At 56.3% G+C, this 137,782-nt stretch overlaps 3 protein-coding genes, 2 long non-coding RNA genes and 1 pseudogene across 7 annotated transcripts; 2 read left to right on the top strand and 4 right to left on the bottom strand.

The window, feature by feature from the left end:
* Positions 1-16,528: 16,528 nt before the first annotated feature.
* Positions 16,529-25,932, bottom strand: LOC125340126. Its single transcript, XR_007208691.1, has 3 exons — positions 25,869-25,932; positions 24,153-24,337; positions 16,529-16,667 (listed from the first exon to the last, which is right to left on the bottom strand). It is a non-coding gene; the product is annotated as an uncharacterized LOC125340126 (long non-coding RNA).
* Positions 25,933-39,293: 13,361 nt separating this feature from the next.
* On the top strand, positions 39,294-72,542 carry Tcof1 (treacle ribosome biogenesis factor 1). Its single transcript, XM_048331617.1, has 25 exons — positions 39,294-39,463; positions 41,779-41,834; positions 47,749-47,900; positions 48,470-48,543; positions 49,939-50,125; positions 50,655-50,728; positions 51,614-51,826; positions 53,365-53,559; positions 53,642-53,863; positions 54,123-54,329; positions 54,715-54,879; positions 56,920-57,051; positions 57,217-57,360; positions 57,460-57,630; positions 57,737-58,051; positions 60,271-60,375; positions 64,025-64,214; positions 65,580-65,701; positions 67,227-67,392; positions 68,037-68,119; positions 68,556-68,733; positions 69,511-70,062; positions 71,627-71,721; positions 71,899-71,951; positions 72,092-72,542. Exons 1-24 carry the CDS (start codon positions 39,356-39,358, stop codon positions 71,923-71,925), a joined length of 3,933 nt encoding a protein of 1,310 aa, XP_048187574.1. The 5' UTR covers positions 39,294-39,355; the 3' UTR covers positions 71,926-71,951; positions 72,092-72,542.
* LOC125340230 lies at positions 71,171-71,270 on the top strand (annotated as a pseudogene).
* Positions 72,543-74,109: 1,567 nt separating the features above from the next.
* Positions 74,110-82,542, bottom strand: Cd74 (CD74 molecule). Of its 2 annotated transcripts, XM_048331149.1 has the most exons (9): positions 82,371-82,542; positions 78,332-78,504; positions 78,161-78,240; positions 77,762-77,824; positions 76,361-76,456; positions 75,998-76,085; positions 74,733-74,924; positions 74,392-74,454; positions 74,140-74,190 (listed from the first exon to the last, which is right to left on the bottom strand). In XM_048331149.1, exons 1-9 carry the CDS (start codon positions 82,445-82,447, stop codon positions 74,180-74,182), a joined length of 843 nt encoding a protein of 280 aa, XP_048187106.1. In that variant the 5' UTR covers positions 82,448-82,542; the 3' UTR covers positions 74,140-74,179. The 2 variants fall into 2 exon arrangements, with proteins under 2 accessions (XP_048187107.1, XP_048187106.1); XM_048331150.1 differs by lacking the exon at positions 74,733-74,924 and having other exon boundaries at positions 74,110-74,190; positions 82,371-82,538.
* An 8,304-nt stretch (positions 82,543-90,846) lies between these two features.
* On the bottom strand, positions 90,847-95,138 carry Rps14 (ribosomal protein S14). 2 transcript variants are annotated; one of them, XM_048331151.1, is made up of 5 exons: positions 94,992-95,138; positions 93,239-93,389; positions 92,691-92,852; positions 91,629-91,705; positions 90,847-90,964 (listed from the first exon to the last, which is right to left on the bottom strand). In XM_048331151.1, the coding sequence occupies exons 2-5, from the start codon at positions 93,385-93,387 to the stop codon at positions 90,897-90,899; spliced, it is 456 nt and encodes a 151-aa protein (XP_048187108.1). In that variant the 5' UTR covers positions 93,388-93,389; positions 94,992-95,138; the 3' UTR covers positions 90,847-90,896. The 2 variants fall into 2 exon arrangements, with proteins under 2 accessions (XP_048187108.1, XP_048187109.1); XM_048331152.1 differs by lacking the exon at positions 94,992-95,138 and having other exon boundaries at positions 93,239-93,391.
* Positions 95,139-121,206: 26,068 nt separating this feature from the next.
* LOC125339921 lies at positions 121,207-132,660 on the bottom strand. Its single transcript, XR_007208658.1, has 3 exons — positions 132,210-132,660; positions 126,205-126,206; positions 121,207-121,218 (listed from the first exon to the last, which is right to left on the bottom strand). It is a non-coding gene; the product is annotated as an uncharacterized LOC125339921 (long non-coding RNA).
* Between the last annotated feature and the right edge of the window lie 5,122 nt (positions 132,661-137,782).

The following is a 137,782-nucleotide window of genomic DNA, read 5'->3' as shown; positions in this document are numbered from 1 at the left end:
TGCTCTTGCTATTTTCATTGTTATCGTCCGCTATTGTTGGAGAAATTGGCTTTTAGCACAAACAATGAGGAGACTCTGGAGAGCCAAAGAACCCTGCATTCTTATCAAATCTGCATTGGGAAGCAACAATAAAGATGGAGTCATTTGCATTTTTTGAGTATTTATGAGCTCTCTATGACTCTTCCGCGTATCTCACGCAACTCTCACACAGTCCTAGGAAGTAGGTAAAATTGTTATCACCCGCAACTCAAGATGGAGAGGCCAGAAACACAGCAAGGGAAGGGAACTTGCCCAAGGTCACACAGCCAGAAAATGTCAAAGGCAAGCTGGAACCCGTCTCAAGGCTGATGCTTCTTGGGAAGGTCCCCTGGGGCCTCCTGTAGCCCCGTCTCTCTTCTGAGGGAATGGTGGGGCGCCCACATCCCTGGTGGGGTGGCCCGGAGGCGGCCGAGGGAACGACTCAGACGGGGCCTGTGGCCTCCACCCCGGGCGGAGCTACCCCACCGGGAGCCCAGGTAGGAAGGGAGCCAGCAGGGAATCTTCTTGCAGACCCGTTATCCGTCCTCCCCCGCTGCTCCACGGCCCCTCCAGGAGTTTTGCGATGTCCTCAAACCTCTGCCCTGGGAGGCAGAGGCTTCCTCCGGCGGCCTGTCTTCTCAGACCCAAGCGTCACGGGTCTCAAGCATCTGCTAAGGGCCAGCGCGACCCAGCCCCCGCTGCCTCCCAGCCCTGGCTAGACCTCAGCTCCGAAGGCAGGATGCTCACTAATGACGGGGAGGAAGCTTGCTCTGTTCCCATGGCAACTGCAGTGCTCTACTTAGTCAATCACTTCTGAAGCTCACGCCGGTATGAAAGTTATTCCACATAGAAGTACTTAACCCTCGTCCCGGAATTCTGCTCTGGATCTTTAGATCCTCCCGAGTCCCTTCCAAGTTAAGGTTCTCCCCCTCCCCGTTTGTGGAAGTCCTTTCATGTTCAAAGTCCACTTCAAACCCCCACTCTTCCAAGAGACCCTTCCCGACCCCCTCCTTCTCCTCCCCCCCCCAGAGTCACCCTCACGGGGCACGTTTATGATCCTGTAGATCACAGTGCGCGTGTTTCACAGTTATTTATGTGTCTCCTTCTGAGCCCCGGGTGAGTGATCGGGCCGTAGTAGGTGCTAAACAAACATTTCTTTAAATTTATTTGAATTTCCCTTTCAGGGTTTTTAAAAATTACTATTATTAACAGAACAGACCACCACTAATAATCCCTTGTGCCTGTAAAGTTATTTACGGTGTATATATAGCTCGTGCTGGGAGGGCACGGCTCGGAACGCCAGCTCCTCCCTCCCTGGCTGGGTGACAGGGCTTTGGCCGCGCAGCCTCCCCCAAGGGATGAACTGGTTTAAGAACGAAAATAGATGTGCAAAGGCCAGATACCTGCAAAGCCTTGCTACCGGCCAGCTCTCCTCTGTGACTCGAGGCGCTGGAATGGGGGGGGACGGGGATCGGGTGTGTGTCGGGAAGAAAGCAAAGCTCGGGGTTGAGAGGCTCTGCCTGAGCGCCCGGGCTCCCGTCCCCACTGGCATCGGTTATCCGTCTTTCCTGAACAACGACCTCCTCCCCCTCCCCCTCCCCCTCCCCCTCCCCACCCCCGCGTCAACTCCAGGAGCAGGCGTGGCCGTCCACGCACCGGCCAGGTCACCCCCGAGGCTGCCCACTGAGCCCCGTGCGGAGGTGGTCTCCTTGACCCCTAACTTGGAGCAAGAAAAGTAGCAGCCGGGGCTCGCCTGGGGCTGCTTCTAAGCCAGGGGGAAGAAGCCGTGCCCAGCAGCGAAGAGGAGGCCTCCGCGATCACTGGAGTTACCCCTGGAGCTAGAAGCACCCACCCCGGGCCTTAGCTTTCCGCATGATCGTGTTCCTTCTTCCTCACGGCGCTTCGTGTTGGTGCTTGACTCTCGTCGCTGAGCCTGCTGTCCCCACCCCCAGAAGCCGAGGACCCCTCCCCCACTGCATTCATTCTCGGGACAGTCGCTTGCTGAACGGCTGCCCCGGGCCTTTCCATCCCCCCGGCCGACACTATAAGATGACCTCCCGGGGCGGGTTACCCACTGGCGCCCCTCAGCATTCGAAGTCACTGAGGTTCAGACAGGAGAACTATCTAGCATTTCACATGACCCAGAGTGCCCGTCTCCATGGAGGCTAGGCAAGAACAGGCAGCCAACAGCTGGGATCGACTGCCAGTGATCGGGGGATATTTCATGAGTTTCTACTCAGCTGGAAGTTTCTAGGGCAAGGGCAGGGGCTGGGTCTGGAGGCTGATCTCCAGCCATCGGGTCTGGGAGCAGTAGGGTGCTGTCTAGTTTGAAGGTTTCAAATCTCATACTGCTGGCCAAACTGAAGATGCTCCCTTTAGTCTGGAGTGATAGAGCTCTTCAATACGGAGACTGTTTCAGAAGGAGGCTTCTTCTCACAGGAGCCTTCAAGATTCTTCTTGTAGGGAGCAGCTTCATTTTCTGGCCTAGTCTGTGGCTGGATTTACCCCATCCTTCTGAATGATCCACCCCCGGGAAAACTCCATCTGTTCAAAACCCAGCCCTTCGTGGAGACGGCCATGTCTACAAGGTGGGTTTCTACCTGGCTTGATTTGCTTGCCTCTGCCCGATTGGCACCCGCCACAGAGGCTAGCCCACCATCCATGGTTAAGCTTTTCTCCAGTGTACATAAAAGGCACTTTGGTCTGTGTGTGTGTGCTGGTCCTGGGGCTTGAACTCAGCATACGGTCGCTGTTCCTGAGCTTTTTTGCCCAAAGCCAGTGCTCTACCACTTGAGCCGTAGCTAGAGATCACAGTCTCTGGGACTTTTTCCTGACTGGGCTGGCCTTGAACCACTAACCTCAAATCTCAGCCTCCTTAGTAGCTAGGATTACAGGCGTGAGCCATCTTGAGGCAGATTGGCCATGAAACTCACACAGCTTAAGCTTTCAGATCTTTCCATGGTCTCATCCCTCTTTAAGCCCAAAGGGAATCCCAGCAACATGCTCACATGGCCACATGCTTCTGTAAAATTTGACTCAGGTTAACTATAACTCACTGTGATCCATGACTCTGTTCACTGTTGTTTTTTCCTCCTGTCTGGTGGGTTTAGAATATCTGTGATGGCTTGAGGAGTTGGCTCAGGGGAAGTTGATTTGAGGATACATTTAGCATTTTTTTTTTTTTTTTGGCCAGTCCTGGGCCTTGGACTCAGGGCCTGAGCACTGTCCCTAGCTTCTTCCCGCTCAAGGCTAGCACTCTGCCACTTGAGCCACAGCACCGCTTCTGGCCGTTTTCTGTATATGTGGTGCTGGGGAATCGAACCTAGGGCCTCGGGTATCCGAGGCAGGCACTCTTGCCACTAGGCTATATCCCCAGCCCCACATTTAGCATTTGACAGGACTCTTAAGGTTCACCTAAGCTGGTAGAGAAATAGCTTCCGCTGTTCTTGCTGCCCCCAAAGCTGACCCGACTGGCATAACAACACGGAAATGCAGATCTGGGCTTGGTTGGAGACATGAAGGTGTCCTCCAGTGCCTGGCAAGAGAGAGAGAGAGAGAGAGAAAGAGAGAGAACATGTGTTCAAAAGAAGAGAAATGAGAAATCAAGGGAGTCAGACACTAGGCTGTGGAAAATTCTTCCAATTATCAGACCTGTAAAATTGGAAACAGAAGCCTCTATACTCAGAGATGCTTAGACAAAATGGAAATTATTTCCTGTCAGGAATAATATTCTCTCAAATGTAGTGCATATAATTATAATGTGCCATAACTATTTTTTCCTTTTTTTGATGGGTATCATGGTGTTATGGGTTGAATTGTGTCTCCATAAAAAAAGATATGCTGAATTCCAAGTGTCTGAGAATGTGACATTGCTTAGAAAGAGGGTCCTTGCCAAGGTCATCAGCGTAAAAGATGGTTACTCAGAGCCGGGTACCAGTAGCTCAAGGTTGTAACCCTAGCTCTTCAGGAGGCTGAGATCTGAGAATCACAGTTCAAAGCCAACCCAGGCAAGAAAGTCCATTAGATTGTTATCAATAAGAACTACTTTAAACAAAGAAGAAGTGGAACTGTGGTAGAGATCTAGCCTTGAACAAAAAAAATCTTAGGAACAGCACCCAGGCCCTGAGCTCAAGCCCCAGGACCAACACATACCGCCTCCCAACATATACACCCAAAAGATGGTTTTTAGGGTGACCTTGGGTCCAATGTGACTTGTATCCTCATAAAAATGGCATTTGAATACAGATAGGTACATAAAGAAATAATGGTATGTGAAGATGATGAATCTACAAACCACTGAGCACCAAGGATTGTCAGAGAATTTCCCAAGAGAAAGGCACAGCCCATCCGCAGAAGCCCACTCTACGGATCCCTTCATTTTGGCTTCCTAGACTCTAGAACTCAGAGACAATACATTTCTGATGTTCAAGCCACCCAGATAAAGCGCTTCATTAAGTCAGCTTTAGCAAAGCAATGCACACGGGAGATAGAACGTGTCAGAACCCCTGGAACTGTGGGCAGCGGGCCTGTAGCAGTACAAAAATGGTAAGAACATCCATGTGTGAAGTCCTAGGTGTCTGCACTCAGCTATCAAAAACTACACAAAGCCAGGCACAGGTGGCTCACACCTGTCATTCCTAGCCAGTCGGGAGGCTGAGATCTGGGATGGTGGCTCAAAACTAGGCCAAGCAGCACAGTCCATGAGACTCTTACCTCCAATTAACCACCAGAAAACCAGAAGTAGAGCTGTAGCTCAAGTGGTAGAGTGCCAGCCTTGGGCAAAAAGAGCTCAGGGACAGTGCTCAGGCCCTGAGTTCCAACCTCAGGACCAGCAACAACAAAAAATCTTAACAGATCAGCTGGACACGGGTGGCATGCCTATAATCCTAGCTACTCAGGAGGCTAAAAGCGGAGAATCCCTATTTAAAGCCAGCCAAAGCAGAGCAATCTGTGACTCTTATCTCCAATTAACTAGCAAAAAGCCAGGTGTGGCTCAAGCGGTAGAATATACCAGCCATGAGTGGAAAGGCCAGGTGAGCGTACAAGGCTCTGAGTTCAAGCCCCAGTATTGGCACGCGCACACACACACACACACACACATACACACACACACACACACACACACCAGAAAATTCAATCAACCCCATTAAGGAGGAAGGCTGGGCCATCTTTCCATTCTTCATAGTAATGATTACAAACTCATTTCCTATTAAGAGTGGGCCTGTCCTCTTCCAGATACTGTGAGGCCCTCTGGGACTCTCTCTCTCTCTCTCTCTCTCTCTCTCTCTCCCTATCCCCCCCGAGCCCTTAGCCTGGCCCATGTCTCCCCAGAGCCTCTTAAGAACAGCAGCAGGCGACTCTCCGCTCTCATGGACCTGGAGCTCAACTATGAGACCCCAGGGAGTGCAAGGGGCCCAGTGGCCTGGACTCTCTCTGGAACCCGCCCTTCCCCGTCACTTTCCATTCCTTTCCGCCACCCAGAAAACGCAACGGGAGTCCTTTCCATTCAGAACCTGTTTGCCACGGACGGGCTGTCCCAACTGCCCTGCGGAAAGCCAGGGAAACGTGGGCTCCGCTGGCTTTTTCCTTCCCCCTTTCCTCCCTCCCCCGCCTGGCCCCCAGCCCCCTTCTGCGTTTTCTGCGCCATGTCCTCCCCTCCTCCCCACCTCCCTTCGCCATCAGCTTCCTCCACCTTCTCGCCTATCAGATGAGCCGGGGTCAACTCCGTCTTAGGATTGTGTCTGGGTTCCTGGCTTTGAACCTGGGGAGGGCCGGAGGGAACGGGAAGGAATTTGGCGTCTGGGTCCAGCCGGGACTCCGTGGTTGGGACTCGGTGCTCTACCTAGAACGCTGGTAAACACAGCCTGGGCAGCGGGACTCGGAACTGAGTCCCTAACTGGAATCAGTCAGGACTCCAGGATGCGATGTAACGGGCCAGCTTAGGCAAGGACCACGCGGTCTGAGGAGGACATGAAATCCAGCTGAGCTGTGTGGCTGGGGCGCTCCCTGTCTTTTACCTTGATCTCTCCTTGGGTATCATTTTCATTCACTCTTGCAGACAAGGAGCCCTCGGGATCACTGGGAAGGTCCTTGTGAAAGAATACCATTGTCCTAGGTGCTAGTGGCTCCGCCCTATAATCCTAGCTACTCCAGGCTAAGATCTGAGGTTGAGCATTTAAAACCATCACTGGCAGGTAAGCCCCAAAGACTCTCATCTCCAATTAACCAACAAAACAAGAACAAAAGAAAACAAAACAAGGACTGGGAATATGGCCTAGTGGTAGGTAGAGTGCTTGCCTCATATACATGAAGCCCTGGGTTCATCGATTCCTCAGTACCACATATATAGAAAAAGCCAGAAGCGGCGCTGTGGCTCAAGTGGCAGAGTGCTAGCCTTGAGCAAAAAAAGAAGCCAGGGACAGTGCTCAGGCTCTGAGTTCAAGCCCTAGGACTTCCAGAATTGAAAGGTGGCTCCAGTGACAGATCACCATCCTTGAGTGGAAAAAGCCAGGAGCATGAGGCCCTGAGTTCAAGCTCAAGTACTAGTGCGCACATGCACACGCACACATACACACACACACACACATTACCATTGCTAGTGGGAATATAAAATAGAGTGACTATGACCTCTGCATAAGTTTGGTCGTTAAACATCATGTAATTATCTAGTAGGTAAGGAAAAAATCATGGTAGGACTAAGCAATTCAATACTAGATAAACAGCTAGAGCATGGAAAACAAATCAAACAATTACATGCACATGAGTGTTCATGGCAGGGCTGTTTACAGTAGCCAATTGGTGGAAAGAATCCAAATGTCCTCTCAATGGCTGAATGGGTAAACAAGTTAGGAAATATGTACGTGGGATATTAGACGGAAGCAGAAATGAAGTACACTATAACACAGACAAATGTCAAAAACATTCTAAGTGAATGCAGTCACAAACAAAGCGTTATACGCTGTGTACAATATACGCAATGGGCTAATTCAAAGAGACAGGATGGGGGCTAGGAGTGTGGCTTGGGGTAGAGCGCTTGCCTGGCATGCATGAGGCCCTGGGTTCGATTCCTTGGTACCACATAAACAAAAATAAACTAGTAACATTGAAAGAAAAGAAGTACATTGGGGATTTTCAATAAAGACACTTAAAAAAAAAAACCACAAAGAGACGGAATGTGGATCTGGGCATCAGGATGGGTGGAAGGACGGATGGAGATGGAGAAACGGCTTTGGAACTCACAGGTGGCGGTGGCAGAACATTGTAAATATATTTCCATTGGGTTATTTGATTTTAAATAATTTACTTTAGGGTATATGAATTTCACCACAATGAAATTTTCAATTCGCAGGGGGGCAGTTCTGACCGGCTGGTGCTGTTGAAAGGTTATTGGACCACAGGAGCGCCAACTTCATCCCTGAGCCAATCCATGGATGAATTCATACAAAGGTTATTGGACCACAGGAGCGCCAACTTCATCCCTGAGCCAATCCACGGATGAGTTCATACTGGGCGGCTGTGAGGAGGCAGGACCTGCTTGAAAGGAGCAGGTCATTGGAGACGAGTCTTTGAAGGAAATCTTGTTTCCCGCTCCTACCTCTGCCGGCGTCTCAGCCCCCAGGAAGGGAGAGGCTCTGCTCTTCTCGGTGCTCCGTCCTGCCTGACCATAGACCGGGAACCACGGAGCCACTCGGAAGCCACTAGCCATTTCCTTCTTTAGCTTCATGTGCTCGGGAACTGTGTCCAAATAGGAAAGATGAACTGACCGAGAAGAGATTTACCTAAGCACAGGCAACAATTTAGAGCCAGCCACACCAATGCCCAGAGCTCTGCTTTGGAGAAGAATTAAGAAAGCTTGCTAATCAAAAGGAAGTTCATTTGTCTTTCTGTGTGTTTATTTGTTTACTTATTTATTTTTGTGACAGTCCTGGGGCTTGAACTCAAGGGCCTGGGTTCTGTCCCTGAGGTTTGTTTTTGCTTTTTTGCTCAAGGATGCCATTCTACCACTACAGCCACAGCTCCCTTTCTGGCTTTTTGATGGCTAATAGGAGTTTAACTGCAATCCTCAGATCTCAGCCTTCTAAGTGTTACTACACCTGTAATAAGTATCATTCTTGTTACGTGCAAATTAGAAGATCTTAAAAGTATTAAGAAAAAGAAAGCCAGGGTGTTAGTGGGTCATACCTGTAATCCGCGCTATTCAGGAGGCTGAGATCTGAGGATCATGATTTGAAGCCAGCCCAAGCAGAAAAGTCTGTGAGACTCTTATCTCCAATTAAACAGCAAAAACAAAACAACAACAACCGAAGTAGAGGTATGGCTCACGGGGTAAAGCACCAGCCTTGAGCAGAAAAAAGCTAAAGAGTATCGCCTAGGCCCTGAATTCAAACTCCAGTACCAGTGCAAAAAGAAAAAAAAAAAAAAAAGGAGGGGGGAGAAAGAAAGAAAAGGAAAGAAAGAGATCGATATAATTTTCATGACTCAGAGATGATCATAATTAAAATGGTAATCATATATATGTCTATATACATATCCTACTGAGCTTTTTCCCTATGCGTCCTATTTATAGATACACATATATGGACAGAAATGCATTTTATGTATTTTATTCTGCCTCCTGCTTTTCTCACAACATATTTCGGTTTTCGTCATCCAATGCAGATTCATCCCTTCATTTGAATATCTGTGAGAGATGCATTCTGAACAGAAGATTCTGGACGTCGCTCTGATGAGGTGGCATTGCACGAGCCTCAAAGGGTCCTCGGTAGGGGGTGGCCGCACCTTCTCCACAGAGGTCCAGCCTGCGGCCACTTTCACAGACACAGGCGCGGGGACCGTGGAAGACAGGGCCACCCACGAGGGCAAGGAGAACCCGGACTCCCGACTCCCCACCCCGGGCCTCGCGGCAACGCCCAGCCTCCGTTCTTCCCCCTGGCTTTCCAAGCGCTGCGTCTCCTGTTTCTCGCCCACCGTTAGCACCTGAGTCACGGGGGACAGACCCTCGGGGCCCAGCCTGTACTCACAGACGGGGAAGCCGAGGTTCCTGGAGCGAGGAAGGGCTGCCTGAGCTCGTGGGGCTCGATGGCGGCGCTGGCCGGTGCTGACAGTCACTGGTGTGCACTTACCCCGGGGCCCGCCCTGCCCTCCGCCGGAGACCGGCCTGTCTCCTCTTCTTCCTCCCGTCCCTCTCTCCGCTCCCCTCCCAAGGCCGGCCTGCTTGGCCCTGAGTCACCAGCAGCCTGCCCCGTGAGTCAGCCCCATTCCTGGTGGCCGGGTACAGCCTGGGGCCCTTCCTGGGGGGGCGGGCCCGCCAATTCTCCAGTCGGCATGGACGAACGCACCGGCTGGCGGCGAGGCCTCGGCCGTGGCCTAGCACCGGGGAACTGACCGGTGAGGCCGCTGGGATTTGGATGACTCACGGAGACCAGATCTGTCATCTACCTGTGCGCGTGTGCGTGTGCGCGCGTGTGTGCGTGTGTGCGTGTGTGCGTGCGCGTGTGTGCGTGTGCGGCAGTGGGGGAGGTTGGTGCTGACACGGGAGGGTTGGCCCCCTGGGGAAAGGCTCACCAAGGGGGTCACTGATGTCAAGAGGAGGCCTGGCGTGGGAGAAGCTGAGCGGACCAGGGGAGGAGGGAGGAGGAGGAGGCGGGCGTGGACTCCTCCCGTCCTCCCCCCGAGAGCTCACGCCTCTGGAGGCTCCCTCTGAACACCTGACTCGGAAGAAAGCTGGAAGACCCTGCTGGTTTCCCAAGGGGCGGGCGCCACGTCCAGTCCCCGCCCCCACCATCAACCCCCATAGCCCCAGGAGGACCCTCTGCGGAGCACGGGCGCCCGCTATGAGCAAGGAAGCTGAACAAGAGCAAAAGGCCCTGAGTTCCAACCTCAGAAGCGTAGACAAGGCATTACCGACAGCCCAGACGCGGCCCCTCACAGCCCAGACGCGGCCCCTCACCGACAGCCCGGACGCCGCCCCTCACCGACAGCCCAGACGCGGCCCCTCACAGCCCAGACGCGGCCCCTCACCGACAGCCCAGACGCCGCCCCTCATAGACAGCCCAGACGCGCCCCTCACCGACAGCCCGGACGCGGCCCCTCACAGACAGCCCAGACGCCGCCCCTCACCGACAGCCCAGACGCGGCCCCTCACCGACAGCCCAGACGCGGCCCCTCACAGACAGCCCAGACGCGGCCCCTCACCGACAGCCCGGACGCGGTTGGAAAGGAAGCCCGTTTCCACCGTGGCCCTGGCTGCGTGGCCGTCCTCTGTTAGGCAGCAGACATTCTGGCTCTTTGCCTCCGGGATCGTGGAAGATGGACGGCTTCCTTTGGGATTGAGGGGAGCCACGAGACCTGTCCCCAGCCCTTCCCGAGTTAGGCATTACGTCTGGACTCGAACATGAGCAAGTGATTGCTGGTGTGAGGATGTCCGCCATTCTCCTTCCCAGAGTCTGAGTCCCAGAGTGAGGACAGTGCCGGGGGGGGGGGGGTGAGGGGGGAGCACCCAGCTGAGCCACGACGGTTATGTAACTGACACAGGAGCCATGAAGAGGTGGAGGTCGTTGATTTGCTGCAGCGCACCATCCCGTCGCTATTCCAGTCGATGCAGCCTGCCGTCCCCAATCGCACGGCAGGTGCGGCCTCCCCTCGCCCTTGCCACAGCCCGCGGGCTTAATGACCGGGCGTGCGGTGCCAGGCGCTTGTCAAGCCAGAACTGGGGCGAAGCCTTTGCCTCCCGGGGAGGCCGCTGCTCCCCGTTGTCTCCCTCCCCCCAGCCCACGCCTTCGGTAAACTACCCGCTTCCTCCAAACGCCCTTCACTCTCCCGTCTTGGAGTTCGGCTTCCGTGTTCATTCCTCTCGGCCAGGGACGACACAGGCGTCCCTCTCGGGCCTGCCAGGGTCAGGGTAGAGCGCCAGGCTTCCTGCCAGGGTCGGGGTAGAGTGCCAGGCTTCCTGCCAGGGTCGGGGTAGAGCGCCAGGCTTCCTGCCAGGGTCAGGGTAGAGCGCCAGGCTTCCTGCCAGGGTCGGGGTAGAGAGCCAGGCTTCCTGCCAGGGTCGGGGTAGAGCGCCAGGCTTCCTGCCAGGGTCGGGGTAGAGCGCCAGGCTTCCTGCCAGGGTCAGGGTAGAGAGCCAGGCTTCCTGCCAGGGCCGGGGTAGAGCACCAGGCTTCCTGCCAGGGTCGGGGTAGAGAGCCAGGCTTCCTGCCAGGGTCGGGGTAGAGAGCCAGGCTTCCTGCCAGGGTCGGGGTAGAGCACCAGGCTTCCTGCCAGGGTCGGGGTAGAGCGCCAGGCTTCCTGCCAGGGTCAGGGTAGAGAGCCAGGCTTCCTGCCAGGGCCGGGGTAGAGCACCAGGCTTCCTGCCAGGGTCGGGGTAGAGAGCCAGGCTTCCTGCCAGGGTCGGGGTAGAGCGCCAGGCTTCCTGCCAGGGTCGGGGTAGAGCGCCAGGCTTCCTGCCAGGGTCGGGGTAGAGCGCCAGGCTTCCTGCCAGGGTCGGGGTAGAGAGCCAGGCTTCCTGCCAGGGTCGGGGTAGAGCGCCAGGCTTCCTGCCAGGGTCGGGGTAGAGAGCCAGGCTTCCTGCCAGGGTCGGGGTAGAGAGCCAGGCTTCCTGCCAGGGCCGGGGTAGAGCGCCAGGCTTCCTGTCTTCGGGTCTAGGCGGTGTCACTTACCGGCTCTAGTCTCTGGGCTGGTCTTTCTGGTCTCTGGGGCTCCGTTTCTTCCGCTCTACGTGGAGCTGCGGTGCAGATGCGGTGAAGGCACGTGGCGCGGTGTTTACAGCGTTGAGCTACAGCGTTCTTCCTGTGTGGTGAAGCCCTGGGTACGTTTTAGAGCCCTGTCACACACACCCCTTTTTTTTGGCCGATTCTGGGGCTTGAACTCAGGGCCTGGGCGTTGTCCTTGAGCTTCTTTTGCTCAAGGCGCGTGCTCTGCCACTCGAGCCACGGTTCCACTCTCAGCTTTTTTGAGTCGTTTATTGGCGATAAGAGTCTCACGGAGTTTCTTGCCCCGGCTGGATTCACGTCCTCTGATCTCAGCCTCCTGCGTAGCTAGGATAACGGGCGCAAGCCGCGGGTGCCCGGCTCTGTCCCCGTTTTTATGATGCCTTTCCCGGGCACGGAGGAGCCACAGACGCCTGCGGGCTCAGCAGCCCCACGCTCTTGCTCCTTGGGCGAGCCTGGTCTTCCACAGGGCTCCGGTCTTCCCTTCTACACAGAGAGGGCTTTGAACTAGACACTTGCCACGAGGCCCCACCTGCTTTCTTGCCGGGCGATCTTAGCCGGGGGCAGTCTACCGTCCCAGAGGTTCCCCACGTCGGGCTGCCGACCCCGGAAGTTCAGACACGGCCAGGCAATTCCCTCCCATCTTGGGTTATGTCCTGCTGCGTCACAGCAGGGCCTGGGCTGGATGCACACCCTTCCAGTTTGACAGGGGCTCCTGGGGACCACGGCAGCCCAGGAACACGAGGCCTCGCCCTCACTAGTTGCCCTTGGATGCCCCATCCACCCAGACCAGCTCACGTTGCCCTCTCTGCATACTAGGGCATCAGATCCTTTCTCCTTGATCTGTCTTTTCCTTGCCTACTGACTTCGGGCTTCCCGCCTCCTTCCCAGAGCACTGCTCCCTCCTCCCCCGTAACATATAGAGAGGGTCCACTCCGGAACCCCTTCCTGACCTCCACTCTTCTCCAGCTGCGCCCTGTGGGCTCACTCCAGAAGCCAGCGTCCTCCTCTAGCTGCACACGCTCTGCTTCCCTTCCTTTTGCTTGCCCCTGAGGCTCAGCACAGCTCTTGACCGGCAGGAGGGGGGGGCGGGGCTTGAACTCAGGCCCTTACACCTCTTCCTCGGCTGTTTTGCTCAAGGCTGGTGCTCTACCTTGTGAGCCACACCTCCTCTTCTAGCTTTTTAAGTGGGTAACTGGAAATAAAGAGTCTCAAGGATGTGTCTGTTCGGAATGGCTTGGACCCATGATCTTGAGGTCTCAGCCTCCGGAGTAGCTAGGATTACAGGCCTGAGCCACCAGCTCCCATCTCAGACTTGCACGTTTTTTAACCCTACTTAGAAATCCCACCCAACTGACACTTCAGTGCATCCGAGGTGGCCATTTCCAAAAAGGCTCCACTGTTTATAACATGCAACGCTGCATCCTTCCAAGAGTTCGCCCAATTCTTCCTTACGGATGAAGGCCGCAGGCCTCTCTTTGGTAAGGGCGTGTGTGTGTGCGCATGTACACACACCAGAGCCTTCTGTCCTGAACACATGTGAGCTGAACACACCTCTCATCTTTCAAAGAACAGGCCCATCTGTTCCTCGCCCGCAGGCTAGGGGCTGTTTCTTTTCTGCAGAACCCAGATATTTCCCCTGATGAGAGCGCAGACTCACGGGACTTTTCAGGCTTGGAAATGGGACTTCTATAGGAATCCTGTCCTCTGAATATTACCAAAAAACACCAGGGGCTGGGAAGGGGGCTTAGCGGTAGAGTCCTCGCCTAGCATGCAGGAAGCCCTGGGTTCCATTCCTCAGCACCACATATGCAGAAAGGGCCAGAGGTGGTGCTGTGGCTCAAGTGGTAGAGTGCTAGCCTTGAGCAAAAGGGACAGTGCTCAAGCCCTGAGTTCAAGCCCCAGGACTAGCGGAAAAAAAAAAAAACAACAATAAAAACAAAAACCCAACTAGGACACTGGCCTACGGCTTTGGCAGTGCCCACTGTCAAGCAATTACAGCTCCATTAACGCCAGCTCCTCGTGAAAAGCGATTCTCCTCATGTTACAGACACTGAGGCTGAGGGGTGTAAACGTCACTTCCACGGCGCCTACGAGTGAGCTCTGGGGCCCAGCCGGGATGCACGGAGAAGGCGTGTGAGCCGCTCACGGCCCTGTGCAGGGAGCTGCGTGTGCTCCAACCTTGAGCACGCAGAGGGCCTGCCCCTCCCCCCCACCCCCGCGACACCCCAGCCCTGCCCTCAACCTTCCAGACTCCACGCCGTTTACACACCGACAAACCTGGATCCCTTCTAGAGGAAAACATGATTTTCTTTTCCACTCCCCAAACCCATTCCTCTCTCCCTTGCCTCCAGCCCGTGTTTATTTCAGCAAGGAAACAGCCTTTGAAGTCCTCCCTTCTTGAAAGCCGAGAGGGATGGGAGGCAACTACAAACATTTAAAAGCATGCCCACATGGCGGTTGGAACATGGAAGTTTTTGAGGGATTAATAACAGTTTTTGGAACCCATGGACTTTGCTGCTCTTTCAAGATGAAAAAAAATTTTTTTAAATATCCATCCCTTGAAAATCACAACCATTGAGAGGAAAAACTCACCCTCCCGGTACAGGAAGCCAAGGCCGGGTCCCCTGGGGCTGCCCGACAAGGGGCAGCCCAGGTGCTGGGTCAAAGGGTGGCTTTCACGGGTCTGCGGCACAGAAGGTAAGCGCCGTGTCCAGCCAGGGACTCAGGGGCCAGCTGCCGTCCTGGAGCCTTTTCCATGCTCGCTGTTTGGCGGGTCACTGGAGCGAAGCGTCTCACGGACCTTCCTGCCCGAGCTGACACCTTCTAAACACGATCCTCAGATCTCAGCCTCCTGCGTGGCTAGGGTGACAGGCGTGAGCCCGGTCGCCCCGTCACAGACGTCTTTTTAAACGTAGTGAGAGGAGAAAGGAAGATCCTCTGCCAAAGAAGGTCCAGCCCACAGCACCCAGCTTTCCCGGTGACGCCCAACCTGGAACCTTCCTCTGAGATTGTCAGCTTTGAGAACAGAAAACCGTGACCATCAGATAGATGGCCATCCCTTTGCTTGTACAAGAGGCTCGGGGCTTGGGGGGGTCTCTTTGTGGAGCTTGTTTCTGCATTTGGGGCCACGTGCCCTTTGGCGGTCCCTGCTGCTCCCTGTCCCTAATTCAGCAGCCCTCTGGTTGTCCCCGCTCTTTCTGAGCTCCATTCCCCTTTGCTCCCTGTCCGGCCCCTCTGCTCTGGCTTGCCCTCTCCCTTCTGCTTCCTGCTGTTAGGATCTTAAGCCAGCAGACTCAGCCCCTGGAGAAACGGGCTCCCTGAACACCAGCAGGGTCCCCCATCCATAAAACCTTTCAACTTCGTAACTCGTAACTGCGGCACTCCGTCCAAACATTCCAAGACGGCCGTAACTATTGGTGTTGGCTGGGAGGCCTGCGCCCAGCTGCCAGAGCTTTAATGAGGAAATACTTAACAGTCCCAGGCCAGGGTAACACCAGGGAGGGCGGGCGGGAGGCCGTCCACCCTGCCAAGGAGCCATGAGCTGCCCTCCACAGGAAATGAGGGGCAAGACCGGCCATCGATCTCCTTCTCAGGAAGGTGACATGGATTGAGTCCTGTTAACCTTTCGGAGGTGCAGGTAGAAGAGACCTGGAAGGGGCTGAGCCAGCGGGACGGCTCTGCTGTCGGGAGCAGAGCTTAACGAGGACTGAGGCCCGTGTTCCCAGGCAGACGAAAAAGTTGCTTCCCCCCACCCGGCCCCCCCAGCCGGGGCATGCTGTCCTTTCCATGATTAATGTGGAGAGAACGGCAGAGACGCTTTGGAGGTCCGGGGGAGGAGAACGGGTCCTTTCTTTGCCTCTCCCGGGCGCCTGTCTGGGGACGGTGGGCAGGGAAGGGTCAGGCACCCCACAGGGCCCCCTTGGGGTGTGTGCAGGACTCCACATCACGGAGCGCGGTCCCGGCACCTCGGAGACGGCTGCGGGCGGCCTCGGGAATCGGGGCCCGTTCCAGCCCCCGCCTGCCCAGCCACATGAAACAGTTCCTGGGGCGCAGGGAGCGAGAACACCCTTCAGGAGTGAGTGAGGGCCTTGAAGCCTGGCAGACGGGCTGCTGGCCATGAGCAGTGAGCCACTTGCAGGCCTTGGGCCTCCTGGAGCCCTAACGGAGGGCGAAGTCTGGCCATCGGGAGAAAGAGCCCACTGGCTGAGGGGCTAGAGGACGCCATGGGTCCGCCCGTCCCCCACCAGAGACCCTGCACCGCCTACAAGCACCTGAGGCTCAGGTCTGGATGGACGGGACTGCTTATATGACTGTGGGTAGCTACACAATTCTAAGTGTTGGCACCAATTGCTACCAAGACAGACAGCGCATCTGTTACACCTCCCCATCCAGTGCAGCGTGCGAAACTCCCTGCAGCCTCCATTTGTGTGTGTGTGTGTGAGAGCGAGAGAGCTGGTCCTGGGGGCTTGAACCCAGGGCCTGGCACTGCCCCTGAGCTTTACTGTTCACGGCTAGCACTCTACCACTTGAGCCACAACTCTACTTCCAGCTTTTTGCTGGTTAATTGGAGTCCCCTGGACTTCCCTGCTCAAGTTGGCTTCAAACCGTGATCCTCAGATTTCAGCCTCCTGAGTAGCTAGGATTATAGGCGTGAACCACGGGTGCCTGGCCATGGAGTCTCCAAGGCAATTTCTCCCTGACACAGGAAAATAATCCATAAATTGCAAGTACATGGAAAAAATGAAGTTAAGTCTGTAAGGAGCTGGGAGATCAGAGTTTATTCCAACAGGCCCATCTTTATTACTGAGATCACATCAATGCTTCTCAAGATCTTGCCTTGCTTAGTGTTCTGGTCCTCCCTGAGACTCTCCAAAACTCAAATGGGATGGAACCCCCAGTCTTGATTGTTAAGACCGTGGGAATCAGTTTGCAGCCCTGAGGGATAGAAAAGAGAGCTTCTTAGGTGCCTAATAGTTGGACAGAAGGAAAGCCCATGGCCCCAGAAAAAGCTGAGTTCAAATCCTAGAGCAGCTTTCCCCTTGGAGGCTGCCTGGCACGTGCTGGCTTCCGATGGGGAGCTCTGCATTGCTCCGTGAATGGAAGACTGAAGACACCCGGCTCCTGTAACAGCAGCGCACATCCCCCCCGGACCAGGGCTCCCCCCCCCCGGGGCTGTTGCTGGCTCCCCCTGGCTCCGGAGGGAGCCCAGCAGACCACCCCCTCCACAGACCCGCTTCCCCTTCCCTGCAATGCCACGAGGCCCTCAAGAACTTTGCCCTCGCCGAGGGGGATCAAGGAAGTCGCAGGACAAGAGTCATCTGGTTTGGGTCCCAGGTCTCAGCTAGAGACCCTGTGGCTTAGTGACTTAGGGGTGGCTGGTGCTTCACAAATACCCCTCATTTTTGAAGAACATGTTATGTGCAAGTTTTGTGTTACGAATGATTTCATTCTAGCCTTAACCTCCTGAGGTGTTAGTTTTCCCACACCAGTAAGGACATTGAATTGACAATGGTTTCCAAGTGTTTTCCCCTCACATGCTAGTATTTTTTGAGAGACAGAAGGTGTTTTATAGTATTTTCTATCTTTGTTTTATGATTTATGGTGCTAAGGTTCTATATTCTGGGCTTCTAAAGGACAATGGTCTTTGTGAGACTATATGGCTGTTTTGTTCCATAATTGCTTATGTCCATGTTCCTCAAATCTCATTTGTTCCCAAAGCACCTTTACCACCTAGCCCAGGTCTGCATGGCACCTGTATCAGCATTTAAGGTTTTCTTTAAATAGACTCCTTTTAACTTAAATAAATGTCTTTAAAATGGAAACTTTAGATCACTATTGCAAATGGAAAACCAGTCTCACCTGCCATAAATAGGAGCTAAAAGTAAAAATAAATACAATAAAACAATGCTATTAAATCCTAACTAGATACTGTTGCTTGCCAATGGCTCCAAGCCCAAGGCTTGTTCAAAAAAAAAAAGGAAAGAAAGAAGAAAAGAAATTGTGTGTGTGTGTGTGTGTGTGTGTGTGTGTGTGTGTGTGTATTAGCAAGGCTTGGAGAGGTTACTAATGACATATTTGCATCAAATTAAAGCATCACAAGGACTGAAGATGTCACTGAACTTTTATCACCTTCTCCTTAAGTGATGAGATTGCTGGGTGCTGTCCTCTGACACGGCCGTTCACCCTGAGTCTGTCCTTCCTGGAGGCATGACGTGCCTTTCTGTCTCGCGGACGGAGGACTCTGGGCCTCCGCCTCTCGGGCCCCACACACCGTCCGGAGGGGGGACTGCTGCTCCCTCTCTCCTAAGCTTCAAAGAGCGCTGCATGATTGCAAGAACAGACCCTTCAATCTAGATGGCACTTAGGCGTGGCTCTCCCTGGATTAGGGGACCAGACACCCCTAGGACCTGGTCCCTGGAGACGGTTGGAGACGTCCATGACCCGGGAGGTGCCGCGGGAACTCGGCGGGCCTGCGGCTGATGACAGTGCCGTGGGCGGAAGCAGGCAGGGCCCTGAGGTGCTGACGTCCCAGGACCAGGGAGAATCGAGCGCTGTGGACGCGGTCCGAGGTGTCCCAGCCCAGTCCCGGACGTTCGCTGCTGTTCCCCCTCCCTCCCCCCATGGGAGGCTGGATGCAGACTCGGAGTCGGCACAGGACAGGCCTCGGCCCGAGCGCCGGTCCCCACGGCCGGCCCCTCGCTGTGAACCGGGACGGCACACTGCCCAGGGCTGCCCGGGCCCTGCATTTCATCTCCCTGTGCAGTTCCACCTCCAGGACGTCGTTCTTGCTCTTGCTTCGCTCTCTTCCCTTTGCCTGACCCAGCTCCCGGGACCAACCTCTAAAACCCAGGCTGAAAAGGCTGGGCGCTGGGGGCGCACCCCTGTCATCCTAGCGACCCAGGAGGCTGAGATCTGCGGATCACCGTTCAAAGCCAGCCCGGGTGAGAAAGTCCATGAGATTCTTATCTCCAGCTAACTGACCACCAGAAAATCAGAAGTAGAGCTGTGGCTCCCAGAGGTAGAGCACAAGCAATTAAAAAAGCTCAGGGACAGTGCCCAGGCCCTGAGTTCAAGCCCCACAACTGACAAAAACATAAACAAGGGGGTGGGAATACGGCCTAGTGGTAGACTGCTTGCCTCGTATACATGAAGCCCTGGGTTCGATTCTCCAGTACCACATATATAGAAAAAGGCCAGGAGTGGCGCTGTGGCTCAAGTGGCAAAAAGAAGCCAGGGACAGTGCTCAGGCCCTGAGTTCAAGGCCTAGGACTGGCCAAAAAAAAAACATAAACAAAAAAAAACCAGGTAGTCCTGGCTGGGCCCCTTCCCTTCTCTGGGACTCAGAGAACTGGCGTATTTCATGCCTAAACCTAGGAAAAGAAAGCGATTGAAAACCACAATCTAAATTCCTTCTGGTCCTAGCACTGGGAATGGCAGGTGCAATAGTGCTCCCCGCCCCATGAAGAGGAAGCAATCCTGGCTACTTAGATTGCTATGCATCAGTAACAGCCCTGCAGACTGGACATCAGGAGGGAGAGGATAATCAGTTGGCTCGGGCCCACGAGGACGGGTAAAGCCCGCACCTCATACACCAGGGGCAGCCAGAGAGCAGGGGCCACATCTGTACGGAAGTACTGCAAGTGGCTCACTCCTCAGCCCAGTTCACAGCCCAACACATACAAGCCTCTCCATACATAACCGCCAAAGGAACACATGCATGATAAATTGACGAGATAATAGGCATTATTATTAGAAAACTGAGGTTGGCACCAAATGCAACCAACTTAATGTTCCTTCACCTTAACCTCCAAGAAGAGGAAACTTCATTTGAATTCTTGAGGTTACATTGAAATATTGACCTTATCTAAGGATAAGGGGGGGGAGTATAAAGATGTGTGTGTGTGTGTGTGTGTGTGTGTGTGTGTGTGTGTTGTATGTGGGATGGGAAGAAGGGAGAGAAGGAAAGAATAAGACTATTACTTTATTTTGGCTAACTAAAGAAAACTCAAATCCACAGGCATCCCTAGGCTGTCTCGGATCCTCTGCTATTTATCTACCTGGTTTTTATCCATTGGGTAGTGAGAACTTGGTTTCTAGCCCCAGCTCTGGTAAGATTCTTTGTGTGACCTCAGGTAGGTCATCTCTTTTCTTAGGCCTTAGTGCCCTCACTTGTAAAATGGGGTGTTAGGAAGGTGTGTCCCTTCTCATTATCTGTGATCTTTTCCATCGTATTATGATATTATCTTTGAGTCTACGAACTACAGGTTCCTAGAGCAGGGGGTGCCAGATTTTTTTTTGGCCAGTCCTGGGGCTCGAACTCAGGGCCTGAGCACTGTCCCTGGCTTCTTTTTGCTCAAGGCTAGCACTCTGCCACTTGAGCCACGGCACCACTTCTGGCCTTATCTATATATGTGGTGCTGAGGAATCGAACCCAGGGCTTCATGTATACGAGGCGAGCCCTCTTGCCACTAGGCATGTATGTTCCCAGTCCCCCAGATTGTTTTTAAGGGGTGTGGGAAACAGTCCATGCATCAGGCGTTATCTGTAAATAGTACATAAAATGACGATGTCTGTCATGTGTCCTAGCGTGAGGAGGCCACTGCGCTCTGCCAAAGGATCTCACACACTTTAAGAGTTAAGTCACGGCTTCTGGGCTAGGGAAGCGCCTTGAGAGGCAGAGCGCCTGCCTACCCAGCAAGGGCAGGGCCCTGAATCCAAATACCAGCTCTCCCCCTCCGCCCCAAAAAAGTACAGCTTGTGATGTGCGTGCCCCTGAGGATTGTCCCGGACTTGCACTGACTTCCCCATCACAGAGATGGGTGTGGCAGGGGCGGGAGACACCAATCAGCACTGAGAAGGGAGACGGGTCGCAGACCCTGTGACGATCTGAGAAAATTACTGACCTCCTCCATACAACCCAAACCAAATTTTACATACAATTTCTGGGTCGTCTTGGCTAAGAATTGTTGATTTAGCTAAACCCATAAGTAGAAGTCAGGAGGGGCTGGAGCAAATCCTCACTTGAACAAGAGCTCTACACTAATTATTAGGAAAGGCTAGAGACACGGTGACTACAACGACAGAATGAGGTCAGTGGCCCCGGGGCTGGGGGTTTGACTCGAGAGAGAAGGGAGCTAGGGAAACCAGGTGAAATCGCCATCAGCCATGTTCTCTGTTTCTTCTGCTAGAAAAGAAGATCTTTACATTGTTTTGAAAGACCAGACCTATAAGCTTCCAAACACAAGTCAACAGAGCTGTTTAAATCATTGGGGAGTTATTTATGAATGTAATCATCCGAGTAAATCATCTGCTCATGATAAACATAGAATGGGACGGAGAATCCACAGTCTCCATGATTGGATGTAGAAAACCAAAGAATCAGGATCAGGACTCCCTTCTGCGATGGTCCTGTTCAGAGAAAGGCCACCAGCTGGAAAACCCTGCCACGATCCTCACGAGCCCACCCTGGGGTGGTAGACACTTGATGGACGTGCACAACGTGAAAGGTGAAAATATGTTTTTGACCCTTGAGGGGTAATAATTTTAAAGATTGCGCTCAAAGCCACCAGCACCACAATTGCATTCAGCAGTTTCCTGGCAAAGGACAAAGAACCACATGGCCACGTCCAGTGTGACAGGCTGCTTCGCGGCCAAGGGCGGGGTTCAACGGCTGGGGGCTCCGTGCTTCTTTCTCTTTAATATACACCTGAGTCACGCGGGCACCTCGTCGCCATGAAGATTCTGATTCGGTAAATCTGGGGTACAGCTGAGATGGCCCCATTTCAACAGCCCTCAGACACGCCCTTGATGCTGGCTAACGAGCCCCATGGAGAAGGGCTGTGATCTCAGAGCCCAGCGCAGCCCACGGACTTGAGAATGGGGCCGACGGGTAAATCCTGCCTTCCGCTGAACAACCTTCACTACTCAGTAGCCTGTTTGAGGCGAGGCTCCTTACCTACAGCACAGAGCTAATAGGCAGGATCATTTCTTTATGCCATAAATATGTACGAGGCATCTACTCCATGTCAGCCTGCGCTAGGCCCGAGGGAGGCAGCGGTGAAACAAAACAGACCTAGTTCCTGTGCTCGGGAAGCTGACAGTATTGGAAATGATGGATGTAAAGTATTTAGCACGGTACCTGGTACATGATAAGAGCTTCACAAATGATAGTTGCTTTTATTAGTCGCAGCGCAGTACCATCAATTTTAAGCATCAGGGGACAAACCCTTCTTATCAGTGCTGACAGGATTTGGGAGTCATTTTACGATTCAGGGGTACAGCTATGAAAAGTACTTTTCCCTCCTGGTGGGAAGCTCCTGGGTTAGGGAGCAGCTGCAGATTTCTCTGACGTGTCTCCTGACGACAGCGCCCACTCTACTCTCGTGCTTGACCCTGAACGTCTGGCCTCCACGTCCTCCTGAGAGCTCCCTGAGGTCCCTTGATTGTCTTGCCCCCAACTTGAGTTCTCTTACCTTACCTGCCGCCTCAACCCTTTCCTCACCAAGTCTACTTGAAAAATGCTATGCGATCCTATGCCACGGGCCCAGGCCTGTAATCCTAGCTACTCAGGAGACTGGGACCTGGAGAATCACAATATAAAGCCAACCAGACAGGAAGATCCATGAGCTTCCTCTCTGCAATTAACCACACCACAAAAAAAAATCTGAAAATGGAGCTGTGGCTTGAGAGCAAGAGTACCGGCCCGGATTACAAAGCTAAGGGACAGCACCCAGGCCCTGAGTTGAAGCCCTAGTGCTAACACAGAGGAGGAGGAGGGGGGAAGGAGGGAGGAGGAGAACACAGAGAGAGAGAGACAGAGAGGGAGAAAGGAAAGAAAGGAAGAGGAAGAGAGAGAAGAGGGCGAAAGGAAGCAAGAAATTGAGACACGGAGAGAGAGAGAAAGAGACAGAGAGAGAAAGAGACAGAGAGAGAGACACAGAGAGAGAGAGAGAAGAAAGTTCTCTAACTGTGCAGTACAGTCAGTAGCCTGCTTTTTCAGGTGAGGAAACTAAGGCCTGGTTAGGTGACCAGCCTGAAGCCACACTGCCAGAGGGAACTGGGGCCCCAGGGCCTTGGCGTCCTGAGCCAGTGTCCGTGCTGCCCAGCCCGCCGCCCGGTCATAGCTAGGCACAGAGGCACCCAGGTGAAAAATCACCGCAGCCCGGGCTCAAGGCTCAGCCAAAGGCCTTACAGGCAAACTCTGTTTAAACCCATTTAACGAGGCCTCTCTTAATGATCTCATTAGCCTGGACAGGGCCCTTAGGAAACTTGAGGGGAGGCCTTGCTTTAAATGGAGGTTCTTTGAAGTGGTCACCACCTGAAACCGCCACCTGAAGGGGCAGGAACAACGCCAGCCTGTGATCCCCAAGCCGCTTGGGCAGGAGCCACGGAGCCTCCGGCCCGGTGCGGCGGGGCGGGGCCTCGGCGCTGCCCGGGAGCCACGCCGCCTGCCGCTCGCTCGCTTGCTTTCAGCTGCAGACTCCTTGGAATGGCCGGCCTGGCTAGGCAAAACGAAGCCGGGCACCCAGCAGTCAGTGGTGGGAGACCGGCCGCCCCTCCGAGCTCAGCGCCGGGCTCCCAGGCTCCTGGACCCCGCACGCTCCGTTGCTTCCCCTGGCCGCTTGCTTCATCCCTGGTTTTTGTCTCAAGTCCTCCTGTTTCTAGGCTGACACTCCTTCCCTTCCACGCCCCCCACCTGGATCTCCCTCAAGAGCGGGGCTCGATCTCTCTGCATCCGAGCAGCTGTGAAAACCTCAGCGAGACGCCCCGTCCATCATCAGAGATGCCTCGGTTCCTGGCCAGCTCCAGGTGCTCTGACCGTGTGTGGCATGAAGACGCGAGACAAGCCACGGGCCGGGAGCTCACGCGTGTCGCTGTGGCTACTCGGGAGGCTGAGGTCTGAGGATGTCAGCTTAAAGTCAGCCAGGGCAGGAACTAACCACCCAGAGCCAGAAGTGACCTGTGGCTCAAGTGGTAGAATATCGGTGTTAAGAGAAAACACTAAGGGACGGCAGGCAGGCGCGAAGTTCAAGTCCCAGTACTGGCGCGCGCACGCGCACACACAGACACACACACACAGACACACACACACACAGTGGGAGATTTGGAAAGTGTGCACTCTAGCAGGGCCAAACCCAGCTTCCCTGGGGGTGACTGAATGTCTAAGAAATAAATAGCTTCCCAATTGTCCTATCCCAGGGAACACGTCTCAGACAGGCAGAAGGAGAGATTCACCTTTGCCGAGCTCTGTGCGAGGCCTTCCCAGCAGGCTGCGGCTGAGGCCCCGGCCTATTAATAGTCAAGCAGCTGTTTGCTTCCCTGAATGAGACTCTTTATGGCAAGCTGCTTTGACAAAACAGATCCCGCTCCTTCCTGCCCAGAATATTTGGGGGTGGAGTGGCCATGGCCAGCTGCTCCTACCTTCCAGGGAAGTCGAGAAGGTCGGCACGGAGAGAAGTCCTCGCAGTGAGACCAGAGACTAGCTTATCCTCCTTCCGCGGCTCCCCGGTTCCTCTCCTCCTGCACCTAGCCTCGGCGAACAGCCGCACTGGTGACGGTCTAGCACTTTCTTGGGACAATCTCATCCCTCCCATGTCCCATTGAATCTAGGAAGCACAAAGTTGAAGCCTTGGGTGAACACACACACACACACACACACATACGCGCGTGCACACACACCCTCATGACATCTGGACTCATCTCCCATCGCCTGCCCACTCCATCTCCCGTGGATGTGGCTCGGCTTGTTCTCGGTCCTGCTGTTTCCTCTGCCTGGCTCCCTGCCCCCAGCTCTTCAGTAGTCAAAGGTCCCCAAGTGTCGCCTTGAAGGACAGCCCTCTAGGAAACCCGGTCTCTGTTTCCACCCCGGTGGGGGTCCATGTTCTGTGGAACGTGCCCCCTGCCTGAAGCTCTCTCTGGGAAGGGAGCCGTGGTGAGGATGTTTTCTTCATTCCAAGCCTCCATTCTCAGCCGACACATTGCTGAATCCAAACCAGAGTATAATGCCTCCTTCTCCTTCGTTTAACCCTGCAGTCCCGTCAGTCACCGAGGCCTGCTTGTCCAGCTGGCCAAGAACGGGAACTCTGGAAACAGACTGCTGGGTTCGAAGAGGACGCTGCCATTGACCAGTCGAGGGATGCTGAGTGAGCTACCTAAACCTGCTCGGAGCTGGAGCCTCCCACCTGGAAGCCTAGCTACTCGGAGGCGGAGATCGGAGGGTCCCTGTTTGTAGGCAGAGTGGACAAGCAAAGCCAGGAGATTCTTATCTCCAGTGAACCAGCAAAATTCCACAAGTGGGAGTGTGGCTCTAGCGACAAAGTGCCAACCTTGAGTGAAAGCCAAGGGAGAGAACAAGACCTTGACAAGTTCAAGGCCCAGTACCGGGATAAGTAAGTAAATAACTAAATTTAATCAATACTCTAACTTTGCACAGCCTTAGTTTCCTCACCTGGAGGATGGAACAACTCCTAGCATGTTCCCTAACGGTTGCTGTAAGAAGTTAAGCACAGGCTGGGAGCGTGGCTTAGTGGTAGAGTGCTCGCCTGGCACCTATGAAGCCCTGGGTTCGATTCCTCAGCACCCCATACACAGAAAAAGCCAGAAGGGGCGCTGTGGCTCAAGTGGCCGAGTGCTAGCCTTGAGCAAAAAGGAGCCAGGGACAGTGCCCAGGCCCTGAGTCCAAGCTCCTGGACTGGCAAATAAATATTTAAAAATAAATAAAAACAGTAATCACTACTGTTTATAAAATGCCTGGCCCAGGGCGTGACCCCTTCATTCAGCAAGGGTTTGTGGTATAAATAACTGGACTCGGTGTTCCTCTCTGACCACAGAACCTTTGCAGAGCCCCCATTTAGCCATCTCCAGGGGCCCGTGCCCGGCCACACGTGCCCAGAGGAATGCCTGCAGAGGGACACCCTCCCGCCATCAAACAGGTGCGGTGTGATGCGGGGACCAGGGGCCTGGGGGAGAGAAGCGGGGGGCACGCCCATGGCCTGGCTGCCCCCCGTATGCGGGTCCAGCTGCCCGAGCTGAAGCTCCCGGGACAGTGCTGGCACCAGACGCCTGCGGCCACCTTCCCCTCCGGGATGAGTCCTAAGTTGGGTTCCCAGGGACGGTCAGGACCGCCGGAGCACTTACCAGGAAGAGCCTGGATTTGCCTTGCAGTGCCTGAGGGGGTGGAGAGGCCCCCGGGGTGGGGGGGGTCAGGGAGTGGGGGGGGGGGGGAGAGAGACGGAAGGCACGCCCCTCTGCTTCCAGTCCCTCCCAGAGGTTCCGGAAAGAGGGAGCAGCAATCTGGCCAGCGCTGCCTTTCCCAGTCCCGGAAGTCCTTCACTCCCAGGACGCCACGTGATCGCTCGGACACCGTCCCGTGGACACGTCCAGCTCAGCTCCCCCGCGCTACAGCGAGGCTCAGGACAGACGAGCGTCCTGCCAAGGGCCGCACGGCGGCTGGAAGCAGCCCCCCCCACCCCCCTCCCGCCAGGCTGTGCCTGAGACTTAGTGGGGTGCTCTCTGGTGTGAGGGACCCAAGACTTCTTTTTTCCGTATTCAGTTCAAGTATTGTGTACCTAATAAATGTTCCTCGTTGTATTAGAGATACAATGATAGTTCTTGGGGTTGGTTTTGTGGTATTTTTTGTATGTACATGTGTTTTGGGCAGCGTGTGCGTGTGTGTGTGTGTGTGTGTGTGTGTGTGTGTGTGTGTGTGTACTAGTACTGGGATTTGAACCCAAGACTGTGCTCTTGCTTAGCTTCAGGACTGGTACTCTGCCATTTGAGCCACATCTCCGTGTCCAGCTTTTTTTCTCTCAGATGTGTCTGTCCAGGCTAACTAACCCTGAACCACGATCCTCAGACCAGGAGTGAACCGCGCCAGCCCTGAGCTTACTGAACACAGGACCTACAACTTCAATCTCCAAGACGTGAAAGGACGTTCACACTTATTCAAATGCAGGAAAAGCCACACGAAGACCATCCTGGGATTTCATTGTGTATCCATTAGGCTGACCGGAGGGTAGAGTCTGACAATAGCAAGTGTGGGCAAAGAACGTGGATCCCAAGCTTACGCGGCAACGTCTGCGGGGAACAGGGGAGTTGGAAAACAATTCAATACTACTTTGTAAAGTTGCTAAGTTGCTTTTCTTACAGCCTAGCAACTCTACTCTCCACGGGGCGTGCACAAAGCTTATCATTGTAACCACTATGAGGCTTAGCATTTTCAATGTTTTGGTGCCAATTAGTAAGGAACTATTCCAGATCTTCCCCTGTCCCTTTTATCTGTGTCCTGCCGGCCCAAGCCCTTTCCCCACCCACCTACCCAGGATCTAGCAACTAAAAGATTAACATGAGCTTCACAGAACACCTTTAGGGCCGTATTGCAGCTCCATAGTTGTCTGATTGCCTCGTGCTATTTTTGTCCTGGTCCTTGCCTGTCCTGATGTGCACCCTTGAGGAACCCTGGCTCATAGGTACTGAGAGAAATGAGCAGGCTTAGTCAGAACATCGGCGTTCTTAACAGAAACAACAACTGCAGCCATCACAATAGCCACATAGCTATAAATAATCTGATGTCTGTGGCCCGGAGAAGCACATCGGAACGGCTTCCTGTGTCGTCTCAGAGAAGTTCCTCAGGGGTTCGTGGCAAATGGAAGGGAAAGGCCCATCTTCCAGGGCGCTGGGTCCAATCAGAGTCTCACGCTAGATAACCGTGCACTGTGCACTCTTTAGATCAGGTCCCTTGTGGCTTAGGATCGTGTCTTACTGACTATTCTCCATCCCATTTAACAGGTAAAGAAACTGCAACAGAGAAGTAAAGCGGCATGCCCCGAGTCACACATCGTGTAGCTGAAGTATGGCCTCCTGTCTGTTCCATTCCAAAGCTCAATCTCCCCTTCCCCATCCTGGGCGCGTTGTCTCAGACCGGCCGTGGTTTGGGGTACAGGTCATGCTGTTTGCAAGCATGGAGGACTGCCTGGCCCATGGGAGATTCCCAGGAAACGGGAAGTCAGAGGCAGCGATCTGTTCTGACCGACCTCAGTCCCTGGGCTGGCTTCTGCCCCTGCCAGCCTCCCTGCTCCTGTGCACCCACACCAGAAGCTATGTCGACAGAGTTTCCTTGTTCCCCAGCTTCCTGGCTGAACTTGGATGGGGAAGACACAGCTCACCCTCCATCCTGAGATCCTTCCGGATCTTCTTTTGATTGGTCTTAGTTTTGCCAGTACCAGGGTTTGACTTGCTTACTAGTGGAGTGAGCCACATTTGGCACTTTGCTCACTAACTTGAGATGGAATCTCAATTTTTCTGCCTAGTGCCTTGAACCCCAATCCTGCTGGTCTCGGCCTCCCGGGTAACCGGGATTATAGGCATGGACCACCAGTGCCCAGGAGTTGCCTTTGATTTTTTTGTGGTTGTTCATTTGTTTGTTTTGCCAGTCCCAGGGCTCGAACTCAGGACCTGCGTGCTGTCTCTAACCTTCTATTGCTCAAGGCTAGCACTCTTCCACTTGAGCCATAGCTGTACTACATAACTTTTTTGGTAGCTAATTGAAGATAAGAGTCTCCCGGGCTGGCTGGGGCTAGCCTTGAACTGTGATCTAGGTGTGAACCGCCAGTGCCTGGCTTGTTTTTTGAGACAGGATCTTTCTTGTGTTCTAGCCTGGCCTAGAAATCTCAGTCCTCCTGACTCCACCTCCCCAACGCTGGGATTACAGGCGTGCACCACCCCCATTATAGGTTTCTTCAAACCTTTACACATAAAGAATTATGAGTCCAATCTTTCACCCCTTTATTTAAGTGTGGATGATGGGGCACCCATTTCCACAAGCAAAACAGTGAGCTGAGCTTGGGAGAAACAGCAGTGAGCAGTCACGGTCCCTGCATGCTGAAGCCCACTGTGCCTGTCGTAGGAGATCCCAGGCCTAAAACCAGGTGGCTGGGTGGCTGGTGCTAGCAGGAGCCGCCCTTCAGCCTCGCCAGATGCCCAGTCTGGACACGTGGCACTGAAAGCCCTGGGTGCCTCCTGTGTGACCTTTCACCCGAGAACTTGTTTCCTCCTCTGGAAGAGAGGTATAGCTGAGAGAAATTCAGTGTGCTCGCTTGTTTGCTTGCTTTCCCTAATTCAATCTCTTTAACAAATAAAAATAAAGAAAGTATGTTTGCCCAAATAGTGGCAGGCCCCACCTGAGTGTTAATATTATACTTTCCAGAATTAGAATCCAAAATTACTACAAATGGCCTCCATGCCCCCGGTAATGAAGGGCAAGAAGCCTGAGCCCTGGACTCAGGTCTGCCGGGGACAGAGCCACCGCCGAGGTGTCTCAGAGCCTCTTCAAGGTTCCTTTGTATCTTGTTATGAAGACAGAGCGTCCACATCTCATTTTCCTATCATAAAATCCAGTGAGGAAAGCGTTTTGATCCTTCTTTTCTATTCCTTTTTCTATCCTTATTTTCTTTCTTTTTTTTTTTTTTTTTTTTTTTGGCCAGTCCTGGGCCTTGGACTCAGGGCCTGAGCACTGTCCCTGGCTTCCTTTTGCTCAAGGCTAGCACTCTGCCACTTGAGCCACAGCGCCACTTCTGGCCGTTTTCTGTATATGTGGTGCTGGGGAATCGAACCCAGGGCCTCATGTATACGAGGCAAGCTCTCTTGCCACTAGGCCATATCCCCAGCCCCTATCCTTATTTTCTTGACAAGTAAATGAAAGCAGAAGAATACAGGCAACCCAATCCTGGGCTAGGCACTGTCCTTTAGCTCTTTTACTCAAGAGTGGCATTCTACCACTAGAAGCAAAGGCACAGATCCACTTCCGGCTTTTTGGTAATTGGAAAGAAGAGTCTCACAAAGTCTCCTGCCCAGGCTGGTTTCAAACCTCAGTCCTCAGATCCCAGTCTCTCCAGTAGTTAGGATTACAGGCGTGAGCCACCAGCAGCCCTCTTGGGAAAATTCTCTCTCTGACTCAGAGAATATGTCTAGGAATCTTGATGGTCTACACCCAAATTTAAGAATACCATAGTAACACCGATACCCCATTTACATGCATGTTTTCCTGGCCAGTACTGTGCTTTGAACTCAGGGCCTAGCACTTGCTTGAATGGTGCTCTATCCCTAGAGCCATGCCTCTAGCCCAGCTTTTGGCTGGTTATTTTGGAGATGAAGTGTATGAACTTTCCTTCCCCCGGACTTGCTTAGCACCATGATCCGATGGCTCACAGCCTCCTGAGTAGCTAGGATTGCAGCCCTGAACCACTGGCGCCCAGACATTTTTTATATTTTTATTGCATCAGTGAAAACAGAAAAAAAAAAAAAAAGTTTCCCAGGTTGAGCAACAGCCAAACCTTAGTTTGTTCCGGGGGCTCCGAAGCCCCTGACGACCCTGTGCTAACGTGATCGCAAATAGAAGCACCAACGCGGCCTCGATGTTATAGGGCCATGCCGCGCCGTAAAGCAAACTTCAGAATGATCTAAAAATACAATGGTAATTGTTTGGGATTGTTGCTGAAGGAAAATTAAAAATTAAAGTCCTCAGGAACTCGTGGGAGCCTCCTCCTCTCAGATCTGGGATTGTATCTTGCAGCTTCGCCTCGCCTGGAAAGCCCTCCCCATTCGAACAGTCCTCCAGTTTCCCTGGTAACCATCTGCTGGAGGAAATGACAATTAAGCTGTTCAGCTGCCTGGTTCACTTAGTTCTCCCACTATGGCTCTTTGCCAGGGTCAGACAGGCCTGGATTTACCCACCTACAGCAACATGCTGGAGGAGAAGACAGCCCCCAAGGCCAGAGATGGGCCTTAAAATACCTAGTACAAAAGCTAAGGCCAGGAGGGCAGGGGGCACCTCTCTCCCTCGTCCATCCAGTCTGCATTCATTCCCGCCTGCGGGGTCACAGACTCTAGATGAAGAGGGGGAGAAAAGGAGGCACGGATGCCGAGCTCTGAGGGCTCACGCCTGTAATTCTTACTCGGGAGATTGAGATCTGAAGGTTGCAGTTCAAAGCCAGCCTAGGCAGGAAAGTTCACGAAACTCCTATCTTCAGTTAGCCAGCCACAAGCCAGAAGTGAAAGTGTGGCTCAAGTGGCAGAGGGCCAGCCTTGAGCGGAAAAAAAAACCTAAAGGATAGCTCCCAGGCCCCAAGTTCAAGCCCCTCCTAGGTGGAGGGGCGGGGAGAAGATGACACGCAAGTCACAGCCAAGTTTACCCCCGTGCAGACCGTTTCTGCTGCCGTGCTTCCTCCCGAGCAGGGGCTGAGGTTAGGGAGTAGGAGGCTGGGCGGTTATTTTTCTCCGTACTCTTTCTGTATCTTTACATTTGTACAACACACGCGCGCGCCACCCACTCGGAAACTGCAAACACAACGTGGAATGAAAGTGGCAAGTTGTAGAATGATGCCCTTTAGAGAAAGTTTATAAATCTACAAAGCAAGGCCTTTCTCTGGAAAGTGTTGCTCTGGAAGGTATCGGGAGGGAGGGAGGGAGGGAGGGAGGGAGGGAGGACACAAATGGTGTCCATGCACAGGGAATAAGCTGACCACCACTCTCGCAGGAGGGGCAAAATAAGTTGAGAAGCTCCTATTTACTAATAGCCTGAACTCACCATCTAGGCCATGGGAACAAGGGACCGCCTATGTTTTCCCCTATATTTCTCATATGCCGACTGTCTTCTAATTTTAAAGAGCAGGGAGGAACTTGGAGGGCTTCCCTAACGCCCGCCGTCTCCCAGGTCACTGATCACTGTCAGAAAGCTCCGTCTGGAGGTTCACCTTGGAGTCACTGGCCCGCTTCTGCTCCGGAAGGATCCCAGGTGAACACTCAGCCACGGTGGCGTCCCTCCAAGCCGCCTCCTGCTCTCTGCAGACGGCGCCTCCTGGCCGCCCCCTCCCCTGGCGCGGCACCCCGGCCCCCTTCTCCACCAGCAGCCTGCCCCACTCCTTCCAGCCTCCTCAGCAGATGGCGGCGTGTACAGCGTGTCCTCTTCCAGAGAGAGTCCTTGACAAGCCCGGAGGCAAAGGCGGCTCCCAGAATCCCCAGACTTCTCCCCGGAGCTCTCTGCGGACCCCGGGCCCGTCTCCACAGGGAGCTTCCATGGGAAGGGCTGGATGGGCGTGGGGATAATAGCTCTTGATTCACCGGGTGACTGGGTGACCCCAGCCAGCTCCCTGAGCCTCCACGGGCTCAACGGGGGAGGTGTGCTGTCCAGCAGAGCGCCCCAAACCTAGAGGCACCAGACCACCGGGGAACAACTAAGAGGCAGATGCAAGGGCCCCAAGATCGGGGAATCCCACTCGCAGTGAACAACCCAGGGGTTCCAACGCACAGCCAAACCTGGGAGCCACCAGGCCGTCCTTCGAGGCTGGGCATTCGTGAATGCAGGAAAACACGGTCCCCATATTTCTCCTCCCCGCCCCCAGTGCCTTTCTGCATCTCTGTTAACCGTCACCCTGAATCGTACATGCCAAGCAGGGTGCTAGGTGAAAAAGAGGGAGCAGATGAGCTTCCAGAACACGGCCCCTCTCTGCCTCCCACTCCCTAGTAACCACAAGCTGGGGAGGAGGCGAGGGGGGAGCCGGCACCGCACACCCCCACAGGCGGGGCCGGGCCGGGGTGAGAACCACTGCGCAGCTGCTGAGCTCCTGCCCCACCCCAAGACCGGCACCCCGGATCCCGCAGGCAGCTCCTTCTCCCTCTCCTACGCCCTCCTCCAGAAGCCGGCGCCCCTACAGAAGCCGGCGCCCCTACACGCCACAACATCACAACATCGGCGTCTCCACCGCAGCCATTCCCCGCGCGCTTTCCACCTGTGCTATTATTTAATTGGTACTTTCTTTCACATTGACTCACTGTTTCTCTATTTGAATGCCTATGTAGCCCCATCCCAGGCAATGCTATCTGCAAAATAACAGGTTTGATGCGCTTGTTATCTTTTTGTCTGATACACACTAAAATAAATACGTAACGATTTCCATCTCAAAATGCCCACCTATTTCTCCCTCAAAGCTTCTTGGCCTCCCCTAACCCTGTCATGTAAATTGGGCCACCCGCCCAGGGCCAAGCCCTGGGGGTTGAGCCTGCTAAGTCCCCCCCCCCCCACACACACACACACTTGGGTCCCCCTGTGACCTTGACCTCTGGGAGCACCTTCCTTTGGTGGTGCACTGCCCCCTCCTGGTTGGTCCTTCCGCAGCACCGAGGGAATTCTGGAAGGAACAGCGCAGAAGGGGGGGGGGGGACGGGGGGGGGGGGGCTGGTGCGGATGACTGCCGTGGTGGAACCCCAGTCTGCCCAGCACAAGCGAGATGGAAAGCCGGGCACTCGGGGAGGACGGCGCAGAGCAGAAGGTGGCGTTCGACCCCCGGCTTTGAAGGATAAGTAAGAAACAGTGAACCGTCCAAGGGGAAAGGGCAACCTCCGCAGGATCTGAAGGAAGAGAGGTTTTGTTCCCAAGGACAATGGGTGGGAAAGATTTGGTGTCTGGCTTGGGAACATGCCAGAGGGCAGACTAAGTATTAAGATCGTGTGGCCCACGTGCAGCCAGGCGGTGTGATAAGCAGGGATGGGCTTGGTGTGATGCCACACGGTATATAGAACACCAGGGACGGGACAGGGAGGAAGAGGAGGCCGAGACAGAGAGCTAGGAGGCCGCCCGCTCTCTCTAGCCTGCTAGGGGCCTGGCTTAGTCACTTCCTGTCCCCGGACCTTCACTGTGGGAGGAAAGAGCTTGGCTAAAGGCTCTCCCAGGGCCGTCTCGGCTCCGAGAGAGAAAAGCACCAGAAATAAGAAATGATGCTGATGAGACTGACCGTTCACCTGGCCTCATCTTTTAAAATAAAACACACATAGGCTGGGTGCCGTGGTCCACGCCTGTAATCCTAGCTACTCGTTAGGCTGAGATCTGAGGATTCCAGTGCAAAGCCAGTCCAGGCAGACAAATCCAGGAAATTCTTTCCTCCAATGCACCATGAAAAAAAGCTAGAAGTGGAGGTGTGGGTCAAGTGGTAGAGTATCAGCCTTGAGTGAAAAAGCCAGGCAAGAGTGCAAGGCCTTGAGTTCAAGCCCCAGTACCACCAAAATACATATGCACATGCATGCCTGCAAGCACACATACATACATACATACATACATACATACATACACACATACATACATAACAAACGCACTTACGGCTGGGGTGCCGTGGTGCGCCTGGGCTTGGGCACTTGGTTGAGATAGAGTCTTGTAAACTTTTCTGTCTAAACTAGTCTTGAACTTGGGTCCACCATCTCCACCTTCCAAGGAGCTGGGGTTTCAGGTTTGAGCCACGGTGCCTGGCTAGTTGAGAGGTTTTCACTAGGGTGGGTCCTGTTGTATTACAACTCATAGTGAACAATTTGTATCCTGCAGCCTCCCCCCTCCCTTCCCCCCCCTTCCCCCCTCCCTACCCCCAGTACGTGTGCCAGTCCTGGGCTCTGTCCCTGAGCTTTCTGAGCCACTGCTCCACTTCCAGCTTTTCGGTCGATAATTGGAGGTGAGAGTCTCATGGACTTTCCCGCCTGGGCTGGTTTGGAGCTTTGGTTAAAATACAAACCGAATACTGTCTCAGTGAAAGAGAACTGAAGAAACACGTGTAACGGAGACGCGATCGCGGCTTAGAGCGTGGCGTTTAAGAGCACAGTTCAAAAGGATGTCTTTGCAGACACTGAGGAAAGTGTGGGCATCTCCTCTGTGTTAGGCTCTCGGCCTTCTGTGTCTCAGATGACAAGGGTGAGCCACCTCCAGCCTGGCTACAATCCCTTTGTAGGAAGGAAAAATGAGCCAGGGACAAGGAGATCATCAAACCTCAAACAGGATGGCATCTGCCTTCCGGGAGAGAGAGGAGGTGGGTGAAGGGAGCCGGCTCTGGGTCCCAGGCCCCTGGAGAAGAGCGCCTCTCTTGAATCCGGGCTGGGGAAGGCCCTCCCCCAGCACTTCCATTTCACAGAACCGGAGACCATCAGGTCACACAGCAGAACCGGAGCAAGAAGAGTCATCTCCAGGCTACTAGACCAGCGGCCCCTGTAGGCTACCGCCCACCAGAGCCTCCAGCTGGGGGAGGAGGCCCCCGCGCCCCACCTGCTGGGCCCCCCTGGGCCTTGCTCTGCTCTGCGGCACTGCACTGGCGGAAGCCTGGCTGCCCTGCCCTGCCCTGGCAGTTGAGTGGACTGGAAGCTTCCGGCTCCTGCCACTCACTGACAAAGGAGAAGAAATGCTCCAAGGCGAAACGTGTTTTTATGCTGGGTTTTGTTTGCTGCTTCCTTAATTGTTGCCATGGTCTATTTTATTGGTTTAATGTTTTAATTTTGAGCTTGGGCCCCGAGGCGATTCAGTGAAGGGTATGATTTGGAAAATCAGGCGAATAAAGAAATTGTCCTCCGAAGAAGCAGCTCCCAGCAGTAGAGGACAAAGTGTAAGTGCCAGCAACAAATCCTACTGGACACCCCACAAAAGCAAACGACCTGTGACCTGTGCCTGGACAGAAGGCATTAGGCCCTCCTGGTTTATTTAGGTTTGGAAGTTAAAAAAAGCACTCCTTCTCTGCTTCTCCCAAGGCGAGCGCAGAACGCATGCCCAGGCCCTTCTCTGCGGCTCAGGACGCGTGCTTTCCTCTCCGGGAATGCCCTCCTCCTCTGTGGGGAAGGCAGTCACCATCGCCTCGCAGACGGTGGCAGGACTCCCCAGGCAAGGGCTGGACACCAGGGCTTTGTATTTGGGTGTTGGATTTTTCAGCTACAGCAAGGATGCCCTCAAGAAAGTGAAACCGAAGCTGGGCTGGTACTCATGCCTGTAATCCCAGCTACTCAGGAGGTTGAGATCTGAGGATCAAGGTTCAATGCCAGCCAAAGGCAGAAAGGTTTGTGAAATCTGCATATCTAATTAACCCTGCAAAAGCTAAAAGTGAAGGTGTGGCTTACAGAGTAGAGTGCCAGCCTTCGGTGAAAAAAGCACAACTATAGCCTGAGGCCCTGAGTTCAAACCCCAGTGTTTGCATTAAAATTTTTTCAAAGAAAGTGAAATGGTGCTGGGTGCTGGTGGCTCACACCTGTAATCCTAGCTACTCAGGAAGCTGAGATCTGAGAATCGATGTTCAAGGCCAGCCTGGCTTTGAAAGGCCATGGGACTCTTATATCCAATGAACCACCAGAAAACCAGAAGTGGTGCTGTGACTCAAAGTGGTAGAATGCTAGCCCTGAGCTGAAGAGCTCAGGGACAGCACCCAGGCCCAGAGTTCAAGCCCGACAACCCACAGAAGGGAGGGAGGGCGGGAGGGAGGGAGGGAGGGAGGGAGGGAGGGAGGGAGGGAGGGAGGGAGGGAGGGAGGGAGGGAACGATTTCTGGGAGGAAGAGCATCCTGAAATCTCAAGTCTAACAGGCTTGTATCCTCATCATCCATGCCATTGCCCACCCGCCTGGCACTGTCTCTGATCCCAGGCTTTTGGTTCCCACTCTTAAATGGCCCATACAAAGACTTGCACTGTCTCCCTGAAAACCAATCCCATCCGCCTTCATTTCACACTTCCTCCCCAGCCTAGATCCACAGACAAGATGCCTCTTGGACAACACCTTAGAGCCCTGTGTCCATTTTCCCTGCTCATCTGGAAAAACCCTCCACCAACACAAACCCTACCAAGTACTCTCCTCTGCCTGCACCCGGCCAGGTGACACTTGGTGGTGGAAATCTCAGCAGGACAGGCCAGAACACACATGCTTTAAAGACCATCAACCCCACGTGTGTTGTCACGACTATCAGGAAACTGGAGCTCCTGTGGGCACATTGCTTCTCAGCTCTGGGAACGACCCTTCTGGTCCTCCCCACACACACACACACGCCTCACCCCTTCCCCTCACTCTTAGCAGACCTTTCCTCCCACTTTGCAGAAGAAAATAGCTCAAGATGAAATCTCCCTCAACACCCCACTGCAAACCTACATCTACATCTGCACCCATTCCCGCTTTGTTCTCCTTTCTGCGTTCCGAGGAAGCCCTCCCTCCTCATCTTCAAGACCAGCCTCTCCACCCACACCCCCACTCCTCCTCTCAGACAGGCTTCTCACAGCAGCCCAGGGCTATAAATCCCCTTCATTAAGCTTCCCTCTGCAGTGCGTGCACACGCGCGCGCACACACACACACACCCATCACCACCACCACCACCAAAAAAAAAAAAGCCCTGCCTCCCTTGTTCTTCCTGTCCCCTTTAGGACTCCCACTGTCACCTGACCCCTGCCTGAATCCCTCCCAAGCCCCACGCCAGTCATGTAAACCAGAGGGCTCCAGCTCCAGCCCCGACCTCTGTGCTATCCTCGAGCCGGGTTTCCAAGCACACGCTCAGGGTAGGGAAGAAGGCTCGCTTAGCAAGCAAAAGGCCCTGGGTTTTACCTGCAGTACCTACCCTGGCTATCCACAGGCATTTGGGGCTCAAGATGTCTGAAGTAGGATTCACACTCTCACTCCCCCCCATCCTCCTCCTCAGTCCCTCCCACACAGCCCTCTTTCCGTTTTCCCATCTCAGATGGAGAGTCTGTCTGCTGGTTTCACAGCTTGTCCTGCACTGTCTTCCCCTCTCTCTTTTATCCCCCTCTGCGCCCTCCCCTGGGCCGCACCCAAAGGCGGCTGATCCTGAGCGAGGCCGAATCTGCATCCAGCTAGCCATTGAACAGCTATCTAGTGTGGATGGATTGTGGATTGTAGTTTAATGAGAGGAGCCATGCTAAGCAAATGGTCACATACTACAGTGACAAAAGGATAAAGATAACATTTTAGTGGAATAAGAGTGTTGAGAGCCACAAGGCCTGGCCTCTGATTAACTAAGTGAACCTGGGCAAGTTACCTAATTTCTCTGTGCCTCAGCTCCTGTGCCTATGAAATGGAGATAGCTTTCATTTCTACCACCCAAGCTTGTCATGAGGAGTTCTAAGCAGAAATGCATAGAAGAGCTCCTAAGAATAGTGCATGCGAGTGTGTTAGCGATTGTTGTAAATGCATTTACAACAATTGGAGGCAGGGCAAGTATAGTTAATACAGTCCAGGCCAAAGTGTTACCTGGTTGTTCATTATGTCAGTCCTAATCGTTAGATTAATTCCAGAGAAGTTACCACTTTGTCATTGGAACCAAACTAGTTGCTTGGCAGAAGGTCTCCGTAGTTTTTCACTTTAAGACAATAAGCAACTGGCATTATTTTGTTTTTGTTTTTTGTTGGTCATTGGGTGTTGAACTCTGGGTGGGTCATGGGTGTTGAGCTCTTCAGATCAAGGCTAGCGCTGTACCACTTGAGCCACAGTGCCATTTCCAGTTTTCTGGTAGTTAATTGGAGATAAGGGTCTCACAGACTTTCCTGCCTGAGCTGGCTTTGAACCATGATCCTCAGATCTCAGCCTCCTGAGATGACAGGCCTGAGACACTTGGTGCCTGGCTGGCATTGGGTTTTCTGTTTTGTTTTGCTTTGGTTTTGGCAGTCCTGGGGCTTGGACTCAGGGCCTGAGCACTGTCCCTGGCTTCTTTTTGCTCACTCGACCCCTTGAACCACAGCACCACTTCTGGCTTTTTCTATATATGTGGTGCTGAGGAATGGAAGCGAGGGCTTCGCGCATGCTAGGCAAGCCCTCTACCGCTGAGCCACATCCCCAGCCCCAGGCATTGGTTTTTGAGGGGCCAGTTTGCCCTCTGTCACAAGGCATTTATCAGCGAATCCTGTTTTTTCCTGGAGCCCAGTTGTGAAGGGAGTGCAGCCGGAACAGCTCAGATCAAAGGGCACTGATAGAAAGGAGGGGAGGGAACCGGTGGCTCAGCTTTTAGTGACACTGGTGGGCTTAGCAAAACCAGTTAAATTGCTGGGTGCTGGCGGCTCACGCCTGCAATCCACCCCTAGCGACTCAGGAGGCTGAGGTCAGGTGACCGCAGTTCAAAGCCAACTCGGGGAGGGACAGCCACGGGACTCTTATCTCCAATTCAGCACAAAAAGGCTCAAGCGGTAGAGTGCTGCTCACCTTGAGCAGAAGCCGCTCAGGAACAGCACCCGGGCCCCAGGCCTGGCACAAGAAAAGAAAAAGGCGAGGGGCTGGGGATATGGCCTAGTGGCAAGAGAGCTTACCTCGTATACATGAGTCCCTGGGTTCGATTCCCCAGCACCACATATACAGAAAATGGCCAGAGGGGGCGCTGTGCAGAGTGCTAGCCTTGAGTAAAAGGAAGCCAGGGACAGTGCTCAGGCCCTGAGTCCAAGGCCCAGGACTGGCCAAAAAAAGGAAAAAAGAAAAAAAAGAAAAAGGCGAGGCCAGCTAAGTTGTCTCTTGCAAAGGGCCTCACAGCCTGTGTGAATTAATGAATGGCTATTCTGGACGCTCAAGTCCCGGGAGGAAGGCGGTGCATAGGCCGGGCTGAAGGGCTGACAGAGAGACGCTACTCCTTCTGGGCCCGGCCTGGCCCCGCCTCCGAGCCCAGGGGGGCGGGCTTGTGGGGCCCCGGGGCCCCGCCCCCTCCCGCCGCCGGGCCGGACGGGAACTACATGTCCCAGCAGGCCCCGCGGCCGAGGCGCCGAGGAGCCGGAAGTGGGGTGCGCGAGGTCGCGGGGCCGCGGGCCGGCCGAGGGGGGCGTGCGCACGGGTAGGCCGGCCGGGGTCGCGGGCATGGCGGAGGCCCGGAAGCGGCGGGAGCTGCTGCCCCTCATCTACCAGCACCTGCTGCACGCGGGCTACGTGCGCGCGGCGCGGGAGGTGAAGGAGCAGAGCGGCCAGGTGAGCGTCGGCGGGCCGCGTGCGCGGTCCGGAGCCGGGGCGGGCGGAGCCCGCGGGGCCGGGGGGCCCGGGGGTCCGGGGGGCCCGGGGGGCCCGGAGCCGGCTCGGCGCGCGGGCGCGGGGCGCGGGGCGCCGCGGCCTCCGCCCCGGCCTCAGTTTCCCCGCCCGGGCCGCGGGCGCCTCGCGCGGCTCCGGGCTTTGTAATTCCCGCGCCTCTTTTCCCCACCCCTTCCTGGGAGCGGGTTGAGGGGTTCGCGTTCCCTAAGTCTCCGGCCACGTGGCCCGGCGCGGTGGCCCCCGGGGCGGCGGGGGGGGGGGTGCCACCCCCCCCCGGGGGAACGCCCGGGGCAGGGCCCCGAAATCCGTGCTCGGAACCCGGGGCCTGGGCCATCCTGCACACCGATCGGACCGCCGGGGGACTCGAACTCGTGTCGCACAGTCGTTTCTAGCCCACCTCGGCCGCTGACTGTGGGCGGGGGGAACGGGGAGGACCAGTCGGAGAACCAGGAAGTGGGTCCGACTGCTGAGTGGCAAAAGTTCGGAGGCGGCTCGGCTGGCGGACCCAGGGACGGTGGGGGGCCCTGGTCAGGAAAAACAAGAACCACGCCCCCGAGGAAGTGGCAGTTGGGTGGAGATCGGAAAGGAAAGGTGCAAGGGCCCTGGGGTCGAGAGAGGAGTGTTGTGCGCGCAGGCTTAAAAAAAAAAAAAAAACTTGTGGCTGAAGTTTTATAAAAGTTCAAGGGGCTACAGTCTCCCTGAGAAATATGGATACAGACCTGATCCGTTTTAAGGAAATCTCAGGACCTCATGGAGGGGCCAAAGGATGATGGGCTCTGAAACTAGGGGTTTCCTAATCCTCCCTGGACCTCAGTTCTTCTCTTCAGTTATATCGCCTAAGAGATAAGAGGGCAAGAGATGGTGCCCATCTGTCCATACAGGGTGTATGTTCTATTAGGATCAGATGTAATCATAACGAATATAAAAATAACAAGCTTGAGCCAGGAGCCAGTGGCTCTCGCCTATCACCCTAACCACTTAGGAGGCTGAGGTCTGTGGGTCACTTGTTCAAAGCCAGCCCGGGCAAGAAAGTCCGTGCGCAAAAGCTCAAGAAACCCCCACAAACTTGTAGTTTATTGTACCTGCAAGATGGGAGGTTTGAGTGTCACAAGAAGTCAAGGGGGAGGGGTGGGGAATGACAGCGGCAGTCAGGTAGAAGCAGAGTGGTCAGGGAAGCCTTCTTGAAGAGGTGACATTTGTGTAGAAACCACAAGAAAATGGGAGAATGGGTTGTGTATTTGCCTGAGAAGAGTGCATTCCGCATAACCAGAAGGGCAAAGCCCTTTGGGGAGCCCACCACAGTGTTCCTGGGATGGAAAAGTCTCGGCGTTACTACCTTATGGTGCTAGGCCCCGCCAGGAACTCTCCCAGCCACAGTGCATTTCCCATGTTATAAGGAAAGCTCTTGAAGTTGGGGGTGGGGGGGGGGGCGAGCTGGGTGCAGCCAGCTGACAGGATCTGTGCCTGATGCGAGCCAGGTCCCTCTGCTCAGGGGTGCCGCCCTCTGTTCTGGTCACTTGGTTCTTCCAGCTTCCTTAGAGCACTGACTCTGGCACTTCTGTTCCCATGGTGGGGCTTCTGGCCCCACATCCAGGGCCTTGGATTTCACCTCCTTCCTTTCTGCTTCTGCTGAGAGACTGGCACCATTTGGGTTCTGTTCCTTCCCAGCGACCAGTGGACTGTGGTCCTGCCACATGGTGCCCCGAGCGTCTGGGTTGTGGTTTGTGCACTGGGGAGGTCGACTAGCCAGACCTTTGAAAGGCTTCTCAGAGGTCAGGAGTAGGAAAGGCCTGGAAAAATGCTATCCTGAAACATTCTGATGCCAGCCTCAAAGGTGCCTCTTACAATGTGCTGTGTTCAAATGTGTCAAGCTAGAATTACTTGCTGGCACTTCTTGTGTCTGGCAGAACTTGAATGGTATTACCAGGGCCATGCAGCCATCCTTTCTGAGCAGAAAGACCCTCTCTGAGGTACTTGTGTGTGCAGGCCCCAGGGTGAGGGGGCTGGGAGTTCATTGAAGCTCTCTCTGCTTTTTTTTTTTTTTTTTTTGCCAGTCCGGGGCCTTGGACTCAGGGTCTGAGCACTGTCCCTGGCTTCTTTTTGCTCAAGGCTAGCACTCTGCCACTTGAGCCACAGCGCCACTTCTGGCCGTTTTCTATCTGTGTGGTGCTGGGGAATCGGACCTAGGGCTTCATGTATACGAGGCGAGCTCTCTTGCCACTAGGCCATATTCCCAGCCCTCTCTTTGCTTTTTACAGAAGAACCTTCTGGCTCAGCCTGTCACCCTTTTGGACATCTATACACACTGGCAACAGTAAGTATGTGGGACTGAGAGGTGGGATGGGGCACCCTGGTCAGTCAGCTGGGATCAGCCAGCATGCCCCCTACCCCCCACTGTGATACACCAGGTCCCCTCCCGTGTGGGAATTTCTGTGTGGACATTTGGTAGGGGAGGGGACATTGAAGGTTGTAATCACCTTAATCAGCAAGCCTTTATTGAGCACCTGCAGAATGCCCAGTCCTGTCTTAAGAATTGTGGTAGTGTTACAAATGACACAGAAGTGATCGCTCAAACTTCCCTGTGTTGCTGACATTATAGTCGAGGAGGTAGGATGAAACAACTGCTCATAAAATGAAAAGAAATGGGGGCTGGGGATATGGCCTAGTGGTAGAGTGCTTGCCTTCTATACATGAAGCCGTGGGTTCAATTCCCCAGCACCACATATATAGAAAACAGCCAGAAGTGGCGCTGTGGCTCAAGTGGCAGAGTGCTAGCCTTGAGCAAAAAGAAGCCAGGGGCAGTACTCAGGCCCTGAGTCCAAGCCCCAGGACTGGCAAAAAAAAAAAGACAAGACACGTATGTGTATTCACTACCTTAAGCGTGTAACTGTAAGCCCTCTGTACATCATCTTGACAATAAAATAAAACAGTCAAATGCTTCTGGTACCCAGGACTAGGGAAGGCCGAAGCTTAGGGTCAGGGGACGGAATGTAGCCAGTCGAGCCTCCACGTTGGGAGTTCCGGGGCTTCTCTGGGGGGCTTTAACCCAGGGGCTCTTGGAAGCAGTTGCATTAGAGAGGCAGGCAGAGTGCCTGGCAGGGAGCGCTGGTGCTTGCGGCGCTGGAGGGCGGAGGGACAGGACAGATGGAGCAGGCAGCTGACCACCGGGCCAGTCCCTGCAGCCTGGCCATCGAGTGAGACGCCGGGTCTTGACTCGCAAGCAGTGGGAGCCACCGAGGGCAGGACAGCCAGACGTCGTCACAGGCCAGAGCTGGCGGGGCCTGAGGAGAAAGAAGCCCTGCGTGTCTCAGGAAGAGTCGGGGTGACACAGGATGTGGGTGGGTTGGAGAACTGTCTCGTGGCCCCCGGACCTGGCTTGCACACCTGTGGAAGGTAGAGCCCTGCATTGAGCTGCAAGGGAGCACGTGGGGTACAAAGCATCGGCAAGGGCTGGAGAGCGGACGGCGCTCTCTCTCCCTGCCCTGACCATAGCCGGGGCAAAGAAGCCGAAGACCCAGCCACAAAGCAATGGTAGCCATTAAAAACAAGCTTTAATTTGTAAATACAAGCCTTATTCATCAGCCAATCAAAAGTGAAGTAGGTGAACTTGGGAGTGAGCCTCCTGCCATCCGTGGTATGCAAACAAAGGGTGCCAGTCTGGTGAATTCACGACTAACCCTGTCCCCCTCAGCCCTGAGCTCACGACTAACCCTGTCCCCCTCAGCTCTGAGCTCACGACTGACCCTGTCCCCCTCAGCTCTGAGCTCACGACTAACCCTGTCCCCCTCAGCTCTGAGCTCACAACTAACCCTGTCCCCCTCAGCCCTGGCTGAGCTCACGACTGACCCTGTCCCCTCAGCCCTGGCTAAGCCCACGACTGACCCTGTCCCCCTCAGCCCTGAGCTCACGACTAACCCTGTCCCCCTCAGCCCTGGCTAAGCTCCCGACTAACCCTGTCCCCCTCAGCCCTGAGCTCACGACTAACCCTGTCCCCCTCAGCCCTGGCTAAGCTCCCGACTAACCCTGTCCCCCTCAGCTCTGAGCTCACGACTGACCCTGTCCCCCTCAGCCCTGGCTAAGCTCACGACTAACCCTGTCCCCCTCAGCTCTGAGCTCACGACTGACCCTGTCCCCCTCAGCCCTGGCTAAGCTCACGACTGACCCTGTCCCCCTCAGCCCTGGCTAAGCTCACGACTAACCCTGTCCCCCTCAGCCCTGAGCTCACAACTAACCCTGTCCCCCTCAGCCCTGAGCTCACGACTAACCCTGTCCCCCTCAGCCCTGGCTAAGCTCCCGACTAACCCTGTCCCCCTCAGCTCTGAGCTCACGACTGACCCTGTCCCCCTCAGCCCTGGCTAAGCCCACGACTAACCCTGTCCCCCTCAGCCCTGGCTAAGCTCACGACTGACCCTGTCCCCCTCAGCCCTGTCTCTCCTCTGGTGCTCCGGTGAGCCCAGGACACATGGCAACCCTGCACTTGTCACCCCCTCCATCTTGCCCAGGTGGTGGGGGTTACTTAGAGCACTTCCTTCCCCTGCAGGTGGTTCCAGTGAGCCGCACCACACACCCTTCCTGCTGCTACCCCCGTCTGTGGGGCCAGCGTCTTTCCTATGCAGCCTGGCTACTCATTCAAACCCAGCAACTTCTTTGACTTTGGAGGAACTTCATCTATAAAATGAAAAATAGTAGAACTGTCTCATTGCACTGTAAAGGTTTTAGAGCACTGTATGTAATAAAAAGTCAGTATTTAGGGAGCAGCTACTACAAGCCAAGCACTGTTCTTTGTGTTTTGTGCCAGTATTGGGGCTTGAACTCAGGGCTTGCGCGCTGTCCCTTGGCGTTTTTGCTCAAGGCTGGTGCTCTACTGCTTGAGCCACAGCTCCCCCTTTCATAGGAGTCTCACTCGGCTTTCGAAGCTAGCTCCTCAGATCTCAGCCTTCTGAGTAGGATTATAGATGCAAGTCACCAGCACTGAGCGAGAACTAATAACACTGCTGGGAGGAGACAGAACAAAGTAGTATGTCACATGGAATAAATGAAGCCCGTTCTTAGCAAGCCGCTCCTAAGAAGTGGCCTTGGGAGGGCCATACCCGTCCCAGCTGGAAACACAGGACACAGACTGACTCCTGGGGTAGGCAGCGGGACCAAAGAAGGTGACACGTCCATTAGGGTGGTTATCCAGCAGTGCTCCAAACTTAACTCCTTGACCCTGGGCCAGGTTCTCGGTGACTCCTTCCTCCAGGTACAAGGCTTTGGGAGATGCGGGAGCAAGCCTCTCGCCCTCCTCTTGGGCTGTGTACTGGGTGAGGAGTGAGGCTCGTGAGAAAAGTGCTCTAGAGGAAGAGAAGCCTGAGGGCAGGGACCGGAACACGGTGGGGGGAAGGGGACAGTGGGGGGGGGTGTGTTCAGGTTCCGGAGGAGAAGCCCAGATGTCGTGCACAGAGCCTGTCATCTTGTGGCCATTAGCTACTTCTGTAATGCTCTGTAACATACCTGGTTCTGTTCAAAAGTAATTATTAGGAGCACTTTTCCAAACAAGTAAAAATGCAGTATGCAAAATTACATCCATGCTATATTATCATCACTACTTCATCTCTTTCTTTTATTATTTAAAAACTAAGCCCAGCACCAGTGGCGCAGGCCTGTAATCCTAGCTACTCAGCAGGCTGAGATCTGAGGAATGTGGTTCAAAACCAGACCAGGCAGAAAAGTCTGTGAGACTCTTATCTCCAATTAACCTCCAAAAAAGCCAGAAGTGGAGTTGTGGCTCAAGTGGTGGAACACTATCCTTGAGCAAAAAGGTTTCAGGGATAGTACCCAGACCCTGAGGTCAAGCCCCAGGACCAGCACAACAACCAGACAGAATGTATTGAGTTAGACATCTTTTATTGTTTCTAATTAGAACAAATCACTATTGCTCAGGAAAATAGTATGTATGAAAATGTCAGAAAAATAGGATAAAAAAACTTGGAAGCAGCTCAGCCTGTACAAGATTGAATAGATATGGGATAGAGGTCACAGACAAGTCACACTTAACCCTCCCAATGGTCCCCAGAAGGAGAAATGCTATTTACATTGTACAGCTGTGGTGGGGACCACTAAGCTGTCTGTGTAGCTTAGACTGCTCTGGGCCCTGGAATTCCCTCATTTAAATTCCCCCTGAGGTCAAGGTGTGAGACATAGAAGTTGCCTCCAGGGCATTGTTAGTCATTGACAAAGAGAAACTTGAAACAGTTGCACAGTGAGCTTCACCAGAGCTGCTGAGCACAGCAGGAGGCCCCATTTAGAACCCTCTGCCCTGCTGTGTCTTCTTCACCTGTGGTCCCTGTGCTGCTGCAGGTGTTGCCAGCTGCTGGTTTCCTAAGGCCTCTGGCTTTAGCTGTGCAGTGCCTGTCTTTTGCAAGTCACTGGCCACTGGCACTGCAAGGGAGGTCTCTGCTGGGAGCACAAGGGCTGCCACGGGCTAAGTGCAAGTCTGCTCTCCGGCACTGGAGTGTGACGGCCCTAGAGGGAAGTCCAGGTAGCAGGCCTGGGGTGTATTTCACCATGGACAACTTTAGTCTGCCCAGGGCTAGGGTCACAGGGTTGCCCTGCTTAGCCTTTTGCTTCTGCTGTTTGCTGGTACGGACTGTGTTCTGTTCTTGGATGGAGAACACTTTTGTTGTTAATTGTCTATTTGTACAAAGGAGTTGCCATTCAACAAAGCAGTTTATGCATACAGTATGAGTCTTGATCAGTGTTACCCCTTTCCACATTCTCAACATCCCCAACCCAACCCTTCCCTTGCTTTTCTTAATTTTTAGAGTTTATGTTGCATTTTTCTGCCATTTCACAAAGCAGTTTATGTGCACAGTCCATCTTGATCTGTGTCACTCCTTCAGCATTTTCGCCCCCCTTTGGCCCACCCCTTCTTTTTCTTTTTCTTTTCTTTTCTTTTTTTTTTTTTTTTTTTGCCAGTCCTGGGCCTTGAACTCAGGGCCTGAGCACTGTCCCTGGCTTCTCTTTTGCTCAAGGCTAGCCCTCTGCCACTTGAGCCACAGCGCCACTTCTGGCCATTTCCTATATATGTAGTGCTGGGGAATCGAACCCAGGGCTTCATGTATACAAGTCAAGCACTCTTGCCACTAGGCCATATCCCCAGCCCCTCCTTATTTTTCTTAAACATTTTTGGTATATACAATGAAGTCTTGACTGTATTCTGATTCTTTTTTTGTTGTTGTTCAAGGCTTAGCACTCTGCCAGCTTAGCCACTGCACCACTTCTGGCCTTTTCTGGCTCAGGAATCGAACTCAGAGCTTCATGTGTACGAGGCAAGCACTACCACTAGGCCATATTCCCAGCACCTGTATTTTGATTCTTTTTTTTTTTTTTTTTTTTTTTTGCCAGTCCTGGAGCTTGGACTCAGGGACTGAGCACTGTCCCTGGCTTCCTTTTTGCTCAAGGCTAGCACTCTGCCACTTGAGCCACAGCGCCACTTCTGGTCATTTTCTGAATATGTGGTTGGAGAATTGAACCCAGGGCTTCATGTATATGAGGCAAGCACTCTTGCCAGTAGGCCATATCCCCAGCCCCATGTATTTTGATTCTTAAAAAAATCACCTCTGCTTCTACCTTTTATCCTCGTTGTTTCGTTTTCTTCCCTGTCCCCACACTTCTCTCCCTGACTGTCCTGCTTTCTGGGGAGGGTACCTCCTGACCCTTGCAGCTGGAAGATTTCTGTTTGTTCTTCCTCCCCTGTCATTTCACCCATTTGTACTGCCTTTTGTTTTCTGAAGGAGTTCAGAGGCCTCTGAATAACTTCTGCTGTTACTTCGTTTCTGTGACACCCGTGTCAGCTGTGGCTGCCCTTTCCAGGCCCTGTTTGTTTCCTCTGAGGACAACGCACTTGAGCCGTTTTGTGTCGCACAGGGCCCCGGGAGCGGGAGCGTCTCAGTGTCGTATTGGTGGTCCTGCCTGCCTCATGCTCAAGTGTCGAAGGAAGGAGACAAGCTTCCAGCTCTGAGTTGCTTTTGGCCACTCAACTGGCATGGCGCTTGCACGGAGGTTGAGGATCTTGAAGAAAAGGAATCTCACTGGTCCAACTGAAAAGCAACTCTCCCTCTACCGCTCAGGGCCACCCAGTTCAGACCTGACTGGTTAGGGCCTGGGGGAGTGGGGAGGTCTGCTCTCGGGTGTCACCGAGGTGTCCTGTCACCGAGCAGGGATGGACGATCTCCTCTGTCCTGCAGGACCTCTGAGCTTGGCCAGAAGCAGAAGGCAGAGGATGACGCAGCCCTGCAAGCCAAGAAGACTCGCGTATCAGACCCTATTAGTACCTCCGAGAGCTCGGAGGAGGAGGAGGAGGAAGAAGGGGAGGCAGGAGCTGAAGCCACCAAAGCTGGTAAGACCCCTGTAGTCTAAAGGCCCCAGGGCCTTGCAGCTTTGGGAGCACCTCTAGAACAGGGCTTGCCTTAGGGGTACGTCTTCATCTGCCTCTACCCTCAGTGCACATCCTAAAAGGGCCTTTTCAAGAGATGGGGCAGGTGCCACAGAGTTCTTGAGCCTTTCCTCTGTGGCAGACAACACTTGTGTCTCCAAGTTCTGAAGACCCAAAGTGAACCGCAAAAACCAGGAAGCCCCTTCCTGCCATACATTCTCTCTCTCTCTCTCTCTCTCTCACACACACACACAGACACACATACATCACCTTCCCCTAGTCCTTCCCCTCTAGGGGCCTCAACGTCTCACCTCATTGGGCACATGGAGTCCTGAGAGGACGCAGGTGTAGCTCACACGTTACTGTGGTGGGCATGGCTGATGTATCACAGAGCTCTTTACCACAAGTGTGGGCTCATCCTCGGCAGAGTCAGGCGAACAGTACCAATTGAATCGTTAGGTGAGACCTGGCCTCGCTGCCCTGAGATGAGAAAAGCCTGCGTGGCTCACCTGGTGTTTGTTTGTGTTTTGTAGCCCTAAGAGTAGCATCTACCAACTCTTCAATGACCACGGCAGAGTCACCATCCAGCCGGAAAGAAAAGGGCCAGGTGAGTGAGGCCACTTTCCAAATGGTTGCCTGTGGGCCTCGAAGTGCCAGGTAGAGAATGCTCACCTTTGATGGAGAAGGATAGGGTCGTGTTTGCCCAACCTGGACTCAGAGATGGGCCAGTGTGATTCTGGTGAGTCTGTTTCTGTGAGATGGGGTCCACTCAGTTCCTTCCTTCCTTCCTTCCTTTTTCACCAGTCCTGGGGCTTGAACTCGGGGCCTGAGCACTGTCCCTGGCTTCTTTTTGCTCAGGGCTAGCACTCTTACCACTTGAGCCACAGCGCCACTTCTGGCTTTTCCTGTGTATGTGGTGCTGAGGAGTCAAACCCAGGGCTTCACGGACACGAGGCCAGCACTCTACCACTAGGCCACCTTCCCGGCCCGTCTACTCAGTCACAAGCCACACCCTGCACCTGGCATGTGGGTTTACGGGGCTTTGCATTCCTGGTCATCATTGCCCTCTGCGGCTTTCTGAGGCGCACGCTGGTGATGCCTGGTGAGCTGTACTTCAAAGGATCCGGGCCCCAGGTGAAGTCCGGATGCGGAGGCACTGTAGTGAGCAAGGTGCCTGGGCTGCCAAAACGCTAATGGCCAAAACGCTTCATGTCCTTTCTTTCCTTTTGTAAAACTTTTTTTTTACTTTTTAATTTTTTTGTACTACAGCTTGAACTGAGGACCTTCGCTTTTTCAAACTCATGGCTGGTGCTCTACTACTCAAGCCATACCTCCACTTCCTGCTTTTTGTTGGTTAATTGGCCATAGGAGTCTCTCACATCCATCTGCTGAGGCTGGCTTCAAACCTCAATCTTCAGATCTTAGTCTCCTGAGTAGCTAGGATATTATCATGAAGGACTCCTGGCTTTTTATAGCATTTTTTTCTTCATCAGAAACTACATAGAAATAGGATGGGTATTCATAAGGTTCTGCATTCACCAACTAAAATACAAATTAAAAATAAGCAGTAAAATAAGATATTTTCTGATGATTTATAAAGCAGAGTTGCAGTTATAGAAAGGTTTGTGTTCCTGCAGCTTGAACATTAGCAACTACATAAAAGTAATTATGGGGCTGGGAATATAGCCTAGTAGTAGAGTGCTTGCCTAGTATGTGTGAAGCTCTGAGTTTGATTCCTCAGCACCACATACACAGAAAAAGCCAGAAGTGGTGCTGTGGCTCAAGAGGTAGAGTGCTAGCCTTGAGCTAAAAGAAGCCAGGGGCAGTGCTCAGGCCCTGAGTCCAAGCACCAGGCCAGGCAAAGAAAAAGGTAATTATGAAGATGAGGTGAGGCTCAGGGAAGCAGGCTGCCCAGACACCCCCAAAGAGGAGTAGCCTACACGTACAGGCTGAGCTTCTCAAGCATCCTCCACACAAGCTTGTCCTGGTCCTCTCCTTGTAGGCAAAGACCAAGACGGCCAGCAAGACAGTGAACTCCATGCCACGTGCCAACGCGGGGAAAGCCTTGATCCACCTGCTGTCTGGCAAGTCCCCCAAGAAGGCAGCGCAGCCCTCAGCAAATGCCATTTTGGTCCCAGAAACTGAGGAGGAGGGCAGTGTCCAGACCCTCAGATCCACTGCCAGGCCTGGTGAGAACCCCCCACCTCAAAGAGCCAGCTGCTCAGAACTGAGGCTAGGGCCTAGAGGATGCAGGCTGAAGCACTGCTCGGTCAAGGTCTGAGACATTCTAGAATCTGTATGACAGGAGGCTCCTGCACCTCTGGCCATTTCCCCTCTCCTGACTCCTGCTGCAGCTTTTCAAAGGGTGGCAGTCAGCGTGCTCTGACTTCCCACTCCAGGGGGTCACAGGGACCATGTGGAAAGGCCTGGGGTACTCCCCAGCCTACCTCCAGGGACAAAATGGCAAATGGAGATTTTACAGGCAGGTCCTGGAGCATGGCTGTGTCCTGGCCTGAAGAGGCCCTTAGAGATGTGCAAGGAAACAGGGATAACGGAGGGTCCCAACTTGGGGTGCATAGGAGACAGTAGACCTATACTCTGTGTACAGCCGTAGTAAGTGCTGAGCTGGGCTTCCACTAGCAGCTGGCGTGACGGAGGGGCTGGGGAGGGCAGGTGAGGGGGGGGCGTGTCCCTCAGTGTCTCGTATCCACGCCTCAGGAATGGTGTCAGTGGCCCGGCCCAGCAGCTCCAGCGAAGACACCTCCAGCTCAAGTGATGAGACCAACGTGGAGGTAATCGCCCCCCCACCCATCATCAGGACCCCAGTGGGGCTCAGACCTCCCTGACCAGATCAGATCAGGAGCTGGAAAGGTTGTGGGTGTTGTGGAGGAGGGGCTCGGGCTACTGGTGGCACGCCAGTAGCCGAAGGCGGGGATTGTGGGAGTGGGGTACCATACAGGGCCATGGAGCACAGGGCTGGGGGAGGGGGGGACGACACAGGTGTGTAGCTGTAAGAGACAGAGTGCGAAGCAAGAAGCAGTCACATAGAGACTGGGAAGATCCACCACCCACCCTGGAGAGCCACCGTAGGGTTTTACTCTGCGGCTCTGAGATGCACTGGGGTTCCTGTCTCAGAGGTATGGCGGCCTGAGCTGTGTTTCAGAACGATTGCCGGCCGTGTCCTGCCTTGGAGGATGGAGTATAATGGGCATGGTGGGACCAGCTGGGCGCTTGCTGTTGGAAAGCCTCCGAGTGCTGGTGGCTGGGACAGGGTGCCCAGTTCAAACACTCGCTGCTAGAGTCAGGAGTGGAGCGGTGTGACTCCAGGCTGCTCTCTCACCGCCCAGTGCGTTTGCGCCATGTGGGTGAGCCAAAGCAGGATGGGCCTTCAGAGGCCTCCGAGACACACCAGCCACGTCAAGGGGCGTGCCTGGACGCCCTCTCAGGCTGGGTCCTGTGTGAGCCCCGCGGGGACGGGTGAAAGCGCCGAGTCTGCTCCCCGAGGCCAGCACTCCGTGCGTGCTCCGTGCCCTAGAAAATGGCTGTCGAGATGGCGTCTGTCGCAGGGAGTTATTTGAAAACCAGATGGCATTAGGAAGGAGCTCTATGAACTAAAGTGCCTTCGCCACCTAGGGAGCAAAGGCTCTTCATTTCCTACTTCTGCCCCCTGGTGCCAGGTAAAGCCCTCAGTAAAACCAGCTCAAGTCAAAACCTTGCCAGCCCCTACTAAAGCGCCTCCAGCAGGAAGGGCTGCCCCCGGCCCCGAGAAGGCGGGTGATGTGATGCGCCACACCGGGGGAGCTGCCTTAACTCCAGCCAGGAGGGCGATTAAACCAGGAACAGAGTCTGAGAGCAGCGAGGAAGAGGCCCCCACGGGGACACCCAACCAGGTGAGGCCCCGAGGGAGGGCTGCCTGTGACCCCTGGCGCTCGCAGAGCCACTGTGTAATGAACACCCCCGCCAGAAAAGACCCACCCTGGAGATTGGGGTGAAGGAACTGGGCCAGCCAGTGAGCTTGTCTTTCTAGCCTCCCGGGTAGCCTAGGATGGCTCATTCCCAGAGGGGGGAGGCTCCTTCCCACTCTGCTGGTGATCACTCAGCCAGCGTTTCTGTTAAATGGGCTGCTGTCCTCCGCCCAGCTCGTTGGCTGTGAAGGTACTTGAAACAAGCTAACTCCATAGTTCAAGATCTCCTGTTTCTTTCTCCCAAGTACTGGGATCGCTGGTATTCTCTAACCTTCCTACTAAGTCTCCAGGTTGTAGTTGTCCGACCCCATCTGGTCAAGACCTTGAGCGGGCAAACACCATGCTAGTTGAAGGGGATCCATTACCTTCCTGAGTTGCTGGGGCCTTTCCTCTGGGATATACATCCCAAGGACAAGCCTGCAGGATGGGGAAGCTGTTGGAATTAGGGCTTGGAGAAGAGTGAGCGCCCACACCCAGGCCTGGTAGGTAGGCCAGGTCACGGCACTATAAAGTGGATAGGCAGAGAATGCAGGACGAGAGCTGAGCAGAGCCCCAGAGCTGAACGGCAGGAACTGTGTGGACCTTGTAGGAGGGACTTCCTGAAGGAGCCCTGAGGTGGGAGTAGGCCTGCGAAGGTCTCCGTGTGGGGGTAGGGAGGCCGTCCCTCCCCAGCTCCAGGCAGCTTTGCTATGGTCAGAGTCTGGCAGTGTGGGTATCCACTCCTCAGATGGAGCCCACCTGGACTTCACAGCAGCCCTGTGTGCCCCACTTGGTTTTAGAATTTGAAAAGAAGCAACTCGAGCAAAGTGTGTGGGATCTGTTCCCTCCCCCGAGAGGTTCTTAGGAGATGTTAGTTGCTGCTTTCCTGGGAAGATGGCCTATGGCCGCTCTGCCTGCAAAGAGGCCGGCCTGAGATGGTGCCTCCAAGAGGCTAAGGACAGGTTTCTGGGGTCTCACTCCACCCCTCCGCGTTGCATGTTGGCGCGCGTGTGTGTACTGGGGTTTGAACTCAGGGCCTCTGGCTCTCGCTGGCTGTTTTGGCTCAAGGCTAGCTAGCTTTACACCTGAGCTATGCCTTTCTGGTGGTTCATTGTAGGGAAGCACCTCAGGGACTTTGCTGCCTTAGCTGGCTTCCTCGGCTCTCAGCCTCCTAAGCAGCTCGTTCGTTGCTTCTCTGGGTGGGCACCTCCTCCCATCCCCTTCCCTAGCCTAGTCAGGTGTGCACGGCGGCTCCCAGCGGGGCCCAGCTGTCACCCTCCTGGGTGTGGGCAGCCCGGAACAGTTGAGGGCAGGATGAGACCTTCCTCGGGCCGGGGCTGTGCCCACCTCAGGAGAGGAGGGATGAAGCCTGGTCGGCGGCGCTCGTGGATGGACCTGGCGGCCAGTGTGGCCAGAGGGCGGTCAGGGTCCCGGAGGAGCCCCGAGGGCACCATGGGAGTAAACCGCTCTCCCTCCTTCACCAGGTAAAGGCCTCTGGGAAAGTTCCCCAAGTTCGAGCTGCTTCAGCTTCTGCCAAGCCGACTCCCGCAACCCCCGGAAGGCCAGGGCCCTCGGCCACCCCGGCCACGAGAGGAAGGCTGGGGCAGGATGCCGAGAGCAGCAGCGAGGAGTCGTCTGACAGCGAGGAAGAAGCGCCCGTCGCCCTGGCCCCGCTTCAGGTGGGGTCCGCGGGGAGCGCCCTGCAGCCCGGGGCGGTGCCGGGTGCCGTGGCACGTGCCCATCCCGAGCCTCTCATGACAGGCAAAACCCCCAGTGAAGACGGCGCAGGTCAGAGCAGCCTCGGCGCCTGCCAAGGAGTCCCCCCAGAAACGAGCCCCTCCAGCGGCCCCTATGAAGACAGCACCTGGGGGGGCCCAGGCCGCGACCCCGAAGCCCGAGGACTCAGACAGCAGCAGCGCAGAGGACTCGGACAGTGAAGGGGAGACGCCGGCAGCCATGGCACCGACGGCGAGCCCCGCGCAGGTGAGCTGCGGGCACCGAGCCCTGCTGGCGAGCATCCTGGGCCACGGCACCCCCCCCCCCCCGTGGGCTGGACGGGGGAGGTGGAAGGACTCAGAGCCTTAGTGAGAAAGGAGAGGGGGGCTCGTTCCTTCCAGATTCAGCCCCTCGGAGGGGGAGGGCCCCTAAGCCCCAGCCCCTCCGCACAGGGACTCTGCGGTCCTGGCCTCTGGTCTGCTCACGTCCGTCCTCAGCTCCCCCTTTCCTGTGTGCCTCACTTCAGGCAAAGACCTCAGGGAAGAGCCTCCCAACCAGACCTGCCCCCGATCCCGCCAAGGGCTCCTTGGGGAAAGGAGCTGCCCCGGGGCCCCCCCAGAAGACTGGGCCCGCGACCACCCAGGCCAAGGCTGAAGAACACTCGGAGAGCAGCGAGGACGCGTCCGACAGCGAGGAAGAGGAGGCGGCGGCGGCGGGGGTGACTGCAGCTCAGGTGAGGGGGACGGACGGCCCGGCTGCCCTCACATCAGCCCAGCAGCGAGGAGGCTGCTCCTGGGTCGGGGTGTGGGGGTGTGGGGAAGGACAGACAGGGCCTGCACCCTAGCATCCATGGGGGTCTGAAGTTTCGTACCTCCAGCCTTCTGCCTCCCTCTGGGCAAAACCAGCTTTGAAAACTCAGAACAAGGCTTCCCCCTGGAAAGTTGATGCTGTTACCGTCACTTGTGCCAAGGATGCCCCGGTTCACGCGGGCTCCCTACCCCCGGCCCTGCGACTTCAGAGGCCCTGGGTGGGGGACCCCGGTCAGGAGGGTCCTCTGCGCCAGCCTGTGTGGCCTCCTTGGCCTCCCATGAGACCCTCCTTCCCACTGGTCATCCCAGGGAACGTGCGTGGGCAGAGGACCCGTGGGGAGAGCTGCCTCGGGGCCGGGACCCACGCCGGCACTCCCTGGGACGATGGGGCCTGCCGGTGCCCAGGTCGGGGACTCCGAGAGCAGCGAGGAGGACGAGTCCAGCGGTGGGGAGGCCGCGGCGGCCCCAGCACAGGTGAGGCGCGGAGGGAGGCGGGCCGGGCCACCTCGCCTGCTGTTGGGTGGGCAGAGCCTCTGGTCAGCCTCGCTCCCCCTTGGTTTTCCACGCAGCAGAGCTCCAGGGCCGCCCCCGAGGGCCCGTGAGTTCCCGCACGCGCTGTGCTGCCGGTGCTGTCCGCGCAGTGGTCGCCAGGGCCCTCGCGCTCAGAAAGGCCCACCAAGTGGTCATGGAGTGTGTGCGCTGTCCCATTGGATCCGTGTGAGCGAGGCAGGGGCCACCCAGGGCTCTCCAGGAAGACAGGACGGGCCACTCACCCAGGAGGCAGAGGAGTGGCCGAGCTTACGGGTGCCCGTGTGGCGTGTGTGGCAGGGCCCCCAGCAGCCAGGGCTTTGGCTGCTCTCCCGTACCCTAGACGTGAGCTCTCCCACCCCGTCGGGGCCGGCATCCCCGGAGGCCTGGCCAGGCTTGATGTGTAGAGCCGGGACTCCACTTCGCACCTGGGAGCGCAAGGAGACGGCCAGTGCCGCCCGTCCTCGTCTGTGGCTCCTTTATTACTTTAGTCACCCCTTGCTTCTTTCAGCCACCGCCCAGAAAGGATCGGCCCTTTCCCCTGTTCTAGGGAACGCGCTTCTCTGAATCTTCTCCTCCCCGCCTTGCTGTTGTCTTGTGACACCCGAGGGCCCAGGATGCCTCTTCCGGGGTTTCAGCTGTGCAGCCTTCCTGGGAAGAGTTCCCTGTTCTCAGGCCGCAGACTCATGCCAGACCCAGCACCTCAAAGGTGTCATTGTGGACGTCCCTTGTTTGTCTTCCTGCTTGAGCCGCCCACCTCTACCGTGAGGGCGCTGTTTTATCCTTATTCTCTGAACCACGGGTTATGTAGAAGTGGGTTGTTTAGTTTCCAGATAGTCTAGGATTACTCGGGTGCCTTTCTGTTGTTGATTTCTAATGCGGCTGCGCTGTGGTTGGGGAACATGCGCTGTCGCTTTGGTCCTGTGTTCCATTGGCTTACTGGGTCGAGGTGGGCTTCCTGACTGGTTGTCTCCCGTCTGTGAAAGAGTGTGTCTGCTTTTCCTCGCTCCGAAACCCTTAATGTAGCAGCTGCTGTTCTGATGAGCTCTGGGCTGGAACATTTGAGTCTTGACTTTGCCATGCAGAAGAGAGGTGCTAGGGTGGGGTATCTTCTGACACCTGCCCCCTGGCACCCCTGCCCCCCACGAGACACGGCCTTGAGATGCTGCAGCTTCTGCATGCTCAGCCGCAGTTGCTGCCTGATCCTGCAGAGGGATTACGCCCCCCAGTTACCTCTTGTTGTGCTTATCTCTCTCATCTGTATTCGCTGAAGACTGGCAGGCTTCTGGGAGTTCTCTAGGTTTCACTGGAGATCAGGTTTAAGCCGAGAATACTTGCAATGCTTTTCTATCTTGTTCCTGGCTTCTGCCTCACAAACTTAAGATAGCTGTTAGAATTCTTGCTGTTACGTTAGCATTCCATCCAAGAGGAGGCAGAAAATGTATTTCCTATCTTTGTGGCTTTTAACTTAGATTGTCTTGACCTAAGTTTAATGACATGAGTACCAAGCTAAAACGCCTGCTGAATTCTCACAATAACCCAGTAGGCAGCTGGGTTCTGGTGGCTCACACCTGTAATCCTAGCTACTTAGGAGGCTGAGATCTGAGGATCACAGTCTAAAGCCAGCCCAGGCAGGAAGGTTTGTAAGACTCTTATCTTTAGCTAACCAACAGGAATCCAGACGTGGCGCTATGGCTCAAATGGTAGAGCTATAGCCCTGACAGCAAAAACTAAGGGACAGCATCTAGGGCTCTTAAGTTCAAGTCCCTGTAGCACCACCACGAAAATAAAATCCCTATAGGTGAGCCTTGTTACTTGGTCCATTTTACAGAGGATGAAAGGATCAGATGATGTACTGCAGTTCACCTGGTTGTTAGGTGAAGGAGCCCGAGTCCTGGCTTCCGTGTGGATCTGACGGCAGCAGGGGCGCCCCAGACTCCCACCCCGACCCCTTGCTCTCGTCTCTGTTCCCTCCTCTCCCTCTAGGCCAGGCCCTCGAGGAACGCCTCTGAGGCCAGAGCCAGCCCGGCTTCCACAAAGGCTCCTTCGATCAAGGGAGCAGCGCCTGGCAAGGTGGCCACTGCAGTTGCCCAAGCAAGACAGGTCACCCCATCCAAGGTAAGCGGGCGGAGGGGCCCCCTAGGGTGATGGAGCCTGGGCCAGGCTCTGTGCGGGCAGAGCAGCCTGGGGTCAGCCACCACACCCTGCACGGCCCGCGTGGGAGCTTCCTCCAGAAGCCCTGCCGTCCCCCCTCCTCCAGTGCCTTCACCCCTCCCGTTGCAGGAAAAGCCTCCCGCCAGAGCCCCTCCGAGCAGTGCCGTCACCGCAAGGGCCCCAGCACAGAAGGGGTCGACTGTGGGGGGAAAAGAGGACTCGGACAGCAGCAGCGAGACGTCCGACAGCGAGGAGGAGGCAGCACCTGCCCCGGTAGTGCTCCCTGCGCCCCCCACTGGGTGGACCCCCGCTCCTGGCTCTGACCCTACATGCTCACCCTCCAGCGCCTGCCTGTCATTCGTTTCACTGCAGACAAAGCCCTCAACCAAGACGGCTGCGGTCAGCACCGTCTCAGTCCCTGCCAAGGCACCCCCTGGGAAGACGGGGCCTGCGGCCGCCCGGGCCCTAGCTGGGAAGCGAGAGGAGGACTCGAACAGCAGCAGCGAGGCGTCAGACAGCGGGGAGGAGGTGGCGCCCGCCCAGGTAGCCCCGGGAGAGCCCTAAGTGTGTCCTCATTGCGTGGGGCCCGGCTTTTCCGGCTGTTGATACCCACCTTCCAGCTCTGCCCACTTTCTCATTTTCACCGCAGACAAAGCCCTCCGCTAAGACGGCTTCCGTCCGCGCTACCTCAGCTCCTGCTAAAGAGTCCTCCAAGAAAGCCCCCCCAGCACCCGCTAAAGAGTCCTCCAAGAAAGCCCCCCCAGCACCCGCTAAAGAGTCCCCCAAGAAAGCCCCCCCAGCACCCGCTAAAGAGTCCCCCAAGAAAGCCCCCCCAGCACCCGCTGGGAAGACGGGGCCTGCGGCCGCCCGGGCCCCAGCTGGGAAGCGAGAGGAAGACTCGGAGAGCAGCAGCGAGGCGTCAGACAGTGAGGAGGAGGCGCCAGCCGCTGTGACCCCAGTCCAGGTGAGGCCTTGGAGCCCCCAGCAGCCTACGTGTTAGCTGAATGTTGACTGTAAGACCAGATGGGAAGGAAGCTCAGTTGGAGATTGTGGCTTCCTTGTCTCCTAGGTAGGACTTGTAGCCCCTTCAGCTAGCCTGATAAAGGACATCCTTAGCACCCCATAACCAGCAGGTTCTCAGAGCTGGGACAGAGCTGCCCCATGCAGTCAAGGCCAGCTCTCGCCAACCTCAGGCATACCCTCCAACGTTGCTCCTGTTAGAATAAGAAATCTGGGACCCCCATGCGTGCAGGGACCACAGTCCGTGGGGAGGTGGGGACCTTTCTCTGGGCCTCACGGAGGTGGGTGCTCCCGGGGGGTTGTGGGGGGAAGGAGGAGCTCTTTCCTGAGAAGCTTTCCTCTCCTGCCACAGCCGGCAGCAGAGCTGGCTATGTCCAGAAATGTAGGGTGACACCTCCAGTTGAGCTGGAGCATGTAATGGAGGTGGTGATACGTGACAGGAGGCGTTAGGCTTCAGTGCCAGCAGAGACCGCAGAAGGCGGCGGCTGCTACGGCAACTGTGGCGGACGGTGCCTTTGTTCCAGCCATGCGAGATCTTAGAGAACCACGTCCTTCCGTTTCTTTTTGCTTTGTTTGTGTACTGGGCTCTGAACTCAGAGCCTGGTACTTACTAGATGGAGGTGTTCCATAGGTTGATCGTGGCTCCAGCTCTAGATCTTTCTAAAGGAAGCCAGAGTCCCCACCCCACCCCAAACTCCGCCCCCTCTTCAGTTTCTTCTGTTTTCTTCCTACATAAATGTAAGCACTGAGAATGGAGACAGGGTGGGGGTGCAGCTCCGTGGTAAGGCTGAGATGGAAGGAAGACTGTGCACAGGACCCGGGTGGAGACTCGTGGGCAGGCAGCGGTCAGCACAGGCTGCATCCCGCCGGCTGCACATGAAGCCCTGGGCTCCATCCGGACAGCTTCTGTTAAGATTTCAGTGAGGCACTGTGTCGGCAAGCACTGCAGCGCGAAGGGTACGGGTGGGCAGAGCAGAGTTCCAAGCCCACAGCGAGGCTGCCGCAGAGGCCGTTGCTTCGGCAGCGTGGTATCTCTTGGCTCCGGCTTTGGGTAACCATAGGACTGTAGCACCTCCTTAAAGCAGAACTCGGGCTGGGATTCCCTGCCCTCTCCAGAGCCTCGGTGAGGGACACCAGAACAGATTCGGGGGTATGGAAGGAAGGAAGATTGCAGGGCAGGGTTGTTCGGGGTCAGCCAACAGTGTGCACTACAGTTGCTCTATTTAAAAATAAGAAAATGAAGCCATATGCTTGTGCCTGTAATCATGGCTGCTGAGGAGGCTGAAATCTGAGGATCATAATTTGAAGCCTGAAACTGTTATCTCCAGTAATCCAAAAGGCCAGAGTGGAGCTGTGGTTGAAGCCCCAGACCAGCATAGACAGACACACTCGCCAATTAGGAAATGAGTCTGGCAGGTGGCTCGCACCTAGAGCCCTGGCTGCTTGGGAGCATGTCAGAGTAGAGAGGTTTGCAAGGCCCCTTCCGAGCCAGCAAGTGGGCACAGTGGCGTGTCCCTGTCATCCCAACTTCTTGGGAAGCTGGAACCAGGCCAGTCCGGGCAGAAGAGTCTGTGCCACTCCGTCCTAATGAAATGAGCTGGTGTGGTAGCGCATGCCTGTTTCCCAGCTGCAATTGCACGGTCAGAGTTCAAGGGCATTCCTGGGCAGGAAGTGAGGCCCTATCAAACACAGTCACCACTCTAAAGGCTACAAGTATGGCTCAGCAGTAGAATGTCTACCTAGCAAGCACAGAGCCCCGAGTTAAAACTCTGGTACCACAAAAAAAAAGGAAAGAATCTTTTTTTTTTTTTTTTTTTGCCAGTCCTGGGCTGTTCTGAACTCAAGGCCTGAGCACTGTCCCTGGCTCCTTTTTGCTCAAGGCTAGCACTCTACCACTTGAGCCACAGCCCCACTTCCAACTTTTTCTTTGTATGTGGTGCTGAGGAATCGAACTCAGGGCTTCATGCATGCTAGGCAAGCACTCTACGCTAAGCCACATTCCCATTTTTAAGCAGAAATGACAGGTACAGATGAGCATCAGAAAGCCGAGTTGGGGGGGGGGGTTTCCACTGGCTGTGGGCATGCTAGGCAGCAACTGCACACGGGTTGTACTTCCTCAGCTAACTCCCCCACCGAGTTCTGTTCACCTTGTCTTCTCTGCAGGATGCTACTTCCAACACCACCAAAAGCAAGGCCCTGACCCCAGCTCCCCCACAGGACACAGAAGACTCCTCAGACAGCAGTGATGACGAGCTGCCTTGCAGCCAGGTGAGCCGAGAGCCCAGCTAGGGGCTCCTGGAGAGGGCAGATCTCCCTCCAAGGAATCAACACATTCAAGACAGCATTTCACAAATTCGGGAGCTCTTTCCTCTCTGGACACCCCGGTCTGCGTAGTTGCCTGCTGAGGCGGGGTCACACTCAGCTCCGTATCCCGGCTCCTCCACACTGGGGTGTCTGTGCGGTCAAGCAGCGCCGCTGCGGTGTTGATTTGCTCAAGTCAAGCACCTCAGGTCCTTTCCCTGCCAGCACCTGACAGGAGTGCCTGTTGTCTAAAGGTCAGGCTGGAGCTCGGTGTGTGACATGCTGAGAAAGCACACACACTGTTCCTGGATCCCTGAGACTGCCTGTGTCCTCTTGGGGCTCAAGAGGCTTCACTATGGGGCTGGGGATATGGCCTAGTGGTAAGAGTGCTTGCCTCGTATATGTGAGGCCCTGGGTTCGATTCCCCAGCACCACATATACAGAAAACGGCCAGAAGCGGCGCTGTGGCTCAAGTGGCAGAGTGCTAGCCTTGAGCAAAAAGAAGCCAGGGACAGTGCTCAGGCCCTGAGTCCAAGCCCCAGGACTGGCCAAAAAAAAAGAGGCTTCACTGTGGGTCTTGCCTGATTGTGCCTGAGTATCTGAGGCACCCCAGAGGTTTTACTGCCCTCCTAGTTCTGGCTAAGCTGGGTCCCTAAGGACCTTCAGAGGCCCGACTCTGGTGTGGGGTGCACTGTGGGTGAGCGCAGGCCTTTCTAGTAACGGCAGCCCCCTCAGCCTCGGCCTCCACATGGTGCTGGCCTCCTGTGTCCCCACGCGTGTGGGGTCTTTCCCATCCCCTCCACAGTGTGTGCGCCGTTCTTGCCGGTCCATCAAGCCGCTCCCGTGCGGCGGTTGTGCCCAGGGCTGGTGCGCGCGGTGCCGAGGAGGATGAACACCCTCCCTGGGTGCCGGGCTGCGCTGAGCCCACGAGAGTCCTGTGGGAACATCCTTTTGTTCTTGTTCTGAGGGGGGGAGAGGCTCGGAAGGTGAGAGTTCCGCCCTGGCATCTGTTTGAACCCGGGACACACGCGCCCATCCCTGCCTTGTCGCCCTGGCCTCCCCTCTCCGGGGTTAGCCTGCCCTTCTGCTCTCTGTGAAATCCTCTGCGGCGCCTTCTCGAGCGCTCCGCACAGCTGGGAGGAAGGGACCTGCTCCATTCCCTGTGGGGTGGGCTAACTCCTAAAATGAGCATCGTGCTTCAGCTGCACCAGTGAACTGGTACACTAGTACTGAAGTCCCTATTAAAAAATGGTTCTTTGTTTTAAAGTAGGGGAAAAAGCCAGCAGCTAGCGTTCCCCGGGGCGGGGTTCAGAGAAGAGGGGTACAGCTTGGGACTGTGGCCTCTTCCAACTGCAGGAGTTTTACTCCTCAGCCCCCACCTCCCTAACTGTGATCAGCATTTCTCTACTGGCAAAACTTCTGTCACTGTGTGGCCCAGGCCGGCCTGGGGTTTCCACCCTCCTGTGCCGTCTTCCTCATTGTTAGCCCACAAGTGGGAGAGAGCATGGATGGAAACTGGCTCTAATCCACAGCCCGTAGTCGGGCCAGAGTCCTTACAACCTGGAGTGGGTACCAGATTACCATGCCTACACACATCACCGCGTTTCACACGTCTGTCGGGAGCCACAAATGCACAGCTTTTAATGACTTTAAAGGCTCTTTATATCATTGCACAAACAAAAAGCATGGGTTCCTGCCCTCCCAGTTTGAGACTGCATCTGAGAGAAGAGAGAAACAGTAAACAGCCAGGCCCTGCAGCACCCTGAACACCACCCAGCTTGCTAGAAAGAGCCCGGCTGCCAGCAGGCACTGCCCAGACACCCGGGTGTGGTTATGCGGACGGCAGGGGTGTCGTGGATCTCCCTCCGCGGCCCTCCGGCAGGTCCGGGAGCCATCACTGGGGGCCCCTCCAAGAGCTGGGAAATGGAGGCTCCCGGCCTTGGAGGGCTTCCCCACAAAGCAGTCATGAGAGAGGCGGGGCCACAGCCCGCAGTCCCTCCCTCCCCGCCCCCGCCCGCTCAGCATCCAGGCCCCTGCACCAGCTCCCTGCTACTGCCCCGTGGCTGGATGGGGTGGCGTGGGCAGGTGGAACTAGGCGGAGGCTGGTGCGGAGCTGCTTTTAACATCCTGAGACTATTGTTTGCCTCAGTGGGCTCACTGCCTCTCTCGGTCCCCGACAATCTGTTCCTCTGTCTTCTCACATATATATAGATCCCCTCCCTCCACCGCAAGCCTTCTCCCACTTTCCATCCTTCTCCTTCTCTTCACGTGGGAAGAAAGGCTCTGGAAGTGGCAGATCAGAGCGGCCGCGGGGGAGGCTGTTTGGCAGGGGTAGGAAGGGCCTAAGCCCAACAGATCCTCCACCCCCACCCCCAAATGGGTAGCGTTCTGCTTTGCTTCATGGCTTTACCCCTCCTTCCATAGCCCCTGTGGTGACGGGTACCCAGGAGACCCAGCCCTGACTGCACTGCCTGCAGCTTCTTAGCAGCCTCTCCAGCCCCGTCCCCCCACCGGCCAGGCCGCGAGCAGACTAGCGGCCAGCGCTGGCGTTTGAGGGTTGAGCTCCCGGGCTCGGTGACGACGCCTGGGTCTCGTTAGCTGGGGGACTCGAGAAGGACTGAGCAGGACTACGTCCTGTAGTCCCCTGGCGCGTGGTGTTCCGTTCTGGACGGAGGGCTCCCTGGCCTGATGGCCTTGGCCAGTGGTAAGGAGCTACTGATGCTACTCGCTTTTTCTCTTGCCAGTAAGAATTGGGAATTACAAAGCACCCCCAAGGGCGAGGTGATGGTGGCAGGCTCACACACGTGAGGCCCGTCTGCGCTCCGTAGAGACCCGATCTTAAGAGACAAAAACAGATCACGTACAGGACCCATCCCGTCCCCAGCCTACTGTCACTACATGCCCCCACTGCTTTGAAGCTGGCCTTAGACCTTCCACTTCATCCACCAAGATGGCACTTTGCACCTTGACCCAGAATAGTAAGGACTCTTTAGTTGTTGTTTTTAAGTTTTAAGCATAGACACAATACAATATCACATCTAAAAAATTGGCCTACAGCAGGCAGTCTTATTTCTCCAGCTATCTCAGGGGTGCTGTTTTTATATCTAATGTATTTAAATAGGAGTCCATATAAGGGTCACGTGCGGTATCCTTTGTTGATCCCTCGAGTCTAAATGTACGGGTTCTTCCCCGCCTCCCGGGCCGGGGCCGGGCCTGTTTGCTCATGTGGAAGGCAGTGGGTCAGTGCCACTGCGGGCCACTCCGCCGGTGGCCCTCTCTAACATCAGCCAGAGGAAAGAGAAGCGAGGTCAGGTTCTGGTCCCGGCTTTGCTTCTAGAGGGCCGCGTGGCCATGGCGCCCCTCCCTTCTCCCCGGGCCTGTCGGTGGCTTTGTCACTGTCTCCACAGTGGAGATGGCCCTGCTGCTCTCAAGGGCCTCTTGGGGGCGTCGGTTGGGCTTCTGGGAACTGAGGTGGTGTGCTAGAGCTTGGCAGGTACCAGGGGCAGAGGGGAGGGGGAGCCCTGGACACGAGGTGTTCCTGAGCTCCCCCCGCCTACTTCCCTTCTTTGAGCCAAGCCTGTAATCACTGAGGGGTGTTTTGTTTTTGTTTTTCAAGGTGATTAAACCCCCTCTGATTTTTGTCGACCCTAATCGTAGTCCAGCTGGCCCAGCTGCTACCCCCACACAATCCCGGGCCGCAAGCACCCCAAGGAAGGCCCAGGCCTCGGACAGCAGCACCGAATGTTCTTCCTCCGAGAGCGAGGACGATGCGAGTGTGATCCCCGCCACCCAGTCCTCCACTCCTGGTGAGCCGGGTTGCAGCCCTGCCGCGCTGTCAGGCTCCGCAGGGACGCGAGGCCAGTGAGGACAGGACTGCAGCGAGTGTCCAGGGGCGTGGGGCCCGGCCTGGGCAGCGGCCTCCGGTCCTGATGGGGGCTGGTGGAGGCCTTGCGCTGGAGGACTCGTGGCGGAGGCCAGCACCATGCCTAGAAGCTGCAGGGACTCGGACCCTAGGGTGTAAGGAAGGGCACTGTAACAGCTGGCAAGGGCAGGCCGTGCCAGTGGCATGTGAAGAGAACCAGGCTGATCCGAGCACGAGAACCAAGTCAGGCACCAGTGGCTCGTGCCTCCAATCAATCCTAGCTTCTGTGGTCTGGAAGATCATGGTTCAGAGCCAACTTCTTTCCAAAAACCAGGACTGGCTGCATGGCTCAAGTGGTAAAGCACCAGCCAAGCAAGTGCAAGACCCTGATTTTAAAACAGTACTTCAGGAAGGGGGGGGAGAGGATTCTCACAATCTTACTTTATCAATGGTAGCAGAAAGTGGTTGATATTGCTGTTGTTCTTGTTATGACACATTATTCATGAAATAGTGCTTGGTGTTGTTGGGAAGTGGCTGGGCACTGGTGGCTCGTGCCTATAATCCCAGCTACTCCAGAGAATGAGATCTGAGGATCACGGTTCAAAGCCAGCCCAGGCAGGAAAGGCCATGAGACTCATCTCCAATTAACAACCAGAAAACAGGAAGTGGCACTGGCACTGTACCTCAAGTGGTAAAGCACTAGCCTTGAGCCAAGTAAAAATACCTCAGGGACAGCACCCAGACCCTGAGTTCAAGTCCCATGACAAAAGGAAGGAAGAAAGGATGTCTCTCCTCGGTACAGTACTGCTGACATTGACACTCACTGCCTTTAACTGAACCACGGGAGCCACTTGGGTGTTGTTACAGTGAGATGGTCCTGTGCTCATCAGCCGGTGTCTTGAGCACCATTGAGCCTGTGCACGAGGACGCTGGGGGATTCTTGTTACGTCTTTGAGGTGCGATTCCTGCTGGCTGCAAAGTAGTGCCATCGCTCGGCTGGCCAGCTCTGCGCTGGAGACCCGAAGGGTCTTTACAGCCATGTCCACACCTGGCACCGCTCCCTGCTGGTTCTCAGAGGCTTTCTGAAGCGAAAGGAGTGTGGCTCCAGGGCCTGGCCTGTGGCTCAGAAGTACGGGCCTGCTGGGCTGAGAAAACCTGGGGTCACTGCCCCGCGGCCATTGGGTGCCCTGACATCTCCCCGGGGGCTCCCCTGCGTGACCCCTGGGCGCCGCGCCAGGCCCCTGGCGTAACACCAAGCCGGGGGACCAGGTAGCTTCTGCCTCTTGATGTGCTCCTCTCCTCCTTTCAGCTGTTAGAGCCAAGGGGGCGCCTGTGCCTGCTGCCCCCACGAGGGGAGCCCCCAGAGTTGGCAGCAGCGAGGAATCCAGTTGGGTACCCAAGGGCAAGAAGCAGGAGGCGGCCGCCGCGCAGGTACCGACAGGGCAGGTGCGAGGGAGGGGCGCCGTGGTCGCTGCCTCCTGCCGCAGGGACAGGCGGTGCCAGCCAGGGGCCGTCCCTGTGGGCTTCGGGCTGCCACCCTGATGCCAGGCTCCCAGGCCACCCCGACCCGGTCGGGAGCCCCCCACCGGAGCCTGCCGCGCTGTGGGACTCCCCTCCCATCCGCTCTTTCGGGGTGCTTGCTGGGCTGTGGCTGGGCGGTGCCGGAGGCCGCAGGTGCCCTGTTGTAGCGTTCAGAGCGTGTTCTTCCCAACTCCCCTATTGGCACTCCTTTTTTTGGCCCTTCTAAATCTAATAGATCTAATAAATCTATTAAATCTAAATCTGTTAGTACAGTGAACACAGCTGGTGGCCCGCACCTGTAGTTCTAGCTACTCAGAAGAGCAAGCTCAGAGGGTCGGGGTTGGAAGCCCGCCTGGGCATGACTGAGCACGCACTCCACCCAAGGCTTGGTCAGGATTGGGCAAGGTCACGGCGCCCAGGTCCTGGCCCTAGTCCATTCTCTCTGCCTTCTGTGTCTGTCCTCCCTCCCCCTAGAAGGGGAGGAGCCCCTGTGAGGGGCAGGGGGTGCTGAGTGGCTTTGCCGATCATGGCACTGTACCCACCCAGAAGTGGCACGTGCCCCCCAGGCGCCGGGGCTGTGGGGGAGCAAGGCAGGGAGGCGCAGGCCCTCACCAGCTGCGAGGTGCCGAGAAGGAAGTCAGCAGAGAAGAAGCGGGGTGACCTGCTCTGAGAAGGAGGGCCAGGGAAGCCAGCAATACCAGGACCCCAGGGGACCAAGTGGGGTGAGGATGAGGCAGGGAGGGGCGGAGCCAGGTGGTGATGGGCGGGGCGAGGATAAAGCAGGGAGGGGCGGGGCCAGGTGGTGATGGGCGGGGTGAAGATGAGGCAGGGAGGGGCAGAGCCAGGCAGGTGGCGGAAGGGCTATGGGAGGCTCTTGGCAAAGTTCATCCAGGTTCCTTGTGTGGCCTCTGGGGAGTTGGAAGGCACCGAGACCCGAGGGTGGGAGTTCACACCCCCAAGGGAGGTGACCTCCCTGCTGGCCACCCGAATCCTGTCTCAGGTCCACACCCAAGGGGCGAGGCTGCCCTTGGAGGGCTCCCAGGCAGGGTGTACGCAGCCTGTGAAGGTTCCGCAGGTCTCAGGGTTGCCAGTCGCTGTCCACAGGGGAGGAGGAAGAGCTTGGTGTCCCTCCTGCTGTCACAGGCCTCAGGGGCCTCACCCAGAAGGCCGGTGAGGCTCAGCCTCCCACCTGGGCCCAGTCGTCAAGGGCTGGGAGCCCCGCTCGCCCAGCCCTGCTCCGGGCTGTGGCTGGGCTTCCGTTCCAGCCCTTGGCTCTCCTTCCCCTTGGCTCTCCGCCCTCCGTGTGCGGGAAGGAGCTCCAGAAGGTCACCGAGGGAGGCTCTGTGCATGGAGCTTGCGCGGGGCTGGCACCCCTGTGCCAGCCAGCGCCGGGCCCCTCTCTCTCTGACGCCCTCGCCCTCGTTTGCCAATTTAGGTTGGTAATGCCGTGGCGCCTCCCCAGAGCACCCCTGTCCAGGCCCGAGTGAGCAGCAAGTGCAGAACACCCAAGCTTCCCGTGGGCCACTCCAAAGCCAAGGCCCCTGACAGCTCAGGCGACAGCGATGACAGCAGCAGCACCTCTTCGGAGGGCCAGCGGGACGGTAAGGAGCCCCGGCGGCCGCGTGGCCCGGGGGGAGGAGAGCCTCGGGTGCGGGCTGGGGGGAGCTCCGATTGCAGCCCTGTCTCCCAGCTTGGTGGGAGGACTTGGCCACGCCGCCGCTCACCCGCCCAGCTCCCTGAGGAAGCTCATCCCAGGGACTCGGCCGTTGAGCCGCTCGCGGCTCTGTGGATATTTGGCTCCCTTGGTTGAATCCTCCAAGTCCCCAGAATCAGTTCCCCTCTTCAAAGCAACCAGGAGCTTGCTGCCAGGCCCCTGAGGCTCATGCCTGTCATTCTTGCTCCTCAGCAGCTTTAAGCTCTGAACATCATGGTTCAAAGCCGGCCGAGGCAGGAAAGTGCATGAGACTCGTTTCTCCAATTAACCACCAAAAAAGCTATAGGTGGAGCTGGGCTCAAGCGGTAGAACACTAGCATGGAGTACAAAAGGTGACGGATAGCACCCAGGCCGATTTCCAGCCCCAGGACTGGCACCGGGAAAAGCAACGAAACCTGTGGCGTTTGAGCATCTTCTGAATGCCGTGGCTAGTGTTGATGGGGCAGAGACGGGGAGAGCCCTCCGCAGCTCTCCCTGCCGGCTGACAGGACCTCCGGGACTCCCAACAGCAGGCCTTTGCTTCTCTGCTAGGTTCAGCCCTGTCCCGGAGGGAGACTGTGGTGGAGGAGACCACATCCGACTCCAGCGAGGACGAGATGGTGGCACCTTCCCAGGTAACTGGCGTCCTCCACCTGAGGTGTCGGGACTCTCTCCCCCGGCTCCACGGAGCCACCTTGCCCTCCGGTCTGCGGAAAGCATCACCTTGACGCTCGCTCATGCCCAAACTAACTCGAGCGCCTTCACGGAGCTCTTGTAAGGCTACTCCCGACGGTGGTGATTTTCCATTTGCATCAGTAATGAGAAATTTCCTTTTCAGATGTGCCTAAAATAAGGACTCATTAAAATAGTGGAGGAGGCGCATTTGCAGGGCTCAGCCCCTCTCTGGGTGTCAGTGCCGCCAGGCTCTGTGTGGACGGGGCCAGCTTGACCGGGGGTTCTGGGCTGCCTTCCTCGCAGCAGGCCGTGGGGTGTGTGTGTGTGTGTGTGTGTGTGCGCGCGTGCACCCCGGCTGGGTGGGCTCACGACCTCTTTCACACTGGGCTTCTTCAGTCTCTCCTCTCAGGTTATGTGAGTCCTGGGCTGACCCTGGCCAATTCCCAGGCTCCCAAGGCCACTGGCGAGCCACACTCCAGTCCCGCGGTGCCCTCTGCTCCGGCCAGAGACGACCCAGACGGGAGGCCGGGAGCAGAGCCCCAACACACAGCAGGCCCCGTGTCCCCCAAGAGAGGTGAGTCAGGGGCAGCAGAACGCGGGACCAGGCCCCGGCCGCTGCGTCCGGCCGCCATGGGTGCATCCAGACGACGCGTCCCGGCCTTGGGCAGTAAGCACGGGTGCCCCTGGGTCTCCACCAGCAGCCTCGGGAAGCCGAGGGGCGGTGGCCAGCACTGCTCACTTGCTTCTTCCCTGAGAGGCGGGTGTGACAGGGAGACGCTTTAGAGGGGGCTGTGGAAGGTTTTTTTTTTACACGTGTAGCCAGCGCACAATTATCAAAGGCAAGCAGAGGCGTGGAAAATTCTAAACAAAGGCAGCACCAGAAGTCACTCTGGCAGGCGGTAAACCTGCTTAGTCAGAGACCACGTGCGTGCCCCGCACCCGCACCCCCCCACCCCACCCCCCATGCGCCCCAGGGCTTCCTAGGCTGCCAGGAGCCCCGAGGGCCCGCCGTGCACCCAAGGCGATGAGCTGAGGGTCTGTGGTTGGTAACGGGGGGCCTCGCAAGGCGAAGCCCACCCGAGCAGTACACAGCCCCCCCACCCGGCCTCCTGGTCCCAGGACCGCCCGCCGCCGTCCCTCCTCCTCTCCCTGTGCGGTGCAGGCCTCTCTCGCTTCACATCCTGCACTCTTGTCCGTCCGGAACCTGAGTGGGGCATTGGGTGTGAAGACGCGGGACGAGCTCTGAACCTGGGGTTCGGGGAGGCCTCACTCCCCCCTGCGCTGCTGTGAGAGGAAGGCCCCTCCCTGGCACCCCTCCGCTCGCAGCTCTGACCCCAACACCTCCCCACAGGCAGGAAGGAGGCCGCCTCGGGCACACCTCCGAAGCCCCGCAAGAAGAAGGGAGCCGTGGGCGTGGCGGGCGCGGCGGGCGCGGCCTGCACGCAGGCGCTGCAGAGCAGTCTGGCCCAGCACCTGCTGGGGCAGCCCTGGCCCCTGAGCGAGGCCCAGGTGCAGGCGTCGGTGGTGAAGGTCCTGACGCAGCTGCTGGAGCAAGAGAGGAAGAAGGTCGCAGACGCCACCAGAGACAGCGGCAAGAAGAGCCGGAAGCGGAAGCTGTCGGGGGACCAGCCAGCCGCCGGGCCCCCCAAGAGCAAGAAGAAGAAGGCGGCCGCTGGGGAAGGAGGGGAGGGTGCCGTCTCCCCAGAAAAGGCCTCCAGGACTCCCAAAGGGCGATCAAAGAAGGACCGGGGGAATGGTGACATGAAGGAGAAGAAGGGGAAGGGGCCTCCCGGCCCCCCCGGGGCCAAGGACGAGCCCGGAGGGAAGCTGGGGATGGCGAAGGCCGAGGGCGGAGAGGAAAACGGCGCCAAGAGCCAGAAAGGAAAGAAGAAATCCAGTAAGAGTAAGTGACGCGGCTGCCCTGGTGCTCCCCGAGGGCGGCGGGGCCCCACGCACACGGAGAGCCTCGCGGGGCGTGGTCTAGGGTCCCAGGGAGGCCAGAAGTGGACTGCAGGTGCCCGGCCTGCACTGTGCGCCCTGCCCCCCCCAGCCCCCCCACACTGTGCGCCCTGCCCCCCGGAGCTGGTGCAGCAGTTGCACCCACTCTGGGCCAGGGCCCGGGGCCCAGGTGTCTTGTCCGCCGCCCAGGGCGGCAAGCGCACGGTGCAGGTGCCGCGTGGAGCAGAGCCCCTGAGCAAGCCCCATCCTCTCCCTACACCTGTTTCTCCTAAGCGCCTGCACGCGGCGGGCTTCCCGGCCTCCAGCCAGCCGGCGGCAGCGGCGGCGTTTCCCTCTCCTCCACCCTGGCCGAGGCAGGGGAGCCTGGGGCCCCCCGCTGCCCCGCTGCTGCAGAGCGCCGTGCAGCCTCCCTCAGCGCGGGGCCCACCGCCCTGCGTGCCCAGAACCGTCCTGGGCGCCCACGGTCCTCTCTGAGGAAACACGTGGATGTTCTGTGTGTGTGCGCACACGTGCATGTGTGCATGCAAGCATGTGTGTGCACGCCTGCCCTGGGCCTTGAACTCAGGGACTTGGGTTCAGTCCCTGAGCTTCTTTTGCTCAAGGCAAGCACTCTGCCACTTGAGCCACAGCGCCACGTCCGGCATTTTGGGGGTTTCGTTGGTGACAAAGAGTCATGGGCTTCCCTGCCCAGTCTGGCTTTGAATGCATTTCAGCCTCCTAAGGAGCCGCCAGCTCTTTAGAAGTCAGCAGATTTTCTAGGCATGGTGGGACACCTGTAATCCCATCCCTTGGGAGACTGAAGCAGAAGGATCAGTAATTCTAGAACAGCCAGGGCTACGTAGTATGAGTATCTCAAGCATTCCTTCTCTCCGGCCAAAGAAATGGCTAAAGTTGTGGCTCAGTGGTAGAGCACTTGTCTCTTAGGCTTGAGGCCCTGGGTTCAGTCCCCGCCACTTGGGGGCGGGTAGGGAGACTAATGTAAAGAAAAATACAGCCAGGCGCCGGTGGCTCATGCCTATAATCCTAGTTAGGCAGAAGGGTAAGCTCTGTCCTTGCTTGGGCAGCACATGTACCAAAATAGGAACGATACAGAGGTTAGCACGGCCCCTGCGCGAGGATGACACGCAAATTCGTGAAGCGTTCCGTGTTTAAGTAAAAGAAGAAGGCTGCGATCTGAGAGTCACAGCTCAGAGCCAGCCCAGGCTGTTAACTCCACCATTAACCAGCGGAAAGCTGGAAGCGATACTGAGCGCCAGCCTTACCCAGAAGAGCCCAAGGACAGCACCCAAGCCCCAAGACCAAGAAAGAAAGAAAGCTGCTTGGGTAGAAAGGAATCGTGAAGCTGGCCCCTAAAAAGTAGGAGTTGTAGCCCAGCTACAGCCTGTTTTGATGGCCTCCCACAGGTGTGAGGAGAGCTGGGGACCAGCACTGGGAGGAACGAGTCCTCAGAGCCCGGGGGCTGAGGAATTGACTCATCTTTGTTTAGAAAGCTTACTTTATTCCCTCAGAAAAAAAAGACAAGGAGAAAAAAGAGAAGAAGAAGAAAGCAAAAAAGATAACCAAAGATCCTGACGCACCATTCCAGAAGAAAAAGAAGAAAAAGGTAGGGAGCTCTTGAGGGGTCTGCCCCAGCCGGGGGAGGGCCTCCCCCCCTGCCAAGAGCCTCCGGACCCCCGCGGGCCCTGTCTTGGTGTGGGGTGGGGGAGGTGGGGCGGAGTCGCCAGGCCTCCCTGGTTGGGAGGGACCCACGGGGACAAGAGCCTCTGCACTTTCCTTACAGAAGAAGACGGCAGAGCAGGCGGTGTGAAGGCGTGTGCCAGGCACAGGGCGCAGGTAGGCTTCCTGATGCTCCCAACACGCGGGAGGCCGGGGCTGCCGCAGCCGCAGGACCCCATGGGGTGGGTAGCGGGGGGCCCCGCTTCAGTGTTGGAGAAGAGCCGGGAAATCTGACATCCGGTTGTCTCCTTCCCCAGGGATATCTTCGCAGAGAGGTGACCATCTCCAGGCCTCTGCCCTCTGCCCGGCGTGGACTGGGACTGGACCCGCACCCTCCTCTCCGTCGCAGGACGCCAGCGAGCCCTCGGCCCCGTGCTGGCCAAGCCGGGGAGCCGGCGGGAGCCCGGCCCGCAGGGAGGGGTGGCCCTCCCGCAGCGTGAGACGCTGCGTGTAGACATGGACAGTATATCTATTTTTTTAAGTCACCTGCCTTTCCCTCTACAAGGCCAACATGCGGAAGTCCTTGAGATCCCCACACACTCACACACTCACACCCACACTCGTCTTTCTGCAGACCCAGTGGGGCCTGCTCTGGCCCATCCCGAGCCGCTGGGCTTCTGGCTGATCCCGACGGAGGCTCTGTCCTCTTGCTGTCAGATTTTCTGGTTCTGTTTTGTTTTCTTTGGTTTTAATAAAGTAAAAGCCTTAAGGGAAAGGTACTGGGGAGATGTGCGCCCGGGCTCCTTGCAGGGCGGTCTGGCGACCCTTGGAGACGGTCTTGAGAGTCCCTCAGCCAGGCGCGGGGGCTCACACCCAGCCCAGCTTCCCAGGAGGCTGAGCTCTGAGGATGGCAGTTTGAAGCCAGCCAGGCAGACGGGTTTGAGAGGCTTCCCGGAAGTGGGGCGGCTCAGGTGATAGGACGCCGGCTATGGGGCGTCCTGACCCGGCGCCAGCACGGCAGTTCTCAGGACTCCGTGGCTCGAGACCGATCGCCCCGGGCGAGTGGTGGGGAGGTGCCATCCCGAGGACGAAGCGAGGTGAAGGATGTGGGTCTCCACGTGCCGGGGTAGATAAGAAAGGGGCGGGGCTTGGGAGGCAGTTTCGGGGGTGCCCTTGAGTGGGCCAGGAGCTGTGGAGGTGGGTGGCGGAGGGCCGGGGGCGCCCCAGGTGGCACGGGCGTGGGCGGGACGTGGCAACGCGGAGCACACGGTGGGTGAGCGCTGCAGACTCCGCCATCGCTGGTGTGTGGACCGGAAGGGAGGGCGGCGGAGGCAGCGCCCGCTGTCCCGCCCTGGGCGTGTCCTCCGGGCAACGGCCAGACGTCTGGAAACGTCTCTCCAGGCCCAGCAGAAAGGCCACGAGCAACAGTCCGGGAGGCCCCGGTTGGCACCGGCTGGGCACCCCTGAGCTGCAGGCCCCGGCTGCCCCCCGCCCCGCCCGGCCTCTTCTCCGCGGGGGTGTCCGGAGCGGAGGCTGCAGGGAAGTGACCTCATGGGGCAGTTCTGACCCGCGAAGCCCACACCACCGGGGACACGGCTGGAGCTGGGGCGTGGTGGGGCCCCTGGCTGCCCCCCCCCCCATCCATTGTCATCTGTCGTCACCCGTGCTGCTCTTAGTGTAGAAGTGGAATTGGGATGGGGGCGGGGGGGGGGAAAGGAAGCTGGAGCACAAGGACCTGGTGCTTAGAAGCTGCTGGCGAGAGAGCCTCCTGTGAGTGCACACGTGTAAGAGCGAGTGCGCATGTTAAACATGCAACCGGCTCTCTGTGTCCCCCGACGGCAGCCCCGCCCCCTCCCCTCCCCCGCCCTCCCCCCTCCCCCCCCCCCCCCCCCCCCCGCCTCCGAGTGGCCCTGACGACGACGACGACGACAGGGCTTCGGCCTTACGGCGGCCAGCAGACTTAATCCCAACACGAGGACGAGGGACCACAGCGTCCTACCGACTACGCTTTATTCTCGCTGCGCGCCGTGGCGGCCCGAGGGGCGACAGGCGGGGGGCTGCGTGGAGCGGGTGCTGGCGGGGGGCTGAGGTGGAAGGGACAGCGGAGGGGCAGCCTGGGGTTGGGGGTGGTGCCCCCCCCCGCCACGGGCCTGGATGGCGCGATGCTGCAGACTGCCGGGGTGGGGTGGACGGGGTCCACGCCCGGGGGAGCTGCGGGGGCGGGGTGGACGGGGTCCACGCCCGGGGGAGCTGCGGGGGAGGGGTGGACGGGGTCCACCGCAGGCTGCAGGCCCGGGGAGCTGCGGGGGAGGGGCTGTCCCGGGGACGAGGGGCTGGGGTCCCGGGGGGGCAGGAAAGCCGTGTCTCAGCGCTGGCTGGGGGCTGGGTGATGGCCTCTGCTGTCTTCACATGACGACTGGGGAAAGAAGGGGCCGGTGGCGGTGAGGGGCCGCTCGCTCGTCACCACCACCCCTTCCTCGTAGCAGAGCGCAGAGCGGAGGGCCCCCCGGCACCCCGGGCCCAGGCAGCGCCTGCGGCCCCCCACTTCCCAGGACGAGGTGTGCGGGGCTGGCCCGCGCCACCGGGGCTGGCGGTGGGCGCCCCCACCCCGCCTCACCTTGGCCCGAGTCCTGCTTGGTCACACCCAGCCCGGAAGACAGCTCCTCCGCGTCCAGCGGCTCTGCGGAGAGGCGAGGCCGGCGGTGAGTGGCCCGCCTCCTTCCCGTGGGCCGTGGGGGGGGCCCCCGGGGCGGGGGTGCGGCGGGGCGCGCCGGGGAGGGGACCCTGGGACTCCAGGGTGCGGGAGGACAGTGCGTGGTGCGTGCGTGGTGTGAGAGGAGACGTGGCAGAAACGGGGGGGCGGGGGGGCGCCCCGGTGTCCTCACCCCAGGGCCCCTCAGCTTCCCTGGTCCTTCCTGCTCCTGCCAGGGGCCGGCCGGCCTCCCGGCCCCTGCTTACCGCTGCAGTTAGGGCGCCCGCGGCTCCGGGTGCGGGGGACCTCGGTGCCGTTGGGGAAGACGCACCAGCAGTAGCCGGTGCTCCCGTGGCACTGGAGGGGCAGGTAGTGGCCATTCTCGTCGCACTGGGGACGGAATGTGCCGGGGTGGACGGCGGGGACGTGGCTGACCTCCTCCTGGCACTTGGTCAGTACTGAAGCGACAGGCAGGAGGGAGACTGAGCGAGCGAGCTCTGGCCCCGCCGAGACCCGCACGCTGCTGCCGGGGGCCTGCTCTGCCCCGCGGCCTCTCCCCTCCACTGCCCGCATGGGAAGCTCGGGCCTGCCTCGGCCGGCGAGGTCCAAGACCCCGGGGGAAGCGCGTGGCTAGGCGGCTAATTCACCCTAGAATCCACCGTGCCTTTCCTTTTTCTTTTTTTTTTTGGTGGGGGGGGACATCAGTCCTGGGATTTGAACTCGGGGTCTAGGTGTTTCTGAGCTTCTTTGCTCAAGGCGAGCACCCTACCGCTCTCCTCTCATCTTTTGGGTGGTTCATTGGAGAGATGAATCTCAAGGGCTTTCCTGCCTGTGCTGGCTTTGAACTGTGATCCTCAGATCTCAGCCTCTTGAGCAGCTAGGATGGCAGGCGTGAGCCACGGCGCTGAGCCCACCGGGACCGTTTCTGAGGGCACCGTGCCCCAGTACAGTTAGGAATTCCCCCGGGCTTCTGGAAGAAAGCCGCTTACGCCTTGAGCATTCCCCGCATCCTACTATCGGGAGCAGCCAAGTGGAAGTCAGAGTGCCGTGTGTGGATGCAGCGCATCGGTGACATAGCAAGCGACGTCTCTTCTGCATGGCGAGTGGAATCACTCACCGGGCTAGGGCCAGAGGAGCCGCTGGCCGGTCCAGGCCTCCGAGGCCCAGAGTGAAGACACTCGCTCAAAACCGCGCAGTGAATTAGAGAAGCAGCGTGCTGAGGATGACACCGCACGGCTGGCGAGCCGGGAGACACCCAGGCCCTTTCTGAGTTACGAGGACGGCGATTCCTACCCGGTGGGATTCAGGTGGCATTTGCTCCAGGACCTCATGTGGTCACCCTCCCTGAGGCGGAGGCTAGCAGTGTAGACCAGGGATGAGCGGGACGAAGGAGACCCGCAGATAAGATGGGCCCAGGCAGCTGAGCCCGGAAGGACCAGGCGTGAGAGAGCGTGAGTTGTGAGGACCGGAGGTGGCGCGGCGCAGGCGCCAGGGACCGCCGGAAGTCCTGGCACCCCGAGGCCCACCCTACCTCTGGTTGGAGCCTCAGCAGGCTTCTCTTCCAGGGGTTTCTTGCTCATTTCAAACAGGAGCCACTGGTGCATCCAACTCTCAAAGACCTGTGGGCATAGAGCAGGTGGTCAAGCCCAGGAGCCGTCCGTCAGTACTCTGTGCGTGGGCTGGAAACACAGAGGCTCACCCTGGAGTCCACTGCAGCCCGGGCTCCTTTAACGGACGCTCAGGACTCTGTCCCTGTGGGTCTGTGACTCCAGGTGCTCTTCAGGGCTCAGTTTTGTGGCAGCAGCAGCCCCACCCCCACCCCCCAGCCCTTCCACCCAGGTCCGCTCTCACAAGACATCAGGGAAAGGAGGGTCCCGCATGGAGGTCTGCTGACCTTCCAGTCCTGGCCGTTCATGGTGCTCTTCAGGTGTTTCAGGTTCTCTGGGAAGCTCCCCTCCAGCTGGGGGTACACCTTCAGGGGGTTGGACCTCTGCAGAGGAGCAGAGCAGAAAGAAGGCTCAGAAGAGCTCCCTGGCAGGCAACACGAAGCATGTAGGTTATGTTCCTGTGTTCTTCATTCTCGGGAGAGCTGTACCACGCCTGGACCTTGGATCTCAGCCATGAGGAAGCTGAGTCTTTTAATATAGGGGGAGAACCTGGGGCCCTTTATCCTATGCAGCTACCAGGCCCCAGGGCTGAGAGGTGGGGCCCAGCTTCCAGAACACCTCTATCAATAGCCCAGCCTTCCGCCTCTAGACACCTCTCATCCATCCTTCAGGTTTCTACCTCAAAGAAGACTCCCTGACCACCTCCACACCCTCTGCCTTTCCCCATAGAGCACCTGTCCTTTCCTGCCACCTGGTCACTTTTCTGTCTCCCATACGAACCAGGAGCTGGGTTCAATTCTCATTGTAGATCAAGAGCCTTGCACAGTGCCTGGCACAGCAGAGATATACAACAAGAATTTGGGAGGAGGGCTGGGAATATGGCCTAGTGGCAAGAGTGCTTGCCTGGTGTACATGAAGCCCTGGGTTCAATTCCCTAGCACCACATATACAGAAAACGGCCAGAAGTGGCCAGTCCAGTGGTAGAGCACTAGCCTTGAGCTGAAGAGCTCAGGAACAGCGCCCAGGCCCAGAGTTCAAGCCCCATGACTGACAAAAAAAAAAAAAAAAAAAAAAAAAGGAGGGGGAAGCAAAGTGTTGTAGGCAAGTCATCCCCAAGATTTTTATCTGTCTCAAAAATGATGGCAAGGTGGGGCTGGGGATATAGCCTAGTGGCAAGAGTGCCTGCCTCGGATACACGAGGCCCTAGGTTCGATTCCCCAGCACCACATATACAGAAAGTGGCCAGAAGCGGCGTTGTGGCTCAGGTGGCAGAGTGCTAGCCTTGAGCGGGAAGAAGCCAGGGACAGTGCTCAGGCCCTGAGTCCAAGGCCCAGGACTGGCCAAAAAAAAAAAAAAAAAATGATGGCAAGGACTGGGAACGTGGCTTAGCGGTAGAGTGCTCGCCTAGCATGCAGCAGGCCCTGGGTTTGATTCTCAGCACCACATACACAGAAAAAGCCGCAAGCGGCGCTGTGGCTCAAGCGGCAGAGTGCTAGCCTTGAGCAAAAGAAGCCAGGGACAGTGCTCAGGCCCTGAGTCCAAGGCCCAGGACTGGCAAAAAATGAAATAAAATAAAATGGTGTTGAGGAGAAGCTGGATGGCGTGGGTGCCCCGTGGGTGAGTCTCGGGAGGCTGGTGGGGTGTGGGCTCCGGGTGGCTTGATGGGGAGCCCACCGGCCGACCCTCACCAGGAGCAGGTGCATCACATGGTCCTGGGTCATGTTGCCGTACTTGGTGGCGTTCTGCGGGGGCTGTGGGAGGAGAGGGCGGCGTTAGGACCCTTGGCCCCTGCGGAGAGGGAGCCTGAAGCTGGAGGGTGGGCAAGGGGGGGGGTCCTGGTGCTCCGTTCATCCCGCCCTTCCAAACAGGGGAGCTGGGGCGTGAGCCAGGGCCTCCCGCCCCCCCCGCCCCCATCCCCCCCATCCGGCACGCTGGGCTCGTCCCACAATCGCTTTGTGAGACTGAAATGGAAGGCTCCCAGGGAGAGTCTCTGCCCTCTCACCCCAGGAGCCACTTCCGGAGGCGTGCCCTCCCCCCTCCCCCCCCCCCCCCCCCCGCCGCCTGCCCGCCCTCCCGGGTGTCCTCACCCCGTGCCGCAGGCTCTCCATGGGCAGTGCCTGCATCATCAGCGGGGCAGCCATCCTCATCTGCTTCATGGGCTTGGAGGCTGCGGGGGGGGGGGGGGGAGTGCAGTGTGAGCGGGGTCCCGGTCTGGTGGGGGGCAGGGTGCGGCCCCCCGGGGGAGGGGGGGTACGCACGCTTGGGGAGCTTCATGAGCATGCTCTCCAGCTGCAGGTTCTGGGAGGTGACGGTCAGCTTGTCCAGCCGGCCCTGCTGCTGGTACAGGAAGTAGGCCGTGGCGGCCTGGCCGGCCAGGAGCAGCGCCACCAGGACGGAGAAGCCGGTGTACAGGGCTCCGCGGCCGCACTTCCTGTGGGGAGAGGGCGCGGGTCACGGGGCGCCTGGCGGGCTGCCCCAGGGGCGGCCGAGGGTGGGAGTATGCCCCCACCAGCCACCCCAGGGGGCTCCCCTTCAAACCCCTCACTGAGCAGCTTAAAGACACTTCCAGATCCTTCTTTCAACCACTCGTGTTCCTCAAGCCCTCCTAATAGAAATCCCAGAGCTCTCGGACCCTGGCCTTAAATGAGAGAGAGCCAGGTTCCTGGTCCTCCCGGCACCGGCTGCGACATCGGGTAGGAGGGCCTCCCTGTTACCTCTGCCGTGAGGACCTGCCACAGATCCAGGGACGGGGATGACGGTGGCGGTGAGGATTATCGGTGACGGTCCTGGGGCTTGAACTCAAGGCTAGAGCTCTACGCCGGGAGCCACAGCTTCCCCTCTGCCTTTCTGGGTGGTTTGGTGGAGATGAGAGTCTCACAGACTCTTCTGGGTGGCTTGGTGGAGATGAGAGTCTCACAGACTCTTCTGGGTGGCTTGGTGGAGATGAGAGTCTCACAGACTCTTCTGCCTGGGCTGGCCTCCACCACAGTCCTCGTCTCCCAGCCTCCTGAGTGGCCGGGATCGCAGGCACGAGCCGCTGGCACCGGCTAGGGATGTGTTTGTCATTTTGCTTTTTAATTAGCAAAAATAAAACGATGCCACACAGAGCAAGGGATGGTTCTGCCTCTGCGGTGAGGTCAGATTTAAGGAGAAAAAGGAAGGAAACGTGGACCAGCTGAAAAGGGGAAGTGGGGCGGTGACATTTGAGGCGTGGGCTGGGGAAACCGAGCACCCCCTCGGGGACATGCCCGCCCCAGGCTCCCCGCGTCCATGACAGCCTGTGGGCGCTGGCGCTGTCATCCGCCTGGGCTTTGGCTTCCTCAGAAACAAGGTCTGACCGGGAGAACCGTCTCACGGCGCTATCCGCCGGAGGGGAGGCACCCGCGCCTGGCGGAACTCGCGGGCTTGGGACGGGGCAGCTGCCCACGGAGGAGCAGGCGACCCCCCAGCCTCGGGGAGCCATGACAGCGTGGGCCTCGCAGACCCGTCGGGGAACACATGTGTCACTGTACAGGATCCGCCCGGGGCGGAGGGGCCTCGTCCCCACAGACCCCCCCATTCAGCTGATGCCAGCGTGATGGCGCATGGGAGTGGGAGCTTTGGCGGGGGTGGGGGGCGGCTTTTTCTCCCTTCTGCTTTCTGCCTTGTAAAGTCACGGCCAGATGCAAGCCCCCGATCCGGGGCTTCCCAGTCTCCAGTTTGGTGAGGAATAAATGTGTTCTTTATGAGCTACCAGTCCTTGGTATTCTGTTATAGCAGCTTAGCCTGGCCATTGTCAGGCCGCCCGCGTCCAGGCGCCCCAGCTCCAGCTCCTGTGTCCAGGTGCCCTGGCTCCAGCTCCTAGCTCCAGGACACGCTTAGGGCTCCCTTCTGCCCAGTAACTCATGATGTCACAGACATAGCTCCTTCCCATTGGCTCCCTGCTTCCTGTGGAGGTCCCGCCCACCAGAGATTTATGCTGGAAGAACACTGTTGTATGGGGAAAGGCAGGAGACCAAGCAAGAGGGGGAAACAAATCCCACCTCTTGACCTTCCCAAAGGGGCGGCCTGGGCTCTAAAGACAGGGACAAGTTCAGTTCAAGCTTCATAGCCTTACTCGGGGCCCCCACAGGCCTCCTGAGCACCACCTACGCCTCGTCCCGACTTTGCCTCTCACCCCAGGAGCTTCGGGAAGCCCAGAGCCTGCTCCTCTCAGAAGGCAACAGAATTGACAGATTCCCGTTGATGATGGGACCAGGCCGCGCTAGTGATTCACGCCTGTAATCCTAGCTGCTCAGGAGGCTGAGATCTGAGGACCTCGGTTCAAAGCCAGCCCAGGCAGGAATCTGTGAGACTCTTATCTCCACTTAACCACCAGAAAACCAGAAGTGGCGCTGTGGCTCAAGTGGTAGAGTGCTAGCCTTGAGCTGAAGAGCTCAGGGACAGTGCTCAGGCCCTGGGTTCAAGAGAGAGACCATGTAATTTGGATTGGAGTCCTGGCTCTGTCACTTACTTAGAATTGGGACCATAGAAAAATCACTTAGCTTGTCTGCATGACTAACACAGAAAAAGAGGATCCACTGGAAGGGTAATAAATAAGAGGATGAAGCATGTTATTAATGCCCTAGAAGTCAATACCAGTCCTCTTCTGAGGAGCTAATAGTGAACATGAGCACCAGACTTCCTTCCTCTTTATGCGTCCTGATTGCCTGTCCCCTGGCTCTGGAAGAACGCAACTCTTGTCACCTCCCCTTTTCATTTCCTCCTTTGCATTGCCTCCTTGGGGAATACACTTAAAAAAAAAAAAAAAAGTACTTGGCCAAAGTCAGGAGCCAACCAGAATTAGCAAGAACCATGACATCGATGTTGCCAGGCAGAAGTGCTCGTGAAGGGCTCTGAATCAGGTCCCATCTGGAATGGCCTGAGCACACAGAGAAGTTGGGGGGTGGGGGGTGGCCCTCCACAGTCCACATGGGTCTGCAACTCCCTAGGTGGCCCAAGGTCAGAGGAGGGCTGCCTCCACCCCCACCCCCACAAATCCTGCCTTCCAAGGGAGTTCAAGCCGGTCAACCAAGTCGCGCTTCACTCCCCGTCTCGGGCACACCAGCTGTGCGAGCTCAGGCCGGTTACTTACCAATATAAGCACCGATTCTGTGTCAAAACGGTGATAAACAGGCCCAGCTCAAGATAACTAAGCGTTAGGTTTAGCTTTTGGTGCGATGCGTGGGGAGTGATCAGGGTGTGTGTACAGGGTCACTGCGGGCTGCGACCGGCGGAGTGGATGGGAACTATTCTTGTGGCCGTTGTCAGTATTCCTGAGACCAGTGACGGCCACGAGGCCCCCCATGACACCAGCAGAACCTGGACCTGAATCCGGGCCCTCACCACGGGAGGGAGGGAGGAGATGGGATCCCATAGCATGGCCGCGGGGGTCCCCGGCTGCTGGCTGACGTCTCTCGGGTCACCTTGCTGTTCACAGCACAGCTTCACGAGACTCTTCTCGGAGTCTCTCCCAAGCCCCTGTCTGCCTGGCAACAGCTGACATCACATCTGGCTGCGAGTCTCCACAGAGAACAAATTACTTCCTGGAGTGGGGGGGGGGCGGGTTATGAGGGGCAGCTGAATCTTAGCCGCATTTAGGGGGTTTTGGGGGGAAGCACATGGCTGAGGCAATCTTGTGCCTGGGGAGGGGCCCAGGGGTTCTGTAGGTAGCTGTGCCAACTGCTTGCCGCGAGGGACAGGTCCAGACTGCTGTAGCCCCCATCAACCCTGAGCCCCTTCCAGAAACGCAGCCAGGGCCACCCCTGCTCTTTGCGCCACTGCTGCGCTAGCAGACGCCTTCCTCTGCCCTTCAGACCGAGGCTAGTTCCCCTGATTCAGACACCTATGCCCACTGGGAACTGGGGAACTGCGTGGCGAGCTGCCTCTAGCATCCTCTTTTAGAAACTTTCTCCACTAGGGTCCAGAACATTTTAAAATGGGGTCCAAACTTCCTAACCTAGGGTTTGTAGCCCCACTTGGGGGCGGGGGGGACCTGTGAACCTCCCAATAGTGCGAAGCCCTAGGGGGCAAATTCGGGGCTCCCTTCTGATGCTCAGAAGTGAGGAGGGAGAATCACGCAGAGAAATCTACAAGCCCTGGCTCTGGAGGAACCCCTCCTTTTATAAGGGAGGGAAGTAGAGGCCAGAGGGGATGGAAACGGGCTCAAAAATCACTCCAAGTGGGGTCAACACCACCTTCCCTTGACTCGGGCCCGTGTCCCGGGTGCCTGCGTGTCTGAATTATCCAGGACTCACCCGCCCTGGCGCCCACACATACCTCTCCTGGGCTCCAGGGCGCTGACCCAGTATGGGCAGCTGCTCGTTGTTGGAGACGAGATCACTCTGGTCTTCCATGTCTTCACTACAGATGCTGCTGCTGCTGCTGCTGCTGCCGCTGCGGACGCCGCCTGTAGTCTGGGGCCCCCAGCCCCTGCTCACCTTTTGAAGTTGGTGCTGAGGAAGAATTTGATTGGCCCCGGGAGGACACTCCTCCCCCCTGGTAGATGTGGAAGTGAAAGCCAAGTTGGAAATACCCCACTCAAACCAAGCTGCCTCTTATCTGGGGGGCGGGGGGGGGGCAGGGAGCTCGCGGGGCAGGTAGAAAGGCCAGCACGAGCTCATTGGCTGACCAGCAACCTCGTCACTTGTTTCCAGGCAGACCTTTGGATTCATAAGGCTCTTTGGATGTTTCCAGAAATAGGCAAACAAATACTCTCCCTGGACAGGAAATCCCTTTGAAGCAGACGGTGCTTTATTTGCCGTCCTTCCTCGTGGGGTAAGCTTGGACAAGGTCCTTTCTTCCTTACCTGTGGCAATCATCTCAACGCCGAGTCAGTGTCCATCTGCTTCTACCTGAGCGTCTCGGTGAGGGCTCTGACAGTAATGCTTGCCACCGGCTACTAAGCGGCCTCTGTGTGAGACACAGCGACTGTCCTGCCCCCAGACGTGGGGATCCTTCCAGGTGGATCCCCGAGGCATGGGGAGGCCACGGGCACCCCCGGAGCTGCACATCCAAGGCTCCACAGAGCCTGCGTTCTTAGCTGTTCCACTCTCTTGCCTCCTAAGACTGAAATGATGGGGCTCAAAGGCAGGAGAATGGGGGCCTCTTCAGAGAGCAAGAAAGGAGGAGCTGGCCAAGGCCCAGGGGAGATTTAATACGATTGCTGAGGTTTTATCACCTTGTTTCCGTGCCCGTCCACTGAGACAGAGCAAGACATACGTTTGCCCTCTGCCTCTAAGTTCCTGACGCAACAGCTGCGAAGACCTTGGAATTCTGGAGTGATGTTTATTCCGTTGTTTGTTTTTATGCCAGTACGGAGTCTTGAGATGAAGGCCCTGTGCTCTTACGTGGCTTTTTCACTCAAGGCTGGCACTCTACCATGTGAGCCACACCTCCTCTCTGGCTTTTTGCTGATTCATTGGAGTTGAGAGTCTCCCAGATTTGTCTCCCATGCCTGATGCGAATTGAAATGCTCAGATCTCAGGCTCCTAAGTAGCGAGAATTTCAGGAACAAGCCACCAGGACTCAGCTTTAAGAGGGCAGTGGCTCATGCCTGTCATCCTAGCTACTTGAGAGGCTGAGACCTTAGGATTGAAGTTCACAGCCTTCCCAGGCAGGAAAGTCTGAGACACTCTTATCTTTATTTGTTTGTTTTGTTTTTCTTGCCAGTCCTGGGGCTTGGACTCAGGGCCTGAGCGCTGTCCCTGGCTTCCTTTTGCTCAAGGCTAGCACTCTGCCACTTGAGCCACAGCGCCACTTCTGGCCTTTTCTGTTTATGTGGTGCTGGGGAATTGAACCCAGGGCTTCACGTATATGAGGCAGGCACTCTACCACTAGGCCACCTTCCCAGCCCCTAGCTTTTTGTATATTGATGGGATGGCTGGTGGCTAAGAGCTCCCATCAGCTTCCGGACGGAGACTGGTTGCCAGAGGAACCAACCTGGTGAGGAAAGGCTTGGGACTTCAGGGAGGAGCGGGGCTGAGGGTGGAGTTCAGTCCCTCCTGTCTTCCTAAGGAACCTCCATAAAGCCTCCTCACTGGGCGGGGGACCTCTGTACCCCGGGAGAGTGGCCCACCCCATTCCACAGGTCCACAGCCATGCCTGTGGGAATCCTCCCGTCGTCTGTGCCCTTGCTGCCTGCGCTGTGAGCCCAAGCGCCTCTGCCCTCTCCCCCGCCCACCCCAGACAGCAGGCTGGAAGCTCCTTCCCAGACAGAGGGGCAGAAACCAGGCGGTCTTCTGCCACCAGCCGGAGCCTCCAGACTGGTGAATGGCAGCGCCTGCTGCGGAGAAGCTTCCTTCGCAGCAAGCATGGCGAGTGTCCCGTCCGCAGGCCAGATCAGGCCCAAGAAACCATTTGGCCCGGCCCCGCCAAGGCGACTGCAGACGGGACTCGAAGTTCAGTTGCTCTAGGAACTTTATTCAAGGCGACATAAATAGATATTAAGTGAGTCACAATGATTTGGAGGGACGAGCAAGGAACGGCCATCACAGGATAGACAGGACACATGCAAGCACAGCACAGGGTAGTCACGCGTGACTCTCACTCGCTGGCTGCCTGTAGCCTGTCCCCTGTATCGTGGTGACTCGGGCCAGTCAGTGCCAGACAGGCTGAGAGCGTACATGTGAACATGTTAACGCAGGAAGTGGCGCTGTGGCTCAAGTGGTAGAGCGCTAGCCTTGAGCACAAAGAGGCTGAGAGTTTAAACCCCAGGACCAGCAAAAACAAAACAAAACAAAACAAGAAACATTAAATTTAGGGGCTGGGAATGTGGCCTAGTGCCTTGCATGAAGCCCTGGGTTCGATTCCTCAGTACTAATAAACAGAAAAGGCCAGAAGTGGTGCCGTGGCTCCAGTGATTGAGCACTAGCCTTGAGCCCAGAGAGGCTCAGAGACAGAGCCCAGGCCCTGAGTTCAAGCCCCAGGACTGCCAAAAAAAAAAAAAAAGAGTCTCATTGACTTTCCTGCCAAGGCTGGCTTCAAAATGAGATCCTCCAATTTCAGCCTCTTGAGTAGCTAGGATTACAGCGCGGGCCACCAGCACCTGACCATGTATATTTCCTTCTTACAGGTTTGTTCATTTTCAGCAAGGAGAAAAAAGATTTGAATTTTGTGGGCTATGTTTGTCTCTTGATGCTGTCATACCTGAGCTACAAGAGTTTCTTGAACTTCCTCTCGACAAAGATGAAGACACTGAAACCAGTAGGAAATGGGCTATCACAACGTACACCTATAATCCTGGCTATTCTGGAGGCTGAGACCCGAGGACTGTGGCTCGAAGCCAGCCCCGTCAGGAAAGTCTGCAGGACGCCATCTCCAAATAACCAGCAGAAAAATCTGGCCTGGAGACATGACTCAAGTGGTAGAGAGCCAGGGCGAGCAGGAAAAGCCAAGAAAGCGCATGAGGCCCTGAGTTCAGACTCTAATACCAGCACAAACAGAAAGGAAGAAACTGGGCTGTGCTAAAGACCATGAAGTCAGAACTCGGGCACCTCCGAGGCCCACGACTTCCGGTCACTACCAATGCTGCCACCTGCTGGTCACCTTGACACCACTGACTCCCTGACACAGGACCGCTCATCTCCGGCCCTCTGCAGACGCCAGCGCAGGGAGGGCCACTTCCCAAGACTTCACGGGCAGCCCGACTGCTCCGCGCCCGAGCCTGTGGGGACGAGCTTGCGTGGCAATCTGTGGCGATCAGCAAGCGTAGATTGGGCTCTTGGCTCTGCCCCTTTCTGGCGGTGTGCCCCTGGATGTTTAGCCCTTCCGATCTTCCAAAAGTAGGACTAACCATAGTACTCATCTCAAAGCAATTAAATGAGATAGCTGTAATTCGAGTCAATAAATACCGAGAGGACTTCTAGCACCGTTTCAGGCGCTAGTATAGAGTCGTGTTCTGAACAGACAGGTCCCTTAGCCTGAGGCCTGCGGTTTTCTAAGTGAGGCTCTGAGCCATGCATTTCAGCAGAACTTAGGGATGTACCCTCCGTGCCAGAGCTACCGAGGCAGAGCTGTGTGGATGGGGCTCCATCCAAACCGGATCTGGGAGCCCTGAGCTCAGGGGCAGACACCCATGTCCGTCAGGGGGAGTCAAAGGCTGCACATGTAGGGGAAAACTGGACAGATGGCCGGAGGGAGGGATGCTAGCCACCACCAGGGAGACCTGTGCGATAAGAGATCCCAAAGCAAGCGTCCGGAGGAAACACCTGCCCGCAGCCCCATTTCAGGAACGCTTTTCCCGATCCCGTTCCAGATGGCTTGGGAAGTGCTTCTCCGGGCACGGCCGGGCACCGCCGGGCACCCATCCTCCCTCCAAGCAAAGGGAGGCTGCTCGGAAGCCAGAAGCCGCCGGCAGGGCCGGTGCTGGATCTCAGGTCGAACCCGGGGAAGTTGTACAGAAAGTCACTTCAATCCTCCCGTTTTATAAGAGCTCTAGGATTTTTTGGAAGTTAAGTAATTCTTCCTTCAGCTGACTCTAATTTGCCATTGAACATATCCATCGACTATTTAATTTCAAGAACATATGTAGTCTTGAGGTTTTCTTTTGGTTCTTTGCAAATATGCCATGCATACATATATAGATATAGATATAAATAGATAGATAGATATACACAAACACACACATATAACACTTGCTGGCTCATTTCTATCCTGTTGCATACTTCTTTCAACATTTTATATGTAGTTATCTTTTTGTTGTGATTCCAGTATCTGAAATCCTTGAGATAATCTAAATCTGTTTCATATTTCCACTGTCTCTTGTTCTGGTGCTTATTTGAACCCGTATTTGGTTTTATCTAATTTGTTGGGTATCAGAGGGCTCAACACTGGGATTTTAACACTGACATGCTTTTGCTTCTGCCAAGCACTGAGCCAAATTAGTCCAGAAATCTTAGTATTTCTGGTTCAATGTAAGCATCGAGTTCCTTTGGCTCTCAGCTTGGGGCTGGGGAAGGGTGGAAAACAGCCTTGACCTAACCTTTGGACCACTGAATTTGTTCTAGGGGCTAATGCCTCTGTGTGCTTAGCCCGGAGCTCTCTGTTCCCATATCCATTTCATCTGGATGGCCCTTTTCTTTCTCTTCAAAGGCCTTGGAAATTTCCTTTACTTCTTTGGAGCCCTAGACTGTTTTGTTTTAATGTACTCTGTATCAAGAGAAGCCCTTCAGAATATAGACTTGGCTGAACTACAGAAGGTAGACATCCATTCATCTGGTATTATGATTCACCCATCTTTATGGAGTCTCTATGTTGTGCTGCGCCTGGGCTGGGTATCTGGAGGACGCAGACATAGAACAAAGTGTACTTCTTGCCCAGAGCTTAAAGGCAACACGGGCCTTATTGTCTTCTGTCAGTGAGGCTTGAACTCAGTGTCTCAATGCTCTTGCCTGGCCTTTTGCTCAATGCTGGCATTTTACCACTTGAGCCACACCTCCACTTTTGGATTTGATTGATGACTGGCAGACTTTCCTGCCCAGGCTGGCCTCGGTCCTCAATCCTCAAATCTCAGCCTCAAGAGGCTAAAACTACAGAGGTGCGCCACCAGCACCTCACAGCAATGGGCCTGATGATAACGTTGCCACTTGGGAATGGAGGTGCTTTGGGAATTCAGTGGAGAAGCCTTGAGGGGGAACGAAGAAGCTAACAGTGAGAAAAGTTCTAACAGAAGAGCAGGAGGTGGCGAGGTCTGAGGGAGAGATGCTAAACCAGCCGTGCTGCAGGCATCGGAGAAGCACGGGCCAAAGCGGAAGGCGCCAGGCAGAAGAGGGGGTGGCCGGGCCACGTTTCCTGAGCTGGGATTCCCTTCTGAAGAAGCAGGGTGGGCAGTGTCTAAACCATTAGCTCATTTTACTTGCACTGTGGTACTGGCGATGAATGAACTCAGACGGAGCATGCAGCCAGCACTCCACCACTGAGCCACCTTCCCAGCCGGGCAGACTGCCGTTACGCAGCAGCGAGGTGGTTTAGTGAGGGGGGGCGGGGGGACGGAAGAGAGGGGACTGCCTGAGCTTTGCCCCAGGGAAGCCAGGGAAGAGGGGCCGTCAGCTCTAGGCCCTCTGCGGAGGCTGGGTTGCTCTTTTCCACGGTCCCTAAGCTCAGGAGGGCAACAGCCCATCCATTCCCTTCAGCCGGCGGCGGGAGCTCACAGGCCCCTAGGTTCCAAACGGGGCTGCATCACAATTTGGCTCTTTGCAAACAACCCCGAAAGGACCTGCTTTCAAGGGGATGCCGACTGCATCCTGGTTGCCAGGAGACAGCAAGCAGGGCACGTCAAGGTGCCGTCACAGGAAATAAAGAATGCTCAGCGGCCGCCAAGCCTTTCCGGGCAGGACTCCAGCCCGCGGTCCTTTCTGCGGCTTGGCACCAGAGCTGAGCAGGCAGAGGAACCGCAGCAGCTCCCCGGGTGCCAGGCACCGGGCTCAACACTCGCCTCCCGTCTTCGGGGAGCATCATCGCTGTGGTTGTCACCAAGTGGCGGGGAGGGGAGACACTTGCGTGAGTGCCGCCGTCCGAGCTGGGGGCTAGCACGCTCATCCGGGCACCGCCACGTCTCCCAGGGTCTGGGACCCACATACCGCCCTGAAACCAGGGCTCCCCTCATTTTTCTTCCCCATAATGGTTTGGGGGGAATCTTCGATTTGTCCATTGTAAACAGTGTCCCCCCCATCCCATCCCCCTGACCTCCCGCACCTCCCCCTGCTTACACCGACTGTGATCCTTGGTGCGAGCTCCTCCGTCTCCTAGGTCATCCATCTCGAGGAGCCATGCCACGAGCGGGCTGCTCTTGCCCGCTGGTCAAGCCGAGGCACGTGATGGGCATGGCGTCAGCTCCAGGCTGTTGGTGAGCTCGGTTGCTTCAACAGCAAGTTGCTCTTCTCCCTCTCCCGGATTCTGTTATTTGCATGAGTCACCCAGGCCAGCCCACCCCACTGTAAGGAGAACCTCCATGGGAAAAGTTACCTACATACAGTTTGGAATTCTTTCTAGGTTTGTACCCTTTTACCCTCGCTGGGTATTGGTGGCTCATGCCTGTAATCCCACGCAGGAGGCCCAGAGATCTGAGGACAGTGGTTTGAAACCAGGCAAGTCAGAGACTCATCTCCAACTCATCACCCAAGAGCCATTAAGTGGAGCTGTGGCTCAAGTGGTAGAGTGCTAGCCTATGGCCCCAAGTTCAACAGTTAAAAAAAAAATAAGAGGCTGGGTGCCAGTGGCTCTCATATTCAGGAGGCTGAGGTCTGAGGATGGCAGTTCAAAGCCAGTCCAGGAAGGAAAGTCACTAAGACTCCAATCAACCACCAGAAAGTCAGAGGTGAGGCTGAGGCTTGAGCAAGAGACTCGGGGACAGAGCTCAGGCCAAGTTCAAGCCCTACAACCGACAGACTCGGGGACAGAGCTCAGGCCAAGTTCAAGCCCTACAACCAACAGACTTGGGGACAGCGCTCAGGCCTGAGTTCAAGCCCTACAAGTAACAGAGACTTGGGGATAGTGCTCAGGGCCTGAGTTCAAGCCCTACAACCAACAAGAAGAAAAAAAGATAAAAGCATGAGTCTTTTATTTTTAGTTTAACCACAACCTTCACTAAAACTCTTGTGTCAGTCACAGGCGCTGTTCCTGAGCTTTTTGTTCAAGTCTAGCAGTCTACCAACTGAGCCATAGCTCCACTTCTTTTTTTGGTGGTTAACTGAAGGATCTCACAGGCTTTCCTGAGGATGGATTTGAACCATAATCCTCAGATCACAGCCTGAGTGGTCAGGATTACAAGCACAAGCCCCCAGTATCTGCCTTATTTAAACAGATTTTAAAAGCTGACGTGTCCACCCCCAGTTAAGTTGGTAAGGGGCCATGGCCAGAGCCTACACCCAGGACTCCAGCTGGTGGGGTGTTTCAGTTTTCCTGACAGTAGACCTTTACCTGGCAGTAGAAAGGAGTGAAGTTCTGGCACACACCCACAATGTGGTAGAGCTTACACATTATGCCGAGTACTTTAGCTCAGACTCAAGACCACAGAAAGTGTGCAGCACTCTAAATACACTGAAACACCAGCTTCTGAATTGCAACACACGGCCTCGTATGCTTGTAGCTCTCCCGTCTCCAGCCTCGTATCCTTTCTCTACCTGGCCTGCCGTCCTCTAACCCAAGCCTGCAGCAAGCATCCGAGGAACCTGCAGAACCACTCGGTGTCCTCCTGTCCTTGGAGCTGGATGCAAGCTTCCGGAAAGCAACAACTTTCTTTTGCACTGCTGATGAAAATAGGACTTGGTGTGTATTTGTGGGGCAATCTTTATGTACTTTATGTACCGACGTGAACAACCTCCGAGACGTGCCCAGTGAAGCAAAGCGAGGCGCAGGGAGCGCGCTCCCCCGAGCTGCACAGACGGCGTGCCGGGAGCCTCGCACCCACGCGTGTTTATATATGGCTCGGGTCTGGAAGGCGCTTCTGCGTGGGCTACACTGAATCAACTGTTCCCACCCTGCTCCGGCTCTTTAAGAATCCATCCACTTTGAGAGCATCTCCACTCTCAAAACAAGGTCTTCCAGGCCCGCACTGCTTTAAATGACAGCTCAGACCTGACCACAGCCCCTAGCGCTCCCCTTCTCCCCACCGGGATCGGAAACAAGCCTGCTGCGGTCCTGAGTAAGACACTGGCCGCAGCCATCTTCTCGGGCTTGTCTGCCCCGGACCCCAAATCACAGCTAGAAGGAAACATGTTCCTGGCTTCCACCCACAAGAAACCACGGACACTGAAGCAGCTCACAGGAAGGCAATTTATTAACAGAAAATAACTCGAGGAGTCCAGTTCACAGACGGCGACCACGGCGACCTCCCTTCCTGCGGGTGCTGTCGGAGGGGATGGGGGTGACGTCCTCTGTGGGGGAGAAGGAAATGCCGTCACCGATACAGCTGGACAGGAAGCCACAGGCCACGCTGCCGGCAGACCCTGACGAGCCCCAACGTGCCACCCCAGTTCCCAACAGGTAAACGGAGAGCTGCCTTACCTAGCCCCCCGGCTTTGCCATGGGGTCTCAACTCAGCAGAAGGGAAGTGGGCTCTACGGGCGCGTGGGATGGCAGGCGCGGAAGGGCACACCACACTCCCCACACCCTCCCACCGGCTCTAGCGCAAGCGCCTTTCCACTGAGCAACGGCGGCGGTCTCCTTTACAGTAGGCAGGAGCCCGAAAAACAGCCTGGAAACATCTTTTTGTCCCAGCCAGATGGTTGGAACTTTACAGGCCAGCGTGTCAGGACACTGCATGGAGACCCTGTGACGTGGAGTCACTGCCCCTCCGCCCTCGTGCCTGGCTGTCTCTGGTGGTATCTTACTGACACCTGGCAGGCAGAGACCAAGGCCACCGCCCCAGATCAGAAACAGCACTATATGTCCAAGGCGGAGGGGAAGGAGTCACAGCACGGTCATAGAGCTATTCATGGAGGCCAAGTCTCATGGCACCTTTGCAGATCCCTTCAGTAACTAGACCAGGATGGAGCTAGACCTGGCGAGCACATCATTACAGCTAGAAGGGGCACTTACCAATCCTCCCAATCTTCATGCCCGAGCGAGCAAGGGCCCTGAGAGCTGACTGGGCCCCAGGACCAGGGGTCTTGGTCCTAGGAAAAAAAAGATTGTTACCTGAGTCAGTGGGAATTCTAAGACCCATGCCATCCTGTTCAATGATCTGGAAGCGTTCTGGAAAGCGCCACACTTACAGATCTTAGGCTTAGTGGGCTGCTATGGTTGTCTTTTTTTTTTTGCCAGTCCTGGGGCTTGAACTCAGGGCCTAAGCACTGTTCTTGGCTTCTGTTTGCTCAAGGCTAGCACTCTACCACTTGAGCCACAGTGCCACTTCCAGCCTTTTCTATATACGTGGTGCTGAGGAACCGAACCCAGGGCTTCATATATGGGAGGCAAATGCTTTACCATCAGGCCATATTCCCAGCCCTGCTGGCTGTCATTTTTTGTGCTGGTTCTGGGGCTTGAGCCTGGATGCTGTCCCTGAGCTGCCTCGCCTCCCAGGCTAGATTTCTCGAATTATCCACCAAAAAGCTGAAGTGAAGCTGTGGCTCAAATGCTAAAACACTAGCCTTAGAAAAAAATCTCAGGGATAATGGCCCAGGCCTGGTACAAAAAAATAAATAACCAACTCACGAGCCTGAGATCTGAGGCCCAAAGCCAGCCCGGCAAACAAATCTGAGACTCTCATCTCCAATTAACGACCCAAAAACCCAAATGGAAGTGTAACTCTGGTGGTAGGGCGGGGCCTTGAGTAGAGGCCAGGTTCAAGTTCCAGTACTGATCAGGCAGGACTCCCAGTAAGTAACTATTCTTATCCTTACCCCACAGCTCCACTTCTGGCCTTCCGGGTAACTTACTGGAGATCAGAGTCTCCTAGACTTTGCTGCTTGGCCTGGCCTGTCTCTGAACCACAATCTCCCGAGTAGCCTGGCTGTCTAGCACAGGCCCAACAGGCAGTGGAAGTTCGCACGTCCCTACAGAATCTCGCTCTAGGTCACATCAGAAGGCCCAGTCTCAAACTCAGGTGTCCAGGCATCCATACCCAGTGGCCTCACACCGCCCAGTTCCAGCCTTCTGTACCTGTTTCCACCAGTGGCCCGAAGTTTGATGTGGAGGGCAGTGATGCCCAACTCCTTGCACCTCTGGGCCACATCCTGAGCAGCCAACATGGCAGCGTATGGAGAGGATTCATCTCGATCCGCCTTCACCTTCATCCCACCAGTTACCCGGCAGATGGTTTCTCTGAGGACAAAGGCCGTCATTATTATCTGACCAGGATTCAGAGGGCTCAGTATATCCCAACAAGTAAAGAATGCCACTGGCCAGGTACAGCAGATGGCAATCAACCTGAGCCTACATCCCAATCCTGGAGAAAAGGCAGCTCAGCTCCTGTCCTCACAGGGCCCATAGCTTAATGCAGCCAGAGCCTGTATGCAGGGCCGAGGTACAATCCACTGCCCCAGCAGGGAGTACTAATTCAAGACAGTTGTACTGTGAGGCTGTAAGGACACAGAATGTGTCTTGCAACCCTTGGAAAAATCACACTATTTGTGGGCAAAACAAGCAAGCTTATTATTTCTCCTTTCAGGCTCCTGACAGCTGTTCATGCCTCTCCACCCAGTACTCACTTGCCAGAAAGGTCGGTGACATGGACAAAGGTGTCATTGAAGGATGCAAAGATGTGGCAGACACCAAACACATTCTCGCCTTCAGCCACCTGAGGTCCAAGGCTGATGACCTGTTCTTCCTTCTTTTCCTTCCCCTTGCGAGGTGCCATTTCTACACAGAAGAACCTCAGTGTTAACAAAGGTTACAGAACCCACTTTCCTTAACTATGTAAGAAAACCTTTGGGGCTAGACCCTGGCTTTGTCTTTGGAGCTAAAACATGGGCCAACAAACGTTTCTGTTTTAGTTACCAATATATACACTGAGAACGTTTTATTGGCCCAGGGTGACAGAGCAAGACAATTCAGCTGCAAAGCAGAGATCAGAATAAAGTTAAGGGCTCTCAGTCTACCCACCATACTTAACTGGCCTTTTATTGCCAGCCCTGGGGAGTGAACTCAGGGCCTGAGCACTGTCCCTGGCTTCTTTTTGCTCAAGGCTAGCACTCTACCTCTTGAGCCACAGGGCCACTTCTGGCTTTATTCTCTATATGTGGTGCTGAGGAATCGAACACTGGGCTTCATGTATACGAGGCGAGTACTTTACCACTAGGCCACATTTCCAGCCCATTTCTGGCCTTTTGGCCAGAGAAAAGCTCAGGCTGAATTCTCCAACTCTTAAGCTTACAATTCAACCCAGCCCTATCCAGTCTTTGTGTCCCACCTATAACCTCCCAAAGCCAATCTTTTTTTTTTTTTTTTTTTTGGCCAGTCCTGGGCCTTGGACTCAGGGCCTGAGCACTGTCCCTGGCTTCTTTTTGCTCAAGGCTAGCACTCTCCCACTTGAGCCACAATGCCCCTTCTGGCCGTTTTCTGTATATGTGGTGCTGGGGAATTGAACCCAGGGCCTCATGTATAGGAGGCAAGCACTCTTGCCACTAGGCCATATCCCCAGCCCCCAAAGCCAATCTTAACTCCAGCTCGAGTGGGTCTGTACCACAAGTGCAATCACAAGCACAGGAATTGGAAACATAAATACAAAGGCTGGAGAGCTTCCTGCCGGCAGCCTCAGACTCTTCTAAGACTTGAATATGTGAAGGGGGGAAAAAAGACACCAGAACTGAGGAAGGTCCCCATGAAACCAGACTGCACCCCGCAAACAAGGGCACCTCCTTAGTACCCTGCTCTGCTGAGTTAACCCACCTCACAACCACCCTATCCATATACTTCTGTCCCTAGAGCTCCCTGGCGCCTGCTTTACAAGGCCCACGCTTTTAGTGTCTGATCACAAGAATTCAACAGCGCAGGCCTTGGGGCATCAGTGTCACCGGTCCCTTAAGCCTAAGGAGCACAATGGGGGGGGGTAAGAATCGACCCATCCTGGCTGACACGGAGGGCTGGTTTAACACCCCGGGGCTGGTGCTACTACCCTTCCTACTTTCCAGACGCAGGAACGAAGTTGCGACCAGGCCTCAAACCACTCGGGAGCTGGGGGACAGACGGGAGAGCCCCCCGAGGACGCAGTGGGCGCCGAGGCCCGCGGGCAGGCCCTCACGCACTCGCTCCTCCTCCACGGGCTGCTCTACCCAACCCGGCCGCCTCCCAAGCCCCGGCGCCGGCCCGAGTCCCGCCGGGCCCGGATCCCGGCCGGCCGCGCGCCTCTCCCGCAGCGCCTCACTGGGCTGCGGCGGGAAGACCCCGGTCTCGCGCCTCCGACCCCCGAAAGCCCCCCCGGGCGCAGGATGCCGCTCGATTGCCCATCCCCGGGCCTCCTACCTGCGCGCGGCCGCTGCCAGACTCCGCCACCGGAAAGAGAGGGCGGGAAGAGGCGGGGCGACTGGGTCACTTCCGTGCCCCGGAAGTGCTTCTGAGGTCAACGGGCGAGGCCGGCTCCGGAGCACGCCTCCTCTATGGTTTCCAAAAAGACTGACTCGCCCTCGGGGAACGCGGCCTGCTTAAAGGAGAGCGAAAGAGGTAGGGATCCGGATCCGCTGCCGGCAGGCCTGCTGGTGCGACCGTAGGAAGCAGACCAGCCGCGGGCGAGGCGGGCCTCCGTTCCGAGACAGAGGTGGCCGAAGGTAGACGAGCGTCCGCGGCCCCGACCCGGGCCGGGCCGGGCCGCCCGGACGTCGCAGCGCCCCCCGTGGCGCGGAGGGGAATCACACCAGTACCACGGCGCCGGGCCGGGCCGGGCCGCCCGGACGTCGCAGCGCCCCCCGTGGCGCGGAGGGGAATCACACCAGTACCACGGCGCCGGGCCGGGCCGGGCCGCCCGGACGTCGCAGCGCCCCCCGTGGCGCGGAGGGGAATCACACCAGTACCGTGCTGGTCAAAGCAGGAGTGAATGGTTCCGTACTTACCTGCCAGGCTGCCCCAAGAAGTGCATCTGCATTTAACTCTCACGATATTACCGACCGGATTGTTGTTTTTATTTCCTTTGTACAGATAAAGGATGCTGTGTAAGACACAGTTGTGGCAGATTTGGGGTTCTGACCTGAGACCGTTATGCATTGAATAGCCATTCTGTATATTCCTCTATTAACAATGTTGCAGGACGTGGATCGAGAGAGTCTGGATAGAGCTACAACAAAGGCCAAGCCAGCAGAGCTTGGCAAACAGAAGATACGGTATAGAAACACCCAGGCAACCTTTGTAATGCAGTCTCCGTATTAGATGCATAAAAACTTGTAAACAGGGCTGGGGATAGGGCCTAGTGGCAAGAGAGCTTGCCTCCTATACATGAGGCCCTGGGTTCGATTCTCCAGCACCACATATACAGAAAACGGCCAGAAGTGGCGCTGTGGCTCAAGTGGCAGAGTGCTAGCCTTGAGCACAAAGAAGCCAGGGACAGTGCTCAGGCCCTGAGTCCAAGCCCAGGACTGGCAAAAAAAAGAAAAAGAAAAAGCCAGAAGTGGCGCTGTGGCTCAAGAGGTAGAGTGCTAGCCTTGAGCAAAAAGAAGCCAGGGACAGTGCTTAGGCCCTGAGTTCAAGCCCCCCCCCCATACACACTCAGTGATTATAAAGGTGATATACAGAGAGGTTATGGTTTCATAAGTCTGCAGGTAATGTGTACATTTTTTGTTATAGTTGTTGGTTATGTGGCTTGAACTTAGGGCTTGGGCACTGTCCCTGAAATTTTCTGCTCAAGGCTAGTAGTGCTCTACCACTTTGAAACACAGCTCCACTTCCATTTTTTTTTTTTTTTTTGGTGGTTTATTGAGGGTAAGAGTTTCACAGCTGGGTGTCAGTGGCTCATGCCTGTAATCTTAGCTACTCAGGAGGCTGAGATCTGAGGATCATAGGTTCAAAGCCAGCCTGGGAAAGAAAGTTCATGAGACTCTTATATTCAATAAACTACTTAGAAAAAGCTGGAAGTAGTGCTATCGCTCAAGTGGTAGACTACTAGCCTTGAGCACAAAGAGGCTCAGGGACAGTGCCCAGGCCTTGCGTTCAAGCTCCAGGACTGTCAAGAAAAGAGTTTCATGGACTTTCCTTCCTGGGTTGGCTTGCAATCACAATCCTCAGTCTCAGCCTCTCGAATAGCTAGGATCATAGGCATGAGCTGCAAGCACCTGGCTATGAGTACATTACTACTTCTTCTTCTTCTTCTTCTTCTTCTTCTTCTTCTTCTTCTTCTTCTTCTTCTTCTTCTTCTCTCTTCCCTCCTCCTCCTCCTCCTCCATGCTCTGATACCAACACACACACATACAGGCACTATTTAGAGGCCTGCAAAGGGTGTGACAGTTTCAGGGGACAGCCAGAACAAAGAGGAATGCATGAGAGAAAGATGGGGGACGGAGGAGATCCTGCTGCTGAGGTTCTGCAGCTCTGGGGGCAGTGGAAGGCCTTGAGGATTTGAGCAGGGATCTAAGCAGAGGCTGCAGAATGGCTGGCCAGGGCCCCACCAGCACTGGTGCCCAAGTCAGTGTCTGCCCAGATTGGGGGTGGGGGGAAGACAGAGGACAGTGGGACTAGAGACTGATCACGTGGTGGTTTCCATGAACAGAGATGGCAGCAGCCATAACCTGCCATTAGGTGGATACTCGCATGTCGGCTCTGACCAGGTGGGTCACGGCATAGGCCTTGAGAGAGCAGAACCCGGAAGCCCTGTGCTTCTGTTCCTGGAACCAGTTCAGTTCTTGCTTCATTTGCCCATTGCCCCCGCCCCCCCCCCCCAGCCTCCCCTTTGAGGGTAGAAGAGGCAGCTGTGGCCCAGAGGGAGGGAGGGAGTTCAACAGCAGCCCAGTTGGCCCTGCCTGGCAGTGAAGCTGTGGGGAAGTGGTGGCTGGGCGGGAGCCCCATCCGTGCCAGTGTGCGTGTGCATGTCCCAGTGTGGCCGCCGGGCCAGGACAGAGGAGCCGCAGGTGAGGGTCAGGCCAAGGGCATGCTCTAGGGAGAATGGCGAAGGGATCTGGAGATGGGCCCGCCTCCTCTGTCCATCTCCTGGCTGTCACTGCCCAGTTCTAATGCACACCATTGTGTTTCATCGAGCTCACGGAGCCCTAGGCCACGGCAGAACTAACCCAGGGCCTGCTGCCACAGAGCTCCTTGAGGAGGAACGTGGAGGAGAGCGGAGGGGCAGATGGGGTGTGGGGCAGAGGGGAGGGGGCCGGTGGAGGCTGGATGGCCCTGGCTTTGGGACCTCTCTGGGAGGTGCCCAGCCTCCAAGGAATAAGGGCATGCGGAATCCTGAGGATAGGTGTGGGAAGGGAATCCTTGGGTTTGGAAGGAGGTCTGCGGTGGTTGAGGGACAGTAGTGGTGGAGGTGAGCTCAAAGACTAGGGGATGGGCCCGACAGGCTGGGCAAGGCTTTCTGCCCCACACGGAGGGGTAGCCCTCAGCCCACAAAGGCTCTGATTCTAGGAAAGGCCGGGCGATCCAGCCACCAGGACTGCTGTTGGTGGGCTGTGGACCCCAAGGGCGGGAACCTACTTGCTCTTGCCCACGTGCCCACTAGGTGGCGCCTGACTCCGCAGAGTGTGCGCAGTGTCTGAGCTGGGAGGAAGGAAGGCAAGACATCTCGCTAGGATATGGTGGTGACAGCATACACTCTCCACCTCTGAGCCCTGACCACTCACTCTCATTTGAGAGTGAGAAACTGGAGCAGGCGGGGTCAGGGTGGTGACTGTTAGGCCAGATTTCCGGTCCCTAACAACCACCAAGGAGCCGATACCGATGCAAACGCATGAGGGTCTTTATTGCAGGCTCCAGCCTGGACTCCCAGCCGTCACCGACACAGCGGATCTGGATCGAGAGTCCCGACCCTCAGATAGGCAGGGTTTTTATTGTGATGACAACAGGGGCGGGGTATTTCCAACTTGGCAGATACTTGATTGGATGGCATTTAGCAAGCAAGTCTTGTCCTATTTCTATTGGCTCTCTACCCTTTCAGTCATCTATTTTGGCTTTGATATCGGGAACTGGCCTCGGTATCAGGAATTGACAACAGGTCACATAGCACTGATGCAGGGGGTAGAGCAAGTCACAAATGGGTTAAGCAAGCCGTTTTCAGAAGCAGAAGATGCGGTCAGGCTGACCTAGTACCAACTTTATTTTAACAATTGCAACCATGTTTCCCCATTACCACTAAGCAAACTTGAGCTGGCTAAAACAATCCAGTAATCAATCATAAGTAAACCAACCCAACAGTTACCATGGCATTTCTGCTACTATTGTGGTTATTTCTATAGTCTATGACTATGATCATTTTTTACTGTCCGTTACCATGGTTGTTACCCAGGTATAGAGGTGAACAAGTGCTTCCTACATTTTTAAATGTCAAGCTATAAGAAACTAGTCTCACGGGTGGGGGTGCAGCCCTCTATCATGGAGTCATCACCAGAGTTTAGAAGCTGTTACAATTTTAACACTAAAACTTATATTTAGTTACTCCAGTTTTCAGGTCAGCCCTAACAGTGACCAATGTCACTTGCAAGGTACAGAACGGAGCAACAGGGCACCTGGCTCACACCTACAATCTTAGTTACTCAAGAGGCTGGGATCTGAGGATCAAGGTTCAAAACCAGCTGTGGCAGGAAAGTCTGAGGTTCTGGGGCTTGAACTCGGGGCTTGAGCACTGTCCCTGGCTTCTTTTTGCTCACGGCTAGCACTCTGCCACTTGAGCCACAGCCCCACTTCTGTTTTTGTTTTTTTTTTCTACATATGTGGTGCTGAGGAATCGAACCCAGGACTTCGTGCATGCCAGGCAAGCACGCTACCATTAAGCTACATTCCCAGCCCTTAGTTTATTTTTTGCTGTGACTAAACCCAGGGCCTGGCATATGCCAGGCAAGAGTTCTGTCACTGAGCTACACTCCTTACCGCCCATATCCAGACTTGAGAGTGACTTTGGATACAGTTTGTGATGTGTTCAGATGAATTGAATCCAGTGCTGTGCTGAAGCTTGGCTCCAGGCACAGTCCTGATCAGGGAGTGGGTGATGGGGCCTTCTCCTCGGTGGGCCTGCCAGGAGGAGGTTCTGCGTAGGTAACAGGTGGGGTTGTCTGTGTGATGTCCTAGTAGGAAGAGGAGACCAGCAGTTGGAACCCCTGGGGCTCCTGGAAGCTGCTGGTGTGACCTCTGGGTCATGTTTAATGCAAGGGTCTGATGAGATCTCTTCAAGCAGCTCAGCTGCATTGCTGGAGGCCGCGAGGGCCCAGTCACTGTAGGTCTGCAGGGAGGAGAGTGGAGGAGTTGGACTTGCCCGCTGCCTTTGTCTGGCGAGATCCTCCATTCCCAGTGGCACCCCACCCCCCCCACCTCCGCCATCTGGCAGAACACAGACCCTGGGGTGGGGGTGGGTGGGGACAGCCTCAGGGATAGGGCTGTAATTTCAGCTGGGGGCGGAGCCTGAGTTTCAACCACCTGGTGTGGGGCTCCTCTTTCTGGCACCTAGGCTATCCTATCTTGGCTTCCAGCCCCACCTCTCAACGGTGCAGCTAGGGCCTGGAGGGAGAGGAGGAGGAGCACAGCTGGGCTCCGGGAGCACTCACCTGCTGGTTCCCACCTGGCAAGGCATGGAGTCAGGTGGCACAGGTCCCTGGGAGATGAGAAGAGCTACCAAGCTTAATTAGTGTTTGTGAGTTCTTGGAACCAGGAGCCCCCGCCTTCAACCAATCTTTCATCTTCAGAACCTCCCCACCAGCCTGGATGAAAGGGCCAGGTATGGATAGTAATTATTAGCTTCACTAATAGAGGAAAGAAAGGGGATTATCACCAGGCTCGGGGCCTTCTCACCTGTCCCTCTCCCCCCTCTCTCTTTGCTCTCTTCCTAGGGGGCCTCTTTCTCCTCTAGACCCGCCTGTTTCGGGGCCCCTCTGTTCTGTCAGCTGTCTGTATTGGGCTGTCCCAGGGGCCGGAAGTGCTCCTGTGCCACTCTGGGTTGCAGAGGTGGGGGGCAGGGGCTCCAGGAGTGGAAAGTGTATGGGTTAGGGTATCTGTCCATTCCTTCCTTCACCACCTCGCAGCTATTGAACACACATCAGGTACCAGGGAGAGCTCAGAATGGGCACACACAAGCTCTGCTCCCACAGGCCGACATCCTAGCAAGAAAGACGGACCCTAAACAATGAACTAATAGCCATGCCTAAGAATATTGGGGAACACATTCTTGGCAGGAAGAACAGCCCTTGCAAAAGTCCCGAGGAAGGGTGCTGGGAACATGGCTTAGCGGTTGAGTGCCTGCCTAGCAGGCACAAAGCCCTGGGTTCGATTCCTCAGTACCACATGTATAGAAAAAGCCAGAAGTGGGCTGGGGATATGGCCTAGTGGCAAGAGTGCCTGCCTCATATACATGAGGCCCTGGGTTCGATTCCCCAGCACCACATATACAGAAAACGGCCAGAAGTGGCGCTGTGGCTCAAGTGGCAGAGTGCTAGCCTTGAGCAAAAAGAAGCCAGGGACAGTGCTCAGGCCCTGAGTCCAAGCCCTAGGACTGGCCAAACCAAAGTCCTGCGGTGGGAGCTGGCAAGCATGAAGGTGTGAAGGGAGGTGAAGTGAGAGTGGGAGTGAGGAAGGAGGAGGAGGAGGAGGAGGAGGAGGAGATGGCAAAGCTTGGGGGACAGAGCTGGTGCCTTAAATATGCAATTTCTGTAATCCCACAGGTTCCTATGCTTGGCTCAATGTCCCGAAGGCCAGTTCCTCTTTTTTTCTTCTTTTTAAAGTAGCTTGTATCAGTCAGATAAGGGGACTTCCATTGCAACATTTCCCTACATATATACAATGTATCCAGATCAACCTCACCCTCTCTGCTACTCTCCCTGATCCACATCCCCTTTTTCTTTTTCCTCTTCCATTTTCGTCTTTTTGTTTGATGCCCACACAGGGGTTTGAACTCAGGACTTGGGTGCTTTCTCTTAGTTTTTTTTCCCCCCTCTAGTCCTGGGCACTGTCCCGGAGCTCTTCAGCTCTCTACTACTTGACCCGCAGTGCCATCCTGGTTTTCTGGAAGTTAATTGGAGATAAGAGTCTCACAGAATTTCCTACCCAGGCTGGATGCTCAGATCTCAGCCTCCCGAGTAGCTGGGATGACAAGCTTGAGCCACTGGCACCAGGCTCCCTGACGTCCTTCGCTCAAGGCCAGAGCTCTACCACTTTGAGCCACAGCTCCACTTTGGTTTTTCTGGTGGTTGATTGGAGGTCAGAATCTCATGGACTTTCCTGCCTGGGCAGCTACATAATCTGTAGACACATGCAGGAGTAAAATGTCAGCCTCTTGAGTAGCAAGGGTTACAGGTGTGAGCCACACATTTTAATCTGGATTCTGCATTTCACTCCTGCATGTGTCTACATGTAGATTATGTAGCTGGTCTGCTGAAGAAGCTAACAAAGGAAGTGGTGTCTGTGTGTAGAAATGGGAGCTCTCTTGTTTGATGGTCCGGGAAGGAATGAGTGAGTGGCTGAATGGTACTGTGTGTGTATATGTGTATATATGACTCTGTCAGAGGGTCCGCCTGGCCTAGACCAGGGGCTGCTGCTATGGGGAGCACGTCCACCCACACGTGGCCTCTAGGGTGGCCCTGTAGTGCTTGCTACTTTCCAGGGCCTCCTGCCTGCCTGCTGGGGTCCCAGGAAGGTGTGCGTGGGAAGGAAACCCTGCGTGAGCAGGTGGGTGGGCCAGGTTTGTCGTGGGGTTTGCTCCAGAGGCAGAGTCGCCCCTCCTCCACAGGTGGAGGTGGTTCTGTCTTGCCTAGGTATTGCCTGAGACTTTGGAGCCAGGCAGACTGAAGTTGCAAGTTGGTCTTTGACCCTCTGACTAATCTATATGACTAAGTAGACTTTGTGAAGGTGATTTGCTTTTCTGAATTTCACTTTCCTCATCTGGGAAATGGAGATCGCTGCTCCCAATGGCAAGAACTGGAGGAGGTGATGAGACCTCTTGGCAGAGCCAAAGCCTGGGAAGTATTTGTGACAGTACACATAGAAATAGCATGGTTTAAGCCAGGAGCTGGTAGCACATGCCTGCAATCCTGTCTACTCTGGAGGCTGAGATCTGAGGATCATGGTTCAAAGCCAGCCCAAGCAGGAAAGTCCATGAGACTCTTACCTCCATTGAGCCACCAGAAAACTGGAAGTGGCGCTGTGGTTCAAGTGGTAGAGTGCCAGCCTTGAGCTGAAGAGCTCAGGGACAGGGCCCAGCCCAGAGTTCAAGCCCCACAACCTACAAAAAAAAAGAAAAAAAGAAATAGCATGGCTTAATCCCTTGCTAGGATTAATACATGCATGTGTATGTATATATATATGTACTTATATATGTATGTAGTATGTATTTTTCGTGCCCATACCTATAATCCTCACTACTCAGGAGGCTGAGATCTGAGGATCAAGGTTTGAAGCCAGCCCAGGTAGGAAAGTCAGAGATTCTTACCTCCAATTAACTAACAAAAAAAAAATGTGGAAATAGCTTTGTGGATCAAGTGGTAGAGTGCTAGCCTTGAGCAAAAAAGCTCTGGGATAGCCCTAGGTCCTGCGTGCAAGTTCCAGGGCTGGCATGCGTGTAACACACACACACACACACACACACACGATTCGCAATAATAATAGTTGCTATTATTATCCCACAATCTCTAACCCTTTAGAGATTGCTGCTCTAGATGTGCAATCTCCAACAACTCATTCAGACCTCCTCAGCCTCGGTTTTCTCCTCAGCAGGACCGGGGTGAACCTTACCATCCCTGACCTGAGTGCTGAGGACAGTACTGCGTGACCACTGGGAAGATGGTTGTTTGGGTTTTTTTTTTTGGGGGGGGGGGTGTAATGGGAGTTGAACTCAGGACCTGGGCATTATTCCTTAGCATTTCTGCTCGAGGCTCCACTTGAGCCACATTTCTCCTTCTGGCTTTTTGTTGGTTAATTGGAGATAAGAGTCTCATGGACTTTCCTGCCTGGGCTGGCTTTGAACTGGGATTCTTAGGTCTCAGCCTTCTGAGGAGTGAGGATGACAGGCGTGAGCCACCAGCTCCTGTCTTTAACTGTCAAAATTCTCGGTATAAAGTTGTGTACATGTGAGTTGCTTGCACATTCCTGACCCCCCTCCGGGGCGGGGGGGGGGCGGAAACGACAGGCTTTCTCTGCATCTGCCCACACAGGGAGAAAATCCCCAACTCCTGCGAGCATGTAGAACTCAGTCCCTGGATTCCCTGCTCCAGGTTGTTGTCTTCATTCCGTAAAGTGTGCTGGGGTGGGTGGGTGGGTGGGGTGGTGAACCTCCAGCTCAAGGCCCACGGTTGGGCTGGAAGGAGGACAGTACAGAAGATGGGGGGTGGGGAAGGGAGGATGAGTCGAGGGGAACAGAGGAGCTGGAGCCAGAATTCCTGGTGCTTTGCTTCCTGCCTTGCGGGGCGGCCGGAAGCAGCCAGCCGGGAAGCTGCAGAGGATTGGGCTATGACAAGGGGCCCACTTCATCTCCTACACGTGCTTGCCAGAGATTGGCTCCCAGAAGCCACCCAGACTCCTCCTGCCCTAAGCAGCCCTGGCTGCAGAAGGGGTTCAGAGCCCTCACAGGCCCTCATCTGAGAAGCCCAGAGGAGAGGCTCAAAGAGCCCCTCGAGCCAGACGAGAACACAGAGTGTGAGATCTGGGGTCTAAAGACCTCTGTGCCTCAGCTTCCTCATCTGGAACATGTGGCTAACAGACTAACTTTCTCATAGTGTTGCTGAGAGAAACAAAGCCGGCTAGGCACTGGTTGCTCATGCCTGTAATCTTGGCTACTCAGGAGGCTGAGACCTGAGGCTTGAGGTTCGCAGCCAGCCCAGGCAGGAAAGTCCATGACTCTTCCGTAACCAACCACCACCCCCCCCAACACACACAGAGTTCTTAACAAAGCAGCCACAGTGCTTTAGGAAAGTTAATTATGACTATGTTTCTGTAAAGCTGAGGTTGCCCTGCAAATTGCGAGACTTTCACATCTCCTGGTACTAGTTCAAAGCCTACCTCTATTATGTTGCCCTGTTTTTAGCTACCAGTACTCATTCATTCACCGCTTCATTATGTACTTAAGATCTAGAACTCTACAGGGTGGCAGGTGGAGCCTGACAGCTCCTGGAGTGGCCCTGAGTAAGAACGAAAGGCTTTTTCACCATTTTTAGGCCTACGTGGACGTGCTTAGAGTCTCACTTCTGCGGACACTGGCACTGCACAGCTAACAGTGCAGGGAGCCGGGAGAAGCTGTGGACAGCGCGGCTGCTTGGGCTGCTCGCCCATCTCACACCAGTGGTTGCTCTTTTCCACATCTGGATTCCAGGTCTGCCTCCCTGCTGGACCCCCAGCTTGCTCCCCACCCCCTGCTTCCGCAGAGCGAGGTCCCTAGAGGCCCGAAGTTGAGCTGTTGTCTGTCGCCTTGTGTAGCAGGATCTCTGTCACTTCCTCCCAGTTCTCCTGACCTTGGGGCTTTCCTCAAAGGGGAAGCCCAGCCTGGAGCCAGCCTTGGAAAATGTGGCTGTGTTTGTCTCCACGGCTGCGGAGCATCAGATGCTGGAGCACAGAGTGGGAGGCGTGCTGCACCAATGACTCTGTGGACTAAGACAAGTCATGGCCTTTTTATGGGACTCAGTTTCTCACCCATGGTAAGGGGGACAGTGACAGAGATCTGATACTACACGGGCCCCTGTAGTCCTAGCTACTCAGGAGGCTGAGGGCTGAAGATTGCAGTTTCAAGCCAGCCTGGGCAGGAAAGTCCATGACTCTTATCTATATGTCTTTCTCTTGTGCTCTTGTGTGGCTGTGACAGCATCCAGACCAGATAGCGGAGCAGATGCAGACGCTGCCTGCTGCCAGCTGACCCCCCCTCCATCTAGCACGTGGCCCCAGCGCCTTGCACCCCCGGCTTCTACCAGAGCTCCTACTCTGAGGTCAAGCGGAGCCTGGGGCAAGACTCTGGGTTCTCACCAGGACGTTTGTGGGCTTGGCGTGAGCATGACTGCTTGTGTGGCCTCCGAATCCGTACATTGAACCCCTAACCATGGTATTAGGAGGTGAGAGGGTCTTTGGGAAGTGATTAGGTCATGAAGGCAGAATCCTCATGCGTGGAATTTGTGCCCCTAGAAAATAGATGCCAGGTGCCAGGGGCTCGCGCCTGCAATCCTAGCTGCTCAGGAGGCTGAGATCTGAGGATCAGGGCTCAAAGGAAAGAAAAGTCGGCAAGACTCTTACCTCCACTGACCCCCAGAAAACCCGAAGTGGAGCTGTGGCTCAACGTGGCAGAGTGCTGGCCTTGAGCAAAAGAGCTCAGGAACAGTGCCTGGGTCCTGAGTTCAAGCCCCACAGCTAGCAAAAAAAGAATAAAAATAAAATAGGCCCCAGCAGCCTTGCATGGTGGCTTACAACTGTAATCTTAGCATTCAGGACCCAGAGGTGGGAAGATCATGAGTTTGAGGCCAGCCTGGACTATACAATGAGTTGGTTTTTTTACTTTTCTAGTCATGAGCTTGAACTCAGGGCCTAGGCTTTTATTCAAGGCTAGCACTCTACCACTGGAGTCACAGTGCCACTTCCGGCTTTTTCTATTTATGTGGTACTGAGGAATTGAGCCCAGGGCTTCATGCATGCTAGGCAAACACTCTACCACTAAGCCACATTCCCAGCCCATGAGTGAGTCTTTGTCTCAAAAATAAACTTAAAAAAAAAAAGACCCAATGGAACCCACTTGCCCCTTTTTCACATGAGGGCACATTAAGACGTTACCCTCAGCTGGGTGCTGAGAGTAATCCTAGCTACTCAGGAGGCTGAGATCTAAGGATCGTGGTTCAAAGCCAGCTTAGACAGTTAGGTCTGTGAGACTCATCTCCAATTAAATACCAAAAAAGCTAGAAGTGGAGCTGTGGCTCAAATGGTAGAGCACTAGCCTTGAGCACAAAAGCTCAGATAGTGCCCAGGCCCGGAGTTCAAGCCCCAGGACTGTCACACATAGAAAAAGAAGTTACCCTCTAGGTACCTTCTAACTTTTTTGGGAGAGGTGTATGAACCATAACCTTTTTAAAAATTTTATTTTTATTTCATTAAATTTTATTGACAAGGTGTTGTGCAAAGGGGGTACAGTTACATAATAATGCAGTGAATACATTTCTTGTGATATCTTACACCCTCATTTTTCTTTCCCTTTCCTAGATCAGGTAGGCATATATACAATACCCAGTGTACCAAAATCATATACAGTAACCACGTAGGGTACACCACAGGAAATTCACCTAGGACTTTAAAGATAGCATCAACAGTAGAATCCTCCTGGGTTCTTCTCTTGGAGTTGTTTTTGCTTATCCTCGTCTTATATGATCATGTGTACATAGCTATTGAGCTATTGTGATCCACTGATAGTGAACCATACCTTTGAAGACTCAGGAAGAGGGATATGAAATCCTTCAGCAAATATATAATCTGCTGGAAATTCATCTTGGACTTTCTAGCCTCAAACAGGTTTCTGTTGTCTGTATGCACTCAGATGGTAATACTTGTTGTAGCAGCTGAAACAGACTGAGACATCCCAAAGCCTGAAAGGCACAGCCAGATGCAGATCTTGAAGGGTCTGCCATAGCCTCTTGTCATCTTGGCCTATCAGACTTCAATCTCTACTCAGGCAGAGATAGAAGCAGGAATATGGGATCAGGAAAAGAGACTCTTGGCTAACCAAGTGCTCCTTTTAATGTGCTGGCAAGAGGCTTGAACTCAGAGCCTGGGCTTTGTTCTTGAACTTTTTTTGCCCAAGGCTAGTGCTCTACAGTTTGAACTACAGTGCCACTTCTGGCTTATTTATTGGTAGTTTATTAGAGAGACAAAAATCTCATGGACTTTCGTACCTGGGCTGGCTTCCAATTGCAATCCTCAAGTCTCAGCCTTCTAAGTAGCTAGGATTACAGGCCCGAGCCTTTGGTGCCTGGTACACCTGGTAATATATATATATATATATTTTTTTTTTATTTTTATTTTTTTGCCAGTCCTGGGCCTTGGACTCAGGGCCTGAGCACTGTCCCTGGCTTCTTTTTGCTCAAGGCCCGCACTCTGCCACTTGAGTCACAGCACCACTTCTGGCCGTTTTCTGTATATGTGGTGCTGGGGAATTGAACCCAGGGCTTCATGTATACAAGGTGAGCACTCTTTGCCACTAGGCCATATCCCTAGCCCCCTGGTACTTTATATTTTGTGCCTGTCTTGAGGCTTGAACTTGGGGCCTGGGCACTGTCCCTGAGCTGTTTTGCTGAAGGCTGGTGCTCTACCGCTTACTCAGATCAAATGTCCTTTTGACAGAGTGCAATTCTGTTATGCTCACCTTGTGCCCAGCTTGAGGAATCCCCTCTGCTCTTAGGCCTACAGTCCCCCATCTGCACTGTGAAAGCATGTATCATATGACTTCAGAAAGACCTTCTGTCTGCCTGAGCTCCAGACTGTGGGCCTCTGACTTCTCCCTCCCAGCTCCTCAGGCTCCAGGCTTCAGCCAGATGGAAACCAATCCCTCTCCTAGGGAGTCCATCTCAGTTTTTAACTCCCCAGCCCCATCTGTTGAGCGGCCTTCTGATGCTCTGCAGAGTGGACAGAAACCAAGACTCACCCCGCTCCCAGGGGGCTGGAAGACAGAAGTCTCTTTTCCAGGCCAGTGCACATGGACAGAGTGGAGAGATGGGCAGGAGGCACCCCCCCAATAAAGAGGCACCCCCACCCCACTCCCTCTCCCACAGGCTGAGTCAGATGGCAGGGGAAGCAAAGTGGAAGGCTTCTGGCTCCCAACAACCCCACAGGCTCTGTGGGAATCAGACACTGTATTTACCTTTAGCTTTTTGACTCAAGGCTGACTCTTTACCACTTGAGCCACAGCGCCACTTCCAGTTTTCTGGTGGTTAACTGTAGATAGGAATCTCATGGCCTTTCTGCCCAGGCTGGCTTTCAACTACAATCCTCAGATCTCAGCCTCCTGAGTAGCTAGGATTACAGGCACTAGCTTGTGACTGGGTGTTTTTCTACACAAAAGACAGATGGAAGAACCTTCTCTACAAGCAGTCTTTGGGCTCATGGGGCTTTAGAATACTCACAATGTGACTAGTCTGGATTGAAATGTGCTACAAAGATAGAACAAAGGAATTTAAAACAGAATTTATTTCTTTATTTTAACTGCATTTCAAACATAATATTTTGGGAAAATTGAGTGAAATACAGTATATTTCTTTTCTTTTAATGGGATGATGATAATGATAGGATTTGAACTCAGAGGTTTGTGCTTCTAAGGTAGATGCTATGCTCCTTGACTCACAGCTCTAGACTAATAAAGTTCTAAAGTTCATTTCACCTCTCCACTGGGGTCATTGGCAGCTCTGAAGACTTCCAGCTCTTCTGGTTCTCAGCTGAAGGGAGGTGTGAAGGGTGTGTGACTATTAGTGTTGGGACAAGGGACAGAGAAACCCCCACTTTTTTTTTTTTTTTTGCCAGTCAGTCCTGGGGCTTGGATTCAGGGCCTGGGCACTGTCTCTAAGCGTCTTTTGCTCAAGACTAGCACTCTACCACCTTGAGCCACAGCTCCACTTCTGGCTTTTTTCTGTTTATGTGGTGCTGAGGAATTGAACCCAGGGCTTTGTGCATGCTAGGCAAGCATTCTACCGCTAAGCTACATTCCCAGCCCCACCCCACTTCTTTAAAAAAAAAAATTGTGCCTGTTACTGGGGCTTGAACTCAGGATCTGGGTGCTATCCCTTAGCTTTGTGTACTACCACCTGAGCCATAGCTCCACGTCTGGCTTTTTGCTGGTTAATTGGAAATAAGAGCTCATAGACTTTTAAGCCCAGATTGGCTTCAAACCAGATCTTATCCTCCTAAGTAGATAGTATTATAAGCACCTAGCTCCAATTCTTTAATTTTGAAAGACTCTGGGGAGAGAGATAGGAAAGCTTTCTCAGGGCCCCTCTTACATCATGGCACTGACTTACATAGGGTGCCTAGGCACAGAAGAGGAGATGAGAGGGCCATGAGCTAAGGCTTCCTGGAGGTGTGAGAGGCAGAGGGGAAGACATTGTGGCAGAACACATGCTGGACACAGGTGGCCTGTTCCCAGGCTTTGCTGGCCCCAGGTTGCCTGGACTACAGGGGCCAGAGGGTGACAGGCTGGCAAGGTGCAGCTCGACAGTTATCACTGGGGTGTGTGTGTGTGTGTGTGTGTGTAGAGTGTGTGTGTGTGTGTGTAGAGTGTGTGTGTGTGTAGAGTGTGTGTGTGTGTGTGTGTGTGTGTGTGTGTGTGTAGAGAAAGACAAACAGAAGGCCAGGTGCCAGTGGCCCACACCTGTAATCCTAGCTACTGGTGAGGCTGAAATCTGAAGACTGCGGTTCTAAGACAAGTACAAGAAAAGTGCAGGAGACTCATCTCCAATTGCCACAAAAAGCCACAAGTGGGGCTATGGCTCAAGCAGTAGAGCACCAGCCATGAGCAAAAGAGCTCAGGAACAGCACACCGGCCTCCAACTCAAGCATTAGGATTGACACTAAAAAACAACCACCACAACAAAAACAGAGACGAGGGGCTGGGAATGTGGCCTAGTGGTAGAGTGCTTGCCTCGTATACATGAAGCCCTGGGTTCGATTCCTCAGCACCACATATACAGAAAAAGCCAGAAGTGGCGCTGTGGTTCAAGTGGCAGAGTGCTAGCCTGGAGCAAAAAGAAGCCAGGGACACAGTGCTCAGGCCCTGAGTCCAAGCTGAGTTCAAGCCTCAGGACTGACAAAAACAAACAAACAACAACCAAAAAAACCCAGAGACTAGAGACACAGGACGGAGAAGAAAGGCAAGGAGATGCAGAGAGAAACCTAGCAAGCTATAAGTAAAAACAATAGAACCAACTATGAATAACTACCTCAGGCATTGTACTAAGCAGTTCTCCATTTGTGTGTGTGTGCGCGCACGCGCGTGCGTGCGCATGGTAATCCTGAGGCTTGAACTTGAGGCCCAAGTACTATCCCTGATCTTTTTGTACTCAGGTACTCTACCACTTTAAGCCACCACACCATTCCCAGCTTTTTTTTTTTTAAATTAATTGGAGATAGGAGTCTCACAGATTTTATTTCCAGCGCTCACTTTTTGAGCTGCTATCCTCAGATCTCAGCCTCCTGAGTAACTAAGATTATAGGCATAATCCACTAGTGCCTAGCTCCCATTATTTTATTTAATCCTCTCAACAAAAATGTTACGGTGGGCCCTGGTGGGTCACACCTGTCATCCTCGCTACTCAGGAGGCTGAGATCTGAGGATCACAGGTTGAAGCCCGGGCAGGAAAGTCTGTGAGACTCTTATCTCTAGTTAACCACCAGAAAACCTAAAGAGGTGCTGTGGCCCAAGGAGGCAGAGTGCTTGCGGGAAAGAGATCAGGAGAGCTCAGGGCCGCCCAGGCTTTGAGTTCAGGACCCAGGGCTGAACAACAACAACAGACAACAAAGTGAGTCAATTACTGTTACCTCTACCACAATTAACTGAAGCCACATTAAATGATAGTGAGCCAAGGGTGAGGCTGGATTCTAACAGAACTAGTAGATTTCACAGTTCTTATACACTGGATGGAGGGCAGGTTGTAGGGAAAAGGAGGTTGGTTGAGGGTTGAGTGGCATATATGACATGGGAGGGTGGACTCTTTGCTGCGAGTGTGTCCCTGTTACTTCCTCACTCTTCACTCCTTGAGCCTCGGCTCCAGTTCAGATTCACGCTAGGCAGGAAAGTCTGCGAGACTCTTATCCCCTGCTAGCCTGCGGAAAAACCCAAAGTAGAGCTGTGGCTCAAATGGTAGAGTGTCACCCTTGAGCAAAACTGCTAAGTGACAGCTCCCAGGCACAAGAAGGACGGGGGTGGGGGTGGGGGGGGAGGAGACAGAGACAGAGAGACAGGGACAGAAAGAGGAAAGGAGAGGAAAGGAAAGGAGGAAGACAGAAAGCAGAGTAAGCTGGGCATGGTTATAGCTCAGGGGGAGATGGCTTGCCTACAATAAGCAAGGACCACTCCCATCCACTCCCATCCACTGTCAGCAAAGCAAAACAAAATAACAACAATGCAAAGAAAGCAAAAGCAAAGTGGGCTGGGCTTGTGTGAGTGCAGGCTTGAAGGGAAGGCCTTAGGCACCTGCACCGAGTAGGGCTAGCTCCCAGAACTGCCCTGGGCCTCACCTGACCCTCCCCTCCGGGAACTTAGAGCCTCTTCTCCACAAAGGTTCTCTTTTTCCTTTGTGGGCTTGTAATTGGTGCATTACAATGGACACTGTAAAAGGGGAAATGAACTGCTTTACACTTGTTTGTAGAAGCCTTTCCTCTTGGTGAGAGGATTTTAAAGATCTTTCCCTTTCGCTTAGGGTTATCCCCTAAAGTTGAACTGCTGCTGTTTCCCCTGCTCCCCCACCCCTCGCATCCAGCCGGCAGCGCGGCAGGTTGGGTGAGCCTCCCTGTTCTTTCTGTCATCTGTATGTCAGGGCTGCTGTGGGTCCCCAGGAGTCTGGTATATAGAATGGATATATATATATATATACATATATATATATATATATATATATTTTTTTTTTTTGGCCAGTCCTGGGCCTTGGACTCAGGGCCTTAGCACTGTCCCTGGCTTCTTTTTGCTCAAGGCTAGCACTTTGCCACTTGAGCCACAGCGCCGCTTCTGGCCGTTTTCTGTATATGTGGTGCTGGGGAATCGAACCTAGGGCCTCGTGTATCCGAGGCAGGCACTCTTGCCACTAGGCTATATCCCCAGCCCCTAGAATGGATATTTTTAAAAATTAAACAAACACACACACATACACACACACACACACACACACACACACACAGGAAAAAGGCTTAGAAGAGGTTATGCCAGTGGAGTCCGAGTTCTCGTGCACTCCTGCTTCCCCCCTCCCCGCCCCCTGGTAGAGATGCTCTTCAAAGAGCAGCCTCATTGGGTGCTGGGGCTTGCGCCTGTAATCCTGGCTATTCAGAGGCTTAGATCTGAGGATTGTGGTTGGAAGCCTGCCTGGGAGGGAGAGTCTGGGAGACTCTTATCTCAATTAACCACCCAAAAGCCAGAAGTGAAAGTGTGTTTCAAGTGGTAGAGGATAGCCTTGAGCAAACAAGCTAAAGGACAGCACCAGGCCCTTAGTTCAAGTCCCAGTGTAGGGGTCGCAGAGGGGGAAAGGAAGAGCAGCTGGTGAGTGCTGTGGTGCTGTGTGTGTGCACTTGGATCTGCGGTGCTGTGTGTGTGTGTGCACTTGGACCTGCGGTGCTGTGTGTGTGTGTGTGCGCACTTGGACCTGCGGTGCTGTGCGTGTGCGCGCACTTGGACCTGCGGTGCTGTGCGTGTGCGCGCACTTGGACCTGCGGTGCTGTGCGTGTGCGCGCACTTGGACCTGCGGTGCTGTGTGTGTGTGTGTGCGCACTTGGACCTGCGGTGCTGTGTGTGTGTGCACTTGGACCTGCGGTGCTGTGTGTGTGTGTGTGTGCACTTGGACCTGCGGTGCTGTGTGTGCGTGTGCGCGCACTTGGACCTGCGGTGCTGTGCGTGTGCGCGCACTTGGACCTGCGGTGCTGTGCGTGTGTGTGCACTTGGACCTGCGGTGCTGTGTGTGTGTGTGCACTTGGACCTGCGGTGCTGTGTGTGTGTGTGTGCACTTGGACCTGCGGTGCTGTGTGTGTGTGTACTTGGACCTGCGGTGCTGTGTGCGTGTGTGTGCACTTGGACCTGCGGTGCTGTGTGTGTGCGTGCACTTGGACCTGCGGTGCTGTGTGTGTGTGTGTGCACTTGGACCTGCGGTGCTGTGTGTGTGTGTGTGTGCACTTGGATCTGCGGTGCTGTGTGTGTGTGCGCACTTGGACCTGCGGTGCTGTGTGTGTGTGCGCACTTGGACCTGCGGTGCTGTGTGTGTGTGTGTGTGCACTTGGATCTGCGGTGCTGTGTGTGTGTGCGCACTTGGACCTGCGGTGCTGTGTGTGTGTGCACTTGGACCTGCGGTGCTGTGTGTGTGTGCACTTGGACCTGCGGTGCTGTGTGTGTGTGCACTTGGACCTGCGGTGCTGTGTGTGTGTGTGCACTTGGACCTGCGGTGCTGTGTGTGTGTGCACTTGGACCTGCGGTGCTGTGTGTGTGTGCACTTGGACCTGCGGTGCTGTGTGTGTGTGTGCACTTGGACCTGCGGTGCTGTGTGTGTGTGCGCACTTGGACCTGCGGTGCTGTGTGTGTGTGTGCACTTGGACCTGCGGTGCTGTGTGTGTGTGCGCACTTGGACCTGCGGTGCTGTGTGTGTGTGCGCACTTGGACCTGCGGTGCTGTGTGTGTGTGTGTGCACTTGGACCTGCGGTGCTGTGTGTGTGTGCACTTGGACCTGCGGTGCTGTGCGTGTGTGTGCACTTGGACCTGCGGTGCTGTGTGTGCGTGTGTGTGCACTTGGACCTGCGGTGCTGTGTGTGCGTGTGTGTGCACTTGGACCTGCGGTGCTGTGTGTGTGTGTGTGCGCACTTGGACCTGCGGTGCTGTGTGTGTGTGCGCACTTGGACCTGCGGTGCTGTGTGTGTGTGTGTGTGCACTTGGATCTGCGGTGCTGTGTGTGTGTGCGCACTTGGACCTGCGGTGCTGTGTGTGTGTGCACTTGGACCTGCGGTGCTGTGTGTGTGTGCACTTGGACCTGCGGTGCTGTGTGTGTGTGCACTTGGACCTGCGGTGCTGTGTGTGTGTGTGCACTTGGACCTGCGGTGCTGTGTGTGTGTGTGCACTTGGACCTGCGGTGCTGTGTGTGTGTGCGCACTTGGACCTGCGGTGCTGTGTGTGTGTGTGCACTTGGACCTGCGGTGCTGTGCGTGTGTGTGCACTTGGACCTGCGGTGCTGTGTGTGCGTGTGTGTGCACTTGGACCTGCGGTGCTGTGTGTGCGTGTGTGTGCACTTGGACCTGCGGTGCTGTGTGTGTGTGTGCACTTGGACCTGCGGTGCTGTGTGTGTGTGTGTGTGCACTTGGACCTGCGGTGCTGTGTGTGTGTGTGTGCGCACTTGGACCTGCGGTGCTGTGTGTGTGTGCGCACTTGGACCTGCGGTGCTGTGCGTGTGTGTGCACTTGGACCTGCGGTGCTGTGCGTGTCCGTGCACTTGGACCTGCGGTGCTGTGTGTGTGTGTGCACTTGGACCTGCGGTGCTGTGTGTGTGTGTGTGCACTTGGACCTGCGGTGCTGTGTGTGTGTGTGTGTACTTGGACCTGCGGTGCTGTGTGCGTGTGTGTGCACTTGGACCTGCGGTGCTGTGTGTGTGCGTGCACTTGGACCTGCGGTGCTGTGTGTGTGTGTGTGTGCACTTGGACCTGCGGTGCTGTGTGTGTGGGCGCACTTGGACCTGCGGTGCTGTGTGTGTGTGTGTGCGCACTTGGACCTGCGGTGCTGTGTGTGTGTGCGCACTTGGACCTGCGGTGCTGTGTGTGTGTGCGCACTTGGACCTGCGGTGCTGTGTGTGTGTGTGTGCACTTGGACCTGCGGTGCTGTGTGTGTGTGTGTGTGCACTTGGATCTGCGGTGCTGTGTGTGTGTGCGCACTTGGACCTGCGGTGCTGTGTGTGTGTGCACTTGGACCTGCGGTGCTGTGTGTGTGTGCGCACTTGGACCTGCGGTGCTGTGTGTGTGTGCGCACTTGGACCTGCGGTGCTGTGTGTGTGTGCGCACTTGGACCTGCGGTGCTGTGTGTGTGTGCGCACTTGGACCTGCGGTGCTGTGTGTGTGGGCGCACTTGGATCTGAAGCCTCTTCTGCCACTGCTGCCTGTGTGAACTTGGAGAGCTTGCTTTGTGTCTCTGAGCTTTATGCTCTCTGGGACCAAAGCGATGTGGGAAGGTGGCATACACCTGTTAGTGCTACTACCACCCCCACCTCAGACAAGTTTCAGTTTCCAAACATTTCATAGCCATTTTCCATTTGAAGAATGCAAAACCTGACCATGTTACAGATTGTCTCCTTTGTTTGTTTAACAAATATTGAGGGTTGTAAAAAGGCAAATAGTCCTTGTCCTTGAAAAAGTCCCCGGGGTGCGGGGGGGGGGGGGGGGAAGAAGGGAGGGGGGACTGAGGGGACAAGAAAAGAAAAGAGGAAACTGCTACACCATGTAGTCAATGCTGTAATTATGGTGACCATGTTCTCCAAACCACAAATCAGGTCATGTGGTCTCACAGAGGCTATTTTCTGCCTCTACTAAAGTCCAAATGTGAAATCACATGTAGTTATACATTTTGAATTACCTTTTATTTTCTTTAAGAAGTAAATTGCATGAAATTTGGATTCTCCTTGACAAATCTTGCTATATAGTCTCAGGAAATCAGTAGAGCCATGATCACAGCCCATTCAGACTTTCAGCAGGAGCAACTAAGTTTCCCTGGAAGTGCTATTTATCTGGGGCTTTGAAGACTGAAGAGGAGAAACAGTGTTGGTCAGAATGTATTTGGGATAAGTCCTAGTCCTCTTGCTCCAAAGATAGTCCTGCTGGGAACTATGCTGGCTACAAAAGTCAATCAATTTTCTTTTTTGCCAGTCCTGGGGCTTGAACTCAGGGGTTGGGCGCTGTCCCTGAGCTTTTCTTTGCTCAAGGCTAGCACTCTACCACTTGAGCAGCAGTGTCATTCCAGCTTTTTCTATATATGTGGTGCTGAGGAATCAAACCCAGGGCTTCATACATGCTAGGCGAGCACTCTACCACTAAGCCACACACCCAGCCCTCGATGACATCTTCTTTAGCTTTTTCCCAGTTACTTTTTACTTTCACTGTTGTAAATCACCTTAGTCTCCTGGTCAACAAAATTGTTGGACCCTTCAAACAACATGATTATTTGGACATGTATCTTCCTGTGTATTTACAGGTGTCTTGTCCATCCAAGTCTCTCTCTCTACCTGGACTCGAGAAGAAGTACTAGTGAATGTCAAATGAAGGGTAGATTCAAGCGTCACTGAGGAGCGTCTTGTACCTACAAAGATGGTTGTGACTTCTGTTTTGCAATGAATGTTGGTTTTCATCATTTTAGCCAGTAACTACAATGAGTCGTTGCTACGTGTTTGGTGCTGTATGGGGTGCCTGCGGTTCAGTGGTGCCTGAGACAAACTCAGTCCTGCCCACAGAATACACAAGGACTGGGAGGGCCGTGAGCCCCGTGTGAAGTGTTCCCCAGAGGCCTGGGTAAGGAGAAGTCTAGGAAGAAATAAAGCTGAACCTGAGACCTATGAGATAGGAACGAATCAATGAGCTAATGCATGTGTAAAACTTAGGATATGGCAGTTCCCCCCCCCCCCCCAGGGCTTCACATTACAATCATTAATGAATGCCACTGTGGGGCTGGAGTCAGGGCCTGGTGTCCTCCCTTAGAGGTTTCGCTCAAGTCTGGGCTTTATCGCTTGAGCCATGGCTCCACTTCTGGCTTTTTGGTAATTACTTGGAGATGGGAATTTCAAGTACTTTCTTAAGTACTGGGCTGGCTTCAAATTATGATCCTCAGATCTCAGCTTCCTGAGTAGCTATGATTACAGGCGTGAGCCACTGGCACCTGGGAGATGAGGAAACTTTGTATGGACAGGCTGGGAAACTGACCAGGATCGCAGTGTTTACATGTGGCAGTGTCAGGTCCAAACCCGGGAAGTCTGGCTGGAGTCCATCCTTGACAAGAAGTCGGGAAAGGGAATTGGTGGTGTAGGAAGAAGTCCGCTGGATGAGAGGGGGAAAGCCAGGCACATTGGAGCCCAGGACCAATAGGATCGACTCGTGGGTGGGATATTGGCAAAGGGCAATATTAGGTTTCTGGAAGGGGCCTGGTGATTGGGTATGTGAGGGTCGCCTGGGGAAACGCAGGTCCTCTGTCCCATCTACCACCGTGGCCCTTTCCCAGAATGCTTCAGGGAACAGCAACTCTGACGTCCCCAGAAGTAGGAAAGGCTGTCAGAGACGTGGAGTGACCCCAAATCACAGGCTGCCCCTTGGCACACTGAGGGCAAGCTTCTTTGGAGGAACTGGCCTGTGGATCGTGACCTGACTCAGGTCAGCTCACCTCACATCCACCCTCCCCCATTCCCTTCACACTTCCACGATGTTGCCTTCACGCCTGCTCCCAGGCCCGAGGAGCCAGCTCATCCCAGGGAGACATCTTGCCCAGGGTGACTAGCCATCTGCTCCTGACCCCCCCCCCCCTTTGTTTCCTTTCTCTTTTCTTCCGACTTCCCCACTCTCACCCCAGAGCCTCCTCATGGCTGGGCGCGTCCGTCCCTCTCCCCTTCCAAGTCCCATCTGCTCTCTTCTTCCTCCTCCTGTCTTCAGGCTGCTTCCTCCAAACCCTCTTCTTGTGAGACCTAGCACTTGCCATCTATTTTATCAGTGAGCCTGGCCTGGCTGGCCTCCAGACACAAGACACCGGTGCCCTGTATGTCAGCCCCAAACCAGCATACACCTGTGCCTCTGAACTCACTGGCCGCCTGCGGATGGAATAAACCTTCTAATGCAGAGTAGCACGCACGAGGTCATTGGGGCTTGTTCAAGACTCAAGTCATCTCTAAGGACTTTATAGACTGCCTGCCACAGGAACCCAGATCACCAAAAATTGAATGGTTTATGTAATGAACCATGGCTAAACTGGCAGTGGCTGGAGAATGTACTAGAAAGTCACAGTCTGGTATGTGTGACCTGCCGTTTTTGCTATTGCAGCTACCATCCTCAGGCTCAGTCCTATCTGATGGTGCTGCACCCAGGGGTCACGTGGGCACCGACCAGAGTCAGAGCCTGGGCCCATCATCCCTGTGTTTGGGCCTCAACGGTTTTCTCCACGGGAGATGGGGATGGGGAACAGAAAGCCCTAGAATGAGGACTGTCTGCCACAGGGCGAGGGGACACAGGATGGGTATGTTGTACTTCCAGTGTTTTATTTGCCTTTTCTGTACTCTTTGGCTCTGCTCTTATATTTCTTGAGCTTAGTTCCTACAACGAATACTCTTGAAAGCTGAGTGTCCCTCCTACCCGTCATCCTAGCTGCTCTGGAGGCTGAGATCTCAGGATCTCAGTTCAAAGTCAGCCCTGGCAGGACAGTCTTACCTCCCACCCCCAGTTAAACTAACCGCAGTGGGGTTGTGGCGCGAGTGGGATGTAAAGCTAGAAAGCCGAGGGCATTGCTCAGGGGCCCCGTGAGTTCCGGCCTCCGTGCGGGTGTGAGACACGCGCACGTGCACACTCGGCCTGGGTCTGCCTTCCACATGCCAGCCTCAGCCCCGAAGCGCAGGGTCGGGGCGGGGGGCGCCCGCCCCGGGGCCGACCCCGCCCGCAGGGGACCCGCCCGACGGCCCGGTGGGCCTCCGGGTTCCGCCGCCGAGACCCGGGCGCGATGGGGTCCCCGGGGTGGGGCGCAGCCGGGGGCGGGGCGGGGCGGGGCGCAGGCCTCGGCGCTCCTCCGTCCGCCGGCCGGCCGGTCTCGCCCACCAGGAACGCCGCCCGGGTGAGCCGGGTGCTCGCGGGGAAGGGAGAGGGCCGGCCCGCGGGCGGGGGCGGGGTGCGGCCCCCGAGGGGTCCCCGGGGCGCTTCGGGGCCGGGGAGGCGCGGCGGGCGCGCGTCTTTGTCTCGTGGGCCCCCGCGCGGCCCCTTCTGGGACCCCGGGCCGCGGGCCGGTGCGCCCCGGGCTGGGTCTCCCCGGGGCCCCGCCGCCCGCCGGCCCCCCCCCCCCCCGGCCGCCCCGGCCCCGCGCCCGCGGCCCCCGCCCCCTGCCCGCTCCGAGCCGGGGTCAAAGGCAGCCGCGTCACGTGGTCGCCGAGCGGCACCGAGTCGGCCGGCGGAGCCGCGGGAGAATCCGGGTGGCCGCCGAGGAGCCCGGCCCCGATCCCGATCGCCGCGCGGGTCCCGCCCCGGCCCCCGCCCCGGGGCGCCCGCCGCCCGCCCGGCCTCCGCGGCGCGTCCTCGGCCCGCCCCCACGCGCCCCCGCCGGGGCACCGCGCGCCGCGGCCGCGGGCCGGGAGGTAGGCGCGGGGCCCGGGGGGTGAGGGGAGGGCCGGCCGGGCGGGTCCGCCCCGCCGCCGCGCGAGCCCGGGCGGCCCAGCGGCGCCCCAGCGGCGCCCCAGCTCGCAGCTCCGGGGGACCCGGGGCCGGGGCCCCGAGCGGCGGGAGGCGGCCGCGCGGGGGCGAACCCGGCCCGCCGGGCGGGCGCGGAGCCCGGCGTCCGGAGCCCGTCCCCGGCGCGCGCGGGCCGCGGCAGGTAAGAGGCCGGGGGCCGGCGAGCAGGCCGCGCGGGCCCGGGCGGCCGGCGGCGCGAGTTGGCCCCGGGCGGGCGGGCGGACAAAGCGGCGCGGCGGCGCGGAGGCCCGGGCGGGCGGGCGGGCGGGCGGCGGGTCACGGTAATGTCACCCGCGAGGAATGCCCCCTCCCCCGCCACGAACAGGGCCAACTTTTGTCTGGCGAGGCCGGGGCCCCGCTCCGGGAGGGGAAGGCAGCCCGACCGGTTTTCTCCCGGCCCCGGCGGCCTGGTCTCGGGCTCCCCTCCGCCCCGGGCTCTCGGGGGCCGGGGCTCCCCCCGCCTCGGGACGCCGGGGGACGCCGGGCTCCCTCCACCCGGTTCTTGCGAGCCGGGGCCCACCGACACCCCGGTGTCTGTCTCCCTCCCCCCCCCCCCAAGGTCGGGGACCTGGGTGTCACTTGCCAGCTGGGTGACCTTGAGCTGGTTCCCTCCCTCGCCCTCACCTGCCTTTCCTTCCCCCAAGGTGGGAAGAACGAAGCCGCCCTCCGAGAGGATGGACGGCGCCGGCGGCCCTGGCCGGTGTTAGCAGGCGCATATTCAACAAGTATTTATTCCAGGTGTACGGTGGGCCCGGCCCCGGGCCGAGGAATGGCGTTGCCTCTGTTGGCTTATTTAATTTCCGAGGGAAACTGAGGCACGGGGGTAGGCAGTGGTGGAGCTGGGCTCTGCGGCCCCCTCCCCGCTCCGAGTCTCCGCCACAGGTCTCCGCGAGGGGGCCCCAGAGCAGGACCCCCGGTTTCGTTTGAAGCCTGCGGACTCGGGCTTCCCCTCCCCGTCTCCCTGGCCCCCGGCGAGGCTCCCTTCTGCCTGGCACTTGCCTGGGTGAGGTCTTGTGCCCTGGCTCTCGTGCGTGTGGACAGCTGGAGCCAGGGGCCTTGGAGCTTCGAGATGGTCCAAGTTGTGTCGGCTGGGTGGCCGGCTAGCAGGAATGCTCTCCCGGTGTGGGTGGTGCCGGGAGGAGCCTGTCTCTGCCTCTGGGGACAGACAGCTGTGGCCTTGTCAACAGGCCTCTCCCCAGCACCCGGGGGAGCCTTTCATCTGCGTGTAGACTAGGTGACTTTGCAATCAGCGGAGGGCAGAGGGGGAGGGCCAGAAGTGGAGCTGATAGGCAGATGGAAACCTAGCCCCCATGAGCTCTTCCTTGTGTGACTTGGCTCTGGGGCTAAGCACTGCTGAGCACAAGCTGGGTTCCAGAGTTCTCACCCCAAAGTGGTGTGAAGCTAACCCTAGGCCTGGACGTGGAGTCAGTATTGGAATCACAGCATTCTGGTGGAAGTATGTCTGCTTACAGGTTCCTGGGCATTACTAGCACGGGATTGAACCTCTCATCTGGCCCCGGGAAACATCCCAGGAGGAAATTGGTGGGATAGCTCCGACTCCTAAAGGCTTTCACACCCCAGGCTGGCCCGCCCAGTCTTTGGGTGGGAGGCGACATCACATGGCTACCAATCGAGCTCCTATCCGAGGTCTTCAATAATTACTTTAGAAATGGAAAACAATTTTGTTGGTTGGTGATGGGGCTTGAACTGATGGCTGGGGCGCCGTCTCTGAGCTTTTCTGCTCAAGGCTAGCACTCTACCACGGTGAGCCACAGCGCCCCTTCCTAAATGAGTGTTTAGTGAATGGCATTTTCAAACCCTGGGCTGAGGGGAGTGTGATGGGTGGGGCAGGGAGTGGACGGCGTGCTTGGGAGTGGGAAGTCTGCACACGCAGCGTGAAGTGCCCCACGGCGCGTCCCGTGTGGACTGTGAGGTTGGCTTGGGACTAGGTGGCCCTCCAGGGCTGACAGCACTGTCAGCTTGTAGGAACACGCGCAGGAAGTCTCCTGTTTAGCTGGGCATTGAGAGCGGAGGGGTGACGTGAAGGGGCTGGGAGGCTGGAAGGGGTCCTAGGGCTGGGTGGGCAGAGCAGGGGGAGAAGCCTGTGGAAGAGGGAACCGGCTAAGCAAAGGAGCCAGCCAGCAAGAGAAGATGGCTAGTGACCCTCCTGCCCCATGATGTGTGATTTCAGTTGAGGATATGGGCGGGAAGGAGAGATCGTGTCCCGAGGTTGGCCCAGGAACAAACGGAGCCACTCTGCATCTGAGAAACTTAGAAGCTCTATCCCTCCTGGGCTCAGGGCTTGCTTGGTTGAGCTCTGGGCCACGTGTTCATGCTTTGGGACCGAAGCCAGTTCTGCAAGTCTCTAGAGCCTGGGCAGACGTCTACTGGATTGGAATTTGGGTTTGAGTATGGCTTGAAATATCTGGACTGTTTGGAAGGCTTGGACATGCTTTCCCCGAAGTGGAATGTTTGGGTTATGTGTTAAATGAGTATGGAAAATGTCTGTGCCTCAGGGTGACAAGGGACATAAAATGGGGTGAGATACTGTTGGGTTTTGGCTGAAGGGACTCCTGGTCTGGCAGGGGAGGGACGACCAGGATCCGAGTGCGGGCTCTCGGGCAGGATGTGATGTGCCGTCGGTGATAGACAGCTGCAGCAGGTCAGGGGCAGGAAGCGCTCTGTGCTGTCAGTGTCCGCAGGGCTTCCGGGAGGAGGGGATGTTTACGAGGGGGCCAGTAGGTACGAGACGGGATCGTGGGGAGCCTGCAGCATCCTGCTCCCGAGTTTGGGTTTTATCCTGGGTCCTACAGAGAGGACAGAGGGTTGTAAGCAGCTAGTTGTGTTGAAGCCTGCTCTTGTGCCTTGTGTCAGGCGCTGTGCCAGGGTCTTTACAGACGCCCTATTGAAGTCTCACAATACCCTGCAAAGTAGCTGCTGCTGGCAACCCCACCCCTGCCCTATTTTCAGATGGGGAAATGGAGGCCCAGAGGGGTGCAGTCATTTGCAATTTGAACCCACAGCTCGATCTGTCTGTGCCCGCGTACTGCTTTCCACAGGGTCGGTCACACGAAGATGGTGGCACAACTGGCAGTCCAGAGAAGCTACTCGCCGTGGTCCACTAGGGCTGCCTCCAGTCTGGCTGGCACAGGGGACTGATGGGAGGGGTGAGGACTCTCGCTGTCTGTGGGACTGGGGTCCTCGCAGGTGGCTGACGGTTCGGAAGGATCCCGAAGGCTCAGGCACAGCGCCACTGCTTTCAAACTCTGGGAAGGTTCACTAACGTGTGTATGTGTGTACTTGTGTACTTGGGTTTGAACTCAGGGCTCTGGTGCTGAGTTCACTCAAGGTTGGCCCTCTACCACTTGAACCACAGCTCCACTTCTGGTTTTACTTATTTATTTATTCAGATTTATTGGAGATAAGAGTCTCATGGACTTTTCTGCCTGGGCTGGCTTCAAACCATGATCCTCAGATCACAGCCTCCCGAGTAGCTTCCATGGCAGTGGGAAACACCAGGGCCTGGCACCGCGTGGGGTTTGCTGAGGGTAGAGATGGCATCGAAGGTGTCAGCTCCAGGAAAGCTGGCCTGGGCGTGAGCTGCCTGGGAGGAGGCCAGAGCCCCCTCGCTGGCGATCCGCTGGGAGATGAGGGATGACCAGCAGAGGCAAGCCTGGCGCCCCAAGCACCCCAGCACTTGGGTGGTACCTGGCTTAGGTCCAGCCCTGCTTTTCTCGTAACGTTGGGAGCAGCTCTTCCTGGAAGTTCCCTACCTACCTCATTTGCACCGGAGCGTCCCGCCTGCCGCGTGCTCCGCCCTGCCTGCCGAGGGCTCCGCCCCGCCTGCCCCGCCCCTCAGAGCGCCGCTGTGGAGGACTTGAACCTCTGGCTTGCTGCTCCCTGTGTGCGAAATGGACCAGTCTCTCTGTCCTCAACTGAAGTCACACCAGGCCAGTGGGCAGTGGGGGGAGAGTTTTTTTTTTTTTTGTGCCATTCCCGGGGTTTGAACTGAGTGCTGTCCCTGAGCCTTTTCACTCAAAAGTGGCTTTCTACCACTTGAGCCACAGCGCCACGTCTAACTGGTCGGAGGTTAATTGGAGATGAGAGTCTCACAGGCCAGGTGCTGGTGGTTCATGCTTGCAATCCTAGCCACTCGGGAGGCTGAGAGCTGAGGATCACCATTCAAAGCCAGCCTGGGCAGAAAAGTCCATGAGGCGCTTAGCTCCAATAAACTACTCAGGAAAAGCTAGAAGTGATGCTGCGGCTCAAGCGGTAGAGAGCGTGCCTTGAGCAACAGAACCTCAGGGACAGCACTCAGGCCCTGAGTTCCAGCTGCAGGACTGGCACAAACAAAACCCTCAAAAAAGTCTCACAGACTGACAAAGCCCAGCTGGCTTTGAGCCAGAGTCATCCAGTGTCAGCCTCCTGAGTGGCTAGGATTGCAGGTGCCCGGCAGGGAGGAGCGAAAGATGGGGTAAGAGCAGATGGCAAGGCTGTTCCCCTTCTCTGCAATAGAAGCTGGAGGAGAGTCTCAGTCTTCAGCAAGAGCTTCCTCCTGCGTGGGGTAGGAGACAGTGGCAAAGCTTGCCCATTCTGGGTCTTGGAGTTTGGACATCCGCGTGGGAGGTCATGTCTTGATCATGTGGCCTCCGGGCTACTCTGTCTGCCACCGAAGTTCTTTTCTAGTGGAAGCGACTTTGAGTAGATTTGCCACCTTGTTGTTGGATGTCCACTGGGTTAATTCAGACTTCAGAGCGCACACCGAAAGAGCGCTGGTTTGTGTGAGAGCAGGGTGTGGGGAGCGGCCTGCTGTGTGGTGGCCGCACCTTGTGTCCCAGCCCGCTGCAGAGCCACCTGCCTGCTCCCCGCCCCAGCCCCGCCCGGGTCTCCATCTCTGCGCGCAGTGAGGAGGCTGCGCGCACGCCGCAGTCGCGCTCTGCCCAGCGCTCCGCCATCACCTCCTCCCTTCCCAGTTCTCCTGATCGGGCTCTGTTGCTTTCTTCTTCACTCAGGTAACACCTGCTTCTCCTGGGGCCCATGGTCTGTGTGGCAGAGGTGGGGCTGCCTGCAGCCCTTTACTAGAAGGGTGAGCCGCACTGCAGAGGAGAGTATAGTGTCCTGAGTTCAAATCCCACCTCTGTAACCATGAGCTGTGGGGTTGTTTTTATTTTTCTTGTTTTGGTGCCAGTCCTGGCACCTTGGCCGCTTTTGCTCAAGGATAGCACTCTACCACTTGAACCACAGATTTGCTTCTAGGTTTTTGGTAGTTAATTGGAGAAAAGAGAAGAGCCTCATATACGTTCCTGCCTGGGCTAGCTTTGAACCTCAGTCCTCAGATCTCAGTCTCCTGAGTAGCTAGGATTATAGGCCTAAGCCATTGGTGCCCACCTATGAGTTATGTTTATTTCTTGTTTTGTTTCTTGCTCAGTCATGGGGCTTGAACTCTGGGCCTGGGCACTGTTCCTGAGCTCTTCAGCTCAAGGCCAGTGCCCTGCCCCTTGGAGTCTCTGCACCACTTCTGGTTTTCTGGTGGTTAATTGGAGATAAGTGTGTCTTGGACTTTGCTGCCTAGGCTGGCTTTGAACCACGATCCTCAGATGCTTGGCCTCCTGAATAGCTAGGATGACAGGTGTGAGCCAGCAGCAGCCAGCTATGAGCTCTGCTATAAGGGCAAAATACTTAAATCTCTGGTCACTGGCTTCCTAGGCTGCAGACTGGAAAAACAACAGACCTGTTTTGGAAGAGGTTGAGTAGTTCAGCGCTTGACACTAAGAACTCAGTAGGTAGAAACAGTTCAAAGGAACTGGTTTTTATTGTGTATGGGCAGGAAGCCATCCGTTTATTTCGCGGGTGGTGGTGGTGTGGAGAACCCCAGGATCTGTGGGGAGAGGGCAGGTTCTGCACTGTATGCTTGGTGGTCTGCGGAGACTTGTGTGGATGAGGGAACGGAGGCCTGGATAGGTAGGGTGGCTGTGTGGTACTCAGTGGCCACTGCCCTCATCTAGGAAGCCTGTCAGGATCTTGTCCGGTTGTCATTCCCCCACTTCCCCTCACTCCTGTCAGGCTAGAGTGCTCAAATTGGAGCTCCCAGCTCTTAGGAGGTGGGGACTCAGGAGTCCAGGGCAGCCTGGGCTGTATGATGAGCTCATATCTCAAATACAGAACAAGCTAGGACACCAGTGGTTCACACCGTGGTCCCAGCTACTCGGAGGCTGAGGATCGTGGTTTGCAGTCAGCCTGGCTAGAGTCTCTGAGACTCCTACCTTCAGTTAACCACCAAAAAGCCAGAGGTGAAGGTGTGGCTCACGCGGTGAGTGCCAGCCAAGATTGAAAAAGCCAAGGGGCAGTACCCAGGCTGAGTTCAAGCCCTAGTACCATTACAAAACAAAAGACAGCATAAGGAAATCCATTAAAAACTGAAAAAAGTACGTTATGGGGGGGGGGGCGAGCTTGTTCCAAGTGCATTGTACACATCTGTGAAGCTGTCACAACCAACTCCCCTGTAACAGTAACATATACCAGTTCCAACATAAAATGAAAACCGAGGATGCTCAAGTTCCCCAGGAATAGCCTGGCACAGTCTGAGACGGTACCGGATGAGTTGCAGGGGGACCCCGTGGCCGTCCCCGAGACGGTTCCAGCCCCTTCCCCCACGGGCTGTGGACTGGGGCTGGTTTGTGGCCTCCTGCCCAGCCTCCGGGCCCTGGGACGGCAGAGTGGGTGGTAGAGGGGATGCAGCAGGGGCTTGATCTTGAGATGGTAACTCGGAGAGGCAAACAGAGCCAGGGTTGGATGTGAGCGTCAGGCAGGCTGGGTCAGATCTCCGTCGAACACTTTCTGCCCGTGGGACTGCGGGCAAGGGTTTAGCTCTTCATATGTTCAAAGGGATAACTGTCCCCACGCCTTTAAAAGATAACGCCAGGAGGATTCTTACCGTCAGTTAGTTAATGTGGTTGGTTCTGTTCATCTTGACGTGAGCAGCTCAGTTAATCCCCTCCCTGCCGCCTCCCGCGCACCCCTCCCTGCCGGGACTGCTAAGCCTGGGGAAGTTTGCATTCGGGGGTTGCTGGTAGGTTTGCTGATTTCTGGGGCTTCTCTGGCCAGCTCCCTGTGCTGTGAGACGCGGGAAGGCCGGTTCGAGGGGTGAGGGGATGTTCCAGGAGAGGCTGGCCTCAACGTCGTGGAAGGGGGAATCACGAAAACAAGATGGCAGGCCGTGTGTCTGGAGTAAGCGAGCACCGAACGTGATGAGCACGTGGCTCCGGTCTCGCTCAGACCTGAGGTCTGGCTCCACGAGGGAGGGCTGGGCTTGTCAGCACTTCCAGGCTGGCCAAGGACTGGCTTGTCCGGGCAGGTCCCGGGTGGCCGTAGATGGTTGGTTAGCGTCCCTGCTTAGCCGTAGACGGCTCTGCCTTGCACCACCAGCGTTGCTCGCCCGTAGCTAGCTAGCTGCCTGCCCGGGCAGAGGCTGGGCGCGACGTGAATGGGGGGGAGCGGGGAGCAGGCCTGTTCCTCACGCGGCGCTCCGCCTGCACGCTCTCCTTCCTCACACCTGTGCCACGCCTGGCTTGTGCTTTCTTATTTTGGTGCCAGTACTGGGGCTTGAACACAGGGCCTGGGTGCTGTCCTCCGCCTTTTTACTCAGAGCTAGAGCTCTACCAACAGAGCCACAGCTCCACTTTCCTCTTTTTTTTTTCCTGGCTTGGGACCGTGATCTTCAGATCTCGGCCTCCCGAGCAGCTAGGATCACCGTCGCGCGCCCCGAAGGCCTGCCGGCTCTTGCCTGTACGGGAGGGGAAGTGTTGTCTACCACAGAAGCCCCGCCTCCTTCACGTGCAGGGAAGCCAGTGCGTCTGAGCGTGGGCTTGCGTGGACACCAGCGGGAGCAGCCTCACCTGGGAGGCCGTTAAAAGTGCAAATTGCTCAGCCAGGCACGAGTGGCTCACACCCGTCCTCCTAGCCCTTCTCCTGGCCTACTGAGGCAGCTGCTCTCAGGGGGAGGGGCCTGCAGTCTGTTTTGAGACACCCTCCAAGTGATTCGTATGCATGAGATCTACTGGGTTAGGTCATGAAAAAGTTCTCGTTTTCAGGCACGTCGTGACTGAGGGGACCCGTAGGAAAACCCAGCTTTGAGCTGTCCTGCCTGCAAGGAGCTACAACCTTGCAGTTGCTCCCTACTCCTGGGGAACAGCCTTGTAACTCAGGGGTGGGGTACGTACAGCTAAATACCGTGATGAAGGGAGACAGTGCGGCGGAGCACAGGGCTGGGGAGATGGGTGATAAAGATGGATACCAGGAACAAGCATGCTGTGTTGGCAGACGGGGCCTGGACGGGGGTTGGGCAGTGGGTGAGTGGGTCCTCCTTAGAGGATGGGGTGTGTGTGTGTGTGTGTGTGTGTGTGTGTGTGTGTGTGTGTGTAATTGCAGTGGCCAGATGAGGGCTAAGAGGGCTAAAGGGCCTCCGTTGTTAGCAGTCTAGTAGGTTTAAGCATCTCAGTAGTTGTAATGATGGTCATAATTGCTGCTCACATGTATCGATGGCTTATCAGTGCTTGTTAGGCCCGTAACAGCTCTGTAAGCCATAGGGGGCTAGAGATAGGGATTGTAGGAAATCCCGTGGAGGTGCTTGGACGCGTGATGTCATTGGAAGAAGGCTGGTGGGGGTAGCGCAGCTGAGTGGGTTTGTTGACGATACTCCCAAATGCCTATTTTGTCAAATGAACAACTGGACTCTGGGGAAGGGCTGATGGGGTTGTGTTGGGGTGGTGAGGGCTCCGGCCCCCGGGCTGGCGCCTCCGCCGCGGGCCTCCACCGCCGGCATAGAGGCTCAGAGCTCCGTCGGTGGTGAGCCCAGGGTTCCAGGCCGGCCTGGGAGAAGCAGTCAGGGAGATGGGAGTGGGCCTCTGGCTCTGGCAGGAGCAGGGGATGGGGAAGACCGGAGTCTGCACAGTGGATAAGTACCGAGCGGGCAGGCTTCTCTGACCGTGGAGGGGCCCTTTCCTCAGAGCTGGGGCTCACCCAGGCTGCACAGGGTATCCGAACACAGAATTGCCCCATCCCACTTTGTCGCCCTCAGGGTGGTCCAGAGGGATGCGGGGAGCCAAATCGGGAGTGGCCTGGGCACAGCTGCCAAGAAGGGGTGGGGAGCCTCCATCGCAACAGCGGAGGCCGGAAGCCCAACGCACTTCCAGATCCTGAGAGGATACTCGGAACAATGGAAGTGGAAGGGGGAGCTGACTCTAAAAAGGGCTTCTTAAGATCCCTGAAAAAAAGTCAGGTCTGCGGGGTTGACTTGTGTTTCTCTGAAGGATGTTTATGTAACTCTGCGGGCAGGACCCAGGGCCCTGGGAGGTGGTCCGTGGGCTCGGGGCTCTGGGGCTACACAGGGCTTTGTCCCATGGTCTCCCCGCCTTACAGTTGGGGGTCGGGGGCCTGGGAAGTGGGAGGGGCTGCCTGATGTCACCCCTGAGAGCCGGGAGGCTAGCACCCCGTTCTCTGCTGTCTTTGTAACCGGGGGCTCCTGCTTGCAGCGTGGGCAGGGGCTGTGGACGGACCCGGGGGAGATGCTTGTTGCCGTGGAGGCTGCCTGAGGCCCGCTCTCCCGCAGCCAGGTGGGCCTTACGGGGCTTCTGTGTTTCTGAATGCCTTCACTGGGCCGATTCTCCCGAATCCCTCCTGCCTCAGGCCCAGTGGTGGGAGAAAGGGTCGCTGGAGCGCCTGGTGCTGCCACCCCGTCCAGATGCCAGGCCCCGCTGTGAACCGTCTGCCCAGCAGCTGGGAGCTATGAGTCACCCCCCGCGGGTACAAAGGCACAGGCCATGTGTCGTGATTCATTCTGCGCTCCCAGCCCCGCAGGGATGACTAGCCCCGCGCCCCACCCTCACGGGCCCACTTCTGTCTAGATAGGAAGGGGTCCTGAGGTCCTGGGGTGTGCCTTCTCCCACTCACCCCGCTTTGCCCCTGTAGAGTGCTCTGTAACTGGACCCCACGCCCTGCCACCAACGCACACCGGGGTGTCCTGTGAGCCCTGGTGTCAGGTGCAACATTTTGTAGGCATTTCTGAACGTGCGTGCGTGCGTGCGTGCGTGCGTGCGTGCGTGCTGATCCCGGGGCTTGAACGCAAGGCCTGTGTGCTGTGTCTCTGAGGTTTTGTGCTCAAAGCCAGTGCTCTACCCCTTGAACCACAGCTGCACTTGCAGCTTTTTTGGTGTTTAATTGGAGATAAGAGTGCCATGGACTTTTCTGCCTGGGCTAGCTTTGAACCAGAGCTCCCAGTGCCTGGCTCGAATGTTCTTTTTCTGAAGAAGGAATCCTATCAGTTTCGCTAGGATGGCAGAAGACTGGGCACCCCGTAAAGATCGGGCGAGTGGGCAGGGGCCACACGTGCCACAGGCTTGGGAGAATGTCTGTGGCCTTGCGTGGCAGGGCAGAGAGGAGCCCAGGGCTCTGTGACGCCACGGTTCAGAGTGTGGGCTTAAAAGCCAGCTGTCGGGATTTAATCCAGCTCCTCCACGTCAGAGCTGTGTGGCCTTGTGCAGGTTACTTTTTGCTTCAGTTTCCCTGTGTATAAGATAAACTAAGAATAAGGACACTGAAGTAAGACCGTGCAGGTGATGGGCTTCGCCGAGTGTCTGGGACAAAGTCACCCCTTGGCGAGAGTTTCTCCTGCTGCTCATTTGTGATGTGACCTTCACGTGCATTACCTTGGGTCTTGGTCTCCTCCCCAGCTTGTATTGTGGTCTTTTTGTAAGCTGCAGACAGGAAGGGGGAGTCCTCTGTTCTGAGACTCCTTGTCCAGGCCCTCCTGGCTTTGTCCTGAGGCGGGGTTATGTAACAGCCAGGCCTGGCCAGACAGGACAAGATTCTCCACCTCATTTCGTCCCTCCGTGGTCTCTTTCTCTCTTCCCCCGCAGAGCTGCTGTGAGCTGGCCTCTTCAGGCTGCAGGTCTGGAATCGGACCCTGCTGTACCGCCACCTATTGATTTAGTCTCGAGGGTTGCCGGGCAGACAGCACTTCCTCCCCTCGCCTGGGAACGTAGCTGAGGAGCTGAAGCTTGCTCCGGGTAGGGGAAAGGCAGGCTGCAGGGGTGGTTTCGGCCCCCGTCTGGCCCGCAGTGGTTCCAGGACACCCACTCCCCCCTCTCCACCCAGTTCCCCCCTCTCCCCTCGCCAGCCTCCCCTGGCACTTCAGATGCCAGAAGCGGGGCTTCTGCTGGGCTCCACTCTGCCTCCTCAGAGCTCACACACCAGCAGGCCACATCCGCCCCATGGCAGATCTTGCTTGGTCCGTGCCAAATATTGAGCTGGTTGCTAACAGACTTTACATAAAAATCCAGACTTCTGGCTCTACTACAGAGCCGGAAGATGGAGACCCCTTGAGTCCACATTGCCCAGCGGCCGGCGCTGGTGAGGGGCGCGTGCTCTCCGCCTGCTCCCCGCCCCGCCGGCCAGCGGACGTCCTTACACACCCCTGGTCCTGTGCCCTATCTGAGTGTGCAGTCTTGTCCTCATGGCACAGACTTTCTCTCCTGCCTGTCGTGTGCTACTTGCCTGCTTCTTGTTTTATTTCGTCAGTACCAGGACTTGAATTCGGGGCCTTGTGCACTTAGCCTTTTTCACCCCTAGCTGTCACGCTACTACTTGTCACTCCTCCAGACCAACCACTCCCCCCCCCCCCCCCCCCCCCCCGCTTTTCTTTTCTGGTTAATTGGAGGTAGAGTCGCTCAGACTTTCAGACTTCTCTGCTGGGACTGGCTTCGGCCGCGGTCCACCGATCTCGGCCTCTCGAGTAACTAGGCTTACAGGCGTCAGTCACCGGTTCTGTCTCTTGAAGCATTGTGTTTGGGCTTAGGATTGTATATGCAAGAGGAGCATAATAAACGCTTCTTATAGAAGGAGGGCATGCCGGTGTGTTCCTGCCGGCTGTGAAGGTTCCCTGTGGCAGAGGCCTCGGGACCAGCCTGCCCTGCAGCCTGCCGATGAGCCACAGACCCAGGCTCTTCCTAAGCTGCAGGTAGGAGGGAGGCAGGTAGAGAGTGCTGCCCCGCAGGGTCCGCCCGGGGCGCCTTCCCCTGCAGCCCACAGCTGGCCTGGTCCCAGGGGCTTGGGAGGATCCACAGACCACCCAGGGGGCAGGGGAGCCAGAGCCTCCCTGGAGGCACGGAAGGGGCTGGGTGCGTGAAGGACCTCTCCAGCACCCTCCCGCCCCCTTCGTTCTCTTTCCCTGAACGTTACCCCCGCAGGCCAGCAGCCTCCGTGCCCACTTCCTCCTGGCACTGGCTTTGTGCTTTCTTCCGAGAACAAAGCTTCCTTCTGACCATCCTCCTGCTGACATCGGGAGAAGGGCAGGCGTGGCCCTGGCGTGGGGCAGCGCTCAGCACTGGGGGGCTGTGCAGAGGAGCAGCCGCCCCGCCCGCCCTCCGCCCGGGCAGATGCAGAGACATCAGACAGGGATACGCGAGTACTCAGCACCACCACTGAGGCCCTGAGCTTGCCAGCTGTCCTGGGGCAGTGCTGGGCATTGGTCTGGACTTGGTCCTGCGAAACCCTGGGATTGTAGCTGGCTTGGGCATATTGGTGCCCAGGGGGCCTGACTCCCAGGAGGTTGTAGAGACCAAAGGAAGGTTTGAAAGAGGGGAGTAAGTGTGCCTCATTTCTCATCCAACACATTAAAAAAAATTAAACATGCACCTTGCTCCAGGCCTTTTTCTAGGACCTGTGACGCAGTGGTGAGCAGCAGAGCCAGTCCCTGCGTACGTGGGACTAGGGCTTCCCTGCTAGTTGTGGGATGGAATCAGGAAGCCAGCAGATGAGTGCTTGTGTTGGGGAGCAAGATGGAGACGGACAGTTGTGAGAGGTGCGGTTTGAGAGGCTGGCCCTGCCCTGTTCGGGGGGGGGGGGGGTATCTGGAGGGGGGAGTTGCAGGCTGTGGAAGGTGGGCAGGGAAAAGCCGCCAGCTTAGGGAGGGAGCCCTAAGTACGGGCTCCATCCACAGGCTGGGCCTAGCCACCCGCTCCCCAGCAGGAACGGGAGGGCTTCTTGTGTGAGCCCGAGTGCAGGGGCGCCGCCTGGCCTGCCGCTGAGGCCACAGCTGCGGGTGTGCAGGGCACGGGGCGAGCTCTGAGCTGAGCTGGCAGGATTAGATGCGAGGAGCCAGGAGACGTGCGTGCTGGCTGCCAGGCGTCTGGCGGGAGGATCTGGAAGCACAGCCTTGTCACTTAAGGCAGGGACAGCTGTGGACAAGCAGGTTTGGAGAGGGAAATAGAGCTTTGGAGGCAGCTGTGTTGAGGAGGAGCACGGGCTGGTGGAGGTCTCGTGAGTGGAGATGGATCCTGGGCCCTGGGTGCCCCTGTGGCTGTTGGGGTGTGAGGAGTGCTCTGTGGGACCCCCCCCATCTATGGGATAGCACATCTTACCTCCTTCTGCATTTCCTTCCTCCCAGGCAGAGGGTCTCATTTCTGTGGTGGAGTTCTAAGCCCTTCTTTCTGCCTTATATGCCTCCTGTGTCATTCCTGGGGGAACTGAGGTGGGGCTGGAAGCCTCAGGCTTTCTCCTGGTTCTACTGCCCACAGAGCTCTGGGTCTTAAGTTACCCTCCTGTGCACAGCAGAGCTGGCCCCAGAGTTCTGAGGAGGTAGAAGAACATAGTGCTAAGAATCTAGGCTTGGCTGTGCATGGTGGCTAATTTCTATAATCCCAGCTATTTAGGTGATCAGGAAGCTTGAAGTTTGAGAACCAGCTTGAGGCTGGGAATATGGCCTAGTGGCGAGAGTGTTCGCCTCTTATACATGAAGCCCTGGGTTCGATTCCCCAGCACCACATATATAGAAAATGGCCAGAAGTAGCGCTGTGTCTCAAGTGGCAGAGTGCTGGCCTTGAACAAAAAGAAGCTAGAGACAGTGCTCAGGCCCTGGGTTCAAGACCCAGGACTAGCCCACCCACCCCCCAAAAAAAGAACCAGCTTGAACAAAAAGTAAGACCTCCATCTCAACAGTAAAAAGCTGAAGACCATATGGCATACACCTATCATCCCAGTTGTACTGGAAGCATAGGAGGATTGAAGTCCAGGCTGGCCAGGTATGTGTCTGCCCACTGGGCCTCAGCTTTCTTGTCTGTAAAGATAGGCCATGCATAAGGCCTGTTCATAAGGCCATTCATAATGCACAGATTACTTGGAGAGTTAAGGAAGAAATTTAAGAACGCATGTATCAAAGGCTCCAGGCAGAGCCAGGTGCTGGTGGCTCACGCCTGTCATCCCAGCCACTCAGGGGACTAAGGTCTGGGGATCACGGTTCAAAGCCAGCCCAGGCAGGACAGTCCATGAGATTCTTATCTCCAGTCAACCTCTAGGAAATCAGGAGTGGCGCTGTGGCTCCAGTGGTGGAGCGCTAGCCTTGAGCTGAAGAGCTCAGGGACAGCGCCCGGGCCCCGAGTCCCAGCGCCAGGACCAGCACACAGACAAAGCACGTAGCCTCATTCCGGGCAGGACGGGTGTGGCGCGGGGTGGCATTCCACCGAGCACTTGGACAGGACTTGGGCTTCTGGTCTGGGCCCAGACTGGCAGTGGCTGTCCCCCCCGGGAGCCGTGGATGGCTCCTCGGGCCCTCTCCACCGGAGCCTGGCCTGCCAGCCGCGCCCTGGGCTTGTGAGCCTTTCTGAAGCAGCTGAGCTTTGCCAGGGCAGCGAGGACCGCTGAGAGTCTCTGGGGCACTTTAGAGATAGTGGGGGTCTGTGGAGGTGTCCCCGGGGCCTTCCCTAACAGCCGCTCTAGAGGGAGCAGGCCCTTGACTAAGGTCTCGTGGCACCCTCCTCCTCTCTGTCACCTCCTTCTGCTCCCGTGTCCCTTGCCCAGACGCCTGGCCTGCTGCCCGGACCGACGTTTATCCAGCCTCCCTCGTGGGGGCTCCCGGGGAGCTTGTTTATCCTCCGGGGACCGTCATCTTGCCCTGCCTGCCGGGCACACACCACTCCCCGTGTCTGGCCTCTCGTCCGCCACCGCGGGCTCGGGCCTCCAGACGGCGTCAGGGCGGAGGCGGAGGTGTGCGTGCCGGCCGGGCCTCTCGTGAGCCTGGTGGCCCCGGTGTGACGGCCCGCCCTCCTGAGAGCGGCACCGAGGGCACCGGCTGCGCGGACCCGGCCCTCCACGGGCGTGTTCTCCAACATGGCGTCTCGGGGTGCCTTCTGGGAACGCACGTCCCTCTCCCAGTGGAGGAGGAGGAAGTCCCTGCCGAGCTCTCAGGGCAAGCCGGGCCCGGGAGACGGAGTGGCGGGAGGGCGGCCGTGGGAAGCGGCGCCGTGCCCGTCGAGGCACCGCCGGTGCCCCCGCAGCCCTCCCGTCCCGCCTGGCCCGGCTGCCATGCGCCTCAGTCCCGGCACCAGGTGGCAGAGCGCGTGGGAGGTGCGAAGACCCGGCGGCCGGCGATACCACGGGACGCGGGGATTAAGAGCGGGAGAGGCGCCGCCGCAGAGCTCAGGGCCGCGCTCCGCAGCTCGACGTGGGGGGCGCGCGGTGGGTGCAGCGGTGGGGCGTCGCCGGCGATCGATCGAGTGTGCCTCCCGCACCGGCGCCCAGCCCAGGCGCCTGAGGGCCCCTGCTCCCTCCGGCAGGGCACCGCCCCGGGGCCCGCCTTAGGTTAGCCGTGAGCGGGGTGAGAATCCCGGTGCCTCCCGGAGGAGAGGGAGGAGGAGGAGGGGTTTCCGAAGGCTACTTACTGGCACCTGGCTCGTCTGACCTGGGCAGTGCCGAATCCGCCTCCTGACTGAGCTGTTCAGAACACCTAGAGGCACCCTCCAAAGCCCCTGGTCCCTTCCAGAGGAGCGTCTAGGGTAGATTGGCTGATGCCAGTTTTGTTTTTGTTTGTTGTTTTTCTTGTTGTTGTTTCGGTGCCCGTCCCTGGGGCTTGAACTCAGGGCCTGAGCGCGGTCCCTGAGTTTTCTCACTCAAGGCTACCACATTGAGCCACCACTCCACTTGTGGCTTTTTTCTTTTTCATTTTGCCTCTCCTGGAGCTTGAACTCAGGGCCTGAACGCTGTCCCTGGCTTCTTTTTGCTCACAGCTAGCACTCTGCCACCTGAGCCACAGCACCACTTCTGGCTTTTTCTATACATGTGGTGCTGAGGAATCAAACCCAGGGCTTCATGTATACGAGGCAAGCTCTCTTGTCACTAGGCCACATTCCCAGCCCCCACTTGTGGCTTTTTGGAGACAAGAATCTCACTGACTTTCCTGCCCAGGCTGGTTTTGAACTGTGATCTTCAGATCTCAACCTCCTGAATAGCTAGGATTACAGGTGTGAGCCACTGGCGCCGGCTCACCTGGTTTGTTTTGCTCTGTCTTTCTACCCTCAGCTCTGATTTTCAGAGGCACTGGACTCTGCCCTGTGCCTGGAAGGACCCTAGCCGCTCACATAGTGTGACACAAAGGCTGGAAGGCCAGTCCAGTCTTAGTCCCTGGCCTGGTGCGTGTGAACACACCATCATTTCAGCTGTGCTGCGCATAGGTCTGTGATTCTGCCATCGGCAAGGTGCCTTGTGCCCTCCTTTGACATCCTCTGAGAAGGGAAACACCTTTTCAGGTGATGCTTCTGGGCAGTGGCTGCCTGGAAGAGGCCTGTGGCTGGCTTGCCCTTCTCTCCTGTCCACGTGACCAGGACTGAGTTGCTGCTTCTCTCTGGGCCGTGGCTTTGCAAGGCCTTCTCAGTGCGGTTGCTGGGTTATTGTCAGAGACTCTCTTCACACTTCCACCAGCCGCTCTTCCCCCTCCTCCGCGGGGTGGGGCCGTGGGAAGGGCCCAGCCTTGAGCTGGGGCGGGGCAGAGGCCAAAGCCCACACTTTGACCGCCAGCTGGTCCCGAGCAGAGATTAGTCTTCCTTCTTCCTTCTTCCTGGGGCAGTGAGGAAGGGAGGCCTGGGGGGGGGAAGGGCTTCATCTGGGGTCACCCGGGGAGCCTTCCTCATTGCCGCCAAGGGCTCGCACTGCTCTAAGAGGAGCCAGAGAGCCCGCGGCTAGGAGGCTGTGGGGACATGCTCTGTCCTTCTGCATGAAGGGTGCCCTCCTGCTGTCCCTAGACAGCTTTGGGGGAGCACTCTCTCTTTCTGGGGTCCAGAAGGTAGCAGCTGGGGTGAGGAGCAGGAGGCTTCGGGGAATGTGGCTGGTGGCGGCTCCACTCGGGGTGCTGGAGAGCCCCCTCCCTCCTGGGGAGGGACTGGGTGGGCAGTAGTGCCCTTTGCCCTGGCTCTGGGATTAGGTGCAGCCGCGTAGAGGAAGGAGCGCCCAGCTGCCGAGAGGCCACCCCCCGTGCCGAGGGGCGGGGGAGCCGCTGCCTGCACTCCGGGAAGGCGGGTGGGTCCTGTCGGTCCCCTCTGCCTCCTGCTCTTTCCTGTGCTCTCTGGCTGCTGTGCCTCGGCCCTTACTGTGTCCACTCGCGCCGCGTGTGTGCGCAGACCAGCCAGGAGGGGCCTCTAGTGTGTAGCTGGCCCCCGGCCGGCCCTGGCCGGGGTTCTGTCTAACCAGGATCAGAAGCAGGTTCTGCAGCTCCCAGCGCGGACCTGACAGATTGCCGAGGGAGGCAGGAGATGGGAAGAGGCGACCTGCGGAGGTAAGAAGGGCTCAGTTTCTCTCGCAGCTTCCTGGGACAGCCACCTATCCACAGAAGCACCTGGAGCCAGCAGGTGCAGGGCTTGAGAGCGTATCCAGGGTACAGCGAGCCCTAGGGCTCTCAGCCGCCGCTCGGGTGTGCCAGAGGCCCCAGAGAGACCGGAGAGCAGGGCTTGCTCTCATGAGGCACCCTGGAAAGCCTCATTGGGGTTTGGTGGGGTCTGAACCTGTCGGTTTGTGAAGAATCTGGTAGCAGCTGTCACTAACTTCTGGAAAGATCCCGTGGCTCTAGCAGGTCACAGCTTCTGCCAGGATCTGTACATACCTTGTGTGGTGGAGGAAGCGGGTTCAGAGGAGGAGCAGTGGGGTTCTCTCTGCCAGAGCTCTGTATGTGGCCCCAGCTCCTGGCTTCTGGGACCTGCCCCCTCCTCCTCGTGACAGTCCAGAGCCGGGGA

Source organism: Perognathus longimembris, chromosome 22 (assembly GCF_023159225.1).
Source record: "Perognathus longimembris pacificus isolate PPM17 chromosome 22, ASM2315922v1, whole genome shotgun sequence".
NCBI lineage: Eukaryota > Metazoa > Chordata > Mammalia > Rodentia > Heteromyidae > Perognathus > Perognathus longimembris.
The sequence above is the reverse complement of the archived record's forward strand: the minus strand, read 5'-3'. Positions and strand labels throughout refer to the sequence as shown.

Bases quoted from the DNA above. Each gene is read 5' to 3' on its own strand.
- Tcof1 (XM_048331617.1), top strand. From the start codon at position 39,356: ATGGCGGAGGCCCGGAAGCGGCGGGAGCTGCTGCCCCTCATCTACCAG. The intron at 60,376-64,024 runs GTGAGCCGAGAG...TTGTTTTTCAAG, and splicing joins ACGAGCTGCCTTGCAGCCAG to GTGATTAAACCCCCTCTGAT. The intron at 67,393-68,036 runs GTAAGGAGCCCC...CTTCTCTGCTAG, and splicing joins TTCGGAGGGCCAGCGGGACG to GTTCAGCCCTGTCCCGGAGG.
- Cd74 (XM_048331149.1), bottom strand. From the start codon at position 82,447: ATGGAAGACCAGAGTGATCTCGTCTCCAACAACGAGCAGCTGCCCATA. The intron at 76,457-77,761 runs GTGAGGGTCGGC...GCTCCTCTGCAG, and splicing joins ATGTGATGCACCTGCTCCTG to AGGTCCAACCCCCTGAAGGT. The intron at 76,086-76,360 runs GTCAGCAGACCT...CTATGCCCACAG, and splicing joins TGAACGGCCAGGACTGGAAG to GTCTTTGAGAGTTGGATGCA.
- Rps14 (XM_048331151.1), bottom strand. From the start codon at position 93,387: ATGGCACCTCGCAAGGGGAAGGAAAAGAAGGAAGAACAGGTCATCAGC. The intron at 92,853-93,238 runs GTGAGTACTGGG...CTTTGTCCTCAG, and splicing joins GTCACCGACCTTTCTGGCAA to AGAAACCATCTGCCGGGTAA. The intron at 90,965-91,628 runs GTAAGTGCCCCT...TCTCCCCCACAG, and splicing joins CATGAAGATTGGGAGGATTG to AGGACGTCACCCCCATCCCC.